The sequence below is a fragment of the Canis lupus genome, chromosome 2 (assembly GCF_048164855.1).
Source record: "Canis lupus baileyi chromosome 2, mCanLup2.hap1, whole genome shotgun sequence".
In the NCBI taxonomy this organism is placed as follows: Eukaryota; Metazoa; Chordata; class Mammalia; order Carnivora; family Canidae; genus Canis; species Canis lupus.
In genome coordinates, this window is record NC_132839.1 from 84,847,989 (window position 1) to 84,992,167 (window position 144,179).

At 40.0% G+C, this 144,179-nt stretch overlaps 3 long non-coding RNA genes across 12 annotated transcripts; 2 read left to right on the top strand and 1 right to left on the bottom strand.

Moving 5' to 3' along the window:
• Window positions 1-5,762: 5,762 nt before the first annotated feature.
• Window positions 5,763-87,003, bottom strand: LOC140622704 (uncharacterized). 10 transcript variants are annotated; one of them, XR_012022410.1, is made up of 12 exons: window positions 86,726-87,003; window positions 79,428-79,494; window positions 41,808-41,965; window positions 40,956-41,041; window positions 34,064-34,154; window positions 25,758-25,918; window positions 24,041-24,186; window positions 14,766-14,956; window positions 10,840-11,089; window positions 8,927-9,013; window positions 8,012-8,095; window positions 5,763-7,503 (listed from the first exon to the last, which is right to left on the bottom strand). It is a non-coding gene; the product is annotated as an uncharacterized lncRNA (long non-coding RNA). The 10 variants fall into 10 exon arrangements; XR_012022406.1 differs by lacking the exon at window positions 14,766-14,956 and having other exon boundaries at window positions 5,767-7,503; window positions 8,012-8,091; window positions 86,726-86,997; XR_012022400.1 differs by lacking the exon at window positions 14,766-14,956 and having other exon boundaries at window positions 5,768-7,503; window positions 86,726-86,997.
• LOC140622724 (uncharacterized) lies at window positions 41,928-46,169 on the top strand. The gene is made up of 2 exons (XR_012022416.1): window positions 41,928-41,992; window positions 45,159-46,169. It is a non-coding gene; the product is annotated as an uncharacterized lncRNA (long non-coding RNA).
• LOC140622722 (uncharacterized) lies at window positions 68,840-84,616 on the top strand. Its single transcript, XR_012022415.1, has 3 exons — window positions 68,840-69,056; window positions 83,621-83,775; window positions 84,387-84,616. It is a non-coding gene; the product is annotated as an uncharacterized lncRNA (long non-coding RNA).
• Window positions 87,004-144,179: the final 57,176 nt, after the last annotated feature.

Consider the following 144,179-nt stretch of genomic DNA (forward strand, 5'->3'; position numbering starts at 1 on the left):
AAACTCATCTCCAAGTACAGTCACACTGTCAGGGTTGGGGTTTCCACATATGAATTTGGGTGTGGGGTCACAATTCATCTCAAAACAAAGAAAATCTCTTTAAATTAAAGGAAGTGTTAGCTATACCCACTGCCTCATAAGAAGTGGGTATAATAGGGGCACCTGGGTGGCTCAGTAAGTTAAGCATTGAACTCCTAATTTTGGCTTAGGTTGTGATCTCAGAGTCCAGGGATTGAACCCCATGCCTGGCTCTGAGCTCAGCAGGGAATCTGCTTGAGAATTATTTCCCTCTCCCTCTGCCCCTCTGAGGGCTTATGCACACACTCTCTCTCTCTCTAAAATAAATAAATAAACATTTTTTAAGTGGGTACAAGTAGGTGATACAGAGATGTTCAGAGGATTTATGCCCCAAATTCTGAACAGCCCAGATCACCCAGGTCATCATGAGACTTGAAGCAGAATCATACAGCCAATTATCTTGATTATCCTCATTTCACTGCAGTGATAGTTCGGGGATTATGAGCAGTCTTAGAAAAGAAGATTAATTATAATGGCAAATTTCACCAAAAAAGTCTAAAAATAATTTCAAGTATGTTGCCAACCCTACAGGTTATTGAACATCTTTAGACTGGAACTAACAAAAAAAAGGGCTTCTAAAATTAGAGAACTCTACATCCTGTATGGTGGGAGGGATGAAAGGGTAAATTTGTCTCTAGCTGCGTGTGATAATGTGGCTCTGTAGTTAATTGATGCTTTCCTAGTCCCATTCCTTTGCTTAGGCATACTCCTCTGTCAAAATCCCCTTTCCTTGACCTATTAAAAAAGGTTGAATTTAAATACCACCTTCTCCATGAAGCATCCTTCGATCACTGCAGGAAGGGATCTTTTTGTCTGAAAGTCATTTTATTTTCTTATAGCTTTCAGAATGACTTAGGAGTAAAGACTAAGTTCTTACAACAAAAAGATAAAGAAGTAGTGTGGCTTAAATAAGATTAAAGTTTATGGCTTTCTGTCGTAAGATTCCTGAAATGAGCAGTCCAGGTTGGTCCCCATCATTTAGAGACCCAGAGTTCTTCCATCCCTTGGCCTCACCATACTCTCAATCATTGTCCTTTTTCACTTGGTTGAAGCTGGGTCACAAGCACAGCTCAGGAGAAAAAGAAATAGCAGAGATCTAGGGCTAATGATGTTCTTTGATTGATTGATTATTTATGTTTGTTTGTTTGTTTGTTTGTTTGTTTGTTTGTTTTAAGTAGGCTCCACATTTAAGCGTGCAACTCAGTGTAGGGCTTACACTCATAACCCCGAGATCAAAACCTGAGCTGAGATTAAGAGTCAGATGCTTAACTAACCAAGTCACCCAGGTGCCTCTCAATGTTTTTCTAAATGAAAGAGGCAACATTTGGAAATATCATTTCTGCTCACATTCCTGGGTAAAAACTGTCTCATGGCTATACACAACTGCATAGAAGGATGGTATGTTTGTCAAGGTTCTCCAGAAAAATAGAATCAATGAGACAGATAGATGGATAGATGATAGATAGATGATAGATAGATAGATAGATAGATAGATAGATAGATAGATAGATGATAGATAGATAGATAGAAGATTCATTATAGGAATTGGCTCATGTGGTTATGGATGCCAGGATTTCCCCTAATTTGCTGTCTACAAGTGGGAGAACCAGGAAAGACAGTGGGATAATTCAGGTCAAGTTCAAAGGCCTGATAACCAGGGGAACCCAATATCTCAGGGCAGGAAAGGATGGAGGCATCAGCTCAAGCCAAAAAAAGTGCAAATTCACCCTTCCTCTGCCTTTTTGTTTTATTCATGCCCTCAATGGATCAGATGGTGCCAACCTGCACTGATGAGGGCAACCTTTGCTCAGTCTACCTGTTTAAATGCTAATCTCTCCTGAAAACACCCTCACAGACATACCCAGAATTAATGTTTTAGCAGCCCTCTGGATATCACTGGCCTAGGTGACACATAAAATTAACCAGGACAGCTGGAAAATGCAGTTTCTCACAAGAAGACGGGGAGGCAGATCTTGTGGATAGCTGGCTGTCGCTGCTCCACATTCTTATAGCACTTCTTCTTAGAATTTCTTGCAAAGGTGTTTTATTTCCTCAACTCGTTGTAAACTCCAAAAGTGCAAGGATGACTGCACATTTTGCATCATGGCAGCTCAGTGCCCCACACATTAGTGTACAACGAAAAACAGTTGCAGGAGTCAACATTCACCTTTTTCCTATAGAGACTGTGAGTACCCAGTAAGATCTTTCTTCTTGTAATACTTTAATTGTAATGAATCATTTATAAACTTATCTTTTTAATATTCCTTTCTCCTTGTGTATACTATATTCTCCTGTGACATTGTAATTATAATGAAGACAGGGACCGGGCCCACTGTGTATTCTCACCTAGGAAGTACGCCAAAAATATTTATTAAATAATGAATGAGTGTATTTGTTCAAATGGTGGTGCTGACTCCCTACAAAACGCAGGAGGGAAGGGTGATATTGAGGAGTGGCATACAGACTGGTGATCTCTCAGATACACAGCTAGTTGTAGATGTGGTTTTGAGGATGGCTTCTGGCCAATGAGCTATGAGTATGTGGGTAAAATGAAACCCATCACTTTCAGCCATAGGCTATGGCTCCAGTTCTTCCCATATTTCCAGATATAAAATTTATTCCTAAAAATACTTTACTTGGAATAGTCAATGAGGCAAGCCTTACTCCTGGGTGTTAAGGAAAAGAAGGGAAAAGAAAGAATCTCTGACTAAGATCATGTCACCCACCAAAATGCCTGAAATTGTCACAACTAAAAATTCATTATTTTTAATTTTTTAGAACCTGATGAAAAATTCATTTTTTTGAACTTTTAAAATCTGAGTCTTAAAAATGTTTTATGGTTAATGTGTATATAATAAACCATGTATATTTAAAATGTATAATTTAATGGTTTTACATATGTGTACACCTGCTAAAGCATAACCACAATCAAGATAATAAACAAATTCATCATCCTCAAAAGTTTCCTTATGCCTTTTTTAAATCCATTCCTCCCTTTCTTTCTTATCCTCTGCTCCTGACATCCTCATCCCCAGACAACCACTAATCTGTTGTCACTATGCATTTAGTTGTACTTCCTGGATTTTTATGTAAATAGAACCATACAATATGTCCTGTTTTTTCTCTTGTTTCTATCATTTACCAGAAGCATTTTGATATTATTTTATATTATAGAGTAGATCAATAGTCCTTTCCTTTTTATTGCTGAGTAGTGTTCCAGTACATGGATATACCACAATTTGTTTATACTTTCACCTGTTGATGGACATTAGGGTTGTTTCCAGCTTGGGGCTACAACAATTAAGCTGTTATGAACCTTGGTATACAAGCCTTTGTATAGACATATGCTTCAGTTTCTCTTGGCTAAATACTGAGGAATAGAAGGGCCAGGTTCACTTTTTCTATATCCTCAGGTTCCACTTTTTCTATATCCTCACCAACACTTGAGATAGTCTGTCTTTTTAATTCTAGCCTTAATAAGTATGAGTGGTGTCTCATTTGCCTGAAGCAAAAGTCCCAGAATCTGCTTTTAAATGGCACTTTAACATTGTGAAAGAACTGTGAACTGCAGTGGTAGAAGAACTGGTTACATGTCTTCACAATATCATTTATTTAGGTAAACTTTGTCAAAGACATTCCAGGGGATGGCACATGCAAAGACCTGAATGTATGTAAGAGCATGTGGGACAAATAACAAGAGTTCAACAATGCTAGAATCCAGAGTGAGAAGTAAAAGATTGGCAAGAGAGAACTCCCTAAGAGCAAGCAATGGCCGGGTCGTGAAGGGTATGGCATGCCCTGTAAATAGTTTAAGATTCTGATCCTTGAAAAGTGGGGATCCATGATGGTGGGGAATGCCATAAGCAGATTCATGACTTAGAACTGACAGCTCTGTAAGGAACAAGCTGGAGGAGAGGGGAGCCCATAGTAAAAGAGCCCTCTAAGAAGATTATTGCATTAGTGCAGCTCCTAGATAATAAGGATCCGATCTAGAATAGTAGCAACAAGGGGAAAGAATGGGAAACAAGATACAAAGGAAAGAGAATTAGCCAGACTTGGGGGATCTTAAATGACTTGCAGGTTTTTGCTTTGGGCAGAGAGATAAGCAGGGTGTCTCCTGTAAAATAAGGAACAAAAATTGGAAAGCAGATTTGTAGCAGAAGATAACAAATTCATTCTAGAACCCTGAGATTAAGGGATCTCTGAATATGAAATCGGAAGCATTTGGAAGTCAGTTTTTGCCTCATTTATTCAAAACAAATGTATTATTATGGTTTATGTGCAAGGCATTGGAGACAGATGGAGTCATGTGGGGGTAGAAGTAAGATCAGAAAAAAAAAAAAAAAAAAGAAGAAGAAGAAGAAGTAAGATCAGACCAGGAATTAGATATCTTGGTTTCTATACCAGTTACTCGGTTGGCTAATTCGTTTTTGTTTACCTTACATAAGTGTCTTAAACTCTTAGTTTATTCATCTGTAAAATAGAGGTAGTAATCCCAGTCACGGACATTTGCAATATAGTAAAGAGCACTACTATATGAGAACATAAGATAGTGATTCAAAGTAGAAAGTGTTAAGAACCATAGAAGACCCATATAGGGTCCTGAAGACATAGAAGAATGTTTATTTCCAATTGGCTCTGGCCTCCCATTGCAACATGGCACTACCTATGGCCACACCATTCACAGCCACAAGTGAGGAGAGGGCCTTAAAGAATGAGCCTTAAGTGAACTCCAGTGAGACAAAGAGAGGGTCATGTCACAGCGTGCGAATTGTGGCCCAGGCAGTGGGACAGCTGGAGAAATTTGTTCCTCCCAGAGGCCAGTGCTAAGGGACATCCGAGAGAGAACCCATAAAGTAGCTCAGGATCAGCATCACTCTGTGACTTTGCAGGACATCAGAAACTATTTATAGGTTTATAGGCTGCTCCTCAGCTGTGAGGGTGCTTGTGTTAATGAGAAGAGAGATTCTCTATACATCAGAAGACCAGTCTCGCCACCGCTATATGATAGCTAGGTGACCTTGGACAAGTCATTTTCCATCTCTGGTTCTCTTTCCCCTCATATAAAGAACAGGCTTAAATGACCGCCAACCCTGCCAGCTCTAACGACGAATGTCTTTATGAAGCCTTTGTGGACACACTGACCCTTGAAGGGGGAGCTTCTTCCCTTTGCTGATAAATATAGCCTGTTTGCTCAGCAAGATTAAAGAACGTAATAAATATTCAAGCCAGGCACTGTTTGGACTGAGGCACAGTTTAACAATGCTAATCTGCTGTGTGGCAGTCACAGCCTGCATCAACTTCACATATTTATAAAGATGCCCTTATCATCCAGTGTTTGGGTCAGTCGTAAACTCACATTTGCGTTGGTAACTTCATTTAGCTATCTCCTTGCCACTGGTTCGTTAGCTGGGGCTTAAGCACACAGCATAGGTCATCCAAGCAGAGGGAAAGTAACCCCCCCCCCATATATCCTGAGGATCTAAATACCATCTCAGGACTACTACAAAATAGTCCAGGGTATCACTTTAGGGATCTGGATTTTTCTGAGAATAGATTCGTGGCTACTCTGGTCTGGGCTAATTTTGCTAACCTCCCCAGCTCAGGACCCTGGACAGGTGTACAGCACTGAATAAGCCGGAAGACGGGATGTGAAACCCTGAGAGTCGATTTGGTGGTTTGAAGAAAGCCGCCTTCGAACTTAAATAGGGCAGATATCTTTGCAAGCAACACAGTGGAAAGCTACCTCAGCCAAAATGTGCATGCTCTGCAGATGAGAGGGATGAGAGGCTGCTGCTCTCCCAAGAAGTACTCGTAAAGTTGGGGGGACAGAGAGGTGCTAAAAAACCCTCACCAGTATCTATTACTGTAAAGTGCCAGAAGCAATTATGATGTCATGTGTTGTCTAAAATTGGAGCAGTGAGACAGCTTGGGATGCAGTCAGAGCTAATAAACCAAATAAAATCCTTCGAGTTTTACTGCATCATATTGTTTCTTTACACAATTATAAGCAGCAAGGAAGGCATCTGCCACATTACGGTCGATTTATTCCTTCTTCATTTTCTCTTTTCTCTTTCCTTCCTTTGTTAAAAAGAAAGTATGTGAAGTGGGATTGGTTGGAGATAAATTTCAACAGTTACGGCAGGAAAAAGAGGTGCTATTATTTTTTTTTCAATGTCTTCCTGGATAGATATAATGTGACTTATTGTTGCGAGCCTTGAAAATAGACCCTGATTAAAATATGCTTTCCTGTTCTGTACTTCCTTTAGCATCAAGCCTCTGAGAAAGAAACAAAGAGTTTCCCATCTTAAATGAGCAAGAGAAAATAAAAAGGATGCCTGCCACTTGGGATTCGTCTAGTGAATTCTACCTAAGAAGGTCCAGCACAAGAGGGCTAATTTCTTTAAAAGGTGTTCCTTTAATCAGGTTCCTAAATTCAAACATTTGTTTCTTTAATTTCCTTTGGATCTGACAGCATTAAGTTGAGAAAAGTCAGGAGCTTATTTTTTCATTTTCCGTGTGATGAAAACATGCCTACTTTCCATGTGGTTTTCAGATGAGATCAGTTGACTTATTTCTCTTCAGTGCTGACAACAGGAATGCTGCAAGGGGAAATTTCAGGACCCAGAAGCTGCCAGGTTTCCTTGTACTCGTCCCCACTCGGCCAGACAAGCCAGTCCCTTAGAGTCTAACCAAGGAATTTATTCAGAGAGAGGGGTGGAGATATTTTGTTTTGTGTTTGTTTATTTCCCTTCACAAGCTGCAAAAATCACTGAGAAGTGATTAAAGAAAAGAATGATCAAAATATGCACCATCATTTCTTCTGAATCCCAACAACCTTCTGAGGTCAACTTATTTCTACTAACCTCAGGCTCCCTCCCTTTCTATCCAACTCTCTGCAGTCCTACATGCAAGAAGCCAATCTAGCATTAATTATGTGAACTGCATCTGCACACAGGTTGTAGGAGCTCTCAGACCACATCTGTTGAATGCCAAGGCCAAAAACACCCAACTCCACAGGGATGTTGTTTGCTATGCCCTTTTGGTCATCAGTAGATTGATTTTCATGTTCTGGCTAAACAAACAGTTAGCAATGCTGAACGTTGTTTCTTGTTTTGCACTGAAGACCCAATTAGCAAACACGGTCAATGAACAGGTCGAGAGTTGAGGTTCAGATGGGCTTCTTGAGGCCAAACTTCTCCGTTTGAACAGCTTTCCACTGACCTTTGTCCTCATCACAGGTGATCTCCTGTGAAACATGTCACGAAACTCCATGCGTGGAGCCAGTGAGGAAATAAATCGTGGTTTATCCAAATGTCATGTGTCACTGCACAGACAAATCAAATGGCTCCAGAAAGATCATTACTGATAAAGAATGAACTGCTAGCACAGAAACGTAAAGATCTAGGTCAGGAAGGGTCTGAGCTGTAAGGAAAAATAAAATACACAGTGAATGTTTAGAGCCGGACTGGGTTAAGACTAGTTTAAAATGGATGCTACTTCTAACTCATGATAAACCAGCTCTGTGGGTCTTGGTATGTGGGTGATCACCTGTTAGCAAACAATAGGATTTCCTGTCATTGGCTGTAAGTCTGCCATTATAAATTCACATGAGATTTATAGTTTTCTGAGCCTTGTTGGCAGAGTTACGGGCCAATAACACAACAGGAATGGCAATCTGGCTAGTTGTCTTGCCCACCACACATTTTTTACAGATTATAGTCTTCAAGACGCCAAGGAGTTATAAGACCCAAATAATAAATCCACCAGAGGTCAGAGCTACAGGGATCATGTTAGACTCTAACCCATGAAACACACATGTGCTGACAGGATTTGTCTATTTATCTCCTGTGAAATGCTGTTGACTAGCAGACCCATTGCTATAACAGCTACCCAGAGGGAGAATAAATTAAGCACTGGTCCATCTACCTACCTCCTCTGTAATCCAACCATAGGAGTGGTCTGGAGTCCTCTCTCCCACCAGGTGCACCTGGAGTCACCAGCTGGCTGACACTGCCTTGTGCAAAAGGGGAGCAGAAGATACCCAAACAGCAAGGGTCAGCTCTCTTGGAGTGTTTATAGCCTCTACAATTCATTATGCCCCCTCCTCTTAGGCAACACAATAGTGACAGCAATTAGAACAATGGAGAGGGTGGCCATACATGGACTGCCCTTTCATGAAAGGAGAAATATTTTCCCAAGGCTGGACTTCTCCAACCGAAAGCATTTGTGACCAGCTCCCAGCATTTTGGGTAGAAAAACAAAACCAACCTAAACAAATCTAACAACTACCCCTGACTTCATAACTCACACGCTTTTAGGTAGTCATACAGAGGAAGTGATGTGTGACAACATTCATCTAAGACAATCCTTGGAGCTGATCCCAAATTCTCAAGACCATCGATTTTAACTGTTTAATAGTTTTCTAATCGGCATTCTCCTTTTTCACTACCAGTGGTGTAGAGTCACCAACCCTTCATCAATTCCCTCTCTACAGAGGAACTGAGTAAAATGAAGCTAAACATTGTCTGAAATCTACCTCAAGGTAGGCAAAAGCCAATGTCTCTTCATACAATGTTCTAGTAACTTGGTTACTAACTGGGTTAAAAACTAATTTGGCTAGTAGCATAGAATCAACTTGGTTTATCATGGTCCACAAAAGAAGCTTCGTATCGTCAAGAAGACAGACAAGGAAGACTACAAAATAACTCTGGTACCAGAGTAGCTTTGCCAATATTTACGTTCTGATTTTCCAACCAGATCACATCTACTGGCTCTCCTTTTGCCTTACTGATCCTCTTTCCAAGCCCCCTGCCACTGCTCAGTCAGTGAACACACTTGGTCCTACCTTCTCCTTTGCACCACATAATGGTGAAGCACACATCTTGCTTACTAATCTTCCTTCTGTGCTGGCTGCCCAGAAAGCAGATGTATCCTTATATGCAAAGAGAAAGAATCCATAAGTTTGAATCTAAGGAAAGTTTAGAATGCCCTTTTTAACCCAAATATTCCCCTGCCTCCAATCCTACCATTAAGAGCCATTTGGTTGAGTCTTAAAGGATAGTTGTGTTTGATTTTTTACCAAGTCAATGTCACAAATAAATACCCAGTGAAAATATAGACCTCAATTCATAGAGCCGTCCGTCTACTGCCATTCAAGCACAAAGCCTGGGCTTTCCTTTTTTACAACATCTCTGCCCCTCAGGACATAAGGACCTCTACCCGATATTTGGGGACTCTTCTGTGTATCTTAGGCCACAGAGAAAAGTAGATGCCCCCCACCCAGAGCAGTTATATGGCCTCAGTGAGTTTCATCATCTATAATCCATAAGCTACCTGAGGCACTCCTCATGAATAGTCCATATCTCACAAGGTAATGAGACTAATGGCTTCACCAACATGGCTTTTCTGACTACCTGAAAATATGTAATTCTCTCCTGCTGGCAGCAAATGGTCTACCCACAAGGGTTGAGCTTCCAGGGTACACCCTCAAGTTCTTCTTGGCTGCTCCTACTTAGTACTTACCCCACACCATCTCTCCTGCTATTTACTCCACACCTTCCTCCATTAATCATCCTTCCTACGTTCCTCCCCACTAATGTCATCCATCCTCCTCTCTGATTCTCCTCTCTTTCATTCAAGGACCTGCCTATGTGGTGTAGAAAAAGGAATAGTCTAGCTCCCTAGTTCTTACTCTATCTTCTTTCTAGCGTTTTTGGTTATGGTCCTATCTTAGGACCATAAGGACCCACTTTGAAGGTCAGAAAATAGAAATTGGCTGTTTCTTGCAGTTTCTAAAAGCAACATGGATGTTTCTGATTAATGGAATGGGGTGAAGGATGGGGATAGGATAATCATATAAAGGAAGTGAGGAAAGAGGAAACATGGACATTAATATCTCAAAATATTATCTGACTTCACCAGATATTGGCATTTAGCACTTGAAGAAAAGCAAAAAACTATGAAGTAACTGTGCTAAGTGATAGAGTACTCCCACTTACAGGGCTGTAAAAAAGTTAAAATAATACATGTCAAGTTACTTAACATAGTTCTTGGCACAAAATAAGCGATTAGAAAATGTTAGTTATTGTTATTATTATCAAGAAGGAAGAAACTCAATTGGAAATAGCCTAGGGGAACACACACACACACACATACACACACACATCTGGAAAACTCCACTACTGCTCAAGCTTAATGAAAGCCAGCAAAACTACCATCTTGGTTTTTTCTTCCTCACCAATTTCTCTTTGAATCAGCTTTTCTCTTATAGCAATTAGGAAGCTTCATCCTACTGACCTGCTACAAATTATTAGATCCCAGGGAAGTCCACTTTATCTGCACTCAAACTCTTAGTTAATTTTTGGCCTATTCTTTATAAAATTTCCAACAGGGATTTTGCCGCACCTGTAATTATATCAAAACACTCTTAACAAAAATTCAACATCAGTCTGATATTGTAGCAGATAATGCTCCTTCAGAGTGGCACTATTAGGCCTCCAATGACAGGATGCTGAGTGGAGTGCTCCCCTCCAAGTCACAACAGAGACCCTTTGACAACAGGTAAATACTACAAAACTATTCATTAGAGCCTGCATATAACACACCATCACTGCAGGGAAAGCCAGTTTAAAATCATAAATGTCAAGACATAATTAGCTTAAAGGTCAGGTTTAATTACAGTTGTTGAAACTGAAATACACTAATTACTGCAACCATGTTGGAAAATTATTTTAATGGTTTAGAATGTTTTGTCGTTACCTTTGTTTTTACCAAATGATGGTTCTTATTGCTTGATGAGAAGGAAAAAAAAAAAAAATTGGTGACGGGCATTTGCTTCCCTGCGTGGATGGAAGCAGAGAACAAAACAGAGTGCTGATGGAAAAGCCCACAACTCCAAACAGCTCTGCAGAACAGTTGCTCCGTGTTATTGTATTATTAATCATTTTCTTATAATCAGTTCTTTAGATATAATTTTAATGAAGCTTCAAGGAAGGCTCAATGCATTATACTGTAACAACAAAGGAAGCACATTTATCACTCGGTTCGTAGGTTTAATGGCAAAACAAATCAATAAATAAACAACTGGTGAGAAAATAACTCAATAAGTGGAAAAAGTTGTTTACCTGTAGGATTTCTAAGATTTCTACCGGGAATATTTATTGACTCACCTAAGTATTTTTGTTGAGTTTTTTATCATCTTTTTCCTTTGGGTTTCCAAAGCCCAGAAAGTTTGAACAATCTTTCATTTAATTTTATTTTGTTTTGTCTCCTGTTTTGTTTAAAAGGGGGGAAAAAAGTAATAATACCTTTCAAAGTTTGGCTCTGTGTTAAAAAAGAGAATAAAAGAAAAAACTGCACAAGGAATTTAAGTGATAAGCAACCACAAGTTACCAGAAGCTCCTCATAATTGGTAAGAAAAGGCCTTTGGAAGATATGGTCTGAATACTGATATATATCCCCATAGGGGAAAAGCAAGTTTTATGCAGTGCACTTCTGGTATGGAGATTAGCTCGCCTGAAGAGAACTGAAACATCAATTTCTGGAGGAAAAAAATATTGTTAAAATGAGGCAAGAACCTACAGAATGTGTTTTGTCAAAATGGAGAACAAAGAGCTAAGGAAACAGTGTTTTACTCTCTGAAAGACACATTGAAGGAGACAGTTTTAGTTAAGAGAGGAGAAACTGCATGACACCAAAGCATTTAAGTAGCTCCAAAGAACCCACTTGTGACAAAGCGAGAGCTGAGCTCTTTGCCAGGGAGCCACAGACAATGCAAGGAGAGTCTGCACTCTGCTCTAGTTCAATAATGGAAAAAGAAAATGACATTTAATTAAGAGTTGCCTGCCTTCCAGGTACTTATGACATTGAAATCAGTGTGGACATAAGGCATTAAAGCTGACATCAACATAGTTCACCCAAGAAGTCATTTACTTAAGATTTACATCCAACTGCAAAAGAAAAGTGAAAATTTATGAAAGGTTTCCATCTGGCAGGCTGTATCATTAGTATTCACACTGATAGCAGCAATGATTTAAATTTCTTAATCTAAGTGAAGATATACATCAAAAAATTCCCCTAAAATATGTCTAATAGCTCTAACTGACTTCTTTATTAGAGTCTGCCTGTGAAAAAAATGTCAGATATCAATGAAGAAGTCATCAAATGTTAATTTCAGTCTATTCAGCTAATAGAAATTCATAATAAAGTGGCATCATTATGGCTGAAACCCCCACCCAAACTCTCTGAAAGAGACACAATAAACTAAGTACTTTTCATTGCTTTAAAAAATAAAACCTGATTGCCTTGTTTGATCTGGTTATAGCAAGCATTTCAAGTCATAACAATGATTATTTATTAAATATCAATAGCTCTTTTGGGGGATGGAGGCGAGGGTGGAGGCAGCAGCCCTTGGCATGCGTTGTTCAGGGCCTATGAATAAATCCTGTTAACAGAGAGGAGGAAATAAGTATAAATCTCCTACTGCAGGAGAAGCACTGTGCCATCCATTTTTCTGAATTAAAGCACACTGTCACTACAAAATGCCCTCATGTTGTCAAAACAGGACTGTGTAAGAAGATAAACCCTTGATACCCTCTCTTAAAACTGTAGATAGAGAAGTGTTTAAAACAAAAAGACATGTGGTTTACATAGCAGAAAACAAAGCCAAGACTTAGCATATTTTCTGATGATACTGGGTACAGATTTAAAATATGTTCAACTTTAAAAAAGGTTAATACAATTTCAGGAGTTCCATGTAAGCTATCACAGAAATAAAGAAAAGAGCAAGAGTCCTACAATCAGGAGACAGGCTGACATTAAATTTGATTCCACCACATTTTAGCCTGTGACCTTGACAGCTATTTATCCTCCCTAGTCTACTGTTGTCCCCACCTGGAAAATAATGCTTAGTTCATAGGGTTGTTGGTCTATGAGTGAGATGTTAAATAAGAAGTTCCCAAAACAATGGTTCACAAGGAGTTTCTAGCTATGAAAAGTTCTTCAAAGTTCTCCACAGAACTGAAAATACTGTGTGCTTTGTGGAGTTCCTAGGCTCTTCCTAGGCCCACCTAGACCTAATAGTCTTAGGTACAGGAGTTGAAGGAAGAGGGTGTGACAGACACTATTAGCTATCTATACCACTCTTCCTCCTTGCTAAGGAAATGTCAGGTGCATCCAAATATGTCACAAAAATATGCCATGAAAATAGACCACTTCCATAATCTAGGAAATAACCATGATTGGTTTTATGTTGGGTATCTGTGATCATAATTAGCGCTATTAATCAAATACTTCTAGCTCTCTACCTTCCATGTACAAGACAGTCTTGCATTTCCTGGCTTTTCTGTGTTTTTTTGATGCGACTCTGTTATTAGTTATAATTAATGGATCAGGAATACAAATAACATTGAGATTTAATGAACTATGTGAAACGCTCTCTTTTCCCGCTGGTACAATAACCAGCTATGTTTAAGATGGTGGCTGCTTCCTCATCCTGAGTTCCCAACTGATGCAGAAAGAAATCCCAGTCAATTCATGATGGGCATGGAATGTGACTAATAAATAAACCTTTGTTGTTTCAAGCCACTGAGATTTTAGAGTTGTCTATTCCCATAGCAACTCCTGAACAATCCTTACTCCTGCAATAGATATTTCCTACTGGGACCAAATGAAATGAATAAGAAATGAAAAGAGAGAGATTAATGAGGGAAAAGGCCTTATTTGTCCAGTTTTTATGCAATGTGTGAGTATTTGATTCTATCAGAGCAAGGAGGGAATATCAAGGTAGACTTCATAGAGGAAGTAACGCTTGAAATGAAGTATGGTCTTAAAATACTTGAGAAGTTTACCAAATTGGTTGGAGTGGAGGATAAATGCATTTCAGACAGAGAGAGTAATTAAACAAGTACAGGAGGTCATACTCTCAAAGATTTGTCTAAAGAGATAAGCAAGATATCAGAGAAGTATTTACATAGTCCTTATGGCATTTGAACTTTATTCCATGGGCTAGGGGCTTTTCTCCTATAAAACCTATGGGAAAAACAAAAACAAAAAACCTATGGCAATTGTTATATGTCCGTGGACAATTCCAGATTTTGAGTGAAATAACAATGCCATCATCACCATCACTGATGTTAGCTGCCACACGGTGTATCCCATGACATAAAAAGATTGGCTGCAGCTTACACATAACCTCCTCTTTCTGTTCTATTGAGAAAAGAATACTGGAGTTCAAAATTGCGAGATCCCTATTTAAAAAGTAAATCACTAACAATCTTCAATTCCTTAACTCAATTAGTAGCAGATATTCAATTCACACTTTACAAATGATCCTCAACCACTGATCGGTCCTGACAAAGAACTTCTACTGCAGGCACTGGGACCCATCAAAGAATTATAAGCAGAGGAGTGACATGACTATAAATGCACATTTTAGAAAAAAATTTCTAGAAACAATGGATATAATTAATGGGGCAAGATGATGTCTAGGACATCACTTAGGAGACTGTGGCAATCACAGGCCATTACACCTTACATGGAAAAAGGCAAGAAGGGGCATGTGTCCATCTGCCAAATTCCAAGAGATGAAAATGCGTCTTTCTTGAGGTCTGTGGTTATTTGAAAAGTACCTTCAGATAAAGTATTTTTTTTCTCCCAATAATCCCTCAGTAGAAGCACTTACTCACCTACTCCCACCATATGTGTCTCCTTGCTCTCTGTCTCTCTTCTCTAATCATTGCTTCATCCCTCCCTTGGGAGAACTCCTAAGTATGTTTTAAGACTTTGAGCAGTTGTACAGTTGGTGGAGCGGGGTATTTTTCCCTTTTTCTAGAAAACCATGGGATGACAACCCCGGTCAAGATAATGAGGCTCTGCACTAAGACAATGATAATGAAAGGAAGAAGAGATAAAACAAGTTGATGGTGAGCTTCAGAACTTGATACACCTTTATATTAACAGCAGAACCCATTTTTCTGGTTGAATTGTCAGATTCCTAGATTGTGGTAGGCACTCAACAAATATTTGCTGAATAAATATGTAAGTTTGACAAACAAAATGCAAAGCATAGAATGTATGAAGATAGATCAACAATGATGCTTACTCTAAGAGTTTCTAGCATTGCTGTTAATCCAAAATCTTACATCATAGATGGCACCAACCGCCTCCCCTTCATTTTCCGCACTCATAGAAATCATTTTAAATGGACCACTATAGGGGCACATGGGTGACTCAGTTGGTTAAGCATATGACTTCAACTCAGATCATGATCTCAGGGTCCGGGGATCAAATCCCATGTGGGGCTCCATGTTCAGTGTGCAATCTGCTTGTCTCTCTCCCTCTGCCCCTCCCCCTCCTTGTGCTCTCTCTCATTCTTTCTCTCAAACAAATAAAATCTTTAAAAAAAAAAGTAAAATGAAATAAAACACATTAACCACTATAATATTCCACTGATTTGTTAGACACATCATTAAAACCCCTCAGAAGACATTGCTTCAGAAAATAGTTGCCAATTGATCCAAGTTGGCAAGGTACATGAGACCCGATTGCCCACTTATGGGACTTACTAATGTATTTAAGGAGATTGAAAGGAATCAAGAAGCAAACCAAAAAAAGAAAGAACCATAGTCTGTTTTATTCCTACTCTTTCTTTGTTTCTTGGGATTCTGTCCTAATGAAGGAAAACTAGAGCATTTGAAGTCAGCAGATGCTGGCTGACAGGTCTCCAGTCTCAAGCAATGAAGAGTAGACCTGTGTGGGTTGAGAAAGGACGGAAAGAATGGAGTGGATGTGTTGGCCTATGCAAACTACTTATTTTGAGAGGAAAAAAAAAAGAAATTTGTCCTATTTGTTTTGTTAAGATAAAATCTGCAAAGACGCCTCTTACACAGAATTTTTCGGAACGAACCATCTAAGACAAATAAGAGTTATGAAAAGCACATCATGCCATAAAGCAAGAACTAGATCATCTCACCCTGCTCTCACAGTGAATTCAGAGAGTTACCAGAGAGAGTATCAGTCACCCATCCTGGTCCCTATAGTTTGAGGATCAGAACTACTTCCAGGAACGATAACAATCACTTATTGAACACCTAGTTTGTACTAGACAATACATAAAAATTTTGCTTAGTCTATCAAAGTCAAGACTATATATCTTGGAATCATGAATGGTGAAAAGCCATATTTCTCTTTTATTTGTATCATTATTACCACCTGACACATGACAGGGATCAAGGCTCAGTAAGATTAAGGAACTTACGCTTATATCACGTAACAAACAAAATCTGTCCGGTTCCAAAACTAAACATAGGAACCACTATGATGTACAGAAACTGCTCAATGTCATTTTTCAAATTACAGCCAGGCAGCTGGGCTAAGACTGAAGCTTCAGAAAACAATATAATCCCCATGTGTCACAGTAACACTTCTGTTTAGGAACATAATACTGACAAGTCTCTGAAAATGAACACCATTCAGCAGACCCAACCTGTTTAATGACGAACAGTGTCCTGCTATGTACAGCTAACATTGGCATATAAAACATTTTATGAGGCCTTTATTGACCTGTTAATGTCACTCCCGGGGCTAACGGAGTAGTACATTATCTACAATGGGACAGTGGAAACCCGTATCCAATGGCAATCACTAGGACTAACCCAGAAACATACAGTTAAGCTGGGCTGGCTGCCATCAGATAAATGAAGAACTTTGGCTGATTAATCTTCCTAGGGCAACAACACAGATAAAGTAGTGCCCTGATGAACTGACTGGCTCTCTTTTTCAAGAAGTAGACACCACTCAGGCATTGGCAAATACTAGATGATTTTACATTACATCAGGCAAGAAATAGGACATTCTGGAAATGTGCTTTCTCAACATTTGGTGCCTCCAAAATAGGGGAAGAAAAAAAAATTCTGGCAGAATTATTTGGAAAGATGAAAAATGGAAGTGCCATTATGAACCCTTTTCCAATGGTAAATAACCAAGCTTTTATTGGATGGATGTAATTAGAGACAGATTTCAGTGCAGCTTGGATACAGCTGCTTCTGTCCTCCTGGCACCAGACTGTTGCTGGATCATTCTGTGGCCATTGGCAATTTAGCCAATCAGTTCCACCTCGGTGCACCCAGCTGACCTCCTTCTTCACTTATATGATGGACCTGCTCATTAAGACTGCCCAGAATTCCAAAATGAAGACTCAAAATCACAAAGGCACCTTGAAATATACACCTCGGATGACACTTCTATCAGGCTTTATCTTATTTTAGTGTTTGTTCTGGGTATGTTGGTGTTTTAGGAGGCCCTTTGGGAAAAAAATCCTACAATCAGCTGACACCTCTCTGTCACTGAAAGGTAATGGTTTTGCTTCTCCCAAAGATCAGAAAGAATTAAAGTACAATGTCTACTGTCTATTTGCAGGAGGGGAGGTGTGCAAAGGCCTCTGTAAATCATTAAGAAATAGACTATCCACAACAGAGAACAATATTTGCAAATTCTCAAGGGCCTTTCTTCTTAAACCAAAATCGCTTGCTCTTTATGGATATGTAAAATTGGGGGAAAGTTGTCTCTCAATGTCCTAAATATGGTCATATAAAATAATGATCAGATGTCATGATGGTCCCAAAGTTTCTGTGCCTTGAGAGAAGCAGCAACAGGGTAAGAACATCCCTGGCCTCAGATAAGTCATTCGTGGTCTCCACAGGAACGTGGTTACAAGCTTCAGACTAACACTCTGAACACTCATCTTGACAAGAAAGCCTTATCAACACCTGGACCCAAGAATCTTCAGATCAGAGAAGTCCCAGTTTCTGTAGAGTTCTGAAACAATACAAGTAATACTTGGCATTATTAGGAAATAAGGAAGGGAAACCCTTAACCCAGTCTCTGTCCTTTAGCATTTTACAGTTTCAGTCTCCTTATCATCACAAGAATCAAGTGCTCTCTGGTCAGGAGAAGAGAGGCACCACCAATTCATACAGGGCCTAAAATTATTCGTCTCCACCCTACATAGTGAGTAACGAAAGGACTCTGGTCATAGCCCTTGCCTCACAATTTGGAGCACAGAACTGTTCCTTAAAGTTGCTCCACAGATGTTTATGGCATTAAATTACAGTCAGCATTGATATACCAAATGTCCCTTTCTTAGTTTGGAATGGAAAGGGTAACACTATTTTATAAAAGCTCTAAATGTAGTCCTGTCTTTGTTTTCAAGGTGACTGCAAAGAGAAATGGCTTCTTTGTTTTATTGGTACTTAATTCCTAAACATGAGGAGACTGAATATATCACTGTCTTAGGGAAGAGGTCCAGCAAACAGCCATTGGACAGTAATCTCAAGGGGTGACTCGATCAACCTTCAAGTTACTTAGTTATTAGGGGCTATTAGAGTTATTAAGAGTACCCTCAATAAAAAAAATTTATTTACATAAAATCCAAATTCCTTACTATATTAAATACTATTGCAACATAAAAAATGACCCGAAACACGGCAGTTTAAAACGACAATTTACTATCTCACACAGTTTTTAAGTGTCAGAAATCTAGAAATGGTTTAGCTGGGTAGTTCCAGTTCAGGGTCCCTCGTGGACCTGCTACAAGTTATTGGCTAGAACAGCAATGACCCAATAGCTTGACTCGGGCTAGAGGATTCACTTCCAAGCTTACTCATGCTGCTGTTGACAGGAAGCTACATTTGCTCACCATGTGAGGCTCCTCATAATGTTGTTCTCAAGATGGTAACTGGTTCCCCCCATAGCAAGTGTTCCAAAAAAGAGAAGGATAAAGAAGGAGAGCACACATTCAAAATGGAAACTACAATGTCTCTTATAGTTAATCTCAGATGTCACATACCACAACTTCTGCTATCTTCTATTGGTCACACAGACTAACCCCTAGTACCATGTATGAAAGGACCACACAAGAGTATCATCTGGGAGGCTTGCTATCACATTTATCAAGGCCCATAATGCCCAACATGATATCTTCCTTGCCTACTTCTCATGTAAACTATAGTCAAGCAACAGGGCTTTTATTAATTTAATTTTGTTTCATATTAATTCCAGTGTAGTTAACATACAGTGTTATATTAGTTTCAGGTGTACAATATAGTGATTCAATAATTCCACATATCACCCAGTGCTCCTCACAAGTGCACTCTTTAATTATCTTTGATCATCCATTTCACCCATCCCCCCTCTGGTAACTATCAGTTTGTTCTCTATAGTTAAGAGTCTGTTTCTTGGGGCATCTGGGTGGTTCAGTTGGTTAAGCATCTACCTTCAGCTCAGGTCATAATCCCAGAGTCCTGGGATCAAACCCCACATTGGGATCCCTGCTCAGTGGGGAATCTGCTTCTCCTTCTCCCTCTGCCCCTCCCCCGCCACTTGTGCTCTCTCTCCCTCTCAAATAAATAAATAAAATCTTTAAAAATTTTTCACTTTAAAAAAAAGAGTGCGTCTCTCTTTTTTTTCTTTGCTGCTTTTTCTTTCTTAAATTCCATAAATGAGTGAAATCAAGTCTTTTTCTGACTGATTTATTTTGTTTAGCATTATACTAGCTCTATTTATGTCATTGCAAATGACAGGTTCATATTCTTTTTATGGCTAAATAATATTCCATTACATAGATAGATGATAGATAGATAGATAGATAGATAGATAGATAGATAGATATAGAGATATATATCACATCTTCTTAATCCATTCATCTATTAATGGACACTTGGGATGCTTTCATAATTTGGCTATTGTAAATAATGCTGCTATAAACATAGAGATGCATGTATCCCTTTGAATTAGTGTTTTTATATTTTTTAGGTAACTAAGTAGTGAGATTACTAGATTGTAGGGTGGTTCTAAAGAAGGACATTTATAGCAATACAGGTCTACCCTAAGAAGCAAGAAAAATCTCAAATAACCTAATCTTACACCTAGAGGAACTAAAAGAGAAAAACAAACAAAACCCAAAACCAGCAGAAGAATGGAAATAATAAAGATTACAGCAGAAATAAATTATACAGAAACTTTCAAAAAATAAAACAATAGATCAGATCAATGATGCCAGGAGCTGGCTCCTTGAGAAGGCCAATAAAAACATCCAACTAGACTTATTAAAAGAGAGAGAAAAAGAGAGAGAGAGAGATAAAAAAGGACTCACATAAAATCGCTAATGAAAAGAAATAACTATACAAAGAAATACAATTAGAAGAGAATATTATGAAAAACTATATGCCAACAAATTAGACAAGCTAGAAGAAATGGATAAGGTCCTAGAAACATATAAACTACCAAAACTGAGGCAGGAATAAACAGAAAATCTGAACAGACCAATTCCCATCAAGGAGTAATCAGTAATCAAAAAACTCCCAACAGATGAAAGTCCAGGACCAGCTTCACAGGTGAATTCCGCCAAAGATTTAAAGAAGAGCCAATACCTACTCTTCTCAAACTATTCCAAAAAATAAAAAAGGGAAACGTCAAAATTCATTCTATGAGGCCAGTATACTCTGACACCAAAACCAGATAAAGCCACCACAAAAAAAGAGAACTACAGGGCAATATCTGATGAACATAGATGCAAAAACCCTCAACAAAATACTAACAAATAAGATCCAATAATACATTAAGAAAGTCATTCACCATGATCAAGTGGAATTTATTCCCAGGATGCAAGGTTGGTTCAATATATACAAATCAATCACCATGATACATCACATCAACAAGAGAAAGAATACATCGAAAGATGAATGGATCAAGAAGCTGTGGTCTATGTATACAATGGAATATTCCTCAGCCATCAGAAAGGACAAATACCCACCATTTGCTTCGACGTGGATGGAACTGAAGGGTATTGTGCTGAGTGAAATAAGTCAATTGGAGAAGGACAAACATTATATGGTCTCATTCATTTAGGGAATATAAAAAATAGTGAAAAAAATGAAAAAAAAAGAAAAAAATGAAAAAAAAAGAAAAAAAATGAAAAAAAATAAAATAAAAAAATAAAAAATAGTGAAAGGGAATAAAGGGGAAAGGAGAGAAAATGAGTGAAAATATCAGTGAGGGTGATAAAACATGAGAGACACCTAACTCTGGGAAATGAACAAGGGGTAGTGGAAAGGGAGGTGGGCAGGGGGTTGGGGTGACTGGGTGACGGGCACTGAGAGGGGAACTTGGTGGGATGAGCACTGGGTGTTATGCTATATGTTGGCAAATTGAACTCCAATTAAAAAAAAGAAAAAAAGAAAGAAAGGAATGTCCCCTCAAAATTAAAAAAAATTAAAAAAATAAACAAGAGAAAGAATAAAAACCATATGATCATTTCAATAGATGCAGAAAAAAAAGCATTTGACAGAGTATAACATCTGTTCCTGATAAAAACCCTCAACAGAGTAGATTTAGGGGGAACATACCTCAACGTCATAAAGGCCATATATGAAAAACCCATAGTGAACATCATACTCAATGGGGGAAAACTGGGAGCCTTTCCCTTCAGGGAACAGGACAGGTCTACTCTCACCACTTCTACTCAACACAGTACTGGAAATCCTAGCCACAGCAATCGGACAACAAAAAGAAATAAAAGGTAACACGGCCTTTTGGCAGTTCTTAGAACACCCCGAAATGTTTCCTTCCTTGGTTTCTCTTTATATGCTCTTCCTTATGCCTGGAAGGATTCTCATCAGTTCTCCAAATGGAAAATTGTTCTCACCCATTTAAGCACCATCTTCTCAGATAGGCCTCCTCAAGCCATCTACTTGAAAGAATTTCCTCCATCTGATGTTCTTTCTGTCTTTCGTAGCACATTTACTTTTACTCAGGTATCTACTTGCCTGTCGCCTTTTTCTAAATATAATAAGCCTCGTAAAGGCAGGGACCCTGTCTGTCATGTCCACAGCTGTATCTCCATTGCCTGCCACAAAACCGGTGCTCAATAAATATTTGTTGTCTGAATGAAAAAAGCAGAGTCCACAGTTCATCCCAGTCACTATCTTGTTCTCTAACCACCTTGACTCATGCCTATACAGTGGGCGAGAGGACATTTCCCCAAGGCAAGCATCAAACAAAACCTTAAGATCCTTATTTGCTGCCACATTCCCCCATCTCACAACTCAGCTTCCATTAAATGGTCCCAGACAACAGAGTCCAACCTGGTTCAGCACCCTTAAGATTTCTCTCACCACCTTCTGCTGTGGTATCAGGCTCTTCTCTGAAAGCCTCTGGAAAGTCAAACTACAATCAACCCACCATCTTCCAGTTAAACTAGCCTCTTTGGACCTGTGGCAGGCATCTTGCTTCTACCCGGTTGCCAAATACTCCGTTTCTACTGCTCAGACCAATATCTTTAGTGCCTTCTGTCTGTGTGAGCTCTCCAATTCAGCATTACCCACGGATATCAAATTCCTGATCTTTCTCAGCTTCTCATCCTATAGATTTGTGTCAAGCCTGGCTCCACACCCACACTCAACCAGAACTCCCAGAATCCGTGCCGGGGCCCAGCAATCAAGCATCAGGCTGAATCTGAACAATGTAAGAAGTTCAGACAACCGGTTACTCCTTGTTTTTCTATGGCCTCTTGCTCTCTAGGGATCTCGTTATCATTTGAAGTCCCATATACAAGGTTTTCAAATGCGGAAATTCTTTGAGTTTATCTTTCTTCCATTGGTTTTAGTTAGGGCACAAGTGCTGATCTTAACCAGGTGCAGGATACACGGAAACACTTTATCAGATGGTCTATGCCTTCAACCCTAATTCTATACTGCAAAGTGAAATCTTCCAGTAGACCCAGGGTCAAGCCCAAATTCTAAATTTACCCTCAGTTTCCTGATCCATGAAGTAACAATATAAGCTTAGATGTTCTCCAAAACCTTCCTAAATTTTGAAAGTGTAATATACAATGTCAAGTCACAGGTGGCTTTCCTTAGTTTCTCTATCTCTGATCTTTCAGGTACCTCTGAAACAGATGCCAGTTCCTTCAGCCACTCGCATGAGATCCAAAGCTCCAGTTCTCCCCTTCATATGCATTCCCTCCATCTAATAGCCTTCAAGCTCTGCCTGGATCCTTCCTTCTCCTTCTTTCCTCAAAGATGCCTTTGAAGCAGCTTCTCCAAACTGGAATGGTTCCACATCCCGAGACTTGTACTCCCCTCCAGAAATCTTTGTACTTGTACTGTACAAATCACCTTTGCCACGGTTGCTCCTGCTCAGTGGCACAGCTCAACTTTCTAGTCAACTAAGATAGTCAGGGAAGGCCAAAGGGTTTCTTTATTACACTTTCCTATTAACATCCAAGGCCAAAGGGTTTCTTTATTAATGCCTTTCTATTAACATCCAAGGCCAGAAAGGAAAAATAAGAAAATTAAGCCATTTAATCTGAAGGCCAAAATTATAGATACAAAACATAGATCTATAGATACTACATCTATATCTATGTTTCTAACTCATTATTGGAAGGTATTTCAAAGCACACTTTTTAAATCAGTTTACATAAAACGTTCTCAACTGTCTGCTTTCATGTTAACTAACCAAGAACTCTTACACAAGTTTTGGACTCTCAGAATTAGAGCTGGAGTCACTCTTGGGAATTGTTAAATACTTGTTAAGTACAAAAGCAAATCATAAAATAACAGTCTGAACATATCACATTCTGTTTCCAACGTTACCTGAGCCTTGCATTGCTCTCTGTCATATTTTTGGGCATATATGGAAATCAAAAGAAGAAACTATGTTGCCTTTACTAGTGAGCAAAGTATCTTTTTTATAATGTTTAATTTAACAGTGGTGACTAAATCCCACTCTTTTAAACCTTTTACATAAACACAAACACACACACACACACACACACACATATACATACGCGCATATATTAGAAAACCTTCCAGGGAAAATTTCCAGCTAATACTATCACAAAACATTCAAACACAATCTGCTTTCATTAAAAATACAGTAATTCTACTCATTTTTCACATACCTCAGGAAACTTTTCAAATTTGTGGAGTAATGAAAGGTTGCTTTTCCTCGGCCTGAACCCCGTTTCTCCACATTCTCTTAAAACAACTTGTGTCAGAAAATACTTTTTTAATCTTCTTTTTTATTAAATCCTTACTGATATTTTTTCTGTAGAAAAACCAAGAGATATCATTCAGTCTGTAGTTAAAGAAGCCCACTTGTGCATTCCTATCAGAGGTTTTAAACTAAGAGGATTTCATCAAAATCTATCATGAAAGAGTCTCTCCGTTATGCAACATACCAAGAGAAATGAAGTGTCTCAAAATTATCTCCTCTTGAGTACCAGTCCCGTCTGCTTCCTACCACACACATTTTGGCTATATCATCATCTGTTTAAATTCATTAATTGTTTTACTTTTCTTTTGCTAATGGTTATTAATCTGCCTTCAAGATAGGTTAAAGTCATGCAAGCAAATGAACATCTCAAGGCAGGAAATCCATTTCACAAGCCTGCTTTATTGTCATGACTTATCTAGTTATTTTTAATAAAATGGTGATTATTTAAAGGACTGGTTAGAAAGAGCCAAGTACTTTGGTAAAATTAAAAACAGTTCCATTAGTAGGGTATTAAGCACATATGAGAAATGTGATTTTCTTAGTATTAGATATCTCTAGTTTTAAATATAGATACAGACGAAGGCACAGGTTATAGATCAAGCTTTGTAAAATAACCATTTGCATTAGGATAAGAGAATAAAGCAAGTCGTTGTTTTACTTTACTGAGTATATCAAGCTATTTCGTACATTAAATATCAATTGTTTCACCCTGAAAAAGAAACAGGTATCATGTGTCCCAAATGTTAAGAAAAACAAAAGAGAGAAAGCTGTCAGTAAAAAGGAAGGACTAGGGAGGTCTGGGTGGCTCAGTGGTAGAGTGTCTGCCTTCAGTTCAGGGCATGATCCCAGGGTCCTGGGATCCAGTCCCGCATCAGGGCCCCTGCAGGGAGCCTGCTTCTCCCTCTGCCTATGTCTCCGTCTCTCTCTCTCTGTATGTCTCTCATGAATAAATAAAGTCTTTAAAAAATAAAAAAGGGTTAAAATGGGGAAAAATGGTAACAATTTTTAAAACCTTGATTTACTGAAACTATTCTCATTTTCATTTCTGATTCTCTTATAACCAGAACCTATGATAAGCCACAGGTGTTTTTGCATTGCCCACATATCTTCCCCCAAACTCAGTTCTAGATCTCTTTCTTTCCTCCTTCTGTAGCTATGCTTCATTCAGTTCCATGGAATTCACCTGCTTCCATGGCTTTAATGACCATGGCTATGTCTCCCCAGCCGCTTCTCGAAGCATTGCCAGGACAGTTCTGCTTGGAATTCATGTCAACACATCAAAAGGCACTCTTGTTGCCTTCTATTCCAAACAGTCTAACCTCATCTCAATTTTCCTAGAAATCACCATATTTATGTCTATCTAGTTTGGATTCTTGAAATTAATTTTTCGTCTACTTATCTGTCTTGTCTACAGATCAGTTTCCAGACTAGAGTTTCAGCAGTGTGATTGTTCTTAACCCACTTTTCCCTTTTCAGTAGTCAGTCAGCATCATAGTCCCAGCTACTGTTATTTAGTTATCCTAAACTACTTAAGCTGCTACTTTCTGAGCCCTAACTCCTGACTCCCAAGGGACTGCCATCAATGGATTAGGACTTTATTAAAAGATGTCAAAGTCACATACATGATAGTTCTTGTAGAAGGATGTTTTCTTCCTGAGTTTTTGTCAGGCTCCTGGGCTTTCTCTGCCTGTGATTATGGCGGTGATCCACTGTTTCCTCTTCCAGAATATCCAGAAAATTTGCATTTTCCAAACTCCCTTGCAGCTGGTTTGAGACCATTTGGCTGAGTTCCAGCCAGTGGAATGAAATGGGAATTACATAGTTATTTTCCCTACCTGATGCTTAAAACATCCCATATGATACCTCATATGTTTCTATGGTCATACTGGCAGTCACCTGTCCCAGAAGATACAGCAAACAGATGGAGGAGAGCCACCCTACCTCCATTAGACTATAGTAGAATAAAGAAATGAATGTATATAATGTTCAGCTCCTGAAATTCAGGGGTTTTTTGTTACAGCAAGTGGCATTGTCACCCACCATTTCATTCTACCTCCCAATACACAGGCCCTTTGGTGAGATGGCCAAAGACTTTGGGAACAAAGGTCAGTAACTTTCTTAATCTATGTTCATTCTTAATGAGGGACAAAAACTGGAGAAAAAAGCAGGCCATCAAAATGGGATCCACAGCAAGAAATCATAGGGATATGTGATACAGTCAGCATACTGCAAAGCAATACATAGGACTGGCTGCAGGCATCCTATAAACATTTACCATTTCTACCCTACAAGGACCAAGAAACTCTCCCCAGAACCCCTCCCACCTTATAACTGAAATAAAATGTCGAAACTCTATCCCTTCATAGCCTATCTTGTTTCTGACTCTTCTAATTCCCTCCAGACTGTCTCATTGGTTTGGACTCTTTGTCTTGCTCTGGATTTCAGCTTATTCCAGAAACCTCCTTTTAGATCTTCTTGGGACTCCAGGCTCTATAGGGCCAGCCTTGCTCCACAGCCAGCTCAGGATCTGTGAACTCCAACCCGGCCCTCGAGATCCAGGGTACAACAGCCCCCACTTGTTAGTTCTGAAGCATTTCAGTCTCACTCAGGACCCTTAACCCTGCCCACATGTCTGTAAATAGCCCCATCATTAAACCATCTTCAAAATATGATTCAAATTTCTGTTTTCTACCAGGAATTTAGCAAAAAAGGAAGGAAAGAGGGAAGGAAGGAAGGAAGGAAGGAAGGAAGGAAGGAAGGAAGGAAGGAAGGAAGGAAGAGAGAGAGAGAGAGGAAAGAAGAAAGAAAGAAAGAAAGAAAGAAAGAAAGAAAGAAAGAAAGAAAGAAAGAAAGAAAGAAAGAAAGAAAGAAAGAAAGAAAGAAGAAAGAAAGAAAGAAAGAAGAAAGAAAGAAAGAAAGAAAGAAAGAAAGAAAGAAAGAAAGAAAGAAAGAAAGAAAGAAAGAAAGAAAGAAAGGAAGGAAGGAAGGAAGGAAGGAAGGAAGGAAGGAAGGAAGGAAGGAAGAAAGAAAGAAAGAAAGAAAGAAAGAAAGAAAGAAAGAAAGAAAGAAAGAAAGAAAGAAAGAAAGAAAGAAAGAGAAAGAAAGAAAGAAAGAAAGAAAGAAAGAAAGAAAGAAAGAAAGAAAGAAAGAAAGAAAGAAAGAAAAGGGCAAGCAGAAGCATTATAGTCTTTGTAGATTTGGCCATTATAAATCTGGAGACATGTGTGGTCCAATCAGAACACCCCATTCAAGACAAAACAGCACAAATGCCAAAATGACTAAAATAAGTAGTTTTTTTTTAATTTATTTTTTATTGGTGTTCAATTTACTAACATACAGAATAACACCCAGTGCCCGTCACCCATTCACTCCCACCCCCCACCCTCTTCCCCTTCTTCCACCCCTAGTTCGTTTCCCAGAGTTAGCAGTCTTTACGTTCTGTCTCCCTTTCTGATATTTCCCACACATTTCTTCTCCCTTCCCTTATATTCCCTTTCACTATTATTTATATTCCCCAAATGAATGAGAACATATAATGTTTGTCCTTCTCCGACTGACTTACTTCACTCAGCATAATACCCTCCAGTTCCATCCACGTTGAAGCAAATGGTGGGTATTTGTCATTTCTAATAGCTGAGTAATATTCCATTGTATACATAAACCACATCTTCTTTATCCATTCATCTTTCGTTGGACACCGAGGCTCCTTCCACAGTTTGGCTATGTGGCCATTGCTGCTAGAAACATCGGGGTGCAGGTGTCCCGGCGTTTCATTGCATTTGTATCTTTGGGGTAAATCCCCAACAGTGCAATTGCTGGGTCGTAGGGCAGGTCTATTTTTAACTGTTTGAGGAACCTCCACACAGTTTTCCAGAGTGGCTGCACCAGTTCACATTCCCACCAACAGTGTGAGAGGGTTCCCTTTTCTCCGCATCCCCTCCAACATTTGTTGTTTCCTGCCTTGTTAATTTGCCCCATTCTCACCGGTGTGAGGTGGTATCTCATTGTGGTTTTGATTTGTATTTCCCTGATGGCAAGTGATGCAGAGCATTTTCTCATATGCATGTTGGCCATGTCTATGTCTTCCTCTGTGAGATTTCTCTTCATGTCTTTTGCCCATTTCATAATTGGATTGTTTGTTTCTTTGGTGTTGAGTTTAATAAGTTCTTTATAGATCTTGGAAACTAGCCCTTTATCTAATATGTCATTTGCAAATATCATCTCCCATTCTGTAGGCTGTCTTTGAGTTTTGTTGACTGTATCCTTTGCTGTGCAAAAGCTTCTTATCTTGATGAAGTCCCAATAGTTCATTTTTGCTTTTGTTTCTTTTGCCTTCGTGGATGTATCTTGCAAGAAGTTACTGTGGCCGAGTTCAAAAAGGGTGTTGCCTGTGTTCTTCTCTAGGATTTTGATGGAATCTTGTCTCACATTTAGATCTTTCATCCATTTTGAGTTTATCTTTGTGTATGGTGAAAGAGAGTGGTCTAGTTTCATTCTTCTGCATGTGGATGTCCAATTTTCCCAGCACCATTTATTGAAGAGACTGTCTTTCTTCCAATGGATAGTCTTTCCTCCTTTATCGAATATTAGTTGCCCATAAAGTTCAGGGTCCACTTCTGGATTCTCTATTCTGTTCCACTGATCTATGTGTCTGTTTTTGTGCCAGTACCACACTGTCTTGATGACCACAGCTTTGTAGTACAACCTGAAATCTGGCATTGTGATGCCCCCAGATATGGTTTTCTTTTTTAAAATTCCCCTGGCTATTCGGGGTCTTTTCTGATTCCACACAAATCTTAAAATAATTTGTTCTAACTCTCTGAAGAAAGTCCATGGTATTTTGATAGGGATTGCATTAAACGTGTATATTGCCCTGGGTAACATTGACATTTTCACAATATTAATTCTGCCAATCCATGAGCATGGAATATTTTTCCATCTCTTTGTGTCTTCCTCAATTTCTTTCAGAAGTGTTCTATAGTTTTGAGGGTATAGAACCTTTACATCTTTGGTTAGGTTTATTCCTAGGTATCTTATGCTTTTGGGTGCAATTGTAAATGGCATTGACTCCTTAATTTCTCTTTCTTCAGTCTCATTGTTAGTGTATAGAAATGCCACTGACTTCTGGGCATTGATTTTGTATCCTGCCACGCTACCGAATTGCTGTATGAGTTCTAGCAATCTTGGGGTGGAGACTTTTGGGTTTTCTATGTAGAGTATCATGTCATCGGCGAAGAGGGAGAGTTTGACTTCTTCTTTGCCAATTTGAATGCCTTTAATGTCTTTTTGTTGTCTGATTGCTGAGGCTAGGACTTCCAGTACTATGTTGAACAGCAGTGGTGAGAGTGGACATCCCTGTCTTGTTCCTGATCTTAGGGGAAAGGCTCCCAGTGCTTCCCCATTGAGAATGATATTTGCTGTGGGCTTTTCATAGATGGCTTTTAAGATGTCGAGGAATGTTCCCTCTATCCCTACACTCTGAAGAGTTTTGATCAGGAATGGATGCTGTATTTTGTCAAATGCTTTCTCTGCATCCAATGAGAGGATCATATGGTTCTTGGTTTTTCTCTTGCTGATATGATGAATCACATTGATTGTTTTACGGGTGTTGAACCAGCCTTGTGTCCCAGGGATAAATCCTACTTGGTCATGGTGAATAATTTTCTTAATGTACTGTTGGATCCTATTGGCCAGTATCTTGTTGAGAATTTTTGCATCCATGTTCATCAGGGATATTGGTCTGTAATTCTCCTTTTTGGTGGGGTCTTTGTCTGGTTTTGGAATTAAGGTGATGCTGGCTTCGTAGAACGAATTTGGAAGTACTCCATCTCTTTCTATCTTTCCAAACAGCTTTAGGAGAATAGGTATGATTTCTTCTTTAAACGTTTGATAAAATTCCCCTGGGAAGCCATCTGGCCCTGGACTCTTGTGTCTTGGGAGGTTTTTGATGACTGCTTCAATTTCCTCCCTGGTTATTGGCCTGTTCAGGTTTTCTATTTCTTCCTGTTCCAGTTTTGGTAGTTTGTGGCTTTCCAGGAATGCGTCCATTTCTTCTAGATTGCCTAATTTATTGGCGTATAGCTGTTCATAATATGTTTTTAAAATCGTTTGTATTTCCTTGGTGTTGGTAGTGATCTCTCCTTTCTCATTCATGATTTTATTAATTTGAGTCTTCTCTCTCTTCTTTTTAATAAGGCTGGCTAATGGTTTATCTATCTTATTAATTCTTTCAAAGAACCAACTCCTGGTTCTGTTGATCTGTTCCACAGTTCTTCTGGTCTCGATTTCGTTGAGTTCTGCTCGAATCTTTATTAACTCCCTTCTTCTCTTGGGTGTAGGATCTATTTGCTGTTTTTTCTCTAGCTCCTTTATGTGTAAGGTTAGCTTTTGTATTTGAGTTCTTTCCAGTTTTTGAATGGATGCTTGTATTGCGATGTATTTCCCCCTTAGGACTGCTTTTGCTGCATCCCAAAGATTTTGAACGGTTGTATCTTCATTCTCATTAGTTTCCATGAATCTTTTTAATTCTTCCTTAATTTCCTGGTTGACCCTTTTATCTTTTAGCAGGATGGTCCTTAACCTCCACGTGTTTGAGGTCCTTCCAAACTTCTTGTTGTGATTTAGTTCTAATTTCAAGGCATTATGGTCCGAGAATATGCAGGGGACAATCCCAATCTTTTGGTATCGGTTCAGACCCGATTTGTGTCCCAATATGTGGTCTATTCTGGAGAAAGTTCCATGTGCGCTTGAGAAGAATGTGTATTCAGTTGAGTTTGGATGTAAAGTTCTGTAGATATCTGTGAAATCCATCTGGTCCAGTGTATCATTTAAAGCTCTCGTTTCTTTGGAGATGTTGTGCTTAGAAGACCTATCGAGTATAGAAAGAGCTAGATTGAAGTCACCAAGTATAAGTGTATTATTATCTAAGTATTTCTTCACTTTGGTTAATAATTGATTTATATATTTGGCAGCTCCCACATTCGGAGCATATATATTGAGGATTGTTAAGTCCTCTTGTTGGATAGATCCTTTAAGTATGATATAGTGTCCCTCTTCATCTCTCACTACAGTCTTTGAGGTAAATTTTAGTTTATCTGATATAAGGATGGCTACCCCTGCTTTCTTTTGAGGACCATTCGAATGGTAAATGGTTCTCCAACCTTTTATTTTCAGGCTGTAGGTGTCCTTCTGTCTAAAATGAGTCTCTTGTAGACAGCAAATAGATGGGTCCTGCTTTTTTATCCAGTCTGAAACCCTGCGCCTTTTGATGGGGTCATTAAGCCCGTTCACATTCAGAGTTACTATTGAGAGATAGGAGTTTAGTGTCATCATGATATCTATTCAGTCTTTGTTTTTGTGGACTGTTCCACTGAACTTCTTCTTAAAGGGGAATTTTAAGAGTCCCCCTTAAAATTTCTTGCAGAGCTGGTTTGGAGGTCACATATTCTTTTAGTAGCTGCCTGTCTTGGAAGCTCTTTATCTCTCCTTCCATTTTGAATGAGAGCCTTGCTGGATAAAGTATTCTTGGTTGCATGTTCTTTTCATTTAGGACCCTGAATATATCCTGCCAGCCCTTTCTGGCCTGCCAGGTCTCTGTGGAGAGGTCTGCTGTTACCCTAATACTCCTCCCCATAAAAGTCAGGGATTTCTTGTCTCTTGCTGCTTTAAGGATCTTCTCTTTATCTTTGGAATTTGCAAGCTTCACAATTAAATGTCGAGGTGTTGAACCGTTTTTATTGATTTTAGGGGGGGATCTCTCTATTTCCTGGATCTGAATGCCTGTTTCCCTTCCCAGATTAGGAAAGTTTTCAGCTAGAATTTGTTCAAATACATATTCTGGCCCTCTGTCCCTTTCGGCGCCCTCGGGAACCCCAATTAAACGTAGGTTTTTCTTCCTCAGGCTGTCGTTTATTTCCCTTAATCTATCTTCATGGTCTTTTAATTGTTTGTCTCTTTTTTCCTCAGTTTCCCTCTTTGCTATCAACTTGTCTTCTAGGTCACTCACTCGTTCTTCCACCTCGTTAACCCTCGTCGTTAGGACTTCTAGTTTGGATTGCATCTCATTCAATTGATTTTTAATTTCTGCCTGATTAGCTCTAAATTCTGCAGTCATGAAGTCTCTTGAGTCCTTTATACTTTTTTCTAGAGCCACCAGTAGCTGTATAATAGTGCTTCTGAATTGGCTTTCTGACATTGAATTGTAATCCAGATTTTGTAACTCTGTGGGAGAGAGGACTGTTTCTGATTCTTTCTTTTGAGGTGAGGTTTTCCTTCTAGTCATTTTGCTCAGTGCAGAGTGGCCAAAAGCAAGTTGCATTGGGAAAAAGAGAAAAAGAGAGGAGAGAAAGAAGGAAAGAAAAGAGAAAGAGAAAAAAAAGGGAAGAGAAAAAAAAATGAAAGAAAAAAAAAGAAGAAAAAGAGAAAGAAAAAGAAAGGAGAAAAAAAAGGGGGGGGTGGGGGAAGGAAACAAATCAAAAAGCAAAACAAAACAAAACAAAACAAAACAAAACAAAAAAACAAAACAAAAAAAAACAAAACAAAAAAAAAAAAAGAACCACCGGGGAGTATCTTCTGATTCTGTGTACTTTAAGTCCCTTGGCTTCTCCTGGAAGTTGTCAGTCTAGCTGGTGTTCTGGGGGAGGGGCCTGTTGTGCTGGTTTTCAGGTGTTAGCAGTTGGGGGAGCTGCTGTGCCCCTGCCTGGTGCAGGGCTCAGTGGGGGTCGTTTACCCCGTGAGGCCGCAGGAGGAACAGCCCCAGTGGCGGGGCAGCTCTGGAACCTGGATTCAGCTCCGGCAGGAACTCCGTCTGCAGGGCCTGGAGGCTCCGGGGCGGGGCCGCGGATCTGCTCAGCTGGGGCAGGAGCGTCCTCGCTGTCCTGGGCCCTCCCGGCCTCTGCCTGTCCCGGGGGAGGCGGGATCCTGGGCTGTGTCCCGGCGCCCTGTGCTCCGGAGCCTGCGCTGGTGGATTCGCGCTCCCGCCCCGCAACCCCCTCCGCGGAGCCGCCGCCCGAGCCCCTCCGAGCTGCTCCTGGAACCGCGCAGCCCCCTCCGCACGGAGCCTCTTCCTCTGCCCGAGCCCGGCCGAGCTGCTCCCGGGGCCGCGCAGCCCCCTCCGCGGAGCCGCCCCCGAGCCCCCCGAGCTGCTCCGGGTCCCGCCGTGCGCGCTGCAGCCCTTAGGGCCCTCGGCGCACTCTCCTGGGCGCGCAGTTGCTGTTACTGTCCCCGGGAGCCCGAGGGCATCCCCGCCCCCCTGGGTCCTGCTCCACCTCCCTGGAGCCCCTTTCCGCCCGGGAAGGTCGGTGCAGCTCCTGCGTCTCCGGGTCGGGGCTCTCCTGTCCTGGGGACACTCGCCCCGGCCTCAGCCCGGCTCCTCGCGGGGCCCCTCCCCCTTGGAGGCCTTTGTTTCTTTATTTCTTTTTCCCCGTCTTCCTACCTTGATAGAAGCGCGAACTCTTCTCACTGTTGCATTCCAGCTGGTCTCTCTTTAAATCTCAGGCCGGATTCATAGATTTTCAGGATAATTTGAAGGTTTTCTAAGTAGTTTGGTGGAGACAGGTGATTTGGAGACCCGACTCTTCCGCCATCTTGCTCCTCTGCCCTAAATTAAAGTAGTTTGAAGCCATTTGCAATCCACCACAACACCAGATACAAATCTTAGCAAATCTCACTAGGCACACGAGCAGAATGTTGTCATAGGCTCTTCACTGTTCCTGGGAATTCAGCTGTCAATGACATTCTCTATGTTAAAAATTATAATACAAATAAAAAAACACCTTGCTATGCTGTCTCCATTGCCCTTTCAAAATAACTAATTATCCTACAAGAGGTTATTCCCAACACGCCAATCTCTTGTTTCTTGAACCAAACCCAACAGCATGCAAGGTTGGAAAAAACCACAACTCTAACCAGGCAGCGAATATACCTCTACCTTTAGCCTTCCAGAAGCTCTGAAAGCCCTCCTCCCGGCAGAGGTTTCTTCGCAATTGACACCACAGATGGGCCTAAGTATGTTTTTTGCCCTAAGACATAAAGAAAGGTTTGCATTTTTAGAAATATGGTGTGCTCCACACAGAAGAGAGAGGAATCAGGTTTTTTGGTTTAGGGGTCTTTTGTTTTTGTTTCTGTTTTTGTTTTTTTACTTCAAAGCACATTGTCTCTTTGCCAGGCAAAGGACAATGAACCATTCCCAATGACTATTTGCAAGGTGCAGGGTGAAAGTATTTTTCTGCATATTGTTAAAACCAGGCAATGAGTCAATGAAAAAAATTTCCCATGAAATGGTTTTTAGATGTACTTGCTCATTGTTCGTACAAGCATTTATCTTAAAAGGATATGCTCATCTGTTCCAGTCACTAACATTTATACCTATCCAAGCCACAATTAACTCCTACTGAAAATGTTGTTTTCATGATTATTGTGGAACTTAATCTTGTTTACAGACAAATCCAGCTTAGTTATTTGAACCAGGCATCTCTTGCAAAACAGTCTACATCATTGTAGATAGACCACAAAATACCTTCTAGGCAAATGCTCCCCACAATCTGTCACCATGGCAATGCGATATCAGTGTTCCATGGATGGAAAGGGAGGGATAGAGGGACTTCCCAAATATTCTTGTTACCTTCAACAGAACACTGACATGACCGTGTGTGTGTGTGTGTGTGTGTGTGTAAATATTATATCTCAATATTAACCTATAGCCAAAATATGCCAGAAACATTTCCATAAAACCATGTGATCTTTGTGGATGCAGTTCTTATAAATCTGCAGACACATGTGGTTCAATCAGAACACTCCATTCAAAGAAAAATAGCACAACAATCAAAATTGTTACAAAATACTTCAAACCCACTGTAACCCACCCAAGCATCAATATTCCTCTGCTTTTCTCTGCTTTTCCCTCACCTGCATCTGCTACCAAGAGTGAGTTTTTCAAATGGCCCAAATCTTTCTCCCCCATATAGCCACTATCACCTCTGTCACAGATGTCACTAACGTAGATTGACCTAAATTTCTCTCAGCCAACGATAATCTCCCCCTCTCTTTGGGAGTATGGAGAAAAGAAGCTGGAAAATGGAGGAGAATGATATATGCAAGCAGTTTTCCCATAACAAAATGTTAATATTTAAATAAATGAAAAAAAATATTTAAATAAACGTAATACGGGCAGCCCCGGTGGCTCAGTGGTTTAGCGCCACCTTCAGCCCAGGGTGTGATCCTGGAGACCCGGGATGGAGTCCCACGTGGGGCTCCCTGCATGAAGACTGCTTCTCCCTCTACCTGTGTCTCTGCCTCTGTGTGTGTGTGTGTGTGTGTCTTGTGAATAAATAAATAAAATCTTAAAAAATAAATAAAGAAATGAATGAATAGATGAATAAATAAATAAATATATGTAATACAAAATTTGTACATTTTTACTTTAGTCAACTTTCTATCTTGAGGAACATAAAATCAAACTAGCTCAGGAAAAATGGGGGACGGGGTTACTGCAAGGAAATAATAGGCATCCTTTGAGCATCCAAAGTCAGAAAACTAAATATATCAGGGCCTCTCTGGAAATTGTGAATTTAAAAACTGAGTCTTCCCTTTCTGTTTCTCAGGGGCCTGTCTCTATCTCTGTTTACGTGCTCTGTCCTCTTTGTTTCTCTTCCTAAGCTTCTCTGTTTATTCATCTTATACATGACCTATAATAGGGACCTCAGCGTCTGTTCTGTTAGCCTGGGTCTCCTAGTCAAACCTCCTTCTCTGTGTCTTAGCTCAACATCCCAACAGAAAGAGTCTAATTAGCTACTCATAAAACAATGAATCCACTAGCCTGGCTTAGAGATTCTTCCCTAGTTCAATGAGCCGTAGCTTGGAGATGGGGGTCCCATGGGAGATAACACTTTCACTTGCAAAGAATATATCCTACTCTTCAGCCACACCTTTGGGATTCTGGAATCCAAGTGAAAACCAAAATTATAATCCTGATATTTGACATGAGCTTTTGATGTGCTCTGATGGATCAGCTCATTCACCGTTCATTCCAATGCCCTTCTTCTACTGGAGACAGATAAAAAGCTACATTCCTCGGACTCCCTTGAAGAGAGACTTTGGATATAAACTACTTTGCACTAAGTTAGAAGCCCTCTCATGAACTTTTAGAAGGTGAGGATGAGGTGGAGATCTTCCTCCTGCTTTGGATTTGCTGTTGCAAATATGGCCATGGAAATATTAGGGTTTATTTACTGTGGCAGAATTTTATGCCCACCCCAGGCCTCATGTAAGTAGGAGTAGAAGAAGTCAGGAAGCTGGTCCTAAATCACAGCCAAGGTGGTGTGTTCCTGAGGATATAGTTCCAGCGGCAGCTTTCTGATTCCCCACATTCCTGGCAAAAGGAGCAAGTACCCTGAGAGCCAGTTAAGTATGCTTGTGGTGGAGGTCATTCTCAAAGGCCTGGCCTACATCTGAAACCTACAGCACTTCCAAAGATTTTCCAAGCACTAGATCCTTACATTAAACCTCTTTCTGCTAAAAATAGCCATAGCAGTTCTATTCCTACAACTGAAAGAATCGCTAGGCCTAGATCAATAAGATTCAGCGCACAAGTCAAAACCTAGAGGAGAGAGAAAGATGAACAACCACAGATTGTCTCATGGGGACTGCAAAATTACCCTGAGGTAATTGAGAGGCTTAGTTTCTCCATTCTGGTTGACTAAATGTAGAGGATATCTTTGGATACAATCATATAAAGTATTATACAAGTATCCTCTTTTGAAAAAGGAAAAACAGAGCTCAAAGGTAGTTAAAATGGTAAAAATAGTACTCAGAAACTACTGCAAGACAGGAAAAGATACCCCAGGATAGAATTGGCCTCAATTCCAAACATAACAAAAATAAATAAATAAATTCTTCTAGCCAAGAAGCAGGATGAGGTATCAGTGGAGAGAAAATTACTAAGAGGAAATTTTAGGGATGAGGGGGATTCTGGTTAAGTAAACGTCAAAGGATTCTTGGTAAAGGCAGACCAGGGTGATCAATGTCACCTGAGGAATCATGCAGGATAAGGAATTTGATCAGATAATCAGATAGTATGGTCAGATATCAAGGGTGGAGGGTTCGCTCTACACTCACTAAGCAGGATTTTTGCTGAAATTGGCTCATACAAAGACGGACATAGACATCCAAAAGTCAAGGTCCAGTTGACAAGAGGGTTCAGAGGAACCAAACTAAAGTTTAGTTAAGAAGAGATTCTTTGTCACCTTTATAACAGCCCAAGAGATAGGAATTAGGATTCTTATGGTGGGGGCTCTAAGGAAATGAAAAAGACTAGTCTCTTGGTGATAAAGTAAAATGATCATCACACTTAGAGATCTATAAGAAACTAACAGAGAGAATACAGTTGACGCTGAAGGGGGAGAAAAATCACCCTCCTTGAACCAGCAAGATGACCATCATGTTGAGAACAAGTTTAGCAGCCACAGAAACCACAGTAACAGATTAAAAAGTGGACAGGTGAATGGAAACTAGCTAGGGTATCTGCAGCAGGTGAACTTTAGCAGAGGCCAGACCATGAAATACTCAGAATAAGCAGACAAATGTCCACTCTCTCATCAACCAGTAGTGCAGCCCAGTTCTCCTAGCTTAAGCCTCAGGGTCATTCTTACTGAAGTCAATATGTGGCCATATTTCTAACCTTAACTTGCCAAAAGTAACACAAATATAAAGGAAGATTCAAATACTTTCTTTTTTTAAGATTTAATTTATTTTTTCATGAGCGACACAGAGAGAGAGGCAGGCAGAGACATAGGCAGAGGGAGAAGCAGGCTCCATGTAAGGAGCCTGATGTGGGACTCGATCCCAGGACCGTGGGATCACGCCTTGAGCCGAAGACAGATGCTCAACCGCTGAGCCACCCAGACGTCCCTAAAATACTTTCTTACTGGGGTTCTACCACAATGTCAGGAGGAAAGGTGCACATATATGTGGACTTGAAAAACAAGGACATGCCTTAATACATACAGACATATAGAACTAAGAGAAGAAGAAAAAGAAAAAAATTAGAGACTGATATAAACAAAGGGAAAGATCAATTTCAAAAGGAAAGAGGATGACAATGGCAATGGTAAAAAGGAATTTCTTAAGCAACATGTATTGAGTGCCTACATGACCGAGGCATTGTCCTAAGCTCTGGGGATATTGAAGTGAATAAGAGAGACAGGTGATGAGACTTAAGATATTCCGAAAGTAGGTTAGGGTAAGATCAAGGAAACAATTTTGACAAGCACATTGTCTCCTTGTTAGGAAACAAGGAAGACATAGAATCTACATTTTTTAATTTCAGAACAATAATTCTGGGCCATATTTGAACAGATTACAAAGAGAGAGCAGTTGCAGGAGGTGAAAAACGTTAAGAGGCTATTACAATGGTCCAACCAAAATTCATTGTCATCATCACTTGATCTTGAATAATTATTTCTGATTGCTTTCATCACTTTTAATCTTGGATAATTACCATTAATCATGTAAATAAATGCAGAATAGAAGTGTTTTCTGTTTTGTTTTGGGGAGTGAAAGGGAATTCAGAGCACTACTTGTGGTTCTGCTGAATTTAAAGTACCTATATCATAACTACATTGAGGCTAGTTCAACAAGTTGATAATTATAGCTTGAGAATTATGCTTTCCTGCTGAGCTAAATGGAAATATTTGCCAGACCATGAGAAATCAAATGATTAGTTTTTCCAGAGCATATACCACTGGGGGCTAGGAGCTTCTCCTGATTCTAGGTATTATTCCAACTGTACTAACCCTGTCTTCTCCTGCCAGGAGTTTACTCCAAGGATGAATTTCCTGCAGCTGTCACAGGATTTTTCATAATCTCGGAAAATAGGGGTCACTGATTCCTAAGTTAAGGAAACTTCCAAACAGGTTTTTAAATCAAGTCCAAGTAAGCCAGGTGTCTGTGTCTAAAAGTAGTAGGTATAGAATCAGGATCTAATACAAAACCCAAAGAACTGATGTCTAAAATGAATTTGAAATAGCCATAACACTTTCCAGAAGTTTAAATATATACTCTGGCCTGGGCACACTACATTGCTTACCTTCCCTGATACCCTCCTCCACCTTGCCAAGCCTACCAGCAATATCATGTCCTAATGCACATGCCACATGATCCCTGCCCCTTGACCATAGCTTATTGGACCAGGAGTAAATCCCTGAACCAAACTGGGATATTAGATTCTCTCTCTTGAAAATTACTTAATTAAGGCAATTCATTTTAAAAGTTTATAAAACCTAAGGGCTGAGGCTACCATTTTGAGGTGGTCTGTTGTGAAGAACCATAGGCAGGCAGATGAATGACAGAGAACTTGGACTGCCATCAGATAAAAACCAAGCACAAATGATAGACAATATGCCCAAGAACAAGAGAGATTGAAGCAGGAGTTGTCTGGCATTGTTCCAGTTCCAAGCACATCCGAGATGAGAAGTATTAATGTGTGGTTGCTCCTAGCCATCCCTTTTTATCTCCCCAGTCTCTTCTGATTATCTTCTGTCCTCTGTACTTCAAGGGAGTTTATCACTTTGCTAACTAGTTTTCTTTTCAATTGAAAGCATAGGTGAAAAAAAAAAAAAAAAAAAAGAAAGCATAGGTGAAATTCTGACAAGATGGGAGAAAACTGAGAAGAATTCTTGCTTGAATCAGAAAGGGGGACGGAATTCAGAGAACATGGACAAAGATTAAAAAAAAATCTGGAAGCACTGAGTGTCAGGCGGTGTTCTAGAGATAGTTTGTCAAAGTGAAAGAGTCTAGAGAGGGCTGAGGGTCAAGACAAATAGAAAAAGGATTTGTGAAGATGTTGTGATAGTTTCTAAATAAGATTATCTTCACTCATCTTCAAAAGATCAGAAGAAATGATTTCTTATTTTATATATTTTGGATGCTACAGTATGCTGATGTATAGAAGTGACTAGAAACTGAGACAGAGCACCTCAAGGCCTAGGTTGATATGGATTCAACGTTCATTAAATTTTCTACTTTTTAGGCTAAATTAAGTGAATGCCCATATCTTGTTTTTGAACCTTCCTTTAATATCTTCTTTAAAATTCCAAGATAGAATCCTGAATTTATCTCATTTGCCACGCCACCTTCCCACCTTTACTGCAATACGAGGCTAGGTTTCCTTGTTCTTACTTCACAGAGAGGGAAACCAGAGCTCCAAAGCTATACTTGGGATGGAGAAATATGGACTTCGACGATCGTTTCCCTCAGCCTGACTGCCTTTTCATTTAGATGGAGTTTTAATATTTGTTGAAAGTCAAAATAAATGAATAAATGTTAAATAGCAAAACAAGTATTAAAACATCTGTCTCTGGCTTTTAATTCCCAGTTTTCTAGCAGACTGGCCCCTCTCCCACTCTTCAATGTCCCCTAAATGTAATGATATTCACTGCTGTTTAAGTCTTTCTTCATTCAATAGCTGGAGAAATTGTCATTGGTATGCAAACTGGTCTCAGGCAAGGAACATTACTCTTTAATCTCCTAATTTTAATTGGTATGCCATCATGCAGACTGGGGCTGCTAATGGCGTAGTTTGTAGATTAAGACCAGCAGACCTGAACTGCGGTGTGCCATTAGTTACAAATAAAAAGAGGAAAAACACTGAACAATGATAAAAGAGGCCATTCCAAACCAGAGAGAAGATGATCCTTCCTCATCTTCCCCAAGGTTCATGACCCTATTTCAATGTCCATTTGTAACAGGATTCGGATTAATGCTTTCTGCTTGGTCAGATAATTTCAGAACAGTTGGTAAATTGAAATGATTTGCTGTGTACATACCAATGTTATTGGCGGGCCCAGGAAACGTTGCCCAACGATCTGCTTCCCAAGTGACATTGTTTTGACTGATAGAGCTGTTTCTTTCACTAGGAGACAATATTGTAACTGAAAAGAACCTTTCGCTATTTAAGGAAAGCATATTTTTCTCCAGTGGAATTAACTATCATTATTATTTTTGTGTCTTTTCACCCTCCAGTAAGTAGAGTCTAATACATGTTAATCTTTCATAAAGTTCACACATATATCTGTCACCAGTGAAGAAAAGTTCCAAATGAAAAAAGAAAATTTATATTTAGATAGCTAGAGAGATGATTGATAGATACATAGAAATGTAGACACATAGATAGATAGATAGATAGATAGATAGATAGATAGATAGATGATAGGTAAGAGAGAGGAAGAGGAATTGAAATAGAACAGTCTAAAAAAAAAAGAAATAGAACAGTCTAATTACAGTCTAGTTACTCCATTTACTTCTCAGAAAGAGCAAATAAAAACCGTTGTCAAGTGAAAGAGAGGAGACAAAAAAAAAAAAAAAAGTCACATTACTCTGAAAACAAAAGGAAGGAAATAAAATACCGTAGTCTGCCCTTTTTGCAGGGGTATGCTCTAAAACCACCCCCATGGATGCCTGAATCCACAGATAGCAATCCCTGTGGATTACTGAACCCAGTAAAAACTATGTTTTTTCCTATACATACATACCAATGATAAAGTTAAATTTACAAATTAGGCACAATAAGAGATTAACAACAATAACTAATAATAAAATGGAACAATTATAATATACTGTAATAAAAATCACAGTGAATGAATGTGGCCTCTCAAAATTTCATATTGTATCGTACTCACCTTTCTTCCTCTGATGATGCGAGAGGATAAAATGCCTATGTGATGGGATGAAGTGAAGTGAATAATGCAGACATTGTGACATAGCATTAGGCTTCGTTCTTCTGATGGTATGTTGGGAGGATCATCTGCTTCTGGACCTCAGTTGACTGTGGGTTTCTCTGAAACCACAGAAAGCAAAACGACAGGTAAGGGGACACTACTGTATAATAATATATTAATATCTGTGAAGGGTTGAGTTGACATAAAGAAGAGCTAACCCTCAGAATCTATAAATGTCACCTCATTTTGTCATAGGACTTTTGTAGATGATCGAGTTATGATGAAGTCACTAGGATGAGTTCTGATCTGAGATGACTGTTGTCCTTATAAGGGAGGGAAATTTGGACAGAGAGATAGAGACACACAGCAGGAAGATGAGGTGCAGGCACACAGGGAGAAGAAGGCCACGTGACTGGAATAATGTGTCTACAAGCTAAGGGACACTGCAGATTGTCAGCAAACACCAGAAACTAGAAGAAGGGAAGATTCTCCCCCTAGAGCCTTCAGAGACAGCATGGCATGCTGACACCTTGATCTTGGACTTCTAGCTTCCAAAATATGAAACAATAAAATGTCTGTTGTTGAAAGCCACTCAGTTTGTGTCACTTTGTGACCAGAGCCCTAGAAAACTAATATAACACCTACACTGATTCTGTACTTGCCTCCTCACTGCCGTTATTCTAGCTCACCTGTGCTCCCTCCTCTTCAAAGGAATCTGGTTTTACAGAAGGTCATAGAGAAATAGCAGATAGCAGCTAATACTTCTCAAGATCTTTATTTAATAAACCATCTTAGCAAATTCTCAAACAATCCTGAAGGCACATATTATCACTAGAGCTCTGAGATGTTGAGAATCTTGCCCAAGGAAACACGGCTGGAAAGCAGCAGAGTTGGAACTAAGTCAGTGCCCAAGCATGCTACTGTACAAGACATCTGACCGTATCGCACCCCCTCAAACAATTTTTCAAGGTACCTAAAATAAAACACAAAAAACTTCTGGTCTATGGCAATGAACTGCACCATTTCAAAGCCAATGCTGCTATAAGCTAGAATGAAGGATTCTGGTGACTGGGAAGGCTAGGTCTGGGGAATTGGTGAGGTGAGAAGATGGGAAGTTTCCCATATCCCTTCTCCTTCTCATCCTCTTAAGTCTACTTTTGCAGGGATTGGCCTCTACTCAAATGCCTGGGCCCATTTTGGGGACTGGCCCTATAAATAAAGCATGATGCCCCGAAACCGTCTCCTAAGTATGCAAAACAGCTGGAGGTATCTGGAGAGGACCAGGGTAACATGAGGAGAACAGAGGCCAGAAAGCCTGCTCCTTTCCTTAGTCAGATGCAGGAAGCTTCCTGCCCTGGTGGAGGTAGGGGGGAAACCACCAGGGGTCTGTTGGCCCTTCTCTTTCCTTTTCACAACCACAATGATCCAAAATCAGTGTCAGCCTGGGGACCCTGTTAGGATATCTTGTTGTTTTATTTTGTGGCAAGGATAATATTTTCAAACTCTGTGCCTCTGAGACATCTCCAAAAATAATTGGTACAACAAAAACTGTTAACTTTTCAAATTAGTAAAATAATAGTGACTTCTTCACTAATAATAATAACTATTATAAAGTTTATGATTGTTACATGTCAGACCCTGAAGTAAGTGCTTTGCCAGCATTAAATTTTGAATCCTCTCAGCGATACGGGGAAGCACTTATTGCTCTCCCCATTTTATAGATGGAGAAACTGAGGCTCAAAGAGACCTAATTACCTGGCTCAAGGCCAAATGGTTAGAAAGTGGCAAAGCCAAGAAGACATTATAGGTTTATTTGATTCCAAAGCTCATATTCTTTCCTCTAGGAATGAGGAGCTAGCCTTTGGATAGAGGATGTTCAGATAAAGGAATAGGGAGTTGATTGACCCTATACAAAGATCCCTATTCCAGCCCACATATTGCAGGCTCCTTGGCCACCAGGGATGAATCAGAGCTGAGCCAGTGAGAAGGAAAGACCAATAATCTGAGTCATGACAAAAGAGTCCTCATTTTTAGCCTGTGCTTTATCAACTTTACAGTGCCTGTGGTTTAGGGAACAGCAGTGTCCTTCTGTGAAAAACAACAGCCTCTTTATGTTGCTCCCCCAAAGGCCTGCATCCAGCAGGAACGCTCATGTGATTACCTCGCCCAGAGGCACACTCACATGATTACCTCATCCAGTCAAAAATGTAAGGGAGTCCCTGTCAACTTTTCTACTCAGGCCAAAGTAACAGATGATTGTTAGGCTTCAGATCAGCCAGTCATGCATTTCCTGAAGAAACATCACTACCGTAAACAAATGGTTCTCAGCTCTTTCTCCCAACCCAGGTATGAGCTCTTACACACCCACTGGTGGCAATGACTCTAGACAATTACAAGAAGATGGTGGATTCAGTCTACTGCCTGACAGAAATGGAAACCATTTCTTTCTCACTTTAGATTCTTATCACAGTTCAAGATGCAAAGAACATGCCCCTTATATATTTCTTGAAGAGATGGATAGATGGATGGATGGTGAACAGAAAGTATTAAATTTTTGGCAAGAGAAAAATTAGCAAGTCATAATTGGAGGGAAAGTGTTTGAGGAAGGCAAATTGGAAGGGGTGTAAATTGTCAAGTAGACAGGAAGCAAGAAAACCATTCATTCATTCAACAATTGCTTACCGAGCTCCTGCCATACACCAGGCACTGAGGCACTGGAGATACCAACTCAAAAATCCCTGCCCTCCCAGAGCTTTCCTCCCATTCTAGTGGGAGAAAGATACAATAAATATAAAAGTACTATACGAAAAGGTGAAAAAATCTTTACAAGTAAATAAGATGAGAAATGTCATTTTTTATAGTGTGACCGTGAAAGGCTTCACTGAGATGATATTTGAGCAAAGTCTTGAAAAGTTGGGCAAGCAAGTCAGGCAGATGTCTGAAGGAAGACTGCTGATGTGAATGAGAACAGCCAATGCAGGTGCTTGGAGCAGTGGAAAAAAAACATGGTTGAAATGGTGACAGAGGAAAAACAATTTAGGAAATGAGATTGGAAAGGTATGGTGAGAGATAGCTTGTAGAGTTTTGGCAATTCTATTGAGTAAAAAGGAAAACCAAGGGAAGGTTTTGAGCAAAAGATTGATTTGGTCTGACTCCACCCCCTCACTTCTGTGTATAGCAAATGTAGGAAAAAAGGATGGGATCTAAAAATCATCTAGAAGGCCACTATAACTTATTGCCAAAAGGTGAAAGATAATACTGCTTTGGTAATGACAGACAGTAATAATTGTCATATTTTTGGTGCATTTTCAGAAAAGATCCTCCAGAATTTCCAAACAGCGAGGTATGGGTATAGAAGAGGAAAAAAAGGAGCCATTGATGATTCTTTATAATGTTTACCTGAGCAATTAGAGTTGCCATTAACTCAGATGTCAATGGAACAATTGTAGAGGGAAGATGAGTCAGGTGTGAACAGGTAATGTCTGAGGTGTCTATTCAATGAAGATGGAAGTGGAAGACTTGGATGCATGAATCTAGAGTACCAGGAGAAGTCTCGGTTAGTGATACAAACATAGGAGTTGCCAGATTTTACATGATATTGAAAGTCCTGAGACTGGATAAGATCACCAAGGAAGTGAATGTAGACAGAGGAAAAAAAAGGATCAAGAACTGTGTCCTGGAATAATCCAACATGCAGAAATCAGAAAAAAAAAAAAAAAAAAAAGATGTTAAAGAGAACCCACCTAGGTCTTCCCAGGGAAGGACACTGTCATGGAAGCCAAGAGAAGCAAGAGTTTCCAAGAGGAAGAAATGAACATGCATGACAAAAGCTGATAAGTCAAGTAAGACAGAAGCTGAGAATTGACAATCAGATCTAGCAACATTGAGGTCATTGGTGATCTTGACAAGACCTAATTGGATGAATTGGTTGGAGCAAAAGTCTGACCAGTGGGGCTTTAGGAAAAAATAATGGGAAAAGAGAAGAAGGAGATGGTGAGAATAGATAAATCTACAAAGAGCTTTGTTGTCAAGAAAGGAGACTGGGAAAACAAGAAGGAAAGAGGACGAAATGAATGTCATGCCAAAGAGTAGGGGAGAGGTGAGAAGCCTGCTCTGGTACAAGCAATAACATGGTGCATTAGCTACAGAGAATTTTAAAACAGTAAACAAAAAACAAAAAACAAAAAAAACACTGGCTAAAAGTTAGTCAGCTTTACATTATTACCATGGGACAGCTATTCTGAACAATATCAGCAAAAAAAAAAAAAAAAAAAACTCCTACCCACTACAGCAGGCTTCTAACCAGCAACCACCACCACTCTTTTGGTTCACCATCAGAAGGGAGAAAGGAAGATAATGAATGTTTTTGTAAATAAATAAATAAATAAATAAATAAATAAATAAATAAATAAAATAAAACTGCTATTGTGACTTTCACATACAGTCCTCCCCTACAAATTGTGATGATACAAATGTATTATACAACTATTACTGGCTCTTTTCTGGCAGTGGGAAGAATGGTACACTGGATCATTTCCCAACCTCTTGCCTTAGGGTCTTGAATCTTCCCCTTCTGTCTCACAAGGGCTATAAATTCCCACCTATCCCACTAACAGAATAGAATAGACTTTTGGTAACCTCTTTCTTCCATTGGGTTGAAGATGGCATCATTGGGCAGGTGCCATCTGTGGATGTTTACCTGTCACCTCAAATAAATGAGATGGCCCTCAAGTCTCATCTTGGGCTTATCAATCAGTTGACCAACTGGTGATGTCCACCACAGTCACACCTAAGAAAAGAATTGTGGCCAGGTCTTGGTTATCCGGCCAGGCTGCACTTAGCTGTGACCACAAGGTCTTGTTATTCTTGATGGAAAGTGAGTAGCAATGACATATGCGACTCCCATGTCTCAGACTTCAGATAATGGTACACTTCCCCCCTTTGCCCTGGAATTCAGAAGGCAGCAATGGTTATGTGACTACAAGCATGCAGAAGGCAATTCTCAGGGGATGAAAAAGAAATGGCTTAGCAAGAGCTCAGACCCTAAGTGATCACAGAAAAAGCTGCCCCGGGGTGTGGATAGTGAGAGGAAATCCATACCTGTAGACTTTAAGTCACTTCTCCTGGGGTCTACTGGGGTTAGAACTTTACAACTCTCTAATGAATACCCTTTGCATGTCCCTAACAAAGAAGTCTTTGTTATTCAACACAGCACCTAGAGCCCCTCACCGTCCAACTCCATCTTGCATCCTCTTGCATTCCCAGCCTCGTTTTGAATGACATCAATAAATTAATGTACATGAAGACTAAAAGGGCAAAGGGGTAATGTCTTTTTTCCCCTGTCTCTTTCAGTGAGTAAATGAGAACAGTTTCAAGGTTAAATCTTTCCCCTAAATGAAAAGGAAGAAAAACTGATTCTGAACTGAGTAGAAGGGAGGGGGACAAGGTGGCAGGTGCTTTGAACACACGGATTCTAAAAATGTGGCTAACACGTTTCTCCCTTCATCCTCAAGAAAATGTCATTCCCGAACTATTTGTTCTTTCTGGGAGCAACCAGAATTGCAGCAACTTTTGTTTTACATCTGATTACGATCTAGGAGATTTACCTGGACCCAGGATTAAGAATATATGTCTACCTCCTTAACAACTAGAAAGTCTGCAGCCAGATGATGTTAGAGAAAATTACTAGCATCTTACAATCATATTTCACAGTTTTCAAAATTCTTTTAAATACTTAACACTTATTTGTTTTTATATGTGTCTTCCTACCCCATCCACGAGAGATTATGCTCTACGTGAGAAGTATGGTTTTTATTTCTGTGTCTCTATTTTCACGCCACTTTCTTGTTAAGTTCTAAGTAAATGTTCTGTAAATTTAATTGAATTGGATCCTCATGGCAACTCTAGGAGAGGTGAGGCAAGGAGTGGCATGACCATCAGACTGAGTAGGAGGCCGATGCTCCGCGAAGTCGAGATGAGACCTTTCTTGCACAATTATTCTATAAATTGCAATTTGGTTATTCAACCCTTGTTATTAGTTGTTGAGCTTCCTCCAGGAGAAAACTTTAAGCTAAAAATCAGAATTTCAACACTTCGTTTCCATTTACAGCTCACAAATCTATGCCCTTGTTGTTGGATTTCTTTAAACTTCAAAGAATTACAGGGACTAGGGACAAGAGAAGTATTTTTAATGATGATCCCATAAAACATCATACGCACTTGGGGTGCCTGGGTGGCTCAGTGGTTGAGAAACTGCCTTTGGCTCAGGTCGTGATCCCGGGGTCTGGGGATTGAGTGCCTCATCAGGCTCCCTCCAGGCTCTCTGCCTGTGTCTCTGCCTCTCTCTGTGTCTCTCATGAATAAATAAATAAAATCTTTAAAAAAAATTTTAAAATACCATATGGACCTGATTTTTTTTAAAATGCATGCAATAGAGCACAGAATGAAGGCTACATTCTCCCTCTGTTTTCTATCTGGACTCCCAGGGTAGCAATTTGTTCTCAGGTTTTCCCTTTGTAGATTAGATCCCAGTCCCTAGGTTTCTCAGCCTCAGCAAAAATGTCTATACCCTAGTCTGGCATGAAAACAGTGAAATGCCTGACATCGAGGGACCATGATGACTTGTGTGACTTAACTCCTCAAAAATTCAACTTTGTGTAAAAGCCCCATGATGTTTGTGTTATTCAAATAGGCAAATGTCATGATAAAAGAATTTTATTATTTATTTTATTATGATTTCTGAAGCCAAAAGAAAGAAGTTTATTATTTCTGGATTACCTGGGTGGCTCAGTAGGTTAAGCATGTGTCTTCACCTCAGGTCATGATCCCAGGGTCCTGAGATAGAGCCCTGCATCAGGCTTCCTCTTCAGCAGGGAATCTGGTTCTCCCTCACCTTTTATCCCTCCCCCAACTTGTGCTTTCACTCTCTCACTCTCTCTCTCCCAAATAAATAAATAAAACCTTTTTAAAAGTTGAAAAAATAGAGAAGTGTATTATTTTCTGGCTCAAGTAAAGTCTTTCTGGAAGCTCCAGTGAGCATTCCATATGATCGCTCAAGGATCCAGGCTCTTTCTCTCTTATGGGTCTATTCTCACCTTGGACCTCAGCGGCCTCTTGATTCAATCAGTAGGGAGGGAAGAGGAATAAAGGGAACTGGCATTCATGTTCCAATAGTCAAAACTCAGGCACACAGCCATGACCATTTGCTAAGGGGCCTGGGAAACACCTTCTAGCCATGTATCCCAGGGGAAGAGGAGGTGGGCTCCACCTAACCTAAAGCTACATGGTGTAGGTGGGGAGGCTAATCTCTAATTGAATTCTTGCCAAATTGGCAGGGTAGAGTCTAGAGTTTTATTTAACTAGACTTGAAGGAATAAAGTACTATGACATTTCTCATACAACTGGGTTTTTCTAATGTTATCTATACTTGCTACATGCAACTGCCTTTATTTTGTGATTTACCAACCCTGGATAGCACCTGTTAGCTCCTTGCTGTGAAGGATAAAGAATTTGGTTCATTTACACTACCTTCCCCCTTCTCTCCCTGCCTCATTTTCCAAATTTTATTAATTATATTGTTATATTGATTTCTTTTATGACTTGAAATATGACAAATTCTGTTTCCTGGATTTTCCAATTTAACAAGTTTCTGTTGACTCCTTGCTATAAAATATAAGAAAATTACTCCCTTTACTTACTCTTTTCTTTTTTTCATTTATCTTTCCTTTTCTATCCTTTATTTTTTGGTTTTTGGTGTTAAGTTGCCAAGTTTTATCACCTTGACATTATGTTCTATAATTCTAATCCCAAGTGTAGCAGGCTTTGCCTATATATTAATGCACACACTGAAAATTATAAAACAGCATTTTCGTGATTATGCTTATGCAACTATCATTCAACATAGAGCCAAATAGTGTGGTTCCAAGCATGGAGCTGGAAGTAGAATCCTTCACTATCAGAGTATTACTGGTAAAGGGAAAATCTTCAGTGTTTTACCTTAAAGCAGTGCTTCTCAAACCTGAACTTTCACATAAATCACCCCAGGATCTTTGTCAAATGAAGTAGGTCTCAGGTGAGACCCAAGACTCTGCCTTTCTGATAAGCTCCCAGGTGATGTTGATGGTGCTGGTCCATCGACTGCAATCTGGGCATCAAGCCATAACGGATTAAACTTCTTTTTGTACCTTTTCAGTTCTCATCATTTTGTCTTTGTTTTGGTTTGGGTTGGGTTTTTTGTTTTCGTTTTTTGTTTTGTTTTTGTTTTGTTTTGTTTTGTTTTGTTTTTTGTTTTTGGATCACAGTGAACCTCTAGTGATATAAGATCTATTATTGTCTTCCCTTCTTGAACTCCAATTTCAACCACTCTTGAGGCTCCTGTTTAGAAAATTCCATATGATCTCTGTGTTGCATTCTCAATTTCCTACAAAACAATGTTGATTACTTATTTAGTACTGCTTTTCAAGTCAGTAGTATGCTTTGAAACTTTTAGGTAAAACCTTTTTTTTTTACTTTGTTAGTTCAGAACATTGATGATCAATTCACATCCATTTCTGAATTCATTCTTTGATTTCCCTACCGAGGACTACAGAATTCAAAGATTCCAACCTAGTTCCAATTAAACTTGTTTCAAACAAGTGGGCAGAAAGCTTTGAGACACTTGCAACAACCAAGTCAACAGCCTCTAAATCACCATCTACACCAAATAGATCAAGGCAAGGCTTCATCTCAATTAAACAGTTTCCTCCTAGAAATTTGGAAATTAAACTGTCCTGTTGACAGTATGATCCACACTCTTCCAAAGACTATATCTCAGAAAAATCATTCTAAAATTGTTTTCTTCATCCCTGTGACACTAACAAATAGCACAGGGGAGAAAGCCTCATCTACTCATTTTGAAAAGTCCCTCTGAAAACGTCTCTAATTCATTCTCATGTCACAAACTAACATAAGAAATGTGATAAATAAATCCATTCTAATGAGAAAGCATCTTTATGAGAAAAAAGAAAGGCATGCAGTTCTTCCATTTTTAAATAATCCTAAAATAATTCTGGGGTACATCCTGGATTCTACCTCTTGAGAGATGACTAATCATTTTTTTCTTTATCCCACAAACCGGGATTTCACAAAAGCAATTATAAGAAAATGTGTAATAAAACAGCAGGTGATGCCAAATGGAATTCAGAAAACTGTCTAAGGGGAGAAAAAAAGAGATTCATTCATCGCTAAGCATCTCTAAACACTACACTTTAGGAAGAGTAGTGAATATTAATTTTGAATATTTAGAAACCTTAGGTTGTGTTGAATACAGATCACCCCCCACCCTCCGTTTTACAGTTTGGGAAAACTGAGTCAGCAATCCTCAATTACCCTAGACTTCTGCAGGATTTAACCCCAGAGGGGCACTCAGAGCACAACTTGATTTAGAAGTGTAATTAGGAACTCTTCTTTTACTTAGCTGAGTCACCTGGTGTCTTGTTGCACACTTCTGCTAAAATTAAATGCATTAATTTTTTAAATTGACTCAGGGAGAGTCCCATCTGCAGTATAATCAAGGTAAATTATATTATTGAGTGTCAGAAGGTCCAAGACACAAAATAAAATAAAATAAATATGTATAAAAGACTAACGATGCCCTAGGCAAAGGGCTAGAGAACTGCTGGTTAGATCACTACTGAAGCTGTTACCAGCAATAGAATATAAAGGTTGAGGCAGAGGCTGCAACTATTTCTATTTTTTTTTTCCTAGCAGATAATTTTCTCCAGGGGGGAAAGAAAGCATACTAAAAATAGAATTACTGGTTGGCTATTTGATGAGATCCTGATATAAGTATTTCACATTTTAAACTACATTTTGAAAGTCTAGTGGGAATCATTTTTAAGACTATACATTGTTACCAGGTTGCTGTTGACTTCAGAAAACTTCTTGGATCTGCTCCCCTGATGAGGCAAAGAACTCTGCCCCCTTACTTCCTGTATCCTGTCTGTGGCAACAAAGAGAATTTCCAAAATTAGAACTTACTAGAATCTAGGGCCAACACTTAATGATAGTGAAGTTCTATCATGAGTCCCTGCCCAGGGATTCTCCTGGAGTTCACAAATATTTATGTTCAGGAATGAGGGAACTAATAAGTTTATGGGATTCCCAGGGGCCATGGAGCCCCTTGACCTGAGGCGGCATAATGGGAACTACAAAGGAAGACTTGGAATTATGTGAAGTTGTTAACAACCTGAAAAATACTGGACTTAGGATCAGGAGGTTGATAAGAAGGGAAAAGGACTCAGAAAGATGAATAATTAGCCAGAACAAAACAGAATAAGAGCCCAAAGACAAATGCAAGGAAGTGTTCCTTTCACCAGGTTCAAACAAGTCATTCAAGGCACAAGGAATGGTGATGGCTGAATGCACTCCAGGGGTGTCTTGGCATAGAGACCGTGGAAATTCACATCAGCTTTTTCTATTTCTACTGCTTCAGAATAGCTCTGAACCATCTTTTGATTCAATGATTCCTGAGATCTCGACGAGCAAGGAACTCCAGTTTTTACAATGTTAAAGGTTCCTTGGTCCCTCTTGTGTCCACAGTGATTCAGACCAGGAGTTAGCACCTGATAGTGTGCAGGCTAAATCCAGCCTATTGCCTATTATTGTAAATAAAATCGTATTAGGACACAGCCATGCCCACTCATTTAACTAATATCTACAGCAGTTTTTATGCCACAGCAGCAATTGAAGAGTTGCAACAGAAACTATATGGCCCACAATGTCTAAAATACTACATGGCTCCTTACAAAAGATGTTTTGCTGACCCTGACATAAATAATGGACTGCTCAGTCCTCCAAACGCTGTAATTGACTTTGGGATAGTACCACATGACTTTGGATTTGGTCTGTGACCTCTAAATAAGTCTTAAGACATATTTGTTGATAAATTTTTTATCTGCTATGCATGAGCATTACTCATAAAGCTAAAAACACAGGCCATGGAGTTAACTAGTTGGGTTTAAATCCTGAGCCAGCCATTACTAGCTGTGTGACTTTGAGCAACTTGTTTACCATCTCTATGGCTCTGTTTGCTCATTCACGACAGACAACCACTACCCCCACTTTCTGGTAATCACACTTTTGTGTAACCCCTTCCCCTTGAGGGTGGGCCAGACCTACTGAATAGAATATGACAAAGTGGTAAGATGTCACTTGTGAGATTGGGTTACACGAAGGCTAAGACTTCTCTCTCTCCCTCTTCCCTGTTCTCACTTGTTCTGATGGGGGCCAGCTGCCATCTGCTATTTGGAGAGGTACACACAGCAGAGTCTCAGGGAGGCCTCTGGCCAGCACTCAACAAGGACCTTAGACTCTCAATACAATAATCTTCAAGGAATTAAATCCCTTCCACAATCACTTAAATAAGCTTGAACTCAGTCAAGACTGAGGAGTATAGTCCCAGTTGACACTCCTAATGTGCCTGGTGACAGACTGTAGGAGACATTCAGCCAACATGTGACTAGATTGCTGAACCAAAGAAAACTGTGAGACGATAAATGTTTATTGTTTTAAGCAACTGTGTTTTGTGATAAGCTGTTACACAGCAATAGTCAATGATTATTGTTATGACAAACACACACTTATAGTGTATACAATTATGCTGCCAAATGTCCAACAAATGCTAACTATTATTAAGTGGAAATACGTACTTTCTTACTTCACTTTGACTTTCATTGTTTCAATTTAGATATAGTAGTTAGGAACATGAGCTAACTACATCAATTTGGTACATCAATCAAGTCACTTCACTTCACAAAACTCAGTGCCTTCACCTGTAAGGGCGGATAAGAAAATGGTGCCAAACTCATAGGGTTTTCTAGTACATGATGTATTAGTTTGCTAGGGCTGCCATAACAATATTCACAGATTGGCTTAAATAATAAAAATTTATTTCCTAAAAAAAAAAAAAAATTTATTTCCTCCCAGTTTGGGAGGCTAGAGGTCCAAGATCAAGGTGTCAGCAGGTTTGGTTTATATTGAGGCCTCTTTCCTTCACTTGCAGATGGTCACCTCACTGTGTGTTCACATGGTCATTTCTTTATGGGTCCATGTATTTTCTTGCTCACACTCTCCCTCTCTTTCCCTCTCTGTCCCTCCTGCCATCTCTTGTTATTAAAGACTCCAGTCATATTGGATTAGGGTTCACCTTAACATACCCATTTTAATTCAATTACTACTTTAAAGACCTTCTCTCTAAATACTGTCACATTCTAATATACTAGGGGTTAGGGCTTCAACATATGAATCTAGGGGGGTGGGGGTAACACAATTCAGCACATAACAAATGGATAATCCTAAGAAATAACTTGAAAAAGTCTGAATCTCACAAAAGGTATAAAATCCAAGTTAGCTCTTACTACTTATGCATGGCATGTAGAATTTTTAATCTATAAAGGGCTGTAGTGGCCCAGAAATAAAAAAAACCTTAACTTTAGAGATGAAGAAACTAGAAAACCAAATGAAAAGCTACATATCATAAGATACATCAAAACCTTTCATTTTCTAACTTACCAGTAGATGCATTTTACCTAATTCTGAATCACAGGTTAGATGCAAAAATCTGGGATATTTTCTTACTAGATATAGAACACAGTCATTCGGGAATCAGAATTTCAGAGCTGAAAGGAATATTGGAAAATACCTTGTTTAATCTTATTACAGAAAAAATATCTTTTTTTTTTTAAGATTTTATTTATTCATGAGAGGCACACAGAGAGAGGCAGAGAGAGAGGCAGAGACACAGGCAGAGGGAGAAACAGGCTCCACGCAGGGAGCCCAATGTAGGACTGGATCCTGGGTCTCCAGGGCTGAAGGCGGCGCTAAACCACCGAGCCACCGGGGCTGCCCTCAGAAGAAAATATCAGTCACCCAGCTAATGATAGAGGCAAGATTTGAATTTGTGTTTATTCTTCAGTGGAGAGAGCTAATGGAATGGCTACTAGATTAAAAGCTATCTAACCCACTGGTGGACAGGGGAAAAGGGGTATCTTTCAAAATACAAAAAACAAAACAAAATAAAACCAACCCAGAAACAAACCAATAAAAAACTATGATTTTAAATTGTAATCGCAGAATCATTTCACATTATCAAAGAACAACTTTTAGAATTACATGTTAATCACAGTGGGAAAAGAGAAATGCAGGACATTCTTTAAGCTCCTCTCAAAATGTGCTCAGTATTTTCTCTGTCTCATCCATGTTCTTTTGCTCATGTTAATTCTTTCAGCTTGGAACATGGTAATTGCCTGTTCATGACCATCCTAGCCTTTAGATTTAAGTTCTCAGCCCACCTTCCCAGATCCGGAAAGAAGAGGGTGGAAGTCATGAATGCTGTTTTTCAAATATTCCTGACTCTCCTTTTTCCTGGCCACTTGTGATTGGGGAAGCTAGTTCTGGTCAATGAGTTGCAAGCAAAACTATATGTCACTTCTGAGACATATGAGATTCTCCTTCATTCTGATTGAGACTATGTCACTGTGGCTTAAACAGCCAACATAGAGATCTGTAAGAGACTAAGATGGGCAGATATTCCACTCTTCCTTCCATCCAAAGATGCATAGTATGCATGTATCCTGAATGAGAAATAAGACTTTATATTCTAGACCCAGAGGTTTAGGGTCATTTGTCATCACATCATACCTTGTCCTACCCTCACTAAAAGACATTTTTTTCTGTACTACTCAAGTACTGTTCGATATGTTTCATCATGTAATTTTGTTTAAATAAATCTGAAAACCTAATTTAACAGAGAAAAAGAATAGTTGACAACATGACTTAGTAAGCATGATTACTAATTAATTAGTGCAATTGTTAATATTGGCATCTTTTCACTTTTAATAATGACAACAATGCTTTTATCTGTAAAAGTTTTTTCTCTTATTAACACTTCTTTTTTTTATCCAAAGGTAAAATATGTTTATTGAAGAAAATATGAAAATATCAAAAGCATCAATGGAAATTTAAAATCCCTAAACTGAGAGATAGTTTACTCCCTAAACTGAGAGATAACCACTATTAATTTAGGGGATAAGTCCTACCCATTTAGACATATTGTAATTAAATGTTCAAAGTATACTGATAAAGAAAAAAATCTTAAAAGCAAGACAAAAGTAATCCTTAACTTACAAGGGAGAACCCATAGGCTAGCTAGAGATTTCTCAACAGAAATTTGACAAGTCAGAATGGAGTGGCGTGTTATATTCAATATGCTGAATGGGAAAAATCTGCAAGCAATAGTATTCTATTCAGCAAGACTGTCACTCAAATGGAAGGAAAGATAAAGAGTTTTCCAGGTGAACAAAAACTAAAGGAGCTTGTGACCACTAAACCAGCCCTGCAAGAAATATTAAAGAGGACTCTTTAAGTGCAAAGGAGAGACCAAAAATGAACAAAGGCAAGAAAAGGTCAGATAAAATCTTCACAAATAATAACCAAACAAATAATAAGATGGCAATAAATACGTATCTATGAATAATTACTTGGAATGTAATTGGACCAAATGCACCAATCAAAAGATATAGGGTGTTAGAATGGATTAAAAAAAACAACACCCACCTATATGCTGCCTATGAGAAACTCATTTTAGAACTAAGGACACTTGCAGATTGAAAGTGAGGGTGTGAAGAAAAATTTATCACACAAATGATGTCAAAAGAAATCAGGAGTAGCCATGCAAACTAGACTTTAAAACAAAGACTGTAAAAAAGAGATAAAGAAGAGCATTATATAATTATAAAGGGAACAATCCAACAAGAAGACATAACCGTTGTAAATATTAATGCACCCCACATGGGATTACACAAATGTATAAAACAAATAATAATAATCATTAAGGAACTAATTGATAGCACAGTAATAGTAGGGGACTTTAACACCACACATACATCAAGGACAAGCTATCTAAACGGAAAATGAACAAAGGAACCATACTTTCTAAACAGCTTTTTGATCTACTACTTTTTGTTACAATGTATTATCAACATTTCTCCTTATTATTAAATATTCTTCTCTATCATTTTAATGGCCATATAGTATTCCAACACATGGCTGCATGATGCTTTCTAAGTCAGCCCTTATTGTTGAATACTTAATTGCTTTTATTTTCTTAAAAAAAATAAGTCTTTACCTACCTCTGTAATAATTTTCTCAAGATCAGTTTCTAGAAATTAAATTTATATGTCAAAAAGTATGTAAACCTTCAAGTCTTTCAATCTATTTTGGTCAAACTGCACTCCAGCAATGTAAGTAGATTTCTCAATCCATCCAACAATCCATCTCTCCTGAGATGAGAGGAGAGCATCTATTCCTCACATGTTTATCAACACTAGAAATATCACCAGCACTGCCTCAAACATGAAACTCTGTTTCAAATTACTTTAATTCAATAATCAATTCAATATCCCTTTTTCCTTTTGATTTATTTCTTTTAAAAAAAATGCCTTTCCTACACCAACATCAAAAATACACTTACTTATATTTTCTTTTAGATATTTTATTGTTTCATTTGTTAATATTTCCTTAGGTAAGTCATTCAGTTTATTTGTTTGTTTACTTTAGTGTTTAATGCAAAAGGCAGATTTAACCTAGTTGTTGTATCAAACAGCCATTTTTTTCTGAGCCACCCAATAAATATCCATTCTCTCTATATTTAAGTCTGTTTCTTGAACTTGTGCAGTTACATAGTGTTGTAATTACAGAGACTTTTCTAGTATTTTCCCATGCTCGCATGCACACACACACACGCACACACACACACACACATATCCCAAGGATAGTCATTGTCTTTCTCAGATTCATCTTTCAGTTCTTCAATGTATTTTAATATATATTCTCTTTTGATGCCCACATGAGATAAGAAGGCAATGACTTAGGCCTTTTGTATTAGAGGCAACCCCAGAGCAGGTACAGGAAGAATGGTAAGTGGAGAAGCTTTAGATAGATTCCATAGGGCAACCAATGGCAGGATTGGGGCTCTCAGATGGAGCTTCTTCCAAAATTGAGTTTCATTTTTTCAGTCTAAAAGATACATATATCATTTCCTGATATTTGCCCTGTGCTGTGAGCAGGCTATTGCCCCTTTCATTTCTAAGACAAAGAGGAAGAAACAGACAAATAGAAAGGCAATTACCATATATTGTGGTTCACCATTATAATAGAGTTAGGCACAGGATTCCCTGAAAGAATACACTTTTAACAAGCAAAGAGACTGATTGGAGTAATTGCAAATAGCTCAGCTGTACTTCAGAAGGCCACAGAGAAAACATAATGAAAATCTCCGTCCCCTCCAGAGAAGGGTCAGGATTTTTCATGCACCAAGACTCACAGAACTGTGCTAGATTCTGGGTGATGCCAGTAATATACTATAACTATTCACTTTCACCAATTTTTATTAAGCTTTCACCACTACAAAATATAAATACTGAATAATTTACTTAAAGCACTTTTTTATTGGAAATACCATGCATGATTAATTTTGTCCTTGATAGTGAGATTCAAGCTGAATTGTTTCTATCTAATTGGCAGTTCCTTTCAACAGCTTATTTTCATTAGTAAGCACTTGTCATTGTTTTTCTTGATGCACAGTAAACATTATAATGATTCAGAATGTTTTTAGGCTTGGGATGAGATTTCTGCCTCTGACTTCAAAAGGAGGCAATTTCATAGATGGCCCCTTAAGGAATATGAATTAGGACCTTGCTATTCACAAAATGGTCAGCTTCCCTCAACAGCTTGTTAGAAATACCAAAACTCAGACCCCATACCAGACCTACTATATTAGAATCTTCATTTTGACAACAACAAAACAAAATAAAACCCAGTGATCATCCCCACTTAGGAGATATGGGAAAAATTCAGGGCTCCAAAAATCTTCCTCTCCTTATTATTCCATCACAGTATATTTGGGACTTACCCATTGGATGTGCAATATTCAATACAGAGAAAGGGTTTGATCAGAAAAAGAAGACTTTTAAAGGCCCACTCTCAGCTTTGCCTGAGCCTGTGCCTATTCTGAGGATCTGTCCTTGAGAGTCCACCAGACAACTCCTGTCAGAATGTCCATCCAGGGCAAGGGCCAATGCAGGACTAATGTTGTTTTATAATGGGGGAAAACTAAAACATCCAATATAAGATATTTGCTATTTTTTTCATGTAATAAAATACTCTCCAGCTATGAAAAATTATTATAGTAGATAATATAAATAGCCATCATACTGTGATAATCTTTGTTAGAGACACTCTTGCTATGCCCTCCCATGTTTGTAAAATCCCAGAATTTCAAGGTTTAAAGAAACCTCAAAGAATATGGATCTTACCTCCAACTCCCACAAACTATTCATCCAGCCTCTGCTTGAGTTTCTCTGATCATGGGGAACTCACTACCTATAGAAAAGTGGTCCATTCCATGAAAGTACAAATAGCTAAAGAGTCGTCTCTTCCTTTCACATAAGAAACATGTCTCCCTGTATCTCCTTTCTTGTGAATTGAGGTCTTTGGAATCTATGGAATAACTTCACTTCTTCTACCAACTAGTCCTTCAAACACTTGAAGCCATTCACCATGCTTCCTCTTCTCCAGACTCCACACAGATTGCAAGTAGTAAGAGGGGAACATTAACTTCAATTAAAATCAACTACAGTTCTTACTATTTGGAATCCTGTGACCCAACCGCTTACCCCTGAGTTCCCTCAGTTTATATCAAACACACTCATGGGTTAGCACTTTGATTCATTTACTCAACAAATATTTATTGAGTGGTTAAATGCTTATTGGAAGCCAGGCACTGTTCCAGGCACTGGGGATGCAGCAGTAACATAATCAACAAAATTCTAAGCCTCATAAAGCTTGCATTCTCTGTGAGAACTAACTACCAAATAATAACAACATTAACAACAATCATAATGTTAGACTAGAGAATTATAATAGCTATGGAGAAGACTGAAGCTATAAAGAGGATTAGAAAATTTCTATTTTATACAAGGTAGCCAGAAAAGCCAATATTGGAGCTGAGATCTGCAGCAGGGGAAAAAGCCAACCATGTGGAGATGGGAAGTACCATTCCCAGGGAGAAGAAACAGCAAGTACAGGGGCTCTAAGAAGGAAGCATATTAGGCATGATCTCATAATAGCAAAACAACCAGTGTCAGTGGAATTAAATGACCCCAGGGGTGAAGAATCAGGAGCTGATTATACAGAGACCTGTAAACCACTAAAAAGACTTTGGCTTTTTTTTTTTTTTTTTTTAATAGGGTATAAAGCCACTGGTAGCTTCCAAGGAAATGAATGATATAATCTGTTTTAGTGAGACGGACCCCTCTGTGTAGAGAATAACTGGCAATGTGGGGAGGTTAGAGGAGGAGAGGGGAACAGAGCAGAAAGCAAGATCAACAAAGAGACTATGGCAAGAGCCCAGGAGAAAGACAGTGGCTCAGATGAGAATGGCAATGCAGAGGCTTTGGGCAGAGGTCATTTAGCAAGCAATCTTTCTAAAGTTGTAGGAGGGGGAGTGAATGAGTAGAGTTTTTGTAAGCAATTGAAGTTGTTATCAGCTTAAAATATATTGTTATAACCATAAGAAGTTTTAGGGAAGCCTCACGGTAACCATGCATAAAAGACCTAGAGAAGACACACAAAAAGAGGAGAGAGAGAAAGGAATCAAAGCATGTCACTGTCAAAAGTATTAAAACATAAAAGAAGACAGCAAGGGAAAAAGGGTGACAAAAAAGCTACAATGCTGGGGCACCTAGATGGCTGTGTTGGTTAAGCATCTGACTCCTAATTTTGGCTCAGGTCACAATCTCAGGGTTGTGAGATCAAGCTCCCTGCATCAAGCTCCTTAGTGGGCATGTAGCCTCTCCCTCTCCCACCGCCCCTTACCCCTCTCCCCCTTCAGAAAAACAAAACAGAACAAGTAAATGAAAAAAATCCCTACAACACAGCCAGAAAACAATTAACAAAGTGACAATAGTAATTATTTCCATATCAGCAATTATTCTAAGTGTAGATAGATTAAACTCTTTGATCAAATGAAATAAAATAGCTGGGTGGATTTTTAAAAACCCACTATATGAACCTAGATGTAAAATCTCCCCGCAAAATACTAGCAAACTAAATTCAACATATTAAAAGGGTTATACACTATGACTAAGTAGAATTTATCCTTAAGATTCAAAGATGGTTCAACATATGAAAAATCAATGTGATACACCACATTAACAGTATGAAGGATAAAAATCATATTATCATCTCAACAGATGCAGAAGAACCGTTCGACAAAACTCAATACACTTTCATGATTAAAAAAACTCTTAATAAATTGGGTATCGCAGGAATGCACCCCAACAAAAAAAGTCCATAAAGAGGAATCCAACAGCTGATGTCCATACACAATGGTAAGAGGTTGAAAGCCTTTTCTCCAAAACCAGAATCAAACTAAGGATGCCCACTCTTAACATTTCTATCCAACATAGTACTAAATTCATAAACAGAGAAATAGGGCAATGGAAAGAAAGGACATTCTAATCAGAAAGGAAGAAGTAAAATTATCCCTATTCACAGATGACATAATCTCATATTTCACATCTAAAGATTACACACACACGGTTTAGATCAGCAAAGTAGCTGGATACAAAGAAAACACACAGAAATCAGTATTTCTATACACTAACAATAAACTATTTGAAAAAGAAATTTAAAAAATAACCCCATTTATAATAGCATCAAAAGAATAAAATACTTGGGACTAAATTTAAGCATCGAGGTGAAAAGCTTCTACGCTGAAAACTATAAAACACTGCTGGAAGAAATTAAATACACAAATAAATAGAAAGACATCCCAGGTTGATGGAGCGCAACACTAAATTTTGTTAGACTAACCAAAACAATTTACAGATGATTCAATGAAAACCCTATCAAAATGCTATGGCATTTTTTGCAGAAATAGAAAAAACAATCCTAAAATTTATATGGAACCACAAAGGACTCTGAATAGCTGAAACAAACCTGAGAAACAAAGCCGAGGCCTCAGATGTCCAACTTCAAAACATTTTAGTATGTACAGTTTAGCTCCAGTAATCAAAGTGCTATGGTACTGGCACAAAGACAGATCTATAGGAGGGAGACCTGGGTGGCTTAGTCAATTGAGCATCTGACTCTTGGTTTTGGCTCAGGACATGATCTCATGGTCATGAAATCAAGCCCCATGTCGGGCTCCCTGCTCAGTAGAAAGACTGCTTGAGATTCCCTCCCTCTCCCTCTGTCCCTCTTCTCTCTATCTCTGTCTTTTTCTCAAATAAATATTTTTTTTAAAAAGACAAATGTATAGGTCAATGAACCAGAATAAAGTCCAGAAATAAACCTCTGCATATACTCTTCAACTGATATTCAAAAAAGGTGCCAAGAACACACAATGAGGAAAGAGAAAAGATAATTAATATTAATTAATTAATAATTGATATTGCCAAAACTAGATATCTACACACAAAGAAATAAATTGGACTCTTAGACCACACAAAAAAGTTAATTCAAAATGGACTATACACAAAAATAAACTCAATATGGATGGAAGACCTAAAAGTGATACAGGAATCCATAAAATCCTAAAGGAGAACACTGGCAGAAACCTCTGCGACCTCAGTCCAGCAACTTCTTGCCAGACACGTCTCCAAAAGGCAAGGGAAACAAACATAAAGATGAACCACTGGGACTTAATCAAGATAAAAAGCTTTTGCACAACAAAGGAAAGACTTAACAAAATCAAAACAACCTACAGAATGGGAGAAGATATTTGCAAATGCCTTATCAGATAACTGGCTAGTGTCCAAGATCTATAAAGAACTTATAAAACTCAATTCCCCAAAACCAAATAATCCAGTCAAGAAATGGGCAGAAGACATGAACAGACATTTCTCCAAAGAAGACATACAAATGGCCAACAGACACATGAGGAAATGCTCCACATCACTCACCATCAGGAAGTAGTGATGAAAACCACAATGAGATACCACCTCACACCAGTCAGAATGGTTAAAATTAACAAGTCAGAAAATAAGAGATGTTAGTGAGGATGTGGAGAAAGGGGAACCCTCCTACACTGTTGGTGGGAATGCAAGCTGGTGCAGCCACTCTGAAAAATTGCATGGAGATTCCTCAAGAAGTTGAAAATAGAGCTACCCTATGACCCAGCAATTGCACTACTAGGTATTTATACAAAGGATAAAAACAGTGACCCAAACCTGCACCCCAATGTTTTTGGCAGCAAGGTCTACAACAGCCAAACTATGGAAACAGCCCAGATATCCATAAACTGATTAATGGATAAGGAAGATGCGATTATAAATTACACATATATATACACATTATATATATATTACATTATATATATATATATATATATATATATATATATATATATATATATACTCAGCCATTAAAACAATGAAATCTTGTCATTTACAACAACGTGGATGGAACTAGAGGGTATTATGCTAAGTAAAATAAGTCAATCAGAGAAAAACAATTACCATTTGATATACTTACATGTGACATTTAAGAAAAAGATGAGAGGAGCATAGGGAAAGAAAGGGAAAAAGAAAATAAGACAACATCAGAGAGGAAGACAAACCATAAGAGGTTCTTAACTCTAGGGAACAAGTTGAGGGTTGCTGGAGGGGGTGTGTGTGGGGAGATAGGGAAACTGGGTGATGGACATTAAGGAGGGCATTTGATGGAATGAGCACTGGGTGTTATATGTGCAACTGATGAATACCTGAACTCCACCTCTGAAACTAATAATACACTATATGTTAATTAATTGAATTTAAATAAAATATTTTTTTTAATTGACTAAAAATGGAAATGTAAGATCTGAAACTATGAAACTCCTAGAAGAAAACATAGGGGTAAAGCTTTATGACATTGACCTTGGCAATGATAGTTTGAAAATAATACCAAAAGCACAGGCAGCAAATGCAAATCTAGATATATGGGGCTACATGAAGCTAAAAGCCTTCTGGTTATTGAAGGAAATAATCAACACAATAAAAAGGCAACCTATGGAATAGGAGAAAATATTTGCAAACCACATATCTGATCAAGGATTGATCTCCAAAATTTATAAGGAACTTCTCCAGCTCAAAAGCAAAAAAGTCAAATAGCTCAATTAAAAAATAGGCAAAGGACTTGAATAGTCATGTCTCTAAAGAAGACATAACAAATGGCCAGCAGGCTTATGAAAAGATGCTCAACATCATTCATCATCAGGGAAATGCAAATCAAAACAACGAGATATCTCCTCACATCTGTTAGAATGGCCCTTAGAAATATATAAAGTGTTGGCAAGGATGTGAAGAAATTAGAACCCTTGTGCGCTGTTAGTGGAAAAGTAAAATGGTGCAGTCCCTATGGAAAACAGTATGGACATTCCCAAACAAATTAAAACTAGAACTACCATAACAATCCAGAAATCCCACTTCTGGATATTGTTTGGAAAAGAACAGTCTTGAAGAGGTATTTGCATTTCCATGTTCATTGCAGCATCATTCACATGAGCCAAGAGGTAAAAGCAGCCAAAGTGTCCGATGACAGATGAGTGGATAAAGAAAATGTACGTATCTACAATGGAAGGTTACTCGTCCCTAAAAAGGAAGGGAATTCTGATACACATTACAACATGAATGAAACTTGAAGACATGATACGAAGTGAAATAAGCCACTCACCAAAAGACCAATGCCACATAATTCCACTTCTACGAGGTATCCAGAGCCAAACTCATAGAAGTAAAAGGAAGAATTCCTGTTGGCAGGAGCTAGAGGGAGGGGGTAATGTGGAGTTGCTTTTCAGTGCTACAGAGTTTCTGTCATGCGGGATGAAAATATTCTAGAGAACTGCCACACAGCGATGTGCATATAGTTAAAAATACTGTATTGTACTGTGTACTTAAAATTTTTTAAGAGGATAGATCTCGGGACGCCTGGGTGGGTCAGAGATTGAGCATCTGCCTTCGGCTCAGGGCATGATCTCAGGGTCCTGGGATCGAGTCCCCCACTGGGCTCCTTGCAGGAAGCCTGCTTCTCCCTCTGCCTGTGTCTCTGCCTCTCTCTGTGTGTCTCTCATGAATAAATAAATAAAATCTTTAAAAAAAAAAAAAAAGAGGATAGATCTCATGCTATATGTTTTTTTACCACAATTAAGAGTGATAATAATAAACCATGCCAGCAGCAGTCACACACATGTGCATTAAGTACCTTTTATAAAATTCAATAAACCAATTTGGACGAAGATTGTACCTCCAATCTAGAATGCCCACTCCTCTGTTCTAGTTTTACAAACAACCAGTCATGTGACCATGGGCAAGTTTCTTACTTTCTCTGAGCCTCAGTTTCCTTAATAAAATGATGAAATCAAATTAACTTTGAAATTCACCCTAACTTATGGTCTTATGACTGAGTTTCTCATTTACTCAATGCAGTCTTAATGATAAGAGCCAGGGTGATCATCTCATCCAACTAATCGTCCTTAGACAAACCTAATTTTATATTTTCGAGTAGCTCATGAAAGCAAATTCTTTCCCAATCTATTCTCTGGCGCCGGATTTTGTTAAGCCTGGCACTCTATCTGTGTGCCTCAAGCAAAAACAGTTGACAGAAACCCATGAACCCATCATGCCCTGAGTCGTATGATATAATGGTGAATAATCCTAATTCTGGTTCATAGTTTACTTGTCCATAATTACAGCTGCAGTCAAATGCTTTTAGCATTAATATCCGCCTAGAGTTGCAGCTCCCTCCTTATCTTAGGGAAATGGAACTGTGAGAATGTTTCAAAGCAAGGTTTGCTGCTTTTTTGCCTGGAACGCTTTTTAATTGGGTATCATTTGGAAATTTCTAAATCCCATTTTGGAGCTTCTGGTCACTGCACTACTTATTGAAGCCCGAAAAGCTAGTTATGAGGCATGCCTAAACTGTTCAAATGTCAAAACAAAAATTGCTATCATCTGTGATTTTTTCACAAAATGAAAAGAGGCATCATCTTGACCCTTTTTTTCATATACACTGATAAAAACCGAAGACAGTAAAACGGTAAGAGAAAATGCTCGTGAATTTGGGATTGAAATTGCACTTCTAATTTAAAAGTTTTCCATCTAGTTGGCAGGGTTTAAAATCTTTGGGTTTTTCAGAAACCCACAGACTATGTAAATGTGCAATTTTGGTGTATCCACCCAAGTGCCTGACTAGCAACCTTAGTCATCCCTACCTTCACCTCTCCTCCCACCCACATCTAGTTAGTCAACAAACCCTATCCATTCTCCCTAACGACTTTGCAATCTACTCCTCCTCCCGTCTCCCCCTTTACTGCCAAAAAAGCAATTAAGGATCTCATTACCTCTTAAGTGGGTAAGTGGTTGGCCTGACCCCAGGCCCTTCCCACCTCCAATCTCTACTACACACAGAAGCAAGAGGTGGTTCTACCGAAGCACAAATTGGAGCCTGCGCTACCACTGAAAAATATGTGATGGCTCTCTGTAGCAGGAGCTAATCGGAAGCCCTCGCCTGGTATTTCCTCCCTGTCCCAAACCATCTCTCGAACTACCCCCTCCCCCCCTTCTGGCCTTCTAGAGGCCACCCACAAGGGCTATTGATTGTCACGTCTGCGTCCCCAATGCTCCATGCACTTGCAAGAATTTTTCTTGTTAACTCTTGTCTCTTCCAGGAAGTCCCAGCTTTATACATTGACATTCTACACATATTTTAATATGAAGCTCAACCATCACCTGTGAAACCTTTCCCAGGCCTTTTAGAACAGTTCAGTTCTTTTTCCAACATGCTTCTCTAGAACATCAATTTTTCATTCATTTGCCTTTTTTTTTCCTTCAGCAACTCTAAGAAGCAACTATGTTCTGGAGATGTGGCCATAAATAACACAATCATGGTTCCTGCCCTGTGATGTCTACCTTCCTGTGGATTATTTCTAATCTATGCGGGGCCCTCCATTGTCTTTCAAGCTATATTTTAATTAGTGTTTTTCTCTTTCATTGGACTATGAACTCCCTGAGGAAGGGGATCATGTTTCACTCAGTGGTCAACCAGAGAAAGACCCTGGGTGATGTCTACTGAATTTTATTTAAATGAATTGGCTTATCGCTTGAGAATATATGTATTTGTACGAATATGTATTTGTACTCAAACCAAGTCATTTCCAACACCTTGCACTTTAGTGGCCCCTATTTATCTTAAAACAGGCACAGCCACAAGTGCCTCCCAAGCATTACTGGCGATAATGTATAGGAAGCATTGATCACAGTGACTAGCCTCCAGAAGTGTTTAATGAAAACAAACTCTTCAGCTTAAATTGAGTAGTCCTTTCTTTTTCAGATTTAAGATAAACCAGTCTTTGCTTCAGTTTGATGGACTTTTCCAGTAAGAACTTCCAACAAAGCAAGAGCTTCCTTCCTATGCATCTCATCTAATGGTTGCCATTCAATTGGTAATATTAGGGGAGCTTGAAAACAGGAGTGGAAAGGGGTGAACTTTTAAATTCCTGATCGCCACATGAAACTTGGCAAACAGAGCTGGGTGACTGGGGACCTGGGTTCCCCGACCAGCTCTGACAAGAAGAGCTCCTGAAAAATCAGTTCATTTCTCTGTTGCTCAGTTATCTTATCAACAGAGGATGGGGATATTAATGCCACTTTTGCCTCCCTTGAAGAGTTTGTGGATAAAAATGAAATGCCTGTGAAATTACCCTGAAAAAAAGGTAAAAGCTTATCACATGTGAGGTGGCATTTGTAATAATAAGCACTTATGAAACACTCTTATGACAGGCCCATCTCTCAGGATGTCCCGGAGCGTATATGAGGCTGCTTGGCAAATTGATACGCATATGGTCAGGGATTTAGTGGGAAGAGATAATAAATCCTCCCTGATTCCTCTTGGGGCAGATAAGGAACAAGTATAGCCAACCCTCAGTGACCTGTGATAACAAGACCAGGGATAATATGGATAAACGAATTTCACAGATTATCCAAAAATATAACTTTCACCATTTACGATCTCTAAACTTTTGCAGAAATTCCTTAAATGGAGCCAGATTACTTTAACCTACACTCATAACCTATGTGAGTTTCACTGCCAGTTCCTACCTCGATCCATGCCCACATACAGCTGCAAAGAAACAAAGACCAACCAGTGGAAATGCCAGAACAGCTACCGTAAAAATTGCTGATCTATCTAAGAGAAAGCTCAGCACATTTTGTACCCAAAGACCTATGGGATGCCAGCCCTGCCTACTTCTTCCAGCAGCAAGGGAGAAGCAACCAGGGCCTGCCAACCCAGAAAATTCTGAGTGACCTCAAACCAGGGTGATTTCCCCAAGCCACCTGAAGGAGCTTGTCCCTTCAAACTGCTGCCTAGGCAGCACTGAAATCCGGTCTTGGATCATTCTAGTCCAAAACTATTCCACAGATGTTTCCAAAGCTGGAATGTGAAATGGCTTTGAATACGTAAATCTGTTATTTGAATTATTCAACAATTCTTTCCCTGACAACTTCTATGAGGGAGCTGCCTTCCTGTCACTTCTCATTACAATAGCCTTGCTTTCTCTCCTTTGTGCCACTTTTCCTGAAGTATTGGCAAGCTAGTTCAAAAACATTGTGCAAAACACCTTGGGAAGGGTCGCCTGCAAGCGGTGTTTCTATAGGTTACACATGGCTTAATCTCACCCAGTGACTCAGGAACAAAATCTGGGCAGGTCAAAAATTAATGCAAAAATGCACTGATACCCTCTTGTTGAGATTAGAAGGACAATGATTAAAAATAGACTTCCGATATTCCTATTTTAAGGGGTTTGTACCCAACCATTTATTGATGTAATAAATGTTTGTGGTGTGTTTGCTCCATGCCAACCAGTCCAAACAGAGCATTTGGAATCAGCCTGTCTGGTTCTAGAATACTATCAACAACTCAACATGTGATTCCCCTCCAACTCTGTCCATTTTGCATTTATGCCAGTGAAATAAGGAGCTAATATCTCTGAGCAAGCCCAGGGTAGGGTAACCAACCATTCCAATTGCCCAGGACTCAGGGAATTCTAAGGCACAAGACTTTCAGCTTCAAAACTGGGAAAGTCCCAGAATAAGAATGGAGTCGATCACTCTAGCACGAGACCTGGAACCACAGGTTTGGAGTTTCAAATCTTCCTTTAAATGGCTGGATTGGCCTTTGACAATCTTCAGTGTGAGCTTTGAGAACTTTCTAAAAAATGTTTAGTTAATTCTCAGTTTACACATTTGCAGACTACAGTTGCAAATTTAGATCATCTCAATGGATAAAGAAGATGTGGTATATGTACACAATGGAATAGTACTCAGCCCTCAAAAAAAAGAAATCTTTCCATTTGCAATGACAAGATTTGCAATGACATGGATGGAACTGGAGGGTATTATGCTAAGTAAAATAAGTCAACCAGAGAAAGACCATTATCACATGATTTCACTCATATGTGGAATTTAAGAAACAAAACAGAGGAGCATAAGGGAAGGGGGGAAATAAAATAAGACAACATCAGAGAGGGAAACAAACCCTAAGAATCTCTTAACTCTAGGAAACAAAATGAAGGCTGCCGGAAGAGAGGTGCATGGGGGGATGGGGTAACTGGGTGATGGGCATTAAGGAGGGCACATGATGAGATGAGCACTGGATATTGTATGCAGCTAATGAATCACTTACCTCGACCTCTGAAACTAAATATACTCTGTATGTTAGTTAATTGAATTTAAATAAAATAAAACAAAAAAAATTTAATTAGACCAACTCTAAGGATTATCTTGTAGTTTGAATATTCTAAAAGTGAATTTAATATTTTTTTAGGATTAAAATGGTCTGAGGGTATAGGGAACTTCTTGCAAATCTCTGTCCACAGGGGATCCCTGGGTGGCGCAGCGGTTTGGCGCCTGCCTTTGGCCCAGGGCGCGATCCTGGAGACCCGGGATCGAATCCCACATCGGGCTCCCGGTGCATGGAGCCTGCTTCTCCCTCTGCCTGTGTCTCTGCCTCTCTCTCTCTCACTGTGTGCCTATCATAAATAAATAAATAAATAAATAAATAAAAAAATCTCTGTCCACAAATAAAAATAACACCAAGTTGAAATCCTGACATAGTCAGGATCTAATTGAACTTAAGCTGCTCCTTTCAATTAAGTACCAGCATTCTCTGAGCCAGCGCATGGGTAAACATAATCCAGTTCAGAAAATCTTCTACTCAGAAGCTGTGATAGAAAACGAACCCTAGAGTCTGTTTTGGAATGATATGGTTGAAAATTATATTTAGCTGGGTCACTGCAGCAAATAGACCTTTATCGACATTAGGTGCCTTTGTATCATGGGTAAAATTGTGGAAGGAATTAAGGATCACAGACAACATGAACAGTCACTTTTTTAGAAGAATCATGAATTTAAAAATAATAATAATAACAAGGGGTTGGGGTGGGGAGCCTGAATCTAATTCTAAGACTAGTTTGGAGAAGTAGTTTCCTCTTCTTGGACTTCATTAGCCTCATCTGTAAAATGGGCAGACAATATACTTCCCAGAGTTATGTGAGGATAAACCTGTCCCTTTTATTAACATTATGGATTTATGTGTACACAATTCTCATATTTATTAATTTTTATATTTTATACATGCAGATTTATATGTGGATGGATTTTATTTTATAAATCCATCCCTATATGGACCCCTGGGTGGCTCAGTAGTTGAGCATCTGCCTTCGGCTCAGGGCATGACCCTGGTGTCCTGGGATCAAGTCCCACATCCAGCTCCCCACAGGGAGCCTGCTTCTCCCTCTGCCTGTGTCTCTGCCTCCCTCTCTGTGTCTCCCATGAATAAATTAAATAAATAAATAGATAATAAATAAATAAATAAATAAATAAATAAATAAATAAATAAATAAATCTTTTTAAAAAGAATAAATAGATCTGTCCTTATACTTTTTATATGTAGTATATATAGCTATATGTATTACATATAAATATATCTGCATATATGTGTATAGTACATATAAAATATCTCCAAAAATATAATATGTATATATACACATACATTTGTAGAATGCCTCCTATGCGTCTGTCACATTCTTAGATATAAAAAGCATTTCGAAGTGTCAAAAACGCTATGCAGGTCTAGAACACTTGTGAAAAAATAAGTTCCAGAACCACTAGATTTACCTCCTTCAAATCGTATCAGATCAGGGTTTTTTTCACTAACCCAACAGAGTCACCCAGGTGAAAATAGCGAGTGAGCTGTCATTGCGATCCCTCCATGTCTCTGAGCAGCATGTACCCTTAGATTGTTATGGAGAATAAGCAACAAAGAACATCTCACAATCCATAGAATCTCAGGTTTAGGAAGGCCTCAAGGAGCCCCTTCTCTGATGATACCTTCTCTAACTCGGACAAATGCTCACTCAGTGCCTCCTTGAGCATGATCAGGAGCTAGGAGTTCATTTGTTCAGAAGATAGTCCCTTGTGTCTTTATTTAATGCATCTTCACAGTTCAGCTCAGTATCGTTGCACCTGATTGCATTACTTGGGACTCCTGGAGTTAATATGAGCTAAGGCCTGAGCTTACCACACACACGCTAGGCGCTCAAAATATGACAGTGTCCTTCCCCCCTTGTTCGTTTCTCCTTCCTATGTAATTGCTAGCTCCGGGGAGGCCACGGTTAGCATTCTTTATAAAACAATTTCCCTGATATCCCTGAAGACCTGCTGTGGGCTGACAGCCAGGACGTTCCTTGGGGATTACCAGTAAAAACTCGAAAAGACAAGAGAGTGAGCCTACAGTTTGGCATTGGAATCTGAATTGCATTTGCAGCCAAAAGAGCCCCTCTTTAGCTTGGCAAATAGCCCAAGAACTGTTGAGACTCGAAGTCCATGACCCAAGTCTGTGGCCCTCCCAGTCCTTATACCAGTCGTATTGAAAGGCTGTCCTGACTTTAACTTTCTGGCCAATATATGGGAACAGGTTGTTAGAAAACAATTATCTCAGGACATCCCTCAAAACTGTGCTGTTTTTCAACCGTATTAGTGTTGAGATAGCGGCATACAATTGCAGGATGATTTATCTCTCAATACTGATCTGTTGCTACATTACTGGACATTTCCTCCACAGCTGATTCCATCAATCATGCAATCATCTGAACGGCTCTGCAGCCCGTGCTCATCTGACAGAGCCACACTTGCTATTTATCTTACATGCTGTCTCTCGCTCTTGTCAGTTTTAATTCTGTTCCATTTTCATTCTCTTCTCCTGTCCCCTGAGGGCTCTGTCTGGGATATTATTATTCAGTATTTACAGGGATGTCACTTGGAAAAATGTCACCACTGCAAATGACAAAAATTCAGCAGTTTGCACAGAATCCTCTGTGCCCAGCCACCATCTTGAATTTTTATACCATGATGTAAATTCCACAACTCTCCATGAAGCCTTAAAACTACTGACCTGATTCAAGGGAAGTCTTAGGACAGGATTATACTAAAATCCTTGAACTATAATTGTAAAGTTTCCATTGAGAGGGTGGGTATTCAATTCTGTATTTTTAGGGGAAAAAAATTTAATTTAGAAATGCTCCCACCATGACTGACATTGTCACACAAGTCAAGCCCTAAGATCTATCCTTAAACTTCTAAGATGTTAATCATGAATCATCTACATCTTATTTGCAAATGGATTTCTCTTAATGATAAAAATTTAATGCTTATTTTAGCTAACACATATGTAGCACTTATGATGTTCCAAGATCTGCTTAGAAGCATATGTACGTACATATGTTAATCTTCAAACCAAGACTATGTTCCCCATTACTATCAAAGAGGATATTTGGACAAACTATTTAAATTGTACAGGAGATCAAATTTATTCAACACATACTATAGGCTTAGCTTTTTTACAAATATTGTCTTATAAATGCTGAACCACCATCCTGGGAGATGAATACAATGACCAACATGTTTATAGATGAGAAAGGCGAAGGGTCAAAAGGTTAGCACCATCCGTGAGGTCACTAAGCCAGCACTTTAACTTGTTTCTGTCTGATTCCAAATGTTCCACTTCTCAGTGTCCCACAATGTCAATCTCTAGCTTTACTTTTAGAAAAAGATCTGCTGATATCCCAGGTTACTGTCAAAAATTCTTCTTTGAGGTTTATGGTCAATCTTTGACCTGGTGTTATCTCTTATCAGTCAAAGGTCAGCCATCTTTTTATATAGTAGCCTTGGTGGTAGTGATTCCTTTTGTCCAGATTCATCATGAAGGAGGGAGCTGAGATGGAAAGTATATTTGTCTTTTCCCCAGATTGGAGTATGATGATCCAAAACTCTGGTGTGGTCATTGGGCCTGCCTTGGTGCCAGGCCACATAAGTTAAACCAACTCCAGAAAAAAAGGCATCTTCCTCCCTATCCAGATAGACTCACTGGTATTCCATATCTGGGTCTGAAACGCAAGGCCCAGCTAGGAAAAAAATTTCACTAAACTTGTTTTATTCAGTGCAAATATTTTCCCAAAAGGGTGTATAATGTTTTTTTTATTATTATTATTATTATTGGAGTTCAATTTTCCAACATGTTAGCATAACACCCAGTGCTCATCCCGCCAAGCGCCCCCCTCAGTGCCCATCACCCAGTCACCCCAACCCCCCCACCTCCCCTTCCACTACTCCTTGTTCATTTTTCATTTCCCAGAGTTAGGTGTCTCTCATGTTTTGTCACCCTCACTGATATTTTCACTCATTTTCTCTCCTTTCCCTTTATTCCCTTTCACTAATTTTTATATTCCCCAAATGAATGAGACCATATAATGTTTGTCCTTTTCCAATTGACTTATTTCACTCAGCATAATACCCTCCAGGTTCCTCCACTTTGAAGCAAATGGTGGGTATTTGTTGTTTCTAACGGCTGAGGAATATTCCGTTGTATACATAGACCACATCTTCTTTATCCATTCATCCAAAAGGGTGTATAATGTGCTAGTGACCGGCCTATGGGAGAAAAAAAAACATTTCTTTATCCTCTGGCCAATCTCAGCATACCACAGACAACCTAGAAGAAGTTCAAATGGGCCAGCGGCACCATGAAGGCGATCCAGACAGGCCACTCAGCACCAGGGAGGCCCAGGAAAGAGGTTCAGGTGGCGAGGGCAGACTGTAGGCCAGTCTAAGGAAGGTGACATCAGCAGGAAGCAACTATGGGAGCATTTACAGGGAACCCAGCTATACTCTACAGAAGCAAGGGCCCAGTCTCCCACATGACTCAAGGGAGATGCCTGGAGCCCTAATTTCTGGGAACCCAGTCTTCTGGACAAGTTGTCAAATCCTAGTGCTACCAATAATAAGGGCTCACTCTGTCGCACACACTTCCGTTTCACATTATTTACTGTCTTAACCTCAACAATCACATGAAGCAAGTGCTAGTCCCATCACCAACATATATATAAACTCATCCAACCTGTTGCAGCCCATGTCTGAATGAACTAGACTTTCCAAACCTGGCCACGGTGGCTCTAGAAGCCAGACTCTTAACCACTTGCCCACCCAGCACCACCTCTTAGGGTTGAAGTGAGGACCAAAGAGCAAGCACTTGTGAACTGTGATAGGAAGAGGAAAGTACTGGTCCATGCATTTGTTTTAGCCCGTGAAACTTTTGCAGCCACGCTAGGAGACTGTATGTTGGTGAGCATTCAGTCAGGAAAATAGAAGCTATTTTCTGCATGTTCTAAGCGTCAATAGCTCCAATGCAGGGAATCAGAGTTTTCCGCAGTCCTATGGAAAGGCTGGGCAGTGGAGCTCAGGAAAGCCAGCAAGATCTGCTGCACCTAGGCAAGAAGGCTCAACACCCACCTTAGGCTACTGCACATCTACAGTCTAGATCTAGGGGGCCCCAGGGAAGCTCTCGTTGGCCAGCACCCTGAGACAGGGGATTCTCAACAGGCTCACCTTACACCTTCCTGCCCACACATCTGCCTGTAACTGCTTCCTTTGGAACATAATGGCCATTCCTCTTCTGCTGGGAGAATTTCACACCAGGGCCTCTCCTAGGCAGACTGTACCCAAAGCCACACATGAAAGGATATCTTGGGGATGGTAATTCCCAGCCTCTTGGCCTTGCCGGGGAGACTTGGGAGGTAGCACGGACGCATCAAGCTGACAACAGATCGTCTGGTGGAGTAATGTAGAATCACTAGCTCCCTTTTACAGTTGGGAAAACGGGCACAAAGAGGTGCATCGATGTGCTCTAAATCGCAGAATTAGTAAGTGATAAAGGCAGGATTAAAATTCAGAGCCCGACGCTAGAATCAATGCTCCCAGCACTGCATAGTCAAGCTTGGCACAGATTATCTACTCATTCAGTGTTAGCTGTTGTCATTCTTGTTCTGTTGTTGTTGTTCCTATTATTACTACTACTATATTACCTGTAAACCTATACCTGTTTTTCTCATAAATGCCATAACCGAGATTGCCTCGCTATCACCTAAAGAATCTCGAATGCCCCCACCAGCAGCCGGTTTCACAGTAGCCACCTTCCAGGGCACCTAGGTTGGATTTCCTTCCCCAGTAAGTGTGCCTTTAGGACGTAGTCCCAGGTTTCTAAATTTCCAACTTAAAAACAAAAACAAAAAACCCAGCGCCCTGAGTAGCCACAGATGTGCATGCATGAACACGAGCACACGGCCTGCACGCATGCACACACACACATACACACACACACATATTTTGTGAACCACGGCAATACAACTATTTCAGTTCGTGCACTGGATGATGGTGAGTTCCAGGAGCTTCACCCGAGCAATCCCAGCTGGCCAATTATTGCAGGCAACCTGCTCCCACACATTTGCCACACAGAAAACATGTCAGATGTACTTGGAAACAACCCTAGGCTGCGGCACACGGTGCAAATGGGAGGCTGAGCGTTGGGCTTGCCTGCTTTGGGCTGCCTGGCGTAGCCTGGAACGCGTGTGTGGTCTCTGATTCCATTTCCAGATACTGCAGGGAAGGCTCTGTAATTGGAAAGTGCTGCCCAAGCAGAAAGCCTGCCTTGTTTAATAAACAGTGCCCTCTGAAGAAGTTTAAAATTTACCAGAGGAGAAACACAGCCTCCTGTTACCATCAGTGTTCTAGAACTAGCTGAAATGGATTCGAGGCTTCAGAGGACGTTCTTCCTCTTACAGCTCATTTAACTATGCAATTAGGCAGTTAAATAGATGCAAAACATTTAAAATTAAACATGCTTCTCATCAATTCAGTGGTCAGAACTTTTTAGAGTCAGTGATCAATTTCCGCTGTCTTTATCTCTCTTTCTTCATTCCTACTCATCTCCAATCCTGCTGGGGGGGGGGGGTGGGAGGAGCAGGGATAGAAACAGGGGGTGTTTATCTTAACTCAGCAATTTCACCATTTTTATCAGATGGTAGGAGCAAAAATAATAAGTTGGAAAATTTCAAATGAAAAGGCTATAGAGCTGAGCAAGGGCAAGATCACGTGGCTAATAATGTATTTTGTAAATGTAGGGGAGAAAATTATGCATGAATACCAAATTTCCATGATAGGAAGGTGAACAGCCTGTTTAACGACCGCAAATTCAATGCTGGAAATCACATCACTCTGAACAGGTACACAGTATTATATTCCGATTGAGAAAGGGATGCTATGTGAATGTGCTCGGCAAAAAAGGTAGCAGAGGAATATTGCATCTTTAATAGGATTTTTGATTCAAATGTGCTGAGCCAAACCATTTAAAATTGCATTTGAATAGTAAACAGATAACATCATCATTTTTAAAAACCTGCACGCTTGTGCCAGATCAACAGAGAGCCTGCAAAATAAAGACGGGGGAGAAGGAGGTATCAGCTCTGAATAGAAAATAAAATTAGATATGAATTCGCAGCCATGAGGCCTTCTTCAGGCCTCCAAAAGGTAAAGCAAGGTTAAGTCACTCCTTTGTCAGCACAACTCCAAGATTTCAGAGCAGGGGGCGGGGGAGGGGGGGTCCCCTCCTCAGCAAAGGATCTTTTTCAAACACAGATTGAACTTGGGTCTGAGATTTATCTTACTTCTTCTACCAAATTGCTTCAGTCTTATCGATGAATTTGCATTATTGGTGTTCAGGACCTGATGGCAGGGAAAAGTGAAGGAAAGCATGCCGTCTGGATGTGACGTCACAGAATTAAAATGCTAAAAATTCAAAGACAAGCTCAAGAAACCTTACCAGCCACTCCCACCCCCATCCCTGCTCACAAAGCCTTGGTTCCTTGGAATCTTCCCAGATGAATCCTGTTCAGCCAAGTTTCTGCATAACTGAAAGCCAACCCTTTACGTGAGCTGACTTTCCCATGAGTGTGCACAGGTTTTCCAAAAACCTTTTTCAGAACAGCATTTCCCAATGCTCTGGGTTTTTGTCTACTTTAGTTAGCATTCTTCAGGAGAAAGTCGTATGGAAGAGAAAGAATTTCATGGTAGGAGAAAGCAGAGAAAGTGTCTGAGCTGGAACAATCCTCCAATATTATAACAACTCCTAATCTGCTCATTAGACGATGTCATTTTTCTCTGGTCTGTGTGGAGGATCTCAGCAGCCTGCCATCAAGGCTTCTGTGATGGCTCTTGTCCTTGAGGAAAGCATCATCATTGAGGGATTGGAAACTTGTATTTCGAAAGGCTGACTTGGAAGTTTCCAGCATATTCCAGACCGAAGAGGCATGGTCTGAAGCTCTGGAAAAACTATGGCTTGCTACGATGCAGACGAAGGCATGATCAAAATCAACACAGCAGAAACAAGGTTATGTTCTGCTTACCCGATGACTTGAAAGATTTTTTTTGTTTTTTCCTGGACCAATAACTTGTAAATTTTCACTTATAAATCATTAAATAGTAATGATTAAAGTGTCAGAAATATAAAAAGGTATTCAGAAGAACTTTCTGTTGCACTGTCACTCAACTGTCCTGTTCTCATGCCTTTGAACAAATGACTGTTATCTTTTTATTATTACTCATCTTTTTTTTTAGATTTTATTTATCATGAAAGACATAGAGAAAGAGGCAGAGACACAGGCAGAGGGAGAAGCAGGCTCCATGCAGGGAGCCCGATGTGGGACTCGACCCCAGGATCCCAGGATCATGCCCTGAGCCAAAGGAAGATACTTAACCACTGAGCCACCCAGGTGTTCCTATTGTTACTCATCTTTGCAGAATTTTTAATACGTGTCCCAGTCTTGCTCCTTGGTTCCTCAATATCTTCTAAGCTTTGACATTCTTGACTTCTCTGGTCCCAATTTGCTTTAAGGGTCAGACTTTTCAGGATTTATACTCATCATCTTGAAAAAAGAGAAAGATTCACTTTTCCTTCCAGCTCAGGAATCACCAATGGGAAGATGGAATAAATATTTTCAGGTACAAGAGCGCCTGGGTGGCCGAGTGGGTTAAGTATTTGACTCTTGGTTTGGGCTCAGGTCATGATCTCAGGGTCATGAGTTCTAACCCACATTGGGCTCCACAATCCACATGAAGTCGGCTTGAGATTTTCTCTCTCCCTGTCCCCCTGCCCTCCCACCTGTGCTCTCTCTCTCGCTTTCTCTCAAATAAATAAATCTTTTTAATAAATGTATATCCAGGCACAAAGTCAGTTGCCTGGAGTAAGTTTGGTCATTGTTTTGGGATAAGAAACCTTTGGCCTCAGGAAAATCCAGGATTCGGAAATGATCTTTCACAAATGATAATAAAAGGAGAATAAAATCAGACTTACCTACCCATGCATTAGTAAGTTCTCTGAGGGTTAAAGGTAGATTTTAGTATCTCATAAAACTCACAGATAATATTTGTCCCTGTTTTATAGTATCTACGATGAACATCTGTTGAGAGTTGTTTGCCCAGCGATCATGCTCCCTATTTTTGACAATTGTATTCGATTAACACTTGAAGAACAACCCCTATTCAAAGCCCATGCCTTTCAGATTGTGCTGACACAAGTCCCAAACCACAAGAATGCATATATAGCCCCTGCTTGGCTGGTCAAAGTCAGATTTCCCTTGGTTACAGTGATTTTTCCCTGAGTTCATCACATGACCCAATCTGGCCAATGAGAACCTACCCTGACCCTTTCCTTGGCTTTCTTGGGAAAGAGAAACTCTCTGTGCACTGGAGTTGCTGGAGGCTATTTTTCCCTCCACCGTTGGAGGACATGGCCCAAGAACGAAGCCATCACAAATGGAAGCAGAACTGAAAAATAGAGGAAGACAGAACCTAATGCTTGATACTTGAATCCAAATCTCTCCTTTTCAAAAAAGTGAACCATTCCCCCCTTTTTACTCCAGTCTTTTGAATTGATTTTCTGCTGTGAGGAATCAAATGAGTCTTTATATAGTATTTAATTGCAGTAACAGTAGACCTCTACTTCTGTTTAAAGCTGAGCTCATACCACCTATATTTCTTAAGATGTATACACACAGAGTGCAAAAAAAAACAAAACAAAACAAAAAAAAAAAACCTCTCCCCAAATAGTATTGCTTACCTCTTTTAACAGGCACTAAGTAGTTTAGAAAGCTGATGAATTTCCAGCCAGATTAATCTTCCAGATCCTAAATTAATCCAAATTCCTACTGTTAGCATTTTACTGTTATGTATCTTTTTGTTATAATAAACATACAAGCTTCCTCTGCAAGGAAAAACATATTCCGGACAAATTGCATCAAATTACTAACTGTATCAATGATCGGCAAATTAGTAGACCTCTCCTACTTTTTTGCTGATATTTCTATTTCCAGCATTTGAAGGTTGGTTACTGTCAATCACTCACTACTAACTTTCACCCAGTGCCAAACAGTTAGTCTGGGAAAGCAGAGGAAGGATCCCATGATTATATTCATCCACTGTGTTCGGCTCACAAGGCCTGGTGTTTCAGTGGTGTCAATAACCTAAGCGCAGGGCCTGGCATAAAAATAATCTTCAATAACTATTTGTTGAGCACAAACAGCTACCAGTTAAGTGAAGAAATTCATTAGATCAAGAGCAAAACACACTCTCAATTATCTTCTTTCAGAAATAGAAAGTGCCCATCTTGTATTCACCTAAGGAAATCATTGAAGAAAATGGCCCCTCTCTAGCTCAGTCTAGAAGCCCATAGCCATCTAGCACCAGGCATTCTCCCGCACGTGGCCTGCTTTCAAAAGCCTTAAAGGTCTCAGAGATTCTTTATTTTTATTTTATTTTATTTTTTTAGATTCTTTATTTTTATCCCACTATACCAGGGACTGCAAACTTAAATGCCCACACAAGCCAGGCACATAATAGAGGGGGAGAAGCATTTATGGTGTTCCAATTTTGTCATGTATATTTTTAGTCCCACAAAACACACCTTGTGTCAGTGCTGGAGAGCCATTGGGTTCAGAGCAGCATGCGTTCTCCCTGGGGGTGATACCATTCCCAAGGGGGCAAAAACTGGTTCTTGAGGGTGCAAAATCCTTAGATATTCTCAACGGTTTCTGGTCCTCCAAAGGGCCACAGCACAGAAGCAGATATACAACATATCCACGCTATTAGAATTTCATGGAGAGAGAAAGACCATGAGGAGGGGGGACAATGTCTCTGAATCTTCCTTAGGAGAGCAAAACTAATAAAAATGTTGAGAAACATCAGGAAACTGAAGAACTCAGACATCTCAAAGGGCAATCATTTCTTAGCTCCAACAGATTTGTGGCTGTGTGAAAATGTGGTATGGCCATATTTTTCAAAGGACATCATCTAGGTATTTAGGCAAAATTTCACAATTTTTTAAATGATGATTTGTTTTCAAAGAAAATCAGCAAGAGTCCTTTGTAAGCTGAATAAACTGTATCTCCAAGGCCGTGTGGCCTGTCAGCTGTCAATGTACAATCAAGACCCTCAGGGGAAATCTGAAGAAAGTGTCATATCCTTAGAGCATTTGGTGGTTACCAATCAGTTCAGCTAGACAAAGAGAGAAAGCATTATTCACGTTGTACCCTTTTAGGGAAAGCATTCATAGTTTAATCCAAAAGCGAAACCATTTGTCCATTGGCAAATGTGAGAAACATTTTTCTGGCTCCTCAGTATTAACCAAGGTGTTAATAATCCTTGAAAGGGGGCCTTTAGTCATTCCAAAGCTATTTAAAAATGAACGGAACAGTTAGCCCATGGGAAGTGTCCTTGGGATACATTCAGGCTTTGAAAGTTCTGCTTTTTTAAACTATCAACCCCAGCTTCTGCCTAAGTAGAGATTTGTTTATTCTGCTTATCTCAAACCATAGTGAATATTGTCCCTGACTCTAAATGGCCCGATTTCTGCATACCGTATCTTAATTCTGCTTTAGAAAGATAACTCCAAAAAGTTAGAGACTGTGTTTACTGAACTTGTTATACTCACACAAAAGAATGCTAAATATTTGATGATAATCATGCCGTTCTTTGAATTAATATGGTGCCAATCGAAACAGCACATGTTGAACAAAAATTTTATTTTAATTGCATTTCCCATGTTCCCTTCCCTTCACATAAATTCTAAGAATAAAATTAAAGTCAGCCCTAAAAAGTATGTCTTTCCTCCTCTAAATGACATGAAGACATTAGTTTCGCCTTAATCACTTTTCATTTGAGCAGCTTAGGAAGGCTCAGCATGAATTTTTTATGCGTGAGATATCCTCCTCCACCTACTCAATCCCTTCCCGCTGTTTTCTGCTTTTCTCCCCCCATCATCCTGAGACTTCGGATAATCTGCTTCCTCCACAGTACTTGGTGTTTTTGTAAAATACTTTTAGCCTCAGTTCGCTGGGACAGTGCTGAGCATATAGGAATACTGGCAAATTTAGCAATTCAACAGGCAAAAGGGAAAGAAAGTGTCAAAGTCATGGGGGATTTGGGGGACACCCATTAGGCATTTCCCCCTAGGCTCCGCGAGGCCCCGAACAGCCTGGGAAGCGCTCTCATTTCCAAGATGGGTGAAGACTTTGTTATTTCCTATCTGGGCTCACCTAGAGGAGTGAAGTTCGAGAATTAAAATTTAATGAAGGATCAAGTTTGAAATTCTGTACCAGTGCACAATGCTTATAAATACACCACACCGATACTACCCGGGTATTATAAATAATACATGTAATGTTGATTAAAATTTTGATGTAAATTTCTAAAAACTTTATTAAAGTTGTAAAATAACTGACATGGGTTGTTTACAGTTAGGTGACAACTTAATTAATCAACTGCTGTCTCCACTGCAATAAAGACTAGAAGTGCATATTCTCCACTTTATTTTTATCCCTGAAGAATGAGCCAGAAAACACAAAATTATCTCTCTCTCAAAACACCAAATTATCTTTTCTCAAAACAGTCTGAGTATTAATTGTGAAGCATGACAGCACAGAGTCTTTGCCTAGACTAATAATTAATCTGGAAAATACAAATCTCTGACATTCAGTTGGTGGAGAACAAAAGCGATAACCAGGAAACATTTGCTCAAACTCAGTCCAGAAATGATACCTTTTGTTCGGTAGCGAGAAATTTTTCAATTTTCAGGTCAAGCTAAACACACAAAGCATCATCACGTGAGAGAAAGAAAGAAAAAATATCTATATATTTATATTTATGTATACTCTCACGCTGCTCGTTTCAGGATTCTTGCTTGATGAGACTTTCCCCTTTTTGAATGAGAAATCCCAGAACACTATTGAAAATAAATAAGATCATGGCAAAACTAATATTTCAGATAATCTCGTATTACTTTATTATTGCCCTTTTCCAAGAGTTTCATTATCCATGAGATACCGTAGGGATTACAAAACACTAGTTCTGAAGGGAAAGTGTTTATAATTGTTGTTGTAGGTTCCATTCATTCATTCATTCATCCATTCACCCAACAAACTTAGGACCTGCAAGATTCTGTGGTAGCCACGAGGTGGGATGGTTCAAGGGTCCATGAGATGCAAGCCCACTGAAAAGAGTTTACAGTGCAACAGGCAAGATGCATCATGGACATAAATAACTTTGTAGCACAGAGACTGAGCCAAGCACACCTGAATTCAATTCCTAGCTCCATTTGACCTCTCTGATTCTTTGTGTCCTCACCTGTAAAGTATGGAAACAGCCTTACATATACCATCAATATGTTAAAAGGCGTCAATGAGATAATGCATGACTCATAATAATGCATGAGGTACAGCACAATATCAAATGTATAGAAGTTTCCTATAAAAAGTTAAATCCTCCTCTTCCTATAATTGTGGTGCTGTTGTTATTGTGGTTGTTGTCCAAAGCAGTAGTTGCCAGGCCACGAGCTCTTTGCATACGACAGAGGAAAATGATTGCTCATTACCCAGATCTGCATCCTTTCAAATTAGCCCAGCCCATGATTATCCTGGCTTTCCTCTGAGCTCAACCCACTCTAATGCCTATCCCCTGACCCCATGCTTCACATCCAACTCATGTTACTGTCTCCCAGCATTAAACACTAGCCCTGACTTAACCACTGAACAAAATAAGCACATGCATGGGGCACAAAGAGAAGGCAAGCATCGTCCTGCCCACATGTCCTGACCCCTTCCTGGTCACTCTTGGTTTTAATGGAATTAAATTAAATGTAATGGAATTTGTATCATTTACGTATCATGATCAACTTTAGTCTACATTGCTTAAAAAAAAAGTGTTTTCTTGGACCTGGTAAGTAATTCGAGTTTATTTTATTTTATTTTATTTTTTTAGTAATTCGAGTTTCAAATTTTGGTTTTGAAACATCTTCAGACATCATATTTGTTTCTATTTTATGGACTGAGAATTTCTGCTTTCCTTGGAGTGTAAACACAGCTGGCTGGCTCTTGCTAGCATTTAACTCATCAGCTGACTTGTGTAGCAGACGGGTGAGTTCTTTATTGTAAGTCATGGAAGGGCAGGGGAAACCAGCACTGAGCTATTCATAGAGCATCAGCTGACCTTACTCAAACCCTGTTAACTTGCACAGGGATGCACAACCTCTCTCCCCTCCAGTATCCCGATAAGTGTTTTTTCCATAGATATGTGAGCCTGGCTACTCATGCTTGGAGAGAGGACCGTATTCATCATGTCTATGCAGTTCAGATATTCAAGGGCCTCTCAACCCTCTGTTCGAGGTCCAAATCCCCTTTCTCCTCTTAGCTGCCCTATAAATCAGCTACTTGTTCTACTATGTTCTGCTATTTATTGCTACCACAGCACTTTGACCAAACTTCCATTATAGCCCAAGTCAATCCGTACTGTTGTTATTGGTGCACGTGTTTATCCCTTCAGGATTACACAACACTCATCTTTCTGTCTTTAGCAATTGACTCAGACGTACATAGTGGATGCTCAATAAATATTTCGAACAAATGAATTAGTAATTTAATAAAAAAATCAATCAGAACAGCTGAAGCATACTTAATGCTTTTTATCAGGGTCCTAATTAGACTGAGCTCTGATGGTCTAATTAACCACAGAAATATTCTCTTCACAGGGTTTCTTCATCACAAAAGGTTTTAGATGTGAGAGTCCAAGCCTGATGATCAGCAAATCTCAGAGGACTAACAAAGACGGTGTATAGGATATTCATCTTCTCGGACGACAAGAAAGGCAGTTGAAACATCTTGGGGGGCTTATATTTCTACTTTCTCCTGCAGTTCATTTTGATGTCATTAAATATTAATTTACCTTGAATACTTCCTCCTCCAGCAACCGCCCCATCTCTCTCTGCTTCTTTCCAACAAAACGCCTCCATGCAGGGATACATTCTTGCCATCGCTACCAGTTCCCCCACACAGCGAGGTCCAGTAGGATGCTCCCAGTCCTCATCTCCATAGACCTAATGGCAGCACTCAGAACAGTTTCTAACTTTCCCCTCTTTGAAACACTCTTTCCTCAGCCACTTCTCACTCTCCTTGGCCGGCTCCTCTTCATCTCCGTAGCCTCCAAACACAGGTGGACTCATAGCCCAGTCCTTGAACCTCTCATCCTCCCAGTCAGTCGCTGCTTTAGAAATCTCATCCAGTCTCATAGCTTTAAATACCGAGTACATATGGAAGGTTCCCAAATTTGTATCTCCAATCCGAACCCAGTCATCAGTTTTAGGGTCATAAATTCCATATATTGATAACCTCTTCACTCACATGTCTAACCCAACAGGTCCAAAGCCGAAATTTATATTCTTCTGCCGCACATAATAGCAACGCTTTCCATTTTTATCGTTATGGAGATCAGACTCCTTGGAATCACCCCTGACTTCTCTCATCTCCTCATACCCCATACCCACTCTTCCTGTAAATTGTCTTGATCCTACCTTCAAAATGCATCCAGAATCTGACCCCTTCTCACTACCTTCACCTTGGCCCAAGAACCATCACTCCGCACGTGGATTGTCACAAAAGTCTCCTTCTGGCTTCTATTTTTGCTTCCTCTATAGCCTAATTTCAACACGCTAACAGAGCGATCCTGCGGGCTAGATGCCTTTACTCCTCTGCTCAAAACTTCAAATGGCCCCCATCTCATCAGAACAAAAGCTGACATTTTTACAACAACTCATAAGGCCCTACCGGATCTGTTCTCTGCCACCTTGCCATGTCTCTAGCTTCATCTCCTACCATTACCTCCTTGCTCACTCCTACCCTCACCTCTTTGAGCCAGATTGACCTCCTGGTTCTTTCTGAAACAGCAGAGCCTAGAATGAAATTTGCCATAGAGTAGATATTTGATAACTATTTGTGGAGGGAGGGAGGGAGGGAAGGAGGGAGGGAGGAAGGAAAGAAGGAAGGAAGGAAGGAAGGAAGGAAGGAAGGAAGGAAGGAAGGAAGGAAGGGAGGGAGGGAGGGAGGGAGGGAGGGAGGGAGGGAGGGAGGGAGGAAGAAGTGAGGGAGGATTTAGAAAAATGGTTCAAAAACAGCATTCAAAAGCAAAGTGGCTGTTTTTAAAATAAAATATTCTAATAGTCAATAGGAATGCCCTTTAGAATATGTCTCAGCAGAATTTGTATTTTGATTCTGGCTTTGAGACTAAATTGTAGGTTTGTAACCATCCTTACTATTCAGTGTTTTCAGAAAGTTCTCTAAGTGTCAATGGGAAAATGGAATGGACACATTATAGATCCTCAGAATGATTTCAGAAACAATCAAAGCATTTTATGCAAAAAAAAAAAAGAGAAAAATTATTCTGGAGGATGATAGAGAGGAGCACATGCCTTTATTTCATGGGCAAATCAAAAATGCAATGCTCAAGAAATTGATGTTATGCCAGAAAAAAAATATACAGCTTACGGAGGAAAAAAAAAGGCACATTGAGAGAACAAAAGTGACCAACCTATATCAGATAAAAAATTCAGAATAAGTGTCTATAAGCTTGTAATAGACACAGTTGTAAAACAGTTCACAGATCGATTTTAAAAGCACTCTCATCGTGCTGCAGAAAACACATATTTGGATCCGTGAAACCTCACTTACTGAAATTTTAATGTCCTTGATATTGTTTTAAGAAAAAAGCATCGAGGCTTCAAAGCCCACAGACGGGACACAACGTAAATTTTATATCTGAACCATGAGCTGAGAGATACTGCAAAGATCCAGGACAGTGAACAGATCTCTACCGAGAGAGAGAAGCAAAAGGCTGATGTCACCTCCCGTGCGACGAAATTAAAAGTGACTATTCATTATTTGATCTAATTGCTGAGGGTACCGCCTGATATGACAAAGCATTACAGTGGCTCCTCTTTTCTCTCTGTCTACTCCACCTGAATTTTTTATTTTAGATAACTAAAGCTTACATGATTAAGTGTCAGCCTTTTGTTTAAATATGCCGAAAGCATATTACCTCCTTGCCTACATTCTTGAGCAGGGTTCATTGGACATAATTTCACTTATTTCTGATGGCCCAGCTGCTGCCAGGGAGACAGTGTGATGTCACAATAAGGAACTGGACCTTTTCTTCAGCTTTATTAAGGTATAAGTAACAAAATTATAAGATATTTAAAGAGCGTATCATGTGATATGATATGACATAGAATATGTTATACATTGTGAAAAAGTGCCACCATCTAGGTAACTAACACTTACATCACCCAGCACACCTATCTTTTGTGTGTGTGTGTGTGTGTGTGTGTGAGAACACTTATGTCCTCCTCTTTTCAGCAAATTTTAATTATGTAATACAACTCATGTATAATAAAATAACATATGTGATGTAATAACATATAACGTAACACACATAGATAATGTTATCGACAGTTGTCACCACGGTTTACATCATATCTTGAGACCTTATTCATTTATAAGCTGAAAGTTTTACCCTTTTACCAAACTCTCCCAATAGTCCCCAACTCCCAGCCTCTGGCAACCATTTCTTTCCTACTTTCTGTTTCTATGAGTTTGGTGGCTGCTTCTTCTTCTTCTTCTTCTTCTTCTTCTTCTTCTTCTTCTACTACTACTTTTTTTTTTTAAGATTTCACATAGATATGATTCCATGCAGTCTTCATCATCGTCTGGCCTATTTTATTTAACATAATATCCTCAAAGTCCATCTGTCGAGTTGTCTCACATGGCAAGATTTCCTTTTTTATGGCTAAGTAAATTTCAGTGTACCTGTGTGTGTGTGTGTGTGTGTGTGTGTGTGTGTGTGTGTGTCTATCTTATCTTCATCCACTGATGGGCACAAACTGCTTCCATGTCTTGGCTATTGTGAATGATGCTGCCATGAGCATGAGGGCACAGATATCTCTTCAAGATTCTGTTTTCATTTCCTTTGGTCGTATACTCAGGAGTGGGATTGCTGGATCAGATGAGAGCTCAATTTTTAATTTTTTGAGGAACTTCCATACTGTTCTCCAGAGTGGCAACACAAATTCATATCCTCACAACAGTGCACAGGGTTCTCTTTTCTCCACATACTTGCCAACATTTGTTCTCTCTTGTCTCTTGATGATTGCCATCCTAACAGGTATGAAGCAAGATCTCATTGAGATTTTAATTTGTGTTTCTCTGATGATTAGCAATATTGAGCACCTTTTAACTTACCCTTTGGCCATTTGCATGTCTTCTTTGAGGAAATGTTTATTCAGTTCCTCTGTGCATTTTTTAATTAGATTGTTGGGGGTGGTGGGTGGTGGAGGATTGCCACTGAGGAGTATGAGTTCTTTAGATATTCTGGATATTAACCACTTATCAGCTACATAATTTATAAATACTCTCCCTCATTCGATATGTTGCCTTTCATTTTATTGATGATTTCCTCTACTTTGTGGAAGCTTTTTAGTCTGATGCAGAGCCAATTGTTTATTTTTGCTTTTGTCACCTTTGCTTTTGGTGTCAAGTTCAAAAAATGATTACCAAGACTGATTTCAAGGAGCTTATTATTTATATTTTCTTCTAAGATTCTTATGGATTCATGTCTTATGTTCAAGTCTTTCATCCATTTTGACTTGATTTTTGTGCATGGTGTGGTAGTCTAGTTTCATTCTTTTGTACATGACTGTCCCATTTTCCCAGCATCATTTATTGAAGGGACTGCCATTTCCTCCATATTATTGACTCCTTTGATGTAAATTAATTGATCTTAGAACAACATCAATTCATGATAAAAATTCTCAACAAACTGGATATAGATGGAAATACCTCAATATAATAAAGACCATATATGACAAGCCCACAGCTAGTATCATACTAGATGGCCCTTTAAAATTAGGAAGAAGGGGCACGTGGGTGGCTCAGTCAATTAAGTGTCTGACTCTTTGACTTCAGCTCAGGTCATGATCTCAGGGTCATGGGATCAAGCCCTGCATCGGGTCCCATGCTCAGCACAGAGTCTGCTTGAGATTGTCTCTCTCTTTCTGCCTCTCCCTTTGTCCCCCTCCCTTGCTCTAAATAAATAAACAATAAAATTAGAGAGAAAACAAAGGAAATCTACTCTCACCACTTATATTCTTAATATTACAACAAGTCCTACCCAGAGCAATTGGAGGAAAAAAGAAATAAAAGATACCCAAATCAGAAAGGAAGGAATAAAGCCATCTCTATATGCAGATGACCTGATATTCTATATAGAAACAAACCCTAGAGACTTGACTAAAAAATTGTTGGAACTGATAAAGAAACAACAGTAAAGTTGCAGTATACAAAATTAATATACAAAACCCAGTTATGTTTCCATACCACTTAGATATCGACACATTTTCACTAACCCTAATCTCACCTGGTCTCAGCTTCTTCCTCTTTCTGAATTGTCTGCCTGAGGTCTCAGCATGCTGTAGAGCCAAAAACTGTCCTTAAAGTTTGCCTTGGGCTGAATGTTTGTGTCCTGCCCCCAAATTTTTAAGGTACATCCCCAGGGCAATGGTATTTGAAAGTGAAGCCCTCCTAAATGAGATTGGTGCCCTGAAGAAGAGACAGGAGAGAAATAATCTCTCTTCACCTTGGGAGGACGTAGCGAGATGACAGTGTACGAACCAAGAAGAGGGTTCTCACCAGGCACCAAATCTGTCAGCGCTTTGATCCTGGACTTCCTGACCTCTGGTAGTATAAAAAAATAAATTTTCATTGTTTAAGCCACCCAGCTTCTGGTATTCTGTTACAGCAGCCAAAGACACAGTTTAACAGTTCCCACAGACGTTTGTTAGAGGTTCTCCGACACTTCCCTCCTTGGAGCTCCTCCCTCCAATGAGTTCACTCTTCGCCTTTCGGCAACCCCAAGCAGTTGCCAATATCTGAAAGGATCCAATAGAATAAGCTGATAAGTGGCTGACCTGAGATCCAAATTTTGGGTAGTCTGATTCAAAATTGGTTTCAACCGGGCCAAGCTTTACCCCCCTTACCACTCTCCAAAATTCCCCAAGAGACACACCACACCACCGCCCCCCCCGCCCAAGATGTGCTTGCAGAAAAAATTCCAGGCCATGGGAATGGACTCCTAATGGAAATTGGTGGAAATGGCCTACGACTAAGAGGATAGGAGAGAGAGTTTGTTGAGAGAGAGAACTGGAAACTAAAAAAGCAAGAAGAAGAAGAATGAACCAAGCAAGATGGCTTCAACAAAAGAGGCAGAGGTGATCAAAACAGGGACAAAGCACCACAGCCCCAAATCTCTACACCCTCACTTGGAGAAAGTTTTTAGGTGCCTTTGGCCACATTCTTTAAATGAGTCTCATATCGCCCAGGATAATATCAGCCACAACTATCTCTTTTTAATTGAGATCTAATCAACATATAGCATTATATTAATTTCACAACTCCTTGACCAATGGGAAACCTAGTCCACTATCAACCCTTTTGGTTCCCCAAGGTGATGACCAGAACCTCCAGATGTATTAGTTCATTTATCCCGGTGTGTCTGGGCGGTGCAAATGTTATTGTGATGTAAAAGAGATTGGGGAGCCCAGGGCAAGCTCTTCCCATTCCTTTTCATTCTCTTCCTAATTTCTACAATCTGCACCCTGCAACTGGCAAGAAGGCCTAACCTGGAGTGTCAAGAATGGAGAAAATATACACGAGATAAAATGGCTCAAGCAGTTGCCAATATATGAAAGAATCCAATAGGGCAGCAAGTAACAACATGAACACTTCTACTAAAAGTAATGTCGATGGCAGGTTCCTGATGATCTGTTGCTTCCCAGGACACCAGCCAGAGAAACAGCAAATGGGGTCCCTCAGAGGGAATGAGGAAGGGCTCATCTTTGATGCTCATGATTCTGTGTCCAAAGCAACAAGATCCATTCCAGACCCCACCAGGAAGGGAAGCGAGGGTTGTTGAGACATTTTCTACCCAGGTTTGGATTAGCTCAGAAATTGGATGGAACTGAAGATGGGAGAGGGGGTCACTGACTCAATCCAGCAGACCCTCGGGAAGGCACAAGTGAACATAATACTTTTCCCCAGGACCTTGCATCTTGAAAATTGCAGCCCTGCTGCCAGAAGGCGGTTTCACCCTTGGAAAGGGCACATTTAGTAGAGCACATGCAGACAGGACATCACACCCCTTCTCATGCCACTGCAGTTGACATTTCTCCCCTAAACAAAGAAGAGAACAGGAGCCCAGCATTTATGGCTTTCGTCCACAAAACAGAGGCCAGACTCATAGCTTACTTTATAGGCCCCTTCCGGCCTGGAGCTCTCTGTCACTGCAGGCATCCCTGTCTCCCCATCAGAGTTTTCCACTGCTTCTAATTTGCATTAATCCATCCTGGTCCCCCCGTGCGTGTCATGCAGCCACAAATCAGGGTTGTGCACCACCCTCCCAGGCGGGCCACCACCGCCCTGTCTCTGTGAGTCATCCTACTTTTGCAATTCTGCAAGCTCATCCGTGCAGGCTTTTGCAGGACCCTGCCCATCATTTGGTCCTCGTCACTGGCAAGCACAACCCCGGGGAGATGTGTTGGCAAGCCTTGCTGGATTTCTGGCTCCGTGAAAAACCACTCATTCCCACGGTGCTGATGCACTGGCCCAGGTGCCAACCACACTACCTCTATGGAGCCAACGGATGGGGAAGGGAGAGGGAAGGGGTGGGGAGGTGGGTGGCCAAAAACCGAGGCAGCATCCTGCAGCCCAACTCTTCTTTAGCCCATTTTAAGTTATCATCTGCCTGCTATTATTCCCTCCTATCCAGGGTCTCGGCTTATTTTTATTTTTTTTTTTTGGCTTATTTGTTTTAAGAGCCTCTCGTCCTCTGTCCTCCCTTTCTTATTAGTGGCTAAGAATGTCACCTCTAAAACTTTCTCCTCACCCTGCTTTGACCAAATAATGCACCCTCCCAACATCCTCCCCTGGCATTCAATATCGTATCAAATTCAAATAAATCACAGTTGACTTTAAAACCCTCCAGCAATTCATGTCTGCCTACATCAACTCCCACACTCCTCAGTTGCTCTTGTCACATAAACCACCTCACGGCCTCTTTCCCTACCACTTGCAATTCTTTCCCTTCCCTTCCAGCTCCCACCCCCACCCGAATCAGCCTCCCACCGCCAACTATCAAATTCCTCATTTTAGAGGAAGCAGAAAAGGTTGAGCAAGGTACCTCGGTTCATATTCTTACCCCCGCTAATTCCTAACTACGTGACCTTGTGAAACAGCAGCCGTAGTGATGAGAACAACAACAAGCGTTTATCAGACCCTGGTAGGTGTTCGCCCACTTAATCCTCGCAACAGCCCTCTGAGAGAAGGGCTAGCATTATCCCCATTTTAAGAACGTGGAAAATCACCTGATTTTGCTAAGCACACATTTTCTCATTTGAAAACTAGAAACAGGAATGCCTACTTCTCAAGGAGGAAAATAAAGAAAATTGTGAAATGCACCACCTACAATTTATGTCAATTTCCTGCCCGCCTGCCCCCATCGCCAAACACGCCCCCCAGCACCACCACCACCAGGATTCACTATTTCCCACAGTTTCTGTCTCTCTCAGGAATCTTCACTCAGCTGAACAAAAAGAAAGAATAGAACTCTCCTCCGGCAATTAAATATTGTCCCTTCCTGCTCTCCTTCACAATGCATCAGAGCTAAACGCCAAGAAACAGAGGTTATATCTGCTGTGCCCCAGAAATATAAAGACCTTCAGCTCAGCACACTGCTCCCTGATCCTGATCCTGGGCTGGAAACAGAAACAGGACTTCACGTCTCTCGGAGGGGTGGGCCACTGCCTCCCAAATGCGAATTGAGGCGGTTTCCCTCTGCAGGCACTCCGCAGAGAAAGAACATCTTTCCCACCTGTTTACTGAAATTTCTTCACCAGGGGACAGAGCCCTTCATTCCACGAAGCCAGGCTTAAAATGCAAATATCACTAGATGAGCTAATACTTTGATGCGACTCCAAGTTACTGGTTTCATGTCTTTTCTTGCCAACACGAATTGGCAGAGATGAGAGGACCAGAAAGGGGAAGAGTACAGTTAATGAAGGCAGAGAGACGACCGTGTCCACTCAGCTGTTTGGCCCAGAATAACACCTCTCCTCACGATGCCCAGTATATAAAAGGCTACAATAGTACTAAAGCTGAGAGATACTCCTGTGACTCCTGAGCAAAGCTTGATAAACTACGATGACAAGCCACTTATGGCCAAGTAGAGGCCTTACCTTAGTTTACAAGGTGACCCACCTTTGCTTTGCCCTCATACTTTGATGTTATTTGATAATTCATGATGGTATACCCACAGTCCTCTGCAGTCAGTGAAATGACCAGTATTTCACATACTTTAAGGTAGGGCTGGAATTTACCTTCCCTAAATCATGGTATCTAATTGTAAAAATTACTGTTTTCCATTCCAGTAAAAGGCACAGAGTAAGATTTTTCTAGATCTATCATCATGTCCCTGAAGTAAATAAGGAGAAAGAATATGTAGTGTTGTAGCATACAGCCTCTACTATGTCCCCAGTGATCCTCACCTTCTGGTTTTAATGCCCTTGTATAATCCCTCCAAGGCTGAGTTGAGATTATTGCCATGCTTCTAATTAATGGAATATGGCATGAGTAATGGGATGTCTCTTACAAGATCAAATGATAGAAGACTATAGCTGCTGTTCTGAGTGTTCGTTTTCTTTAACTCACTCACTGTGAAGAATCCAGCTGCTGTGTTTTGAGCTGCCCTATGAAGTCCATAAAGCAAAGAATTGAGAGGGGAGGCTTCTAATCAATAGGCTGCAAGAAACTAAATCCTTCCAACAGCCAAATGAGTGAGCATAGACGTGAACCCTCCCCCTACTGAGCCTTCAGATAAGACTGGCTCCAGCAGACAGTGCGATGCCAACCACACACCCAGAGACACCTAGATAAGCCACACCCAGATTCCTACCCCACAGCCATTGTGAAATAATATTTGTATTTTAAGCCATTAACCCATGGGGTGATTTGTTTCCCAGGAATACACAACCAAAGCAAGTGTCTTTTTAACTTCTTTTCTTATAAAGCCCCAAAGGATTTCACTGTGATTTTCAAGATCACAAAAATAATTAACTTTCATTTTAATATCTTAATTTTTAATGAGATTCCAGCACCCTACAACTCTAGCTTCCTTTTTCTCTGTTACTTCTTCTAATGCTAAAATGAAAACAAGCATTAGGACATTCTAGTTTTTGTGACTCAGAAACTTCAGAGTGTTTTTAATTAATGTTAGATTTTTTAAAGTATATGACATAGCAGATTTTAAAATATCTGATTAACTATGTATCTTACTGGTGGGCATCCATAAGATTTCTTTGAGAATCACAGCATTTATAAGCATTGGATACAGATATCATCTAGACCTTCCAAAATTTAAGCAAACTGAGCTCAGAGGGGTAGATCCCTCTGTGGTCATAGAATTAGCGACCAAAAGCTAATGGCAGAGCTTAAACCTAAACCCATATTTTCTGACTCCAGATCATTGCTCTTTCCATCTCACTACTTTGAAAAACCAAGAAAGTGTGGCCAGCTGTAATAATCTTGTCCATTTTGCCCAAATGAAAATGGAACACCATCAGAGAAAAATTAAAATGCCCTGTAGCAACACAGTGGCCCCCAGTTCATTGTTCTCATCTGCATTTCCATAGCAAATAGCTAATTGATTGACCAGCTTATAAATGCCCCTGATTTCCCGAGTAGATTTCATGGGGCAAGAACTCTCCTTGGGGTTAACTTGCTCTTCGCATAGGTTAATTTAAATAGCAGTGAAATTTAGCTTGAAAGGATAATTACAATATCTCACCTCCTTTTATCTCAGGTTATGTAAATGAGACTTTAATCTCCTCACAGTTCATATTATATTAATACAAGGAATAAAAAGATCTTGATATATTATGTGCTGCCAATCATTTTGGAGGAATATACTCACACAGAGTCATAGTGGGTACAAATTGGGTTAATTCCCACAATCACGAGTTCCGAATATTATCAACAAGTAAACAGATGGACTTCTAGCTTGGAAAAGTTCTCACTTGAGCAGCATAAGCTGTCATTTTTATCAGATTGCAAAGTTTTGGGGCTTTTTTTTTTGACATTTCTCCAATTTTAAGAGTATTTACTGGTAACTAGGGAGAGCTCTAAAGATGTCAATTCCATTTCTGCCCCCTTTTAGCCTATGATTTATGCATCCTGCAGAGGGTGAAGACAGCACTAACCCTGAGTGACAGGCCCTGGACTGTAGCCTTATCCTCTCCTTGGCACCACAGCCCTTGTGGGAGCTTGTCGTTCATAGTCTTGAATAGTGAAATGTGATGGTTAGAGAAATGCAGTATCGTCGAGTTCAATAAATATCAGGAGGAAGCTGGCAGATAAGTTTTAACCCTAGGGCATTTTAAAAAATCAAAATACTGTTCTCAATCCACACAATGTTAACACAACTCCATGCATTTACACTGAAATTTAGAAAGAAAGAATAACTAAGGTTTTTCTATTATACCTCAAGGCAAAGCTCAAGGTCTAATTCCTCCAGGAAGCCTTCCATGATTACCCTAAGTCTCAAAAATTAGTCCTTTAAGTATATGATTATAGGACATACTTGTTTCATGGAAAAGCATTACATAACAGTGGCTAAGGATATAAGTTCTGAGAATAGACGGGTTGGCTTCAAATTCCAGTATCACTACTCACTAGCTGGAGGGGCTGGAGCATACAACTTAGCCTTCATAAATCTCAGTGTCACCCCTAAAATGGGGATAGTATCTGCCTCATAGGTCGTTCAAGATAATTCCATAGAGATATTGCAACTGCATGGTGCATTCTATAAATATTAGCTCTTGAGTGATTACTGTGTGACAACGAGGAACATTTACCTATCGTATCTCTGGATCTCTCTTGTCTTGTCATAATCATCTGAGTTAGGTATGATTACCTCCATTTTATAAGTGAGAAGCTAAGACTCAGAGAGGTTAGGTAATCAGCTACTCAACACACAGCAAATTGTAGAGACGGTATCTGAATCTTGACATTCTGGATCCAAAGCCCACCCTTACAAAATAGCACAGCTTTTATACTTCAGGGAAATACTATCTTCAGGCTTCAATAATTTAGTAAACCTGAATACATGCATATCTATCTTCCTTGCTGCATTTGTTAAGTTAACCCAGGGCAAGAACTCTTTCTTATTTTTCTTGGGATTCCCAATGCCTAACATAACACTTAACCCGTAATAGATAGTCATTACATTTTCTTGAAATAAAATGAGTTGGGAAGGTTGCAGCTTCCCTATAGAAACCCTTCATTAAGGTAAAAATTCTCCTGAAAAAAAAAATTCTCCTGAAAAAGAAAGGCCACAGATTTCCTTGAGCAAAGAATATTGTTGAAAGATGAACAGACACAGTCATGGATGCTGAGCTGTCAAAATCAAAATGGAACCAAGATGCTGCCAGAGGCATCTCTCCTCAAGCCCATCAATCAGTATATACACGTATTGATTATCTTCTGGATGCTAAAATAACCTCATGATATCAGTGGTTTCCAAACAGCCAGGCCAAGCTTATTTCTGACATTCCGAAGGAACTGTACAGGTGACTATCTAACCCTAAAGGGCACTGGAAAATCTCTATTTCAAGTTATCCATAAAAGTTTATAATTCCATAACAAGCTGTCTGTCACACGTAAGTCCCCTCAGAGAAGGAAGCTGCACTTTTTAGGTCCTACTGAGAAAGAGCAGTTTGTGGATACAGCTTCTCGCTGGACAGATAAATGTCAGAAATGGAATTAACTCTCAAAGTGTGAGGTAATGAGAAGTCTATTTTGTCTTATTTTTCTGAGTGGGTTAAAACAAATTCTCAAAGTTTTAAAAATACTGACATGAAAGAAAAAAAATATGAAAAGAGTAAAGAATCAGTGATTAGAGATTTTTTAATTTCACATGCAAAAGAATTAAGATGAACCCCTACCTCACATCATATACAAAAATTAATTCAAAATGGATCCATGACCTAAATATAATGTAGAAGCTAAAACTATAACACTAGAAAACAACATGAGGGTAAATCTGCGTGACCTTAGATTTGGCAATGGATCCTTAACTATAAAAACAGAATTAAGAGCAACAAAAGATAAGGGAGATAAGTTGGATTTTACAAAACTTAAAAAAAAACAAAATAAAACCTCTGTGTATCAAAGAACATTATTAAGAAAGTGGGGAAAAAATACAAGTGGGAGAAAGTATTTGCAAATCATATATCTCATTAAAGGTTTAATTCTAGAAAATATAAAGAACTCTTACAACTCAACAACAACAAAATGAACCCATTTAAAAATGGGCAAAAGACTTGAATAGAACTTTTCCGAAGAAGACACACAAATAGCCCATAAGCACATGAGAAGATCCTCAGCACCATTAATCACCTGGTAAATGCAAATCAAAACCATGAGACATCACTTCAAACCTACTAGGATTGCCATAATCACAATAACAAAAAAAGTGCTGGTGAGGATGCATGAAAATCAGCATCCTCATACACTGCCAGAGGCATCTCCTCAAGCCCATCAATCAGTATATACACGTATTGATTATCTTCTAGATGCTAAAATAATCCCATGATATCAATGGTTTCCAAATAGCCTGGTCAAGCTTATTGCTGTGGAAACAGCTTGTTGCTTCCTCAAATTGTGAAATATAGAGTCATTATTTATTCGATCCAGCAATTCCACTCCTAGTTATATACCCAAAAGAACTGAAAACTGATACTCATAATTATGTGTCAGTGTTCCCCACAGCATTATTCCCAAAAGCCAAAAGGTAGAAGCAACTGAAGAGTCCATCACAAAATGAATAGATAAATAAAATGTGCTATCTACATACAATAGAATGTAAATCATCCATAAAAATAAATGAAGTTCTAATACTTTATGCAACATGGATGAACCTTGAAAATATTATGCCAAGTAAAATAAGTCATATATAGAAAGACAAATGTTATATGAGTCTACTTAGATGAAATATCAAGAATAGGCAAATTCATTGAGATAGAAGGTAGATTAGAGGTTACCAGGGACAGGGAAAATGGAAAATGGGGAGTTATTATTTAGTGGTTGTGGTGGAAAGTGATGAACAAGTTTTGGAAGCCATGGGGATGGCTGTACAACACTGTGAATACAACTGATACTGCTGAATTGTGTGCTTAAAAATGGTTAAAACGGTAAATGTTATATTTCTTATATTTCATCACACTAAAAAATGGATTATTTTTTTTAAAAAAGTCAGTGAGTTTTGCCCTCTCTGATTCAGATAGTCTTGAGTCAACTTGCTATAACCAGTGGAAGCATGCTGTGAGACCCCTACAAATACTTGTGGTTTTATATGGTCTTATAGGCAATTCCTTCATAACCCACTTCTTTCCCGCCTTATGTAGAACACAGCAGCACGACATTCAGCATAAATTATTCTTTTTTGCAATTTTTTTCCTCAAAAAAACGGGCACACAACTTAGTCCAGTGATACCATCTCATGAAAGGACGAACACCAAGCTGTCATGAGTATAGTCTAAATTCATTCAGGAACCTAGAGAGTAAAAGAAACACAAGAAATGAACTCCAAGATTTGTAGTGAAAATGGTTTACAGCTACAGGGAAAAAAAAAGAAAAAAACCTTTTCTTTCCTCTTCTTCTATTTCTTTGGCTGGTCTAATAATTAAATTGACATAAGACAAAAATCTCCAGACAAACAAGAGTCCGGGGCCAGATGGCTTCCCAGGGCAATTTTACCAAACATTTAAAGAAGAACTAATACCTATTTCTTCTGGAGCTGTTTCAAAAGATAGAAATGGAACAAACAATTCTAAACTCGTTCTATGAGGCCAGCATTACCTTGATCCCAAAACCAGACAAAAACTCCACCAAAAAGGAGAATTACAGACCAATATCCCTGATGAACATGGATGCCAAAATTCTCACCAAGATACTAGCCAATAGGATCCAACAGTGCATTAAAAGGATTATTCACCACAACTGAGTAGGATTTATTCCTGGGCTGTGAGGGTGGTTCAACATTCACAAATTGATCAATGTGATACATCATATTAATAAAAGAAAGGACAAGAACCATATGATCCTCTCAATTGATGCAGAAAAAGGCTTTGACAAAAATACAGCATCCTTTCTTGATTAAAACTCTCAACAGTGTAGGGATCATAAAAGCTATCTACAAAAGCCCACAGCAAATGTCATCCTCAATGGGGAAAAACAGAGCTTTTCCCCTAAGGTCAGGAACATGACAGGATGCTCACTCTCAACAATGTTCTTCAACATAGTACTAGAAGTCCTAGCCTCAGCAACCAGACAACAAAAAGAAATGAAAAGTGTTCAAATTGGCAAAAAAAAAAAAAAAAGTGAAAATCTCACTCATTGCAGACTACATGATACTTTAGGTGGAAAACCCAGAAGATTCCACCGCAAAATCACTAGAACTCATACGGAAATTCAGCAATATGGCAGGATACAAAATCAATGCAAGGAAATTAGTTGCATTTCTATACACTAATAATAAGACTAAAGAAAGAGAAATTAAGGAATCAATCCTATTTACAATTGCATCAAAGAGGTAAAGGATCTGTACTCTAAAAACTACAGAACACTTATGAAAGAAATTGAGGAAGACATAAAGAGATGAAAAAACATTCCATACTCATGAATTAGAAGAATAAATATTGTTAAAATGTCTATGGTACCCAAAGCAATCTACATATTCAATGCAATTCCAATCAAAATACCATTGACATTTTTCACAGAGCTGAAACAAATAATCCTAAAATTTGTATGGAACCAGAAAAGACCCCAAACAGCCAGAGGAATGTTGGTGAAAAAGAAAACCAAAGCCGATGGCATCACAAAGCCTGACTTCAAGCTGTACTGCAAAGCTATAATCATCAAGAAAGTATGGTACTGGCACAAAACCAGACACATAGATCAATGCAACAGAATAGAGAACCTAGAAATGGACCCTCAACTCTATGGTCAGCTAATCTTTGAGAAAGCAAGAAAGAATATCCAATGGAAAAAGGACAGTCTTTTCAAAAAATGGTGTTGGGAAAATTGGACAGCCACGTGCAGAAGAATGAAACTGGACCATTCTCTTATGCCAGACACAGAAATAGACTCCACATAGATAAAAGACCAAAATGTGAGACAGGAATCCATGAACATCCTAGAGGAGAACATAGGCAGCAACCTCTTCAATCTCGACTGCAGCAAGTTCTAGCTAGACATGTCTCCAAAAGCAAGGGAAACAAAAACAAAAATGAACTATTGAGACTTCATCAAGAAAAAAGCCTCTGCACAGCAAAGGAAACAGTCAACCAAACTAAAAGGCAACCTTCCAAATGGGAGAAGGTATCCGCAAATGACATATTAAATAAAGGACCAACATCTAAGTTATATAAGATAACACGAAAAAAAAAATCAACACGAAAAAGAAATCAAATAATCCAGTCAAGAAATAGGCAGATGACATGACCACACATTATTCCAAAGGAGACATACAAATGGCCAACAGACACATGAAAAAATGCTCAACATCACTTGTCATCAAGGAAATACAAATCAAAACCACAATGAGATACCACCTTACACCAGACGGAATGGTTAAAATTAACAGGACAGGAAACAACAAATGTTGGAGAGCATGCAGAGAAAGGGGAGCCCTCTTGCACCGTTGGTGGGAATGCAAACTGGCGCAGCCACTCTGGAAAACAGTGTGGAGGTTGCTCAAGAAGTTAAAAATAGAAGCTACCCTATGACCCAGCAACTGGACTACTAGGTATTTACTCCTAAGATTCCAATGTGGTGATCCAAAGGGGCACCTGCACCCAATGTTCACAGCAGCAATGTCCACGACAGCCAAGCTGTGGAAGGAGCCGAGATGTCCATCGACAGATGAATGGGTAAAAAGGATGTGTGTGTGTATGTATATATATATATACACGTGTGTGTGTGTATACACACACACACAATGGAATATCACTCACCCATCAGAAGGAAGAATACCTACCATTTACACCAACATGGTTGGAACTGGATGGTATTATGCTGAGTGAGATAAGTCAATCAGAGAAAGACAATAAACATTTGGTTTCACTCATATGTAGAGTATAAGAAACAGATCAGAGGATCATGGTGGAAGCGAGGGTGGGGGTAACTGAATGGGAAGAAATCAGAGAGGCAGACAAACCATGAGAGACTCTTAACTCTGGGAAACAAGCTGAGGGTTGTTGGAGAGGACGTGGGGAGATGGGGTAACTGGGGGATGGGCATTAAGGAGGGCACGTGATTTGATGAGCATTGAGTGTTATATGCAACTGATAAATTATACACTACATCTGAAACTAATGATGGTTATGTTGGCTAATTGAATTTAAATTATATATATATATATAAAATTTATAAATTATATATATATATCAAAAGAATAAAAATAGAAAAATAAATTGACATAAGACAGATTAACAGGAGAAAAACAAATTGAAGTTCGTACATATGGGAGCTCAAAAACATATGACACTCCAAAAAAGCAACCAAAGCAGGCAGATTTTATACCTTAGATAACAATAAATTTGTGAAGAATTGACAAGACAAAGAAGTTGGGGCTTGGGGTAGCAAATTAATGAAGAAGTTAGAGGGTTTGTTTATACAGCCTGCTCAGTCCTGAATTCCTATTTATTGTGATAAGTAGCATTCACCCCTCCAGGTGCAGAGAAGGTACCCTTCCCACGGGGAATTTATGTCTTGTTTTCACAGGGGATGGAGAGGGTCAGAATGTCTTTCTTGCACCAGCTGTTTCTTCAGTAACTTCAATTCAAAATAATCAATATGCTGCAATGGCATATTTTGGGGATCCTCTGATCCCCATCACAACAAAATGTTATTTTTCTCTTGGGGATCAGTCTGCTGTTTTTCCATAAATGTCTTTCATAAACTTTCCCTAAGCAATAAAGTAGCAATTATAATAAGTAAGAGCACATATTTTGACTCTCAAAAGTCTTCTCAAAATTATAAAACCTTGAGTTACCTAGAAAAAAGGATAATGAGAGATTAAAAATGGCCTAGAAATCCATGATGAGACTCTGAAGCCCAACATTGTACCTTAGGCATTCCCCATGACGGCGAACAGAAAATGGCCATACAGTCAACCCCTGAAAGCAGCAGAGCAATATATAAATGTTGGCTAGCACTTCACAGGACATGGGGGAAGAGGCGGTAATTTTGATTCTGGTGCCCCAGACTGTATAAGCAGCACCCCTTAGAGGAAAACACTGAATTACTTTGACTTACTGCTGACAACACACAGACCTCAAACACACAGAGGTTACACACAGACCTCAAAATCGACATTTCAGGGGCACCTGGGTGGCTCAGTGGTTGACCGTCTGCCTTTGGCTTGGGTCATGATCCTGGGGTCCTGGGATTGAGTTCTGCATGGGGCTCCCTTCAGGGAGCCTGCTTCTCCCTCTGCCTATGTCTCTGCTTCTCTCTCTGTGTCTCTCGTGAATAAATAATTAAAATATTCTTCAAAAAAATCAACATTTCAAAGCAACAAATAAGACTTAAAACAGGAGGCAAATCAAACTGATATTTGTTTGTAGTTTTTGTAAAGAGAATCTTCTCAACCTCTCTTTCCATTTACCCTTGACCATGATATTCAAGCCCCTCATGAGAGAGAACCTCTAAGTGTTTCCAACACCACCATTATCCACCACACCTTCGACAGGACTGGGAAGCATTTCAATAATAAACCTGCTATGGGGCTCATTTTTAGAGAGGAACCAATTCTTGACAAAATTTGTTGATTCAACACATAATTTTGGAATCTGCCATAGCTGAGGCAGTTGGAAGAAGAGGGTATCTTTTTGGTGTCTCCGTCTTTCCCCACTCTTTCCGTATGACACAGTCCCCTCTCTTCAGACCCTCCCCATCCACCCTTCACCTCAGTATGGCCACTTATCCTCTCCTCCCTCAAAACCTGGTTTCCCAAAAAAGCTCTAGCATCCAGTCATCCTTTATCTCTAGTGTCTAGAGCAGGGTATGGCCCACAGTCATAAAGTTCATAATCTATTTATTCAAGTAGAATGATCAAGACATATTTTCTGATGACTAAATATATGAATAAAATTTCCTATGTCCATTTGAATAAACAAACTTTATCTGCTCACAAAATAACTAGGAAGCATAAGGGTCTTTTCTTGTTAGCTAAGTGCCATACACCAGATGGAGGGAGACTTGGGAAAATTGGATAATCTAGAGCCAAACAAAATTGTGTTCCTTGCATCAGCTTTTAGTTTTGCATGACTTGTTTTGCTTTGGCCATTCTAAATTTCGACTACTAAAAGATGGAAGATGTGCGTTGAAAGAGGTGCTTACTGAGTAATGTAGTGCCTGTAAGAGGTGATAACAGCACTGTTGGAGGAGATTATCAAGAGTATGTGACCACTGGTTGCTCCTCAGACTGGACCCAGGCAATCAGAAGCTCTTCACCCCCTTCCCTGTCCTTGGGGCATATGATCCTCCCACCATTCTCACAGTGGGAGCCATTTTCAAATATCCAGCCTTGAAAGAGTAATGTGTTGTTGAGACCATCTGGATGGTGTACAAAACAAACCCATTAAGGCTTCTAGATTAACTTCTAAGATTCTGGCAGGATCTACTGATCTTGTGGTCGCCCACCACAAGCCTTGTATGTAAATTCCCATGTTTATTAAGCTTCCCATCTGCCAACAGACCTCTTTGTCTCTACTTGCTTTCCACGTCCAGAGGCCAGTTTGTGAACCAACAATCAGACATTCACTGGCCAGGTAAGAATCCAGTTTAGACTTTGTCCTTGACTCTTGAAGTAATATTTAAGGAGAAGAACTTATGCTAGTTACTTTATAAACTCAGTCCTATAGCCAGGGCTCAAAAATATTATAATTTTTAACCCTTACTCTCAATGAAGTATTTTATGTTTGTGATAAAGTTGATTACCATATATGCCTCTTTCTGTTTTGTTTTTTTTTTAGATTGTATTTATTATTTATTCATGAGAGACACAGAGAGAGAGGCAGAGACACAGGCAGAGAGAGAAGCAGGCTCCATGCAGGGAGCCTGATGTGGGACTCGATCCAGGGACCTCCGGGATCACGTCCCCAGCCAAAGGCAGACGCTCAACCGCTGAGCCACCCAGGCATCCCTATATATGCCCCATTCTGAATAAAAAATTTAATCTCATAAAAATGATACACCCTTTCTTTATTCTGCAGTCCTCACCAGAAAGAAATAAGCTCAAGCCAGATTGGTCCTTGCCAATCATAGGACAGCTGCTCCCTGAATGCAGCCAAAATTCTTTAGAGATATTGTCCTGCATCTAGAACCTTTTTAGTACTCAGCGTTTCAGAGAACTGAAGTCAATGACTTATTGAAACCAGTGTGTGTGATGAAAGGTTCACGTGCTCCGGCATCGGACAGACATACTTTTGATCTTTGGCTTTGTTTCTTTCTAACCATAAGAAGGAATATTTCCTAGGCAAGTTATTTAATCTGCTCAAGCCCTACTGTCCTCATCTATTCAAAAGCTTGTGTGAGGAGATAAGAGATAAGCATGTGCACAGAGTGAATATTCAATAGATGTCAGCTACTAGGAAAACGATGGTGGAGATGATGGAAGGTAGGGGAGGTGGGGGATATCTGGAAATTCGTGTGTCTGCCATAATAGCTGGTGGCCTGGAATATGATAGGGAGTAACGAGGGAAGACAAGAGACATATGTGATTTTGAGCACCTGTCATGTGCCAGGCATCCTCTCAGATTCTACTGAGACATAACTTCTTAGCAGCCATGAAAGATAGCTGTCCCATCTCCATTCCAAAGATGAGAGAATGAAGCCAGGTATTAGGGGGTATTAGGTAATTTGCCAGAAGTCACTTCTCTGAGAAGAGGAAGTTGGAATTCAAACACCAAGTCTTTGTGACTTCAAAGTTCAGGGTCATTTTAGTATCACAGACCAGCGTATGAGACTAGCTGACCTTTTAACATAGCCCCAAATATGATCATTATAGTGAGCCACTCAGCTGGGTTTCACTAGGCAAAAAAGATTGAAGCACTATAAATTCCATATAATAGCAATCAATCATGGTAGCATTATGTGGCCATATTATCAACACCTTTCGTGTTGTACTCATATACTTAAGCTTCACCTCAGCATTATCCAGCAGCAGGAAATCATTCCCTCATGATAACATTCAGCAACATTGACGTTATCAGCTAGCCGGCGACATTCAATTAGTGAAAAGCTAGGTTCTTCTATTAAAAACACTCCAGGAAGGATTTCCAGAGCTCCAGAAACTGACCACAAACCTAAATGGCTTTTACAAATAGAAGACTTGTGTTCAACTGTGTGGAGCTTTGAACTATCAAAATGCCAATCTCTTTCCTTTCAAAAGGAAGACTTTGATCATACCACTGTTCATGTCCTGCCATGTTGATCGCTTGGACCGGTTCACGCGGAAACATGTGAGGCAACGGGTCTCCATAGCATGATTTGGTATTGTTCACAAGAACATGATAAATTGAACAATTGTAAACTAAATTAAATCACAGCAAAGAAAAATACAAGCATAGCAGGAAAATAAGACTGGGAAGAAAAATTAAACGAAGACATAAAAGTAATTAAATCTTAGAGGAAATAACACTGAGCCAAAAGTAGAGCTGTGAGCTTCCAATTGCCAAGAATTTACCTTTTTAGATAAATTGTGATCATAATATCCATATTTTCTTTGAGAAAAGAAAAAAATATATAGATAAATCCTTAGAAGAAACAAAGTTTTTCCTGGAGCTTTAAGTCTATACCAGAGCTGTACAATAGAAATATGATGTGAGGTAAATATGCAATTTAAAATTTTCTAATAACCACACTTTAAAATGTAAAAAAAAAAAAAAAAAAAGTGGCATTAATTTTTTAAAAGATTTATTTATTTATTTATTTATTTATTTATTTATTTATGAGAAAGTGAGTGGGTTGAGAGGCAGAGGGAAAAGGAGAGAATCTCAAGAAGAGTCTGCACTGAGCTTGGAGCCTGATGCAGAGCTTGACCCTGAGATTAAGACTTGAGCTGAAATCAAGAGTTGGCCACTTAACTGACTGAGCCACTCAGATAAAAAGTGCCTTTAATTTTAATAACATTTCATTTAGCCCAATATATCTAAAACATTATCATTTCAACATATAAGCAATACAAAAATGGTAATGAGATTTTTTTACATAATCTTCAAAAGATGATGTATATTTTACACTCACAGCACATCTCAATAAAAGCACTAAATTTTCATTAGAAATCCTTTTTTAAAAAGTTTTTATTTATTTATCTGACAGAGAGAGAGAGCACAGGCAGGCAGAGCCTCAGGCAGAGGGAGAGGGAGAAGCAGACTCCTTGCTCAACAGGGAGCCCATGTGGGGCTCAATTGCAGGACCCTGAGATCATGACCTGAGCCAAAGGCAGATGCTCAACCAACTGAGCCACCCAGGCGCCCCTAGAAATACTTGCTCTATATTTAGAATGCATAAAATATGCAGTAGAAAAAATAGATTTACTTACCCACATTATTTCAATATACTTTAAAAGTTTTCCAAAAGATTTTGCTGAATATTCCTTCTTCCCAAGGTCACGCAGCTAGAATTAATTCTTAAATTTAAATTAATTAAAAATTAAATAAAATCTATTTCCTCATTGCATGAGCCATATTTCAAGGGCTCAGTGGCCATATGGTACAGGGTCTAAATAAAAGATCTTGTCTAGGGCTTCATACAGATGGTACTGAGTAATATGGAATATAATATTTTCAGTAATACCCCTACAAACCTTGATTTCTTCAGGACATTCTCCAGTGTAAGCTAAGGGCACAATGCCAAGGTTTAACTCAGTGTTCGGCAAAAAGTGAAGGCTAGGATGTCGATTCACCCTTCCCTCTGCTGATTTGGAACAAAAGGACCCCTCTACCCTCTGTCTCTATTAGATCCCTTGACTGAATTTTAGATTCACAGACAAAAGAAGATAATATTCATAGTAAGAACCTACAGTTCAAGTAACATTTTTCTTGATTAAGAATAATCCATATATTTTGAAAGTCTTGTAGAAATTGGTAAGTACATCCAAGAGCTATGTCTTTGGGGGGAAAAAACAAAATATACAAAATTCTCATTAGAATTTAAAAGATTACCTTTTATAAACCCATAAATCCAACAGAAGTCATACATAATTCTAATACTATTTAAATACTGCTTAAACAGAAAACAAAAGAATATAGAGAAAGCATCCTAATTTATTTTTACAAAGCCACCATAATCTTTACATCAAAGCCTAAAAAAGACTTCAAAGATAAAAGATAATACAAACTAAGTGTAATTTAAAATGAAACAAATTTCATTCAGGATACGTGCAGAGATTCACAAATGAAATTTGGAAATCCTTCGCACTATTTTACTTTTCTGAATTCTCCGCTCTCTCCAATCCAGTTATGGAAATAGATGAGCTCAAGCGTATTTGAGTTTGTCAAGGTAAGTTAGCTGATGGAGAAATGACCAAACTGTAAGCATAACGGTAAGCAAAAAAAAAAAAAAGAAAAAGAAAAGAAAAAACATTCATCAGAATTCCTAAAGTGGAAATGTAAGAAAATTTCCCCGTTTTTCCCATTAGCTTAGAAATTGAAAAATGCCAGTTCTGTCTACAAATCAGCTTCGTGGAGGGATTTTCGATTTAAATTGACACATCCATCTCTTGAGATGAATCCCATCGGGAAGGGTCCTCTGGCTCCACATTGACTCCTGTGGATCTCCCCCTCTGGCAGCCAGAAATGATTATCTACACCATGGGGTGCGCAGAATAAATAAAGGTTAAATGATTATCAAAATGTGACCAACATCTGAGCAAACAGCATGCACCTTGGCAGGAGGGACGCCAGCATTAAAGCAAATCACATCCAACTGTGGAAATAAACTTGTCAGATGCTAGCTGTTGCTGTGTCCCAGCTACAGACTTCCTCTGGGGTTGCTGGCTCCTGAGAATGATCCCAAAGTGCTTCACCTGGACCGGCCTCCCCAGGCCTCCCAGGGCTGCCTTCACCTCCCAGCATCCCTATCCATGCCCAAAGTGTCTCAGACCACACAGCTTTTGAACTTGCGAGTCCTCATTGGAGAGAACTGGCCATAAGGAAATGACATTATTTGTGCAATTTGAGTGTGAGGTCTCAGGAAGAAAGAATCTTTGATGGATCTGTCTCCACAGTGAGGAGGGGGAGAGACATTCTGGGTGGACAACACTGAAAGCAGTGAGATCTCTCTCGAGGGGATTTAGTGGGGCAGGCTTACTGGGTGCCAAGCCTTGTGGGAAGTGTGAATTATCCCCTCCAATCCATTCAACAGAACTGTGGTGTTGTTGGTTCTATGATGAGCCCCACTTTTCAAATAAAGAAGCTAGGATACAGAGAATGTAAGTAACTTTCCCAAGGCCACACAGCTAGGAAATGGGGGTAGGTGAGAGTTAACCCCAGGCGGCGAAGCTAGAAACTTCTTTCTAACAGCAATGCTACAGTGCCACCTCATGGGCCTGCTGGGAAAATGCCAATGAAATCCCATCAAATAACAAGTTTCCTCGAAATTGAAACCTCAGGAAGACTACATTGAAATTAAAACCTCAGGAAGACCACATGGGGGCTGAGGAGAGGTAGGACTCCATTTAAATATATACATATAGTGAACAATTGCCTGGATTACAGGTGCCCAAGAGAAAGTACACCTTGGACATCATAAAAGAAATCATATATTCAATCAAAAAATAAAAATGAAAAATGATCCCAACTTCTTAACGTTTTTCATCATCTCTTTAGCAATATCTTTGAGGACATAATGTCTCGTACAGCAACAACAAAACTCCATTTGAAACATTACCTTTTCCTTTTTTTTTTGTTTCTGTTCAATTCAAATGAAATTGAAATGATAACCCTTTTAAAATAGCACCAATAGTCTTTTCCTATTTTTATAGAAATACAGATAGAAGAATATATGGAATGATGTTTATATCATCACCCTAATATGAATGGTGTTTATATCTGGCAGAGAATATTTGAGAAGTTTGAAAGGGTTTGATGTCCAAGTCCAAGGTCGATCTAGCTTTTTGTTCACTTTCATTTTTCCATGGCTGCCCCCACTTTCCCCAGGCTCACAATGCAACCTCCTTACCCTAGAATCCAAGTTCTCATCCCGGTAGAGTTTTGAAATGAACTGCTAACCTCGCTGGGTCTTTTCCCAGAGCAATAATCACCCAAGTGGAGTTGTTAAATGCTTACTTAACTAAACTAATGGCAGCATTGAAAGATGTTTATATCATCACCCTAATATGAATGGTGTCTATATCTGGTAGAGAGTATTTAGGAAGTTTTTCTTATTATTACTATTGGTAGTATTTCATTTATTCCATTGTTGTATGTTTATGGAACGCTTATAACATGCCAAGAATTGTTCCTGGCTCCAGAGCTACAGCAGTGAGGGAGACACACCTGACACACCTGGTCCTTCTACTGCTCTAGGAGGAGCAGACAATAAGCACATGAGCACATAGGATTATGCCGGGCGTTGAAGACTGAGAGGAGAGGGACTAGAGTGAAGATAGGTGGAGCTATTTTTTTTAAGATTTTTAAAATTTATTCATGAGAGACACAGAGAGAAAGAGGCAGAGACATAGGCAGAGGGAGAAGCAGGCTCCATGCAGAGAGCCTGACATGGGACTCGATCCCAGGTCTCCAGGATCAGGCCCTGGGTGGAAGGCAGGCGCTAAACCGCTGAGCCACCCAGGGATCCCTGGTGGCTATTTTTACCGAGGAGATGAAGGAACCTCCCCAAGGTGGTAATATTTAAATCAAGAACCATAGGAGATCTGGGTGGCTCAGTAGGTTAAGCGTCTGCCTTTGGCTCAGGTTATGATCTGGGGTCCTAGGATCAAGCCCTGCATCAGGCTCTCTGCTCCATGGAGAGTCTGCTCCTCCCTCCCTCTGCTGCTCCCCCTGCCTGTGTGTGCTCTTTCTCTCTAATGAAGAGAAGAAGAAGAAGAAGAAGAAGAAGAAGAAGAAGAAGAAGAAGAAGAAGAAGAAGAAGAAGAAGAAGAAGAAGAAGGAGAAGGAGAAGGAGGAGGAGAAAAGTGTGACAAGGAGCCATGCAAAGACCTGAAGACAAGCTTCAATGTAGCAAGAAAAGCCTATACAAATGTCCAGAGGCAGGACAGGTATTAACAAGATAATAAAGGATGACAGTAAATTCCAGTATTGAAGCTTTCGAACTTTGAACCAATTACTTAGTAAGCCAGATGGCATGCTTAATTTCATACTATGGGATGCACTGGTAAAGTCCAAGGTCGATCTAGCTTTTTGTTCATTTTCATTTTTCCATGGCTGCCCCCACTTTCCCCAGGCCCACAATGCAACCTCCTTACCCTAGAATCCAAGTTCTCATCCCGGTGGAGTATTGAAATGAACTGCTAACCTAGCTGGGTCTTTTCCCAGAGCAATAATCACCCAAGTGGAGTTGTTAAATGCTTGCTTAACTAAACTAATGGCAGCGTTGAAACTTTTATTGACATTAAACCCTTTCAAAGCTATCTGACAACCTGGTGAAAAGCATATATACTGTGTGAATCTCCTCCATTAATGAGGCAATTAATCGTGAGAATTATCCAACTTCATGGAGAAGCAAGTGAGCTGCTCTGAAGACGGAGCTCCGGGCCTCTCCCCAAGTCCCCAGTTCAGAGAGGCAGCGCCTCGCAGCTGAGGAAGCCTGGGGTGATTGACAGCTCTGTTTATTGATTTTGGATTTTGAGAATCACTCCCAGGGGGCTGGTATCAGTCAGTCAGAGGCACAATTTGAGGAGGCAGATGGGACCCTGAGGGAAAACCTCATAAGGCGAAGCAGCCAAGTGCCCCTTCCTGACCCTCTCAGGCATGATAAGAGATGGCCTGGTTCTCATTTTTGCAGGGATGCATTCCCACCAGGCTGCATTCGAAAAAGATGACAGCCCCAAAGAGTCTTGCTCTTTTCGGGGGTGGGGGAGTGGGGAATGAAGCTTCTAAAGTACAAACTTTCAAACTGACACCAACTGGCATGTACTTCAGGGAAGAAGGTGGGAGCAAAACATCCAGTGGCCAGGCTCACCCTCCATCCACAGTTTGGACTGTGTCATATGTATTAAAGTGTGTGTGTGTGTGTGTGTGTGTGTGCACCCTCCCTTCTGCTTGTGAACAGACTCGAGCAGCATTTCTGAGGATGCACGTTTGTAAGGGAGGCCCCTCATCTAGCACCCCACATCGCCTGCCATCAGAGGCAGATGGTGGGATGATGCTAAGCAAAGGAAACAGCAGGTTGTCCCTGTCTCCTAAACAAACAGGCCTCAGACACACTCAGGTGGAGGAGCACCTGGGCGTCATCAGGGTTTGGCCACACGCACAACATAACGATGTGCTTAGTTTCATCTTACAAGATAGGAAATGCTTTCTCTGGCAGGAAACATGACTGCCTGATATGTATGCAGAGTGAAATCACAACCAGAAACACACAGGCCCCTGGAATAAAATATGAACTGTTGACCGAAGAGGGCTGCCTGCTTCTGGAAAGTTTTTGCGTCAACAGGCTCTCCATACAGTATTTGTATCATGCGTTCATTTTCTTCCTCATCTTTTCACATTATCTGCCTTTAAGCATGAGCAGGTGCCAAAGTTTTAATGAAAACCTACTAGAAGACGATTTTCGGTTGTAAACATTCCAATCTAATTGTTAACTGTGTGGTTTCTGCAAACTAGAGAAAGTCTCCCATTCACTCTTTGATTCTAGAAGGAGAACAGCTCTGTCCAGTGTGGTCAGTGGGACCATGGCATGAGCCTCACACCACCATTTGTGATGCTGCCAAAGACTCTCGTCCTCTGGACTGCCACCTACTTCTCCCTGCTTCCAACAAGCCTGCTCTTCTGCCCCACAAACTCCAAAAGGGGTAGAAGTAGTCATGGGAATGCAGCAAGATTGCAGGTTGCCCATTAAATCCATTCTTTCAGCCTCCTGAATTGAATTGAATTGAATTGAATTGAATTGAATTGAATTGAATTGAATTGAAGGAACGCACAAGACTTAACATTCCTAGCCTCGTTTTGTACCTGTTGACCTGGGTTGTAGGATGTGACATGTCCCTTCTCCATAAGCCTTCATCCCTTCCTGTTGTCTGGAATCCAAACGAGGCACCAATCCAGCTTCAACTGTGCAAACAACGGCGGCACCCCCGGGGTGCAGCCCAGCAAGTTGGCAAGTAGTTACCCTGTTGACCTAGACTGTTCACATCAGGAACACTTTCTAAGAGAAATAAACTACTTTGTTCTTTAGGGCATTATTTCATCAGGCATCTGTTGCCGCAGCTTGGTCTTACCTCATCTGAGATAAGAATCGATCACAAAACATATGTTATGAATACACAGGAAATGCAGCCATTAATTTCTAGATGGTTCTAGTTCCTAACTGAGCACTTTTCCTGGTTTGCTAACCTCTGCTTCCACCTATTTAAATTTCCCTCCTTCCAGGTCTATCTCAGATGCCACCTTCTCCAGGATAAGAGCCAGCCACACTGGCAGTCTGTCCCACAGTATCTCATGATTATGCCGCGGCAGTGCCTCATGCAGAGCCTGGCCCATAGAGGGTACACATGGGGGTTCACTCTCTGTCAGTTGTTTGACATCCTCCAACACAACCAATCAGGTTCCTCTTGTAAACCTAAATATGACTTTGAGGAGTCTGGCATGGGTAACCACTTGGATGGTGTACCAGTTAACTAAGATGAAGAGCAGAAAAATGAAGGTGAGTCACCTAACATGGTCCTACAGGAAACTAGCCAGTTCTAATAAGAAAAATCCATAAGGAAAATATCTAAAACAGCCTGTCAAAAATAACAACCAGGACTGATTGGGTCAGGGAGCCAGAACTAGAAGAAAGAGAGAGATAGAGAGGAGGAGAAGAGAAAGGGAGACAGAAAGAGAGAGAGAGAGACACCACCAAATCCAATACCTTTAATGTAATAATGCAATTTATACACAAGCATTGTAATCAGTTCTGAACAAAAGATTTAATTCCAATACCACCACTCTCTACTGGCCTGAGACCCCTAGGCAATCACCTTTACCTCTCTGTATCTTTATCTTTTCATCTGAAAAATGGGAATAATAATAAAACATGCCCAGAGAAGGTTATAAGAGATAACATGATAACTAAATCGGATAATACCTACGAAAGTCACAGGTAGAAAAGAAAGCACCGTATGTATGAGTGATTGTGCCCTGCACTGCACTGAAAGCAAGTGGGAATGTGAGTAGTATCTCTGGAGACAGGCTGGTGTGGGCTGGAAAATGGGATAAAAATAAGTTTAGAATGTTGAATAGGAGCGGGTGAGGCGCTGAAATGGAAACATAGAAAAATAAAACAGCAGCAAAAGCAGGCATTTCATCAAGCGTTTCCTTCCTTTGTCAGAGCCCACTACACTCCTCCCAGCTCTGCAGCCCCTACACAACTCAGTCTCACCAGAACCCGCACTCCAGTGAGGCTCGGAGGGGGGCCCCCCCGAGGAGTGGAAGTCAGGCTGACAGGCTGCACACTTCAAACAGAAGTTGAACAGGATGGTGCATGAAATCGTACAGCTTAGCAGATGCTACAGCATCTAGAAAAAACTTTCATAAATACTGTATGATTCTGCTTATACAAGGTCTCCAAAATAATCAAACTCACAGAGGCAGAGGATACAGTAGTGGTTGCCAGGGGCTGGAGGTAGGGAGTAAGGGGAGGTGTTCGATGGACACAAAGCCCAAGTTATACTGGATGAATAAGTTCTAGAGATCCGCAGTATACCCTAGTGCCTGTGGTTAACACTATGGTAGTGCACACTCCAAAATGTGTTGAGCAAGTCGATTTCATATTAAATGTTCTTACCACCAAAAATAAGAATACTCGAGGGAGGGGAAAGTACACAAGGAAACTTTGGGAGGGATTTGGGTATTAGCTTAATTGCCAATGATAGTATCATGGGTGTTTGCGTACGTCCAAACTCCTCAAATTATACACATTAAATACGTGCGGTTCTTTGTGTATCAATCATACCTCAATAAAGCTGTTTTAAAAAAAAAGTAAGTGGTCACGAAATTAAAATGTTTTTCTTAATGATGCCACTAGTTTACATACCAGATCCAGCTGGTGTTAGGTTTCAGATTCAACAGTCTAGTTGTTCATTCAGTTACTAAATATTTATTAAAGCACAAATTATACCAGATACTGTCTTTGACATTAATATAGTTTAGTAGGGTTTTTTTTTTTAATTCACGAAAAACAGAAAGTTTAACTCTACCTTTAGGGAGAGAAGTCATTAATCGGGGAAGGACAAAGCAGACTCAAGTCTATGCTATTTGAGAAATATTTTGACAATTATATTCTAATAGCTCCCTTAGTTATTCAACAAATACGTGTTGAATATATATTTTCCAAAGCACGGTGCTGAGTATTATGGGTAAGACAAAAATTAATCTATCTTACCTCTGAATGCCTTGTACGTGACTGATAGTTTAAATGAATTCATGAAATGGGTACACAAATTTCATGCAATAGCTATGATTATCACAGGTACAAGATGAGGAAAGTGAGTGCAAGGTCATACAGCGATAGGAGGGCAGAGGCTCAAATGATGCTAAAGTTTGACTTCCTGCACCATAAGAACCTACCCTTTCCAGATTTGTAAGGAGAACCGCAATCCAAAAAATCAGGACAGATACAAGTTACAGAAACCCAGGTGTTGCAAGAAGACTCCAAACAAGACTTTTAGAAAAGTTTTTAGGAAGATCATTATCTGTCTTAAGGGTGCATAGAAATAGAAAGATGAAAAGAGAAAGGGGCAGGAAATATTTACTAGGAAAAATTATAGAAGATTAAAAATGCAAAAAAAAGATTAAAAATGCAATATCAGTGTCATTTCTTAGAAGAGGGAAATTAGCCCTGTTGAACTGTAGCATTACTTAATGTGGGGTTTTAACAGGAGTTAGAAAAACAGTCAGCAATAGATTACAGATAACTTAAATGTCAGATGATGGAACTTGTAATTTATCTTCTGAGTTAGGGTCACTGAAAAATTTTAACAGGATTTACAAGTTCCTAAATCCACAGAAGTGAGGGCATCATTAATTTTATCGATAGCCATGAGTTGAAAGTATCCCTTATTAATTAAAAAACTCAAATGTGAATCCAGTACACATCTATTTTTCTTTTATTAATAATCTCTCATGACGCCTGTGTCCCATGACGTCATTTTAGTGGAATTAAACTCCAGCAGTCTGATATTATAAAGTGATGTTTACCTTTGGTAGTAGTCTGATGATACAGAACAGAAGGTACTCAGGTACACGGTGATCAAAGGGACATGTGGTTAGACTGAACTGGCCTGAATTTGTTCCAGAATGAAAGGCACTTAGGTAAAATATCAGACGGGCCACACCCAAAATTTAGGCTGGCCAGAGCTCCCATATTAGAATTCCTGGTTGCAAGTAACAGAACCTGGTTCAATCCCTCTTCCCTCACCCAAAATGAATGAGTGAATGAATGAATGAATGAATGAATATATACAGTTTTTTTAAAGATTGCATTCATTTATTTTAGAGATAGAGGGTGATGGGGAGTAGCAGAGGGAAGGGGACAAAGAGACTCCCATGCTGAGCACACAGCCCACTGTAGAGCTTGCTCCATGACCCCAAGATCATGATTTGAGCCCAAAACCAAGAGTCCAACACTTAACAGACTAAACCACTCTGGTGCTCCTGAATGAATGTTTTTAAGGAATTTACTGGCTCCCATAATTAGAGAATTTCAAGATGAGCGAGGCTTTAAGGTGACAGTGTACCCAGGGACTTAAATAACATGATCGAGACTCTTATCTATTCTACTCTCATATCTACTTTCCTCTGCTTTGGTTTTATTCACCAGCTGCTTCTCACCATATTGTAACAAAACAGTGTTCATCAGCAGATCCAAGTTTATACTCTACCAATTTTGCAACTCCAGGAGAAAGAGAGATGATCTCCCCAAATATTTCCAACACAAATATGGGGCTGATTGGGGCCCATGCCTAGGGACACGTGTCCATCTGTGAGTTAGTCATTCCAACTCTGATTGGCTGTGCCCACAGGAAAGCTGCTTGTATCAGAAGAACTAACATTGCAGAACAGGAAAAAACAACAGGTGCCCATGCATTGTATTTGCCCAGTTTTTTTCCCTCCTGCCACATACTCAGGAAGTCCCTCGCTTTTATGAAAAAAAACTAAATAAATAATGTCATGTGCTGAATTGTGTCCTCCCACCCGCACCCAATTCCTATGTCGAAGCCCTAACCCCCAGGACCTCAGGATGTGACTGTATTTGCAGATAAGGCCTTCAAAGAGGTTATTCAGTTAAAATGGGGCCATTAGGGTGGACTCCAATCCAATCTGACTGAACCTTTTTTTTTTTAAGATTTATTTTAAAGAGAGAGAGAATGTGTGTGCAGAAGTGGAGTGGAGGGGCAGAAGAGACGGGAAGAGGAAGCAAACTCCCAGTCTGCAGGGAACCTGACACAGAGCTCCTTCTCAGGAGCCTGAGATCTTGACCTGAGCCAAAACCAAGAGTTGAATGCTTAACTGACTGGCACCTCCTCACTATCCTTAAAAAAAATGGGCACACAGAGAGGTACCCTGGATGTGCGCACAGAGAAGAAAAACCATGTGAGGACACGGGGAGAAGGTGACCATCTCCAAGCCAAGGGGAGAGGCCTCAGGAGAAACCAAACCTGCTGACACCTTGATTTTGAACTTCCAGCCTCCAGGATTGTGGGAAAATAAATTTCTGTTGTTTAAAACACCCAGCCTTTGGTATTTAGTTGTTGGCCTGCTAGAGACTGAATGTGCCATCCCAAAACTCTTCTGTTAAATCTTACCCGGTGTGATGGCATTGGAAGGGGGGGCTGGTTGGGGGATGATTCAGTCCTGAGGGCAGAGCCCTCATGAATGGGATTAGTGTCCTTACAAAAGAGGTACCTGAGAGATCCCTCTGTCCTTCCACCCTGTGAGCACATAGAAAGAAGGAAGCCATCTATGGACCAGGAAGAGAGTTCTTACCAGACATCAAATCTGCCAACTTCACAATCATGGACTTCCCAGACTCAAAAACCATAAGAAATAAATGTCTGTTGTTTATAAGCCACCCAGTCTGTAGTAGACTGTTATGGCGGCCGAAGGGACTAAGACACAGCCCTAGTAATCCGATACAAATCAAATCCTGAGAAGCTGTGGTAGATTGAATATCACCACATGTTATTTGCACTTTCCCCCATAAAAGCAGGAGTCTCACACCCTGCACGTCGAAACTGCCTGGCCTTGGGACGTGCTCGATCCCACAGAACATGGAGGCAGTGATGGACAAGAGCTCAGCCCTCCAGGGGGCTTACAGCTTCTATCCTTGGAACCCACTCACCATGTGAGGAAAACAAACCAGCCTCCTTCAGATGGGACGTCTTGTGGGGAGATGGCCCATGCAGAGGGACCAAGCATCCCAACTATTCCCCACAAACCATCAGAGGCCAGGCTGTTGAAGGAAATTAAGCCATTCTGTACCAGCCAGGCCCCATGGGACCCATCAGCTGAGTTTAGTCACATCCAGTGAAATCAGCTGAAAAAACACCCAGCCAATCCCCATATCCACAAGTGGCTTACTGTAAGCCACTAAGTTTGGGGGTGACTTGCTATTTAATAATACATAACCAGAACAGAAATAATGCAAAGGGACTACAGAATTTTGTTTTTTCATTGGTTTGTTTATGTGGTCTATATAAAAACATGTTACAACCAAGAAAAGACTATTAAATCTTGTGAAACATTTTTATGTAAACAAACTTATCTGTTTTATTAAACAATGGGTTTTGAATGAAATATTTTAGTGTATGATCAACATACATCAATGTGATTTTGTGGTTTATAATAACAAGTTTTCAGATTTTTCACGGTCCCTTATGCCTCCAAATGTCCCTTGCATGTTGTGCTGACAAATTGATGCATCATTGAAAAACAGAAATGTTCCTACCACTATTTTCACTCATCTCCAATCTGTAGATACTGTGTTATTCAGTTTTTCTTCAACCATCTTTAGCTTATTCTTTATTTTAAAATATATCAATGAGCAAAATGCATAGCAGTTGAGTTAACAATGGAGCCACAAATCACCAGTAGTACCACAGAGTATCTATCACATATCTCCTTGAATACAGACTATCATTTTAAACTTTTATTTATTTGCAGAAATTTTATTAACCTGTTGCTAAACAGTATTCTACTGAGCACTGTTTGCAAAATGGAGCCCCAAATAATGCCACATAATAATTAATACCACAGCTATTCATGCTACATCAGTAGTGGCCATGGACGCCACAGGGCACAGAAAACCCGCTGGTTGTGAGCTGTTCTCTGTCTTCTCCGCTGCCCTATCCCATCATTCCTGACTCCAGAAGGATGTCAGAATACAGGTGAGAGTGATACTGTTGTAAAAGAAAATCGTGACTACCTTTTAATACATTTGAATGCTGAAATTAATAAAAATCCCAAACTCCCATTCTTTGATTCATTTTAGAAAAAAATTGTGCATGACATATGCAATCATAGCGTGCCATAGGTGAGATTGGAACTACTGCTCTAGATCATCCAGGATCTCAATAGACCGGAAGGATCAAAGGGTTTTGAGTAACATGGTCACTGTGATGTATTGAGAAGATCGATCTAAATACAACACGCACAATGGATTAGAATCATTATGTGGTGTTGGCGAGGATGTGCAGAAAGGGGAGCCCTCTTGCGCTGTTGGTGGGAATGCGAGCTGGTACAGCCACTCTGGAAAACAGTGTGGAGGTTCCTCAATACGTTAAAAATAGGGCACCTGGGTGGCTCAGTGATTGAGCATCTGCCTTTGGCTCAGGTCGTGACCCCAGGGACCCGGGATGGAGTCCCACATCGGGCTCCCCGCAGGGAGCTTGCTTCTCCCTCTGCCTGCGTCTCTGCCTCTCTCTGTGTGCCTCTTATGAATGAATAAATAAAATCTTTAAAAAAAAGAAGTTAAAAGTAGACCTACCCTATGACCCAGCAATTGCACTACTGGGTATTTACCCCAAAGATACAGATGTAGTGAAATGCCGGGACACCTGCACCCTGATGTTTACAGCAGCAATGGCCACAGTAGCCACACTGTGGAAGGAGCCTCAATGTCCGTTGACAGATGAATGGATAAAGAAGATGCCGTCTATATACACAATGGAATATTACTCAGCCATCCAAAAAGATGAATATCTACCATTTGCTTTGATGTGGATCAAACTGGAGGATATTATGCTCAGTGAAATAAGTTAATCAGAGAAAGACGATCATAATATGGCTTTACTCATATGTGGAATATGAGAAATAGTGCAAGGGACTGTAGGGAAGGAGGGGAAACTGAGTAGGAAGACAAACCATGAGAGACTCCTAACTCTGGGAAACAAAGGATTGCAGAAGGGGAGGTGGGTGGGGGGCTGGGGGGGCTGGGTAACAGGCACTAAGGAGAGCACTTGATGGGATGAGCACTGGGTGTTATACTATATGTTGGCAAATTGAATTTAAATAACATATTTTTTTAAAATAATTAATTAATTAGGGATGCCTGGGTAGCTCAGCAGTTGAGCACCTGTCTTCGGCTCAGGGTGTGATCCTGGGATCTGGGATGGAGTCCCACATTGGGCTCCTTGCAGGGAGCCTGCTTCTCCCTCTGCCTGTCTCTGCTTCTGCCTGTGTCTCTCATGAATAAATAAAATCTTTTTTAAAGAAATTAATTAATTAAATTTTTTAAAAGAATCATTATGTGGATGCTGAGAAATTAACTGGTGAAGACCTGATTACAATGGCCCAGTCAGTATATACACAGTAACTAGTATCTCAAGATGGTGCCCAATGGGCCTCGCCTCCCAGCATTCATGCCCTGTATAGTCCCCCTCCCTTGGATCTGGACTGGCCGTTTCCTCACTCATAAGCACTAGACTGTGGCAAAAGTGAGTTGGAAGGCTAGGTCAGAAGAAATCTTGCATCTTCTATATTGGCCTTCTGGAACATTCATCTAGGGGAAAGCCAACCACCATACACGAAATCCCAATTACCCTTGGAACCCCTGACATGAAAAAGCCCTGTGAGAAAAAGACAGAGAGGCCACAAGGAAAGAGATATTCATCCAGCCTCCAGTCCTGCCGGCCATTGTAGCTGAGACATGTGACTAAAGAAGTCATCTTAGACATCTCACCCCGATGACTCTGTAAATAACTGCAGTTCCCACTGACATCTGGCTGTAACCTTAACAGAGATCCCAAGCAAGAACTGCCCAACTGAGCCCAGTCAGCCCACAGACAACAACAACAGAAATAATAATAAACTTCTATTTCAGGACACCTGGGTGGCTCAGTCAGTTAAGTGCCTGACTCTTGATTTTAGCTCAGGTCACGATTTCAGGGTTATGAAATCAAGCCTCATGTCAGGCTCCAGGCTCAGTGGGAAGTCTGCTTGAGACTCTCTCTCCTTCTTCCTCTGTCCTTCTCCTCACTTGCATGAAGGCTCTCTCTCTCCCTCTCTCTCATAAATAAATAAATCTTTAAATAATCATAATCATAAATTTATATTTCATGTAAGTGAGTTTTAAAGTAGTTTCTGGGATGCCTGGGTGGCTCAGTGGCTGAGCATCTGCCTTCGATTCAGGTCATGGTCCCAGGGCCCGGGATCGAGTCCCGCGTCGGGCTCCCCACAGGGAGCCTGCTTCTCCCTCTGCCTGTGTCTCAGCCTCTCTCTCCGTGTCTCTCATGAATGAATGTATAGAATCTTTTAAAAAGGAAAAATAAAATAAGTAAAGTAGTTTTTTATGTATCTATAGATAGCCACAATAATCTATAGGAAATATTATTACCTGCTAATTGATCTAAATCATATCTATTTCTTTCTATAATAATATTAAACTATACATATACCAAAAACTTAGCGTGTTGGTTTGCTAGGCTGTCTTAACAAAACACCATAGACTGGGGGGCTTACCCAACAGAAATCTGCTCTCTCACAGGTCTGGAGACTAGAAGTCCAAGACCATGGTGTCAGAAGCTTTGGTTTCCTCTCCCTCCGCGGCTTGCAGATGGCCACCTTCTTGCTGTGTCTTCACGTGGCATCGCTGCTGTCTCTTTCTCTTCTAAGGACACCAGTCACATTGGATTGGGCCCACCCGAAAGACCTCCTCTAACCTCATCCCCTGTTTGAAAGCCCTCTCTCCAAAAACAATCACATTCAGAAGGGCGAAGGATTAGGGCGGCAACATCTGAATTTGGGGGAACCACATTCAGCTCATAACAACTCGTCATCAGATCAATGTTGCCACAAGCGTGTTTATACCATGAAATAGTAGTTGCCATCTGTAAATGAACACAGACTTAATAAATGACTGAACAGGGAAGGGCTGGGCAGACTTATCTAAGTGTGAAGGGGATTTACTTGGATGACTCAGGGTTACACACGCTTAGTAAAATTGCCTTACCCCTCTATAACTCTATATCCACATCCATCTATCCTAGAGATGTAGTTGTGGTTTCTCACCACTATCATGTTAGAGCCTAAACAGAGAAGAGACTGAATGGCCATTACAACCCTGTTTGCCCATTCAGTGCGCAGTCACATGCTTGGCACTGTGTGCATTTATAAAGCAAGTTCAAAATGTGTCTTTCTTGCTCGTGTGGTACTCAGAGCCCAGTGAGGGCTTGGAGAGTCACAAACGACTTCGGTATAGCTAACGGTGGAATAACAAACACACAAAACACTCTGGAAACCAGAGAAGAGTGAAGAGAGGGCTCTCACATATTGGGTGTGTGCAATCATGCACACATGCACACCCCCCACACTCCATCTGGGGTGTCTCCGTGGCTCTCGGGATAATATTTGAGACACCACTACAAGTCAGCCGAATTATGTGATTCTGTTGCCAGGATCAGTATTGATTTACTTCCTGCCCTAAAAGAAGCTCTATAACCTCCCAGGGACATAATCCCCTATTTTCGCTGAAGGAAAGGCCCTTCTTGACAGAGGCATGGGGAGAGTCTATTAGCTTGCTGTCAAAAGCCAGGGCTTCAGACCAAGCACAGACAGCTTAGTTTCAGGCTTTAGTTCCCAACTAATGAGTCTGCAGCCTCAACCTCGGGCTTAAGTTCTTCACCCCTGGTTTAACGTGACCCAGATGGCTGAGCCCTCCTTGGGTGCTCTAAGACGAACTGCAGTTCAGGTTCCTCAAGGCTTAGTTAAAGCTAACTTCTGTGAGTTTCTGTGTTGCTCTCCTATTGAGTCAGCAAAATATCAGCCTCTATTATATATCTCTTTTCTTGTTCCAGAAGGAAAGTCTCCTGTGGATCAATAGGTACACCCACTCTTGAATATTATATAAAAGCCCAAACTCTTTACCCACTGTCACAGCACTGACCTCCTACCTAAATTCGAGTCCTTTCCATGCTCTGCTTTTGACTGAGGGTGTTTGGGAATTGTCTTCCCCCTCCATCAGACTCTCATTCCTGTAAAGGCCCAGTGGAGCACGCCTGAAATTCAGGTCGGGGGATCAGAGGGTGATAATCTGATTGGAAAGAGAGGTTGGGGACTAGCCTTGCAGTTCCATCCGTGTATGGAGTTGCTCGAAGCTGCGTGCATTGCAAGCTCCCAGTCTTTACTTCTATTCTGTGATGATTAATTTTATGTGTCAACTGGGCTGGCCACAGAGTGCCCATAGAACACTTTTCTGGGTGTGTCTGTTTTGGTTTTCCTGGATCTGATTAGCACAGGAATTGGTGGACTTAGTAAAGTCAGTTGCCCTCCCCTATGTGGGTGGGTGCCATCCAGTCCTGTAAGGGCCTGAACAGAACAAACAGTGGGAGAAGGAAGAATGTGCCCCTTTTCACTTCCTGTGTCTTATCTTCTCAGTCCTCAGGACTGGGGTTTAAACCGTTGGTGCCCCTACTTCTCAGGCCTTCAGACTCAGGCTGAATTACACCACCGGCTTTCCTGGTCTCCAGTTTGCAGGTGACAAAGCATGGGACTTCTCACGTTCCATAGTCGTGAACCAATTCCTCATAATAAATCCCCTTCTAGGTAAGCAGGTACACAAATGATAGATAGATAGATAGATAGATAGATAGATAGATAGATAGATAGATAACTGATGGATAGATAGATAGATCGATAGATGATAAATAGATAGCTTATCAGTTCTCTTTCTCTTGAAAACCCTAATACATACTCTATGTTTTCTTTGGATCGCTTTGAGAGAAGTGAAAATTAGGGGCCCAGCCCAATAGAGCCTCCCTCCCAAAGTCACCCTTGGAGCTGCAGATGTCTAGAAGCCTTATTCCTAATCATTAGGACGCCTGAGATGAACAAGTGATGCAGAGATGGACACAGCAAAGCAAATCTCGCAAAGGCACAGGCCCGCACTGCTGGGCCTGGTGCAGGTTCCGTTCACATCATCACACTAGAGCAGTGCCCAAGACAACCCTGCGCAGGCCTGCAGTAATATTAAGAAATAAAATCAGCCTAGTACCTACAACAGTCCCACTGCTCTCCAGAAAACACCCAGTGGGTCACCTTTAGGCAAGCCCTCTCAAAATTAATGGAGAAACGTCACCACCACCAAGTAGCAGTCAGACATTAGAGCAAACTTAAGTTCCTAGACTCCTGAGCACCAAGCTCTCCGCATAGGCATCTTGCCCATTAGCCTGCTCGTGTCTTGATCCAATACCCTTGAGGTCTCTAAGTAGCAGCTTTACAAGGGTAATTGAAAGGGAATTACTGGCTGTCTATTTATCATCTCTTGATCACCTAACACCATGGTACCTATTAGGATGAGCTAGTAGACTCTGTGCTAAAGGTTGCCTCAGCTGGAAGCTTTCTGCAGCTTATCCAACAGGAGACAAACAAAGCAAGATTCCCCTCAAATCCTCTCATTTTGGACCAGTCTTATGTGCTAATTAATCATGATTACTCCATACAGTAAGCATATTTGAGGAGATTAATTTGCACTAGCCTCGGGTAGTGCCCTAATTAACAATATGCTGACGCAGTGCTCCCCTTGTAAGTGTAAATACAGCACTGTGCCATTTGCAAGGCAACAATATGACTGTTTGTTAGGCACGCATGCTAGTAGATGCTGCACTGATCTGTTCAAACTTTCTGCCTCATTGTCTTGGCTGGATAGTTAAATACCAGCAGAATATGTGGCTCATCTTCTTAGGACGTCTTATTCCACACACACACCCAACACACACACACACACACACACACACGCGCGCGCGCGCGCGCGTGCGCACATAATGGCCAAGAAAATTGAATGAAATTAGGAAAACTTAAAGATCAAGTATTCACTTTCCACCAGGCCTTAAGAACAGAAACATTGTTGTCCAGAGTTGAGCTAAATATGGTACACAATACAGATAATGCGTTTCCTTGTCTGTCTGCATGCTCGTTAAGAGAGAAATAAAATAGAGCCGTCTATAAAAATGGATGACCACCCACTCGTGTCCACCTACACTGCATGTGGCCTTGGGCTTCCTTTAGCAAACTCCCTAATCCTAGTCCTCCCCTCCACATTTTACTTTGTCTACACCCCAGCAGTTTCAAATTTGAGCTAGGACTCCCACATTATAGAGAGAGAAAAGGAAAATTGGAGAGGGCGGAAAGTCAATGTAATCTCTTTACACACCTGTCTCAGGCTCAATTTGCCCACAGCTTCTGACCCTAATTCCATGAGAGCAAGGGATCCTTTGCAAGGATTAGGATGGACTGGGGGGAAAGGGTTGATAGTGAGTGACTTATGATTGTTATTTGTCGATAGAGGCTAGAAAGCTGATAATGGAAGAAAAGCATCTGCCTAGTGATGCCCCCAAAGCAAATGGGCAAAACAGATGTGAAATAAAGGTACATATTGGTCCTGAGAAAGCCACATCTATGAAAGGGAAGAGAAGGCAATGGTAGTAGGCAGAGGGAAAAGTTGGCTTATGATAAAGTCACAACCAAAGTCTCAGCTGACCCCATGGGGAGCTCTGGAGCTGAGATGGTCCTTTAGATTAACAACTAGAAGAGGAGAAAGATATACAAAATATAAAATATTATCATTGCATTTTAATATTAAGACAGATTCTGAATATATGCGTGTACACGTTGTTTCAGAGCAAGTTGTCAGGAAAGCAAACTGAGATGGAGATAAGTGTGTTGGAAGTTTATTGGAAAGTGCTCTCAGGACTAACACAGATGAAAGGGAAGGAAGTATTGTTCTTTTTTTAAAAAAATTTATTTATTTATTCATAAGAGACACTGAGAGAGAGGCAGAGACACAGACAGAGAGAGAAGCAGGCTCCATGCAGGGAGCCCCACATGGGACTCAATCCTAGGACTCCAGGATCACACCCTGGGCCAAAGGCAGATGCTCTACCACTGAGCCACCCAGGCATCCCAGAAGTATTGTTCTATAGGCCAATATCGCAGGTTCTTTCATAGAAAGAATATTCACTGGAGGCCTACTTGGTGCCACGCACTAGCCATCGATGATACAACAGTGACCAAAAATCTCCTGGTTCCCAGCCCACATGAAGCTTTTCCTTCTACTGTAAAGAAAGACAACCAACAAACACAGAAATAACAACATCAGGTCAGGAATCGTTCTTATTAAGACAATAAAGAATAAGAGAAAATAAGAAAAAATAATGCAAGACTGGGGAATAAAGTGGGGCTGTGATCAAGAAAGGCCACTCTGACGAGGCTGTAATTGAAAAAGACTTGAAGGAAATGAGAAAGTGAGCCATGCAACTATCTGAATGAAGAACATTCTAGGGACAACATGCAAAATATGTTCAAGACATACTTCACTATTTTTAAAATTTACTGAGGTTCGATTATATGGATGCCCCACAATTCATTCATCTGCTCCCTAACTGATGAGCATTCAGGATGCTTCCATGTTTTTCCGTTGCAAAAATGTAGCAATAAACATCTTTGGATATGTATCCTCAATTGCTGTTTGCTTTTTTTCTGAGGGATAAATTACCAGGAGATTGTGGGAGATCTCTGAGCCAAGGGGTATACTCTTTTTTTTTTTTAATCAAATGTATATCAATAATACATAGCAATTCATTATCCCGCCAACAACATAGGTGAGCTCCCATTTCCGCCACATCCCACCATCAGTTGGCAACTTTTTTTCTTTTAAGAGAAAGAGTGAGAGAGCTGGTGGGGAAGGGCATAGGGAGAAGGAGAGAGGGAATCCCAAGCAGGCTCCACCCCCAGCGCAGAGTCTAGAGCAGGGCTCCATCTCACGACCCTGAGATCATGACCTGAGCGGAAATCTAGAGTCAGACACATAACTGACTGAGCTACCCAGGTGCCCCAGCAGTTGGAAACTTTTTAAAGTTTTGCCAATCTGCTGACCAATAGAGCCACCTCATCCTTCTTATTTGTATTTCTGTGATTACTAAAGAATCTGGGCAGCTTTTCATGTTTACTGTCTACCTTAGTTACCAGTTCATGCTTTTCACCTAATTTTCAGTTGTGTTGTATATCGTTTCCTTGCTTTGAGAGAGCTTTCTGTAGATTAGGGATATTAACACTTGGCATTCATATGTGTTGTGAATATTCTCTCCTACTCTATAGCTTGATTTTTTAAATTTTGTTTATGATACATTTTTTCTATCCAAAGATTTGTAGTTTTAAGTGATCAAATCTATCGGTCTGTCTTTTGGGGACTCTAACAATATGAAATTTAGCAGGGATAAATGTAAATATTGTCATCCCTTATCTAACTCAGAATTGAAGTTCAGAAAATCATCCTTGTCAGAGCTTTTGAAGTTGAGAAATTAAGATAATATAAAAAATAGAATTTGAGGAGCTGACCTCAGAGTTGAGCATCTGAAATCCCTTTAAAATATGTTTTGTGTTCACAAAAATAGGAGAATAAAAACACTATGATGATCTCGCATTAGTAATAACAGATCCTAAAATGTTCATTTCCACTCAACTTTCTCGCTTGAAACTTTTGAGGGTTTCTTAAAATTGTAGTGAAGTGCTTGTAAATTTCATTTATTTTTTCTTTGCCTGGTTCTCCATTCAAATGATCAATGCCTTCCTGATTACATGACTCAGAAGATGCTTCGTACCCTGTCCTCGGATCACGTGCCTGTCAAATCCTCTCACATCTAGGCTCTCAACTCCTCAACTCCTCCTCACAGATGTCACCTGAATATCCTTCTGTTTACTGTGCTTCATCTTCCTTTGTCTTCCCCAAGGATTCACTGCAAAAACTTCTATCCTTCCTCTGCCATCTGCTTCCTATCCCCAACTCCCAATTTCCTCTCTTTCTAATTATCCCCAGCAAAAGTGACTCACAATCCACGCAATTCTGTTTTTCTGAAACCGAAATTCCAGTGGTTACCAAACAGGTGTATAGAAGTAAATTTCACTCCATTTTAGTGTGTTTTGAAGTTGGAGGAAAATCATCACACTTGAACTTAGTTCAACAAAATCACAGGCGCTAGGGGCACCTGGGTGGCTCAGTGGTTGAGCATCTGCCTTTGGCTCAGGCCGTGATCCCAGGGTCCTGGGATCGAGTACCACATTAGGCTCACCGTGAGGAGCCTGTTTCTCCCTCTGCCTAAGTCTCTGCCTCTCTCTGCATGTCTCTCATGAATAAATAAATAAAATCTTTAAAAAGAAATCACAGGCACTAATGTGGAAGACAAGAATCTGGTTTAATAACTGTTGACTTAAAAAGTATCTAGGGGTATTAATTTTACACAAGTTCAGCATGAGTTAACAAAACTAACAATAACAGAAATGGAAAAATTAACACACATCAATAGAAATATACATCCAGACTAGAAGAAGGATTCAGTCCTCACAGGGGCAATGGATGGGAGAGAGGCATTATCTTCATCAGTTGACATCTATCTAAATCAATCCTCATCCACTAGAATAGCACCATCATGATGGGCTTAGAGCAAACTGATTGTCCACCATGGGTCAGAACCAGCATCCCCTGGAGCACATGATCATGGAGGGAATCATGTCATAGAGAGTTCCATTTAGTATATATTAGTTTTATGAGGGGGGGGGGTCTCTTGTCCTCACATTTATTTAAGACCAGTTGATGAGAAGGGGAATGGAATGATGTATCTGACTGGTAAGTTTGGGAGGATAAACAGGCCAGCAGATCCCAACAGCCCTTCCCCCAACCCCGGCATGTGATTTGATAAGCATGCAATCTCCTCACCATCCTACTCCATACCTGAAGGGGGCAAGGGGAGCACCTCCTGCTGGAAAAATCTATTGTTCTGAGAGGAGAAGGAGGGAAGGACATTCAGTTCAGGGGTGAGTTAACTCCTGGCACTGAGCCAGAAATACTGGGAACTATACACGGTATGCAATGGGGGGCATTTCTTGAAGCTCCTATTGTACAAGGATGCCTAGTTTTGGTCCCCAAATGTGTAAGGACATTCTTGATCTTGTTGGTTTCTATTTATTTTGATCCATACAGCTCTTTTTTTTTTTTTTTTTTTTTTTGAGATGTTCAGTAGGCTTTAATCACTAAGGCCAGGCCAAGAAGCATATCCTGGCCGCACAGATCATAAGCAGCTTCTTCCACAAAGCAGGATCTACATGTAAGGCCTGAGGCAAAGGCTTCTAGTCTCATCAAAGGACTGGGATCTAAGGACCTCGGCAAAAGCAGAGGCCATAGGGCCCCAGCCAGCAGGTGAGGCTTTACCCAGCACAGGCCACAACAGGGTTTAGCAAAAGGATTCCCCGCCCTTCTCTTAGCAAATGCCCTTAACTTTACCAGGCATAGAGACTGCCTTAGGATGCAGGTTACTTGTTCTTGACCTTGAACCTTGCCTCAGTATTCCTAAGCAGCCATTATCTTAAATCAGATTCTCCAGAAGAAAAGCCCTAACACAAAGATTCATGTGGAAGCAAGTTATTAAGAAAGTGCTTGCAATAAAAAAACTAATAAAGGGTCAGAGGAGGGAAGGAGCCAACAAGGGTGAAATTTCAGGTTGAGTCCCAGGCTCAGGGCTGTTCTGGAGGGTAAATGATAGCACAGAATTTATCCTGCCCTAAGACAAGGATGCTGGGCAATCACACCCCCAGCACAAGAATGAAAGCTAGCACTCTCACAGTCCTGAAGGGATTCAGTGTGTCTTATTGACGATCTGGACTTGCTTCTGTATAAAGTTGAAACTCTGCTCCATCCAAGCATTGAAAATTCCTCTTTTTCTGAGCAGAAAAATAAGTTGGCAAGATGAATTTTAGACTTCATGTAGACATACTCGCTGGGTCTCCTGTAGCCATCTGGTAACCTTGACAATGGAAGCCAAGCACTAAGGATGGATTAAAGCACAAAGAGAGAAAAGATCTGGGTCCTTGGAAACTTCATGAAACTTCTCTCCCTGGTGTAGACTCCCTAACTTTGGATTTTATTTTATGGAGAAAACTAACCCTCAATCTGTTTAAACCCCCGTAGTTCCCTGCTTTTTATTGCTAGCAATAAAACAAAATTTCTATCTAATACAATTGATAATTTTTTACTTTAGAGAATTTTTTAAATATTTATTTATTTATTTATTTATTTATTTATTTATTTATTTGAGAATAAGAAGGAGGGGGAAGGGGCAGAGAGAGAAGGTGAGAAACCGACTCCTCACTGAGGGCAGAGCTAGAAGCCAAGCCCCATCCACCCAGCCTGAGATCATGACCTGAGCTGAAATCAAGATTCAGAGGCTTAACCAATTGAGCTACCCAGGTGTCCCCACCCCTGCTTTTTTTTAAAGGTTTATTTAACTTTAAGGAATTTTTAAATCCAAACTTATAAAAACATCAGAGATCAAAGTCTAGTTTTACATTTTGTTTTAGTTTTTTGAAGGTTCAGAGATTGTTATATCTTTAATTCCAAAATTATGTTCAACATGGTACAGATATATTATTTCATTCACACATTCACTCATTCATTCATTCATTAAGCAAATATTTATTGAGTCCCTGCAACCTGACAAGTACTATGCTGGGCTGTGGAGATGTTACACAAATAAGACAGGGTCCCTTTCTCTAAAATGAACAGATTTAGTGAGAGAAGCAAAACAGGGAGACAGATAATACAGTGCAAAGTGTCAAACACCATGATAAATATCTGAACAAAGGGGCTGTGGTATCCCGGAGGAGATGAGTTATTTCTCTGGTAGCTGGAGGGAAATGTGCAAATAGCGCATACTCGGCAGATAGCCACAAAGGAAAAAACTATGTCTGTCCTCACTCAACTCTGAGAGGCCCCCAAGTCATTAGCTGGGTGCTGCAACTGCCCTTCCTGTTAGAAAAGAAGCTCCAGGAGCAATCAGATCTGTATGCACAAAGAACGAATAAACTGAAGGCTGGAGGTAGGAATGCGATGTGACAAAACCACCAGCCCCATACATAATCCTTTCTCTTAGCCTCAGCTTCAAGCCCATGCAGGAACCATAGACAAAAGTTGTCCTTGAGAAACCTTTGCAGACTCCTTTCTCTTTGTCTTGTTTTACTGTTTACCGTTGTGGTTTGGTCTTTCTATTTTTTCCCATGAAGATGCCCTTGTGAAATTACCCCCCAAGACTGCATCTTACCTTCCAGTCACATTGCTTTCAAACCCACAGTGAGTTTGGTTTTTTTTTAAATTTTTTTTTTTTTTTTTTTTTTATGATAGTCACACACAGAGAGAGAGAGAGAGGCAGAGACACAGGCAGAGGGAGAAGCAGGCTCCATGCACCGGGAGCCCGACGCGGGACTCGATCCCGGGTCTCCAGGATCGCGCCCTGGGCCAAAGACAGGCGCCAATCCGCTGAGCCACCCAGGGATCCCCCCCACAGTGAGTTTGTATCGAAATGACAGTACAGTTGTGCCCTAGGATGAAGGTTTGTTTCTGAATCATTGAAAGAGAGTTACTCTTTTGCAAGTTTTCTCTTGAAGTTCTTTGTTATAAGAACAAGTTACAGATGGTGAAGCCTGAGGTATAGGCTTATCCAGGACAGAAAGAAGGGGAGAAAAGAAAATGAGCCAGGCTTGTTTTCCAATCAGATATTTTTCCCAAGTGGATCCACTCACCCACCAGTAGGTGGAAGATAAGCTGCTGGGAGTGTTGGCTATGAATCACACTATTCTTTTTACTAATTACTATTTTGGTCATTACTCTCAAGGAGTAACCACACAGAGCTCAAGCAGCTGTTTACTCAAAATTTTCAAAATAGAATTATAGTTGTCAGAATAGAGACATACAGCAGTGAAAAATCTAAATTCATCTCTTCTGCATGATTAAAAAGACAAAGAACATAAGGTCGCAAACGTATTTTTCAAAATGTCCCCTACTTGGTCATTCCTTATACCAGCTGAGTGCTGACTCCTCCCTAACCTCAAATTTTCTTTTATCTCACTCTAATTCCCCCGCCCTTTTAATTCTCCCTCCTATTGAAATCTCCTGCCTTTATCCTTGTGGGGTTGATGTGAGCCAAATCAAATGGAATAGTAGCAATAAGTAAGATGCAAACAATAGAGAGAATTCAGCAGAAACATGAAACAGGAGTAAGAAGTGAGTAGGAAGAAAAAGGTAAGCTTTCCAAGAAGGTGTTGGGACATTAGGGGACAATCTCGATCTCTCATCATCTAGGCTATTGGGATTCCAACAAATTTAACTCAGATAAAGGGTTGTGTAAACCCAGCAGGCTGGAGAGCTTGGAAATATCCAGGCAATTCACATAAGCAACACTTACCTAAAACTCATCGAAAAGACTACTGCCTCTGACTGGGGTATAGAAAGTTGCAAGAGAGAATCATGCCCACACTAAACAATTAAAACAAGCAAGATAAGCTACATACAAGATCATAATTTTTAAAAAAATTGTAAGAGCTGACAATGCAAAGAAACTTAAGTGAACTAAATTCTAGAAAGTAGAAAGCTCTTCTTCAGAGAAAAGACACCACAGTTGCCTTCATCCCTGGTGGAGCAATGAGAGAGAGGAGAATTGGCAATAGATGGAGAAAAGGAGAAACCAGATGAACTTTCCACAAACTTTGTCACAGTCATACATGAGCCAACTCTATGGATTGAAATCCTGAGGGGCCCCAGTAAGGAATGAGTCAAACCCACCTGCCGAAACTTCCTCAAGGGCCTTCTCTGAGTGCATGGAGGTAGCACACCAAAGTCACAGAGCAGAGCAGGAAATGAACCCGTGAAGCTACATGAACCTTCAGGGAATATGAGGAAGGCTGCAGGCAGGGTTCTAAGACTTCATCAAGTACACTGAAGCTGCCAATAAGGACTGAAGACAGGGTGGGAGGGTAGAGTGAGATTTTCTGGATGCCTAAAGCCAGAGCACAGGACTAGAAAGTAAAGAGAACTCCCCAGTGGCCTAAAAAGTTAGCATCCAAGTTGTAAAGAATGGAGAACTTTCCCATAGTTCAGACACTGGTGGCTCAGCTGTAAAGTATTAAAAAAGATTCCCGTATTTCTGGTGCTGATTCCAAAGCCTGCTGAAGGGAAAGTTCTGATCCCACCCTCCAACATTTGAAACCAGAATGGACAAGATCTAACTAAAACTGCAATAGGGTCCAGACCCAGCTCAACTATAGATTTAATAGAAATAGCCTCATATGCCACCAACCTGAAAGAAAAAACAGTGATCCTCCTTCTAGAGACAAATAGTTTACTTCAGTATCTAATAATATTTCACACATAATGACGAGGACACAATAAAATATTGCAAGACCCCTGATGATGTAACAAATTTGATCCACACTCAAAATAATGCTTTTCAATAGAAATTTAGCCACAGATGGCTTAGAGGTCAGAATTAATGAAAAGGATGTTTAAATAACTATAATAAAGATGTTAAAGGAACTAGTAAAAAAATATTTTAAAGTATATGAATGCATGGGAAAGTTAGCAGATAAATTAAACCTATTTTTAAAAAAGGAAAATGCTAGAAATAAAAAACAATGCAAACAAAAATAATTAATAAGCTTTATTAATATTTTAATTAAAATGCAAACAGAAAAATAATTGATAAGCTTTATTAATATTTTAATAAAAATTATTCAAATTGAAATAGAGAAAAAAAGAATTAAAAATGAAAGAGAGCACCCAAGATCTGTGAGACAATATCCAACGATCTAACATCAAATAAATGAAGCTCAGAATATAAGAAAAAAGACATTGGAAAGATTGGAGCAAAAAAATGTCTTAAAATATAGAAACTACAAATTTCCCCAAAATGATAAAACATATATGAATATCCATCAGATCTATACCAAAAAAATACTAAGAGAAATTCTTCAGCATGGTAGAAAAAGAAACCAGATGCAAGCCAGATCCAGGAGAAAATGAAGAACATCAGTAAAGATAAATATGGGGATAAATATCAAATACTATGTGTGTGTATTTAAACTTATTTTCTACAATTATTGATTGTCTAGGTCAAAATTAATAACTTTGCTTTAGGGATTTTTAATATGTAGAAGTAAAATATGATTTAAGATCACAGAGCTTGAGGGAACATAAATGGAATTGCAGCATTGTAAAGTTCTTACATTGTTCATGAAGTAGTACAATATCATTTGAAGGTAGCCTATGATAAATTAAAGCTCATATTGTTATCTAGAGCAACTACCAAAAAAAAAAAAAAATCACAAAACGTCAGTAAAAGAAGGTAAAATGGAATTTGGGAAAATATTCCCAAAAGAACCTAAGAGAAGGCAAGAAAGGAGCAATAGAGAAACAAAAACTAGATATGATACATAGAATATCATTTTATTAGTGACTGTATTAAATATAAATGGGTTAAAAGACAAAGATTATAAAACTGGATTAAAAAAGAAAAATCCAACTATATACTCCTTTTAAGAGACACACTTTAAGTATAAAGACATCTATAGACTGAAAGTAAGAGTGAAAAGAAACATATGAAACAAACACTAAGGGCAAGAAAGCTAATGTTGCTCTATTAATATACAGCAGATTTCAAGACAATGGATGTTACAAGGAAAAAAGACACATTTAATAGTCATAAGGAGATCAATTATTCCAAAAAGAAGTAATAATCCTAAATGTGTGTACCTAATGGCAGACTCTAAATATATTAAGTAAAACTTGACAGAACGTAAATGAACGGGCAAATCCCTAATCATGGTTAGAGATTTTAATAATTAGTAGAGAGTTAAAAGGAATGGGGTAAAAGGGATCTTCCTTGTAGAAAACAGGGGGGGTTCAGTGACATTCCACACACATGGGATTACCATTTGTTCCTCATTTAGTAGCTCGCTGACATTTGGTGACTTATTTCTATTTCTTCCTTCTATTCGTGTGAGAGTTTCCTGTTCTATGTTTTTCCCTTTAAAAATCCTCTTTGCTTTCCAGAAATCACTCACTTAGAACATTCAGTTACCCACTGCTACATTAACAAGTTAGGCTTCTCTTGTGGCCTTCTAATGAATTTCTCTATCATTATGATCTTACAGAAATCAAGGTATCTCATCAAATTATGAAGGGAAGGAATATTTTATCTCCTTCTCCTTTCTGCCATCCCACCACCACGACCCACCCCACACCATTATCATGGCTGGCTCTTTCTTATCTTTCAGATTTTGATTTAAATGAAATATCTTCAAAGAAGACATCTTTTTTTTTTAAGATTTTATTTGTTTATTCATGAGAGACAGAGAGAGAGAGGCAGAGACATAGGCAAGAGGGAGAAGCAAGATCCCTGTGGGAAGCCTAATGCAGGACTCGATCCCAGGACCCCGGGATTGTGACCTGAGCTGGAAGCAGATGCTCCACTGCTAAGCCACCCAGGTGTCCCCAAAAAAGACATCTTGACTACCTTATCTAAAATTTGCTCCCCATGAATATTCTCTCTCAGCAGTAAAAATAATTTATAATTATTGAATAATTTATTTTTTATTCTTTCTATTTGATTTTTTTCCTCCTTTTGCCCTGAGCAGTAAGGTGCATAAAGTCTGGCATTCACTCTGTCCAATTTCAAGAATGGAAATGCAAGACTCAGGGAAATTATATTATTTGCCAAGCATCACAAATCTGGAAAATAACAAAATCAAGACTCATGCACTAGTCATTCCAGTAGTAGTCCTTCCCCAACACACACACACACACACACACACACACACACACACATACACACACACAATGGAATGTTAGTCAGTCATGAAAAATAATGAAATCTTGTCATTTGCAATGATGTGTGTGGAGCTAGAGTATAATATGCTAAGCAAAATAAGTCTTTCAGAGAAAGGCAAATACCATATGATTTGACTCATACGTGGAATTTAAGAGACAAAACAAATGAACTTAAAGGAAAAAAGAGAAAGGCAAAACATAAAACAGAGCCTTAACTATAGAGAATAAATTGAGGGTTGCTGGAGGGGAGGAGAGTGGGGGGTGAGGGATGGGTTTCATGGGTAATGAGTATTAAGGAGGGCACTTGTGATGAGCACCAGTGTTATACGTAAGTGGTGAATTTCTGAATTCTACTCCTAAAACTAATATTACCTATATGTTAACTAATTGGAATTTAAATAAAAACTTGGAACAAAAATAAACTAAATGCCCAAAGGAGATATTTAATTTTCATTTTTGTGAAATCCAATGTGGTGTTCCTAATGATGAGCAGCTCTCCTACAAGTAAGTGATAGTGCAGGGACTCATCTCTGTCAAGCCAGGAAGGAGAAAGAACCGGAAGGATCACACAGGGCAGGTCTCTCACAGACAGATATGGACCTGGTATATATCAGTGCTTTGCAAACCGTTAACAGGCACCAGAATGACCTAGAGAGCAAGCAAGCAGATTTCTGGGCTCCATCCCGAGAAATCCTGATTCAGTAGGTCTTCAGGGCAACTCGAGAATCTACATTTCGAAACAAGCTCCCAGGGAATCTGACCCTGCTGGTCTGTGGACCACACACCGGGTAGCCCTGGTATGCAGCACTTCTGCTGACATTTTATCAGCTAGAACTCAGTAACTTGGCTACACTGAACTGTGAAAGAGTCTGGTAAAGATGGGCTAAACATATGCTAAGAAAGATAAGAAAATGGGTTTGATGAACAGCTGGACATTCTCTTCCATATGCTTTTTTTTTTTTTTAATTACTAACTTCTCATCCAGACAACAAAGGAACCAGGCAATCAAACGAGAGAGATTTATAAATTGAAATTACAAATCTTTCTCCCTGTCAGTCCTCTACTCTGGATAAGATATCTCACTTAAGGAATCACATTCAATTAAGCTAATTTAATGGCTATACTTTTAAAAATCTGTCACTATATCCTAACTAATTGAGGTTAAGAATGAGAAAGGAAAATAAAATGCCAAGACACACACACACACAGAGTATTAGCCAAGGAGACCACATTTGTGTACCGGGATCTAGGCAAACTTGCTCTTGCAAATGGAAATGCTAATGGGTCTTTAACTCTTGATAAAATATTAGCAGTGCTGTAAGTACACTCACTCATCTCCAGGAGACCATGCTTAATGGATAGAACTCCCTGACCTTTAAGATTTTACTTTTATTTTTCAAGACGCCCCTGAGAGTGCTCACTCTGTTCCCATTTAGCCACTGGTCATGGGCTAGCAATGCTCTGTGATATAAGTAATTGCTCGTAAGAGTCATTGCCCTCCAGGGTTTCTTTCTTCCCTAGAAAGATTGTGTCTCCAGGATTGGAGGGACTTAGAGAGGTCGTTTAGTCTCTTCTGGCCTTCAGGTCAGAATGCACTTAAAAGCTATCCCAAAGAAATAGAAATCTGAGCTTTACTTAACTCTTTTCAGTTTTTACCTACTGTCCCTCCCAAGGAATTCTGCTTTCGTTTCACCTAAGAATGTGAATCTTGCAGGTAATTCACTTTCCTCTCATTTTGTCCCCAGAGAAATAAGAGATACTGGGCCACCAGTATCCTAAGTTCAAGAGCCTTTGGAAAATGTAGAGACCCAATGCATAAATTAACCTTATTGACTACTACATATATTGCGGACCCTCTAACTTAGCACTGGGAATATAAAGGTAGACAAGTGGGAGTATATGCTGGAAAGTAGAAAATTATTTGTTAATAATAACAAAGTACAGTATTTTCCCACAATGCTTCTTGATACTCCACAGTTCCTCTTCAACAATGAATCTCCAAAGAGTATAGACATGATTTCTCCTACTGGAAATCAACCAAAATTGGACCATTGGGATCTGGAGAGACCTTCTCACAGCTATTTTTGAGCTGGTTGTTGATTGGCTTCACAAGGCAATGAGGCAGTCATCCCCAGTATCTCCCAAACCAATGCCATTTACAACAATTCAGGGAGCAGCATCCCAGGTCATGAATGGAGCTAAGTGCTATAGCAGACACAAATAAGGGCAAGATTTGGCTCCTGCCTTCTGGAAACGAAAAGAGAAATAGTCTATTTCAGGAATAGTAATTACATTTCCCCTGCATGTCAAATCCTATTGATTGATGGTGGCTGTGCTGAGTGCTATGTTGAGAATTATAAAGCTTGATCTAAGAGTGAGAAAGTATCAAGACGAATTAGCAATGTCTGCCAGGATGGAATGGGGGGGGGGGGTGACAGCGTGCTTTCCAGGTGTTTTCCTTGCCCATGTAGTATTTTAGATGAGGACTCTACCCAGATAAGAAAACACTACATGTCCTGCCTATTACTTTCTATTGTCAAAGTTCCCTTCAGGTCCTGTAGACAAAGATAAGGTCACAGGAAGAAGTCACTGAGGCTCCAGGTACTTGGATGGTTAGCCCTTGTATTTCTCCTATCACCTCCAGGAAGGAGGCAAGCATTTCTTTTACTTTTCTTTCTTCTCCTAAAAAGAACCCCTGAATTGCACAGAATCTGATCTTCCCCCATACATGTTTGGGGTGATAATGCTCGAAATCAAAGGCAGGTACAAAGTGAAGTTGCACAAACAAACATGCTCAATTTCCAAGTCGGGGTTTTTTTCTTTCATTTTTCCTTCAAGTTTTCTCAGTTTGGCTCTGCCTCCACAAAAGAGGCATCTGTAGATTTCCGTTAAAATTGTGACCTGAGAATGGACAAACATATCATCCTGAGACAGCCTAACATTTTCATAAAGAGCTTTAAAACCTAAAAGGGGAAAAAATAATTACAGAAATACAAATGGTATAAAAATAGTTGGGTTTCCAACATAGGTTTGTGATCCTAAGCATACCAGTAAATCACAACTGTGAAAAAAGAGCTTCAAAATCCCTCACCCTCAATTAAAGGACCCCCAACCCTCTGCGGGCTACCAAAAACAAAGGGACCTTTGCTGGCTCCCATCTCATCTCAAGACCTCCAGGTGGCTTTTGTCATTCTGACCCCTGGGATCTAATCTAAGGACCAATTGCAGCTCTCTTTTCCCACTTGTCTCCTCCTACCTAGGCTCTTCCTCCTCAGTTTCAGACCTTAGTCACACACCTGTTCCCAAAAAATATTCAAGGCAGCAGTAACTGGCACTCCCTGACATCTAATGAAGGATATTAGTTCGTTCTGTAAAGATTGTGTTGAGTCATCCCTATCTCCCCACATATACACATGAACGAATTGTCTTACAAAAGTCCACCCACTCAAGTTTTAATATACTCTAACTCTTCACCACAGCTTGACAAGTGGGGCTCTGGTTCTGATTCAAAGCTGGTCCAGGCTCGGTGAGCAAGAGTACAAAGATCAATCAGCAATGTCTGTCATTCGTGTGTGAAGTCCATCAACATCAGCCACAGACATACATAGCAACCCAACTTTAATCGTATAACAACCATAACACCAATTCAGAGTTGGCAGATAGGAAAAGGGCCCCTCTTTCCTGGCTGGCTGGACCCAGCAGCATTTACTCAGTCTGAATGAGCCATGGCAACCACAGAGGATAATGCTAGGTTTCTAGAGCGATGGTCAATCCACATTTGTAATTAGTTCCAGGCCTTTTCCACCGCTCGTTTTCCACCTGCAGCCACAAAGGAGATACTCTTTAAGAAAACTCGCATTTGTTTTATATGATGCTCATATTTGTCTTCAGTTTCAGGGATATGTTGGAAATGCTGTGGTGACAGCTTACTTTAACATAATCAGGCCATAAATGCTGATACCAGGCAGCTTCCTAGGCCATTGAGCCCTCCAGCTTCTGAATAAAATTCAGAAAGGTAATTAGAGTGCAAAGCCAATGGAGCCCATCACCAATTAATCTTTTCCTGACTGAAAAAGGTATGTGTCCCAAGCCCCAAACTGACCACAATTTTGTTGTTTTAAAAAGAAAGGCACGAGATTTCACTCTACCAACAAATATCCACGGTTTTAAATACAAACATTCCCACAATGACTATAAAACAAAAGCTGGGGATCCAATAGCCAGAGCAGGCTCCTTCCTGCTGTTAACTTTGGCTCCTACCTAGTGTGAAGAAGGAGTAAACAGTCATGTTGGTATATTTTTATACAAGAGGAAACCATATGAACAAGACTGTAAGAAATAAGGGGAAAAAATTAGCAATCAGAGAGAAGAAAGCAAAAAGTAATGTAAATTTTGTTAGAACTCTCAGGTAGCAACCACAACAAGGAATATGAAAAATAGGACAAAAGGACATATTCTCCTGTACTTCAGCTCAATTAAAACCTTGTTAAGATTACTCTAAGAGTCACAAGGTTTTCAGGATGTGAAAAAAATTTAAATCTATGTGGTAGGGACGCTGGGTGGCTTAGCAGTTGAGCGTCTGCCTTTGGCTCAGGGCGTGATCCCGGGGTTCCGAGATCGAGTCCCACATCGGGCTTCCTGCAGGGAGCCTGCTTCTCCCTCTGCCTGTGTCTCTGCCTCCCTCTGTGTGTCTCTCGTGGATAAATAAAAATCTTTAAAGAAAAAATAAAGAAAGAAAGAAATCTATGTGGTAAAAGAAATCTACGTATGAACTGGGGACAAAGTGATGGGGAAGCAGATACAGAGTTGAAGTTTGCCTCACTATTAAGGGGAAGTTTTGATATTAGATAGTACTTGGGGTTCTAGTGAGACACCATCAAATAATATTGAACTCAGAAAAAGAAGAGTGGAGTTGTGACTTTAAGACCAATAAAAAGGGATCAGAGAAGAGATAAGCAAAGTCAGCTTAAGGAAATAGAATAACTCATGCAACTAACTCCCTTAATTCAAAATCTATGTTAGCAAACTTTGACTGGGATTTTATTTCCCAGGTGGCCTGTAGTGAGTCGAATTGTGTCCCCCAAGAAGATATGTCCAAATCCTAACACCCGGTACCTATGAATGTGACCTTTTTGGAAATAATGTGTTTGCAGATGTAATTAAATTAAGAATCTCAAGAAGAGATCATCCTGGATGTAGGGTGGGCTCTAAATCCAATGAAGAGTGTTATTGGGTTTAAGTAGGGCAGAGAGAGAAATTTGAGACCTCAAGAGACACAGAAAAGGCAGCCATATGGAGATGGGGGCAGAGATTGGAGTTATGCTACCATGAAACAAGGAATGCCAGGAAGCACCAGAGCCTTCAGAGGGAATAGGATCCCACCAATACTTTGATTTTGGACTTTGGGCCTCCAGAATTATGAGAGAAGAAATTTTAAGTTATTGGTTGTGCTGTCGCAGCTCTGGGGAACTAACGCATAGTTTGCTTTAAGGAAAAGAATGCGGTGACCTAAGGACTTCACTGGCTAGCCCCGAAGCAGCTACATTTTCACCTGTACATTTTTAAATTAGCATTCTGTTTCTATGCAGCAATGTCGTGTGCTTGGGAAATCAGTCAGGATACTAGGTTACGCTGCCAGGATAATCCCCAAGTCTGTTTTTCCTTAGCATGCTATGAACCCATCAAGGGTTGGTAGAGAAGAGTGCACTGCAGTCGTCACTCAAGGACAGAAATCCACCGTGTCGTAACCAAACCATGCAGAACACGAGGCTTCCTGAGTACACAGACATTTCACACCAACTCCTCTCTGTCTCAGCCCAGAAGAGAACAATACAACTTCTGCTCACTGCCTACCAGCAAACACTAGTCAGATGGCCTTGCCTTACTGCAAAGGCAGTGGCGAATGTATGAGGATAAACAAAGTGTTTTCTGAACGTTACTTCTATTGCCACACTTTGTTAATGCGGATCCACGTGGGTGAAAAAGTCTCTTGTCTTAGTAGACTCAAAAAGAGAAACTATTGAGTTTATGAGATTGAAGATTAGCCCTTAAGCTTTGGCAAACTTGTCTTGTACTTCTTACGGGTGTACCAGGTGGCTTTCTCTGGGCCACGTACCACGCTGCTATTTCAGTACTGTGTGCAAAGAAAACATTTTAAAATTATTTTTTTGCTTCCACAGCCCAAAAATACTAAAGAAGCTCCCCAAGATTCAGCTCACAACTAGCATTCAATTCCAGACACTCTAGAGTTTCTGGCACCTGGTGCCTATGTGCAAGCCAACCCATCCTCCCCCGCTGCTAGGTGCAATAAAATTCTGATTCCTGGGGATTCTTGAGAAAGAAGGTATCCCGGGACACTGAGATTCTTGTCAACTGCAGGACCAAGGCCAAGAAAATTTTTCTGCCAAACCTTCACTACAGATTCTTCCTGAAATATCCGGAGACCACTGTGACTTGCTAAGTGGAGTCAAACATCAAAGAACCTTCAATAGTCTGAGTCCTGTAGCACCTGAGGGTCATCATTCTTAGCAAGACACTCCTCAGAGGAGGGCTCCTCCTCCCAGAGGAAGAAGGAAAAGCTTCGTCCTGTGGGGCTCAAACCATGGAACGCCTCCAGATCTGTTCTCTTCCTTCCAGAAATCATTTGGAGTCATGCCTACCCTATTTCATCCAGGTCTCGGGAGCCTGAATCCAATCCAAATTTGCTTCCCACCATTTTCAAACAACAACAACAAAATCTGGATCCCAATAATTACCACTGAGTATGATTTAGGGGAAAAAAGTAAACACTCTTCAAATTGCTATCTGCTGCAATTTCCAGCTGAGGTAAACAAGCTTCACAAACACAAACGTTTGCAGAAAATTCTTCCTGTGCTGGTAAAAACTGTTTTTAAATTGATGCAGGTGGTCCTGGTGAGACTCCAGTACCGCATTCGGGTATTCCCTTAAGGCCATGCTCCCTTCTCGCTGCTTAACTGTTATTTTTGTTACAAATTAATAGGTGCGGTTAACCTGGAGTTGGGACTTAATGGGTGAATGGGGAATTGGGACCTGAGAGGCTGCTGCACAAAGGAGGGACACTAGGTCTCTCCCAGAAGGCATTGTCAGTTCTTGTAATGACGCCTTAAGGTCAGAAATAACTGTCTTACCTTGCAAGTGAATTGGCCTGAAGGAAGAGCAAAGGAGAGCTCATTTAACTTACAGCAAACCATCTGAGTGGTGGAACGATTAGAAGAAATGTCTCCTGTCACCAGCCTTGCACTGTGCCATTACCCATGGAAAGCAGGGGATCTAGAGACCTCTACTTAACCACCCTCATTCAAGAGCATTATTGGACACCTCCATGATCAAGGTCTCAAATACTGTTGCACAGAGCAGAGGAAACCAGATGCTGCCCACCCACCCCACCCCCCAAAGACTGGCCCAACAGGTGACACTGACCTAGATAGATTAAAGAGAAACAGGAGCACTGTGTGTATCAGTAGGTAACCTTCTGTTGGTAAATTTAGAGCTGAAAACAAGGCTGTGGTGACCAAAGGTTCTGAAGTGTCCTGCATTATCACACATTCTTAGTCAATATTGATTTAGAGGAAATAAACGTGTTCCTTGGTCTTCTCTGCAGATTCTGATGAGGGGCTTGGTAAATCCAAATGACAGTCCCAATTTAAATGATCCAGATTCAACTGTCAAATGACTACCAACTACCTATTTTGATAGACTTCTCAGCATTCTTCACTCACACATAGAAACAACAGCTCAATTTTGTTCAGTGGAATACTTCTTCCTTCACTCTCATTTTGTTGATGTTTAGAGTATCTTAACCCCAACTCAGCCGGGCTAATGGGAACATTACATCCTTCAGCCACCGTGAAAAAAAAAAAAAAAAAGACTTTTGCTAAGAACACAGAAAAAAGAGAGAAGAGAAGATCAGGGGAGATAGGATGCTCTTATCTTCTTGTCTTCTGGCCTGGATTAGTCAGAGCCAGATTGCCACCAAGAGGGACAGATGTAAGCTAACAACAGCAGAAGGTAGAAAGGAAGGGTGAAGGATTACCAGGACCTGACAATCACTGGGACATCATTTGAGCTATGGCTGATTCCAGCCATGCCTGAAGGTGGCAACCTCTAAACATTTCAGTCGCTTAAGTCGATACATTCCATTTTTTTGTAGTTTTTGTGCAAACATATTTGGCTGGGGATTTTTTTGTTACTCTCTACTGACATAATCACACACTTTTATGTCTCTAACACTGTGAAAGTAACTCTAAAATACCAAACACATAGGCTAGTCGCATAAGAAATTTCACATGCCAGATAAAACAGCACATATGATGGTACCTAGGAGTAAACATTCATTGTTATGAATCAAACAACCTGACACTCTGATGAAATTTTTATGACAATTAGGAAAATACAGACTGACCAGTTATTACAGCTCCATGGGGAAAGAAACTAGGGTTGCTCTAGGTCCCATTTTTAATTCTGGCTACTAAGTACAGAAAGGACCCATTCCAATGATGATTCAAGAATCTTGTTAGAGCAGATTTAGAGGCCTTGAAACCTCCATCCACCATCATCATTTCTTGCTTTCTTGTTTATAGTGCATGGAGCTTTAGATTCTGAATTCTAAGCTCTTCAGGGTAACGACCTGACACTAGAATCTCAGCCACACAAAGCACAAAGGATGTCAAGGAGACTATATAAATTATACACAGCAGCAGTGATGAGAGGAAAGGAGTCACAAAGAAATTGTGCTCCTCGGAGTTTTATGAACATAATATTTCAAACTGAAGCTAGAAAATCTCTGAAACAAATTGTACTACCTAAGAGTGGAAAAATTGGGGAGTTAAGCTCTGTGTTTCTAATGTGTTATGATTAATCTAGAGATGGAAATAGAAATTTTATGTCTGGATCACTCTGCCTCAGTGGAATAATGCCTTGTACTTGTTTTTGTAAACTATATAGAAATGAATCTTCACATTAAAAGCTCAGATTTTTTCATGGAGTCATGTCTTCCAGGTTCT